General features: G+C 33.1%; 20 protein-coding genes and 1 non-coding gene across 24 annotated transcripts in view; 15 read left to right on the forward strand and 6 right to left on the reverse strand.

Moving 5' to 3' along the window:
- Positions 1-5,217: 5,217 nt before the first annotated feature.
- LOC133678139 (UDP-glycosyltransferase 88B1-like) lies at positions 5,218-6,818 on the reverse strand. Its single transcript, XM_062100351.1, has one exon. The coding sequence runs from the start codon at positions 6,756-6,758 to the stop codon at positions 5,379-5,381; it is 1,380 nt and encodes a 459-aa protein (XP_061956335.1). The 5' UTR covers positions 6,759-6,818; the 3' UTR covers positions 5,218-5,378.
- A 4,873-nt stretch (positions 6,819-11,691) lies between these two features.
- Positions 11,692-12,872, forward strand: LOC133678686 (plastid division protein CDP1, chloroplastic-like). Of its 2 annotated transcripts, none has more exons than XR_009836022.1 (3): positions 11,692-12,260; positions 12,455-12,583; positions 12,694-12,872. XR_009836022.1 is itself a non-coding variant. In XM_062101127.1 (3 exons), the coding sequence occupies exons 1-3, from the start codon at positions 11,931-11,933 to the stop codon at positions 12,701-12,703; spliced, it is 453 nt and encodes a 150-aa protein (XP_061957111.1). In that variant the 5' UTR covers positions 11,692-11,930; the 3' UTR covers positions 12,704-12,872. The 2 variants fall into 2 exon arrangements, 1 of the variants encoding a protein (XP_061957111.1); XM_062101127.1 differs by having other exon boundaries at positions 12,471-12,583.
- A 2,948-nt stretch (positions 12,873-15,820) lies between these two features.
- LOC133678992 (succinate--CoA ligase [ADP-forming] subunit alpha-2, mitochondrial-like) lies at positions 15,821-20,448 on the forward strand. 2 transcript variants are annotated; one of them, XM_062101546.1, is made up of 8 exons: positions 15,821-16,084; positions 16,254-16,463; positions 16,772-16,942; positions 17,257-17,380; positions 18,208-18,269; positions 19,080-19,161; positions 19,930-20,074; positions 20,196-20,448. In XM_062101546.1, the coding sequence occupies exons 1-7, from the start codon at positions 15,854-15,856 to the stop codon at positions 20,067-20,069; spliced, it is 1,020 nt and encodes a 339-aa protein (XP_061957530.1). In that variant the 5' UTR covers positions 15,821-15,853; the 3' UTR covers positions 20,070-20,074; positions 20,196-20,448. The 2 variants fall into 2 exon arrangements, with proteins under 2 accessions (XP_061957530.1, XP_061957529.1); XM_062101545.1 differs by having other exon boundaries at positions 19,930-20,448.
- Positions 18,562-18,693, forward strand: LOC133679028 (small nucleolar RNA snoR111). The gene has a single exon (XR_009836091.1). It is a non-coding gene; the product is annotated as a small nucleolar RNA snoR111 (small nucleolar RNA).
- A 3,011-nt stretch (positions 20,449-23,459) lies between the features above and the next one.
- Positions 23,460-28,847, forward strand: LOC133678525 (dolichyl-diphosphooligosaccharide--protein glycosyltransferase subunit STT3B). Its single transcript, XM_062100851.1, has 6 exons — positions 23,460-24,646; positions 25,161-25,697; positions 26,474-26,928; positions 27,353-27,475; positions 28,218-28,277; positions 28,466-28,847. The coding sequence occupies exons 1-6, from the start codon at positions 23,720-23,722 to the stop codon at positions 28,593-28,595; spliced, it is 2,232 nt and encodes a 743-aa protein (XP_061956835.1). The 5' UTR covers positions 23,460-23,719; the 3' UTR covers positions 28,596-28,847.
- Positions 28,848-32,418: 3,571 nt separating this feature from the next.
- On the forward strand, positions 32,419-36,337 carry LOC133678818 (uncharacterized). Its single transcript, XM_062101333.1, has 7 exons — positions 32,419-32,466; positions 32,518-32,891; positions 32,986-33,050; positions 34,387-34,473; positions 34,556-34,698; positions 35,573-35,675; positions 35,779-36,337. Exons 1-7 carry the CDS (start codon positions 32,419-32,421, stop codon positions 35,997-35,999), a joined length of 1,041 nt encoding a protein of 346 aa, XP_061957317.1. The 3' UTR covers positions 36,000-36,337.
- Positions 36,338-37,522: 1,185 nt separating this feature from the next.
- LOC133678746 (uncharacterized) lies at positions 37,523-41,213 on the forward strand. The gene is made up of 2 exons (XM_062101232.1): positions 37,523-39,363; positions 40,857-41,213. The coding sequence occupies exon 1, from the start codon at positions 37,661-37,663 to the stop codon at positions 39,353-39,355; it is 1,695 nt and encodes a 564-aa protein (XP_061957216.1). The 5' UTR covers positions 37,523-37,660; the 3' UTR covers positions 39,356-39,363; positions 40,857-41,213.
- Positions 41,214-41,817: 604 nt separating this feature from the next.
- LOC133678747 (uncharacterized) lies at positions 41,818-46,161 on the reverse strand. Its single transcript, XM_062101233.1, has 4 exons — positions 45,986-46,161; positions 45,587-45,786; positions 45,291-45,421; positions 41,818-43,005 (listed from the first exon to the last, which is right to left on the reverse strand). The coding sequence occupies exons 2-4, from the start codon at positions 45,728-45,730 to the stop codon at positions 42,201-42,203; spliced, it is 1,080 nt and encodes a 359-aa protein (XP_061957217.1). The 5' UTR covers positions 45,731-45,786; positions 45,986-46,161; the 3' UTR covers positions 41,818-42,200.
- Positions 46,162-51,547: 5,386 nt separating this feature from the next.
- Positions 51,548-54,671, reverse strand: LOC133678771 (E3 ubiquitin-protein ligase RING1-like). Its single transcript, XM_062101259.1, has 2 exons — positions 53,540-54,671; positions 51,548-51,722 (listed from the first exon to the last, which is right to left on the reverse strand). The coding sequence occupies exon 1, from the start codon at positions 54,585-54,587 to the stop codon at positions 53,553-53,555; it is 1,035 nt and encodes a 344-aa protein (XP_061957243.1). The 5' UTR covers positions 54,588-54,671; the 3' UTR covers positions 51,548-51,722; positions 53,540-53,552.
- A 3,409-nt stretch (positions 54,672-58,080) lies between these two features.
- LOC133678284 (protein BOLA1, chloroplastic) lies at positions 58,081-58,672 on the forward strand. Its single transcript, XM_062100565.1, has one exon. It carries the CDS (start codon positions 58,172-58,174, stop codon positions 58,493-58,495), a length of 324 nt encoding a protein of 107 aa, XP_061956549.1. The 5' UTR covers positions 58,081-58,171; the 3' UTR covers positions 58,496-58,672.
- A 3,238-nt stretch (positions 58,673-61,910) lies between these two features.
- LOC133677929 (probable ADP-ribosylation factor GTPase-activating protein AGD15) lies at positions 61,911-65,152 on the forward strand. The gene is made up of 7 exons (XM_062100070.1): positions 61,911-62,095; positions 62,792-62,882; positions 63,088-63,142; positions 63,474-63,564; positions 63,657-63,858; positions 64,160-64,331; positions 64,758-65,152. Coding segments are annotated over exons 1-7 (702 nt in total). The 5' UTR covers positions 61,911-62,006; the 3' UTR covers positions 64,760-65,152.
- Positions 65,153-79,572: 14,420 nt separating this feature from the next.
- Positions 79,573-80,166, forward strand: LOC133678819 (uncharacterized). The gene is made up of 2 exons (XM_062101335.1): positions 79,573-79,812; positions 79,906-80,166. Exons 1-2 carry the CDS (start codon positions 79,573-79,575, stop codon positions 80,164-80,166), a joined length of 501 nt encoding a protein of 166 aa, XP_061957319.1.
- Positions 80,167-84,941: 4,775 nt separating this feature from the next.
- Positions 84,942-92,734, forward strand: LOC133678204 (protein argonaute 1-like). The gene is made up of 22 exons (XM_062100441.1): positions 84,942-85,111; positions 85,888-86,567; positions 86,662-86,870; positions 87,123-87,272; positions 87,348-87,481; positions 87,626-87,735; positions 87,945-88,051; positions 88,143-88,281; positions 88,359-88,475; positions 88,887-88,994; positions 89,090-89,161; positions 89,677-89,799; positions 89,900-90,065; positions 90,480-90,739; positions 90,836-90,978; positions 91,150-91,212; positions 91,286-91,349; positions 91,463-91,598; positions 91,685-91,758; positions 91,863-91,957; positions 92,102-92,133; positions 92,233-92,734. The coding sequence occupies exons 2-22, from the start codon at positions 85,896-85,898 to the stop codon at positions 92,448-92,450; spliced, it is 3,192 nt and encodes a 1,063-aa protein (XP_061956425.1). The 5' UTR covers positions 84,942-85,111; positions 85,888-85,895; the 3' UTR covers positions 92,451-92,734.
- Positions 92,735-93,762: 1,028 nt separating this feature from the next.
- On the forward strand, positions 93,763-98,328 carry LOC133678231 (sucrose synthase 7-like). The gene is made up of 16 exons (XM_062100488.1): positions 93,763-93,949; positions 94,072-94,204; positions 94,312-94,466; positions 94,549-94,741; positions 94,852-94,970; positions 95,072-95,288; positions 95,383-95,478; positions 95,587-95,760; positions 95,869-95,985; positions 96,091-96,257; positions 96,349-96,573; positions 96,711-97,277; positions 97,354-97,492; positions 97,585-97,769; positions 97,867-97,899; positions 98,014-98,328. The coding sequence occupies exons 1-16, from the start codon at positions 93,849-93,851 to the stop codon at positions 98,156-98,158; spliced, it is 2,766 nt and encodes a 921-aa protein (XP_061956472.1). The 5' UTR covers positions 93,763-93,848; the 3' UTR covers positions 98,159-98,328.
- Positions 98,329-101,901: 3,573 nt separating this feature from the next.
- Positions 101,902-106,433, forward strand: LOC133678326 (uncharacterized protein At4g15970-like). The gene is made up of 4 exons (XM_062100617.1): positions 101,902-102,456; positions 104,974-105,339; positions 105,417-105,898; positions 106,167-106,433. The coding sequence occupies exons 1-4, from the start codon at positions 102,241-102,243 to the stop codon at positions 106,171-106,173; spliced, it is 1,071 nt and encodes a 356-aa protein (XP_061956601.1). The 5' UTR covers positions 101,902-102,240; the 3' UTR covers positions 106,174-106,433.
- Positions 106,434-115,812: 9,379 nt separating this feature from the next.
- Positions 115,813-117,892, forward strand: LOC133677964 (organic cation/carnitine transporter 1-like). Its single transcript, XM_062100108.1, has 2 exons — positions 115,813-116,254; positions 116,532-117,892. The coding sequence occupies exons 1-2, from the start codon at positions 115,819-115,821 to the stop codon at positions 117,734-117,736; spliced, it is 1,641 nt and encodes a 546-aa protein (XP_061956092.1). The 5' UTR covers positions 115,813-115,818; the 3' UTR covers positions 117,737-117,892.
- Positions 117,893-118,231: 339 nt separating this feature from the next.
- Positions 118,232-120,802, forward strand: LOC133677798 (large ribosomal subunit protein eL19x). The gene is made up of 5 exons (XM_062099922.1): positions 118,232-118,451; positions 119,164-119,286; positions 119,687-120,000; positions 120,423-120,487; positions 120,574-120,802. Exons 1-5 carry the CDS (start codon positions 118,340-118,342, stop codon positions 120,596-120,598), a joined length of 639 nt encoding a protein of 212 aa, XP_061955906.1. The 5' UTR covers positions 118,232-118,339; the 3' UTR covers positions 120,599-120,802.
- A 4,619-nt stretch (positions 120,803-125,421) lies between these two features.
- LOC133678282 (methyl-CpG-binding domain protein 4-like protein) lies at positions 125,422-128,676 on the reverse strand. Of its 2 annotated transcripts, XR_009835946.1 has the most exons (4): positions 128,219-128,676; positions 126,351-126,547; positions 125,960-126,245; positions 125,422-125,696 (listed from the first exon to the last, which is right to left on the reverse strand). XR_009835946.1 is itself a non-coding variant. In XM_062100563.1 (3 exons), the coding sequence occupies exons 1-3, from the start codon at positions 128,585-128,587 to the stop codon at positions 126,125-126,127; spliced, it is 687 nt and encodes a 228-aa protein (XP_061956547.1). In that variant the 5' UTR covers positions 128,588-128,676; the 3' UTR covers positions 125,745-126,124. The 2 variants fall into 2 exon arrangements, 1 of the variants encoding a protein (XP_061956547.1); XM_062100563.1 differs by lacking the exon at positions 125,422-125,696 and having other exon boundaries at positions 125,745-126,245.
- Positions 128,677-130,070: 1,394 nt separating this feature from the next.
- Positions 130,071-130,682, forward strand: LOC133678821 (short chain aldehyde dehydrogenase 1-like). Its single transcript, XM_062101337.1, has 2 exons — positions 130,071-130,456; positions 130,613-130,682. Exons 1-2 carry the CDS (start codon positions 130,071-130,073, stop codon positions 130,680-130,682), a joined length of 456 nt encoding a protein of 151 aa, XP_061957321.1.
- Positions 130,683-135,373: 4,691 nt separating this feature from the next.
- Positions 135,374-138,321, reverse strand: LOC133678072 (nascent polypeptide-associated complex subunit beta-like). The gene is made up of 6 exons (XM_062100257.1): positions 138,175-138,321; positions 136,826-136,893; positions 136,231-136,379; positions 136,076-136,132; positions 135,806-135,844; positions 135,374-135,710 (listed from the first exon to the last, which is right to left on the reverse strand). Exons 2-6 carry the CDS (start codon positions 136,891-136,893, stop codon positions 135,532-135,534), a joined length of 492 nt encoding a protein of 163 aa, XP_061956241.1. The 5' UTR covers positions 138,175-138,321; the 3' UTR covers positions 135,374-135,531.
- A 1,002-nt stretch (positions 138,322-139,323) lies between these two features.
- Positions 139,324-140,215, reverse strand: part of LOC133678466 (kinase-interacting family protein-like) — a 1,676-nt gene continuing 784 nt past the window's right edge. Inside the window, exon 1 of the mRNA XM_062100762.1 lies at positions 139,324-140,215. This exon is cut by the window's right edge and continues 784 nt beyond it. Coding sequence (XP_061956746.1) covers positions 139,753-140,215 — 463 coding nt within the window. The 3' untranslated portion in view covers positions 139,324-139,752.

The following is a 140,215-nucleotide window of genomic DNA, read 5'->3' on the forward strand; positions in this document are numbered from 1 at the left end:
TAGGTAAGATAATGTTTTGAAATTATGATAGAAATAATAAATTAAAAATGAAATTATTGAAATGTAAAACAAGAAAAAAAAATACATGGTTAATCCTTTTATAGTGGTATTTTTTATTTAATTTAATTTTAAAAAATTTAATTACTTTAAAATATTATTATTTTATTAGTTTATTGAATTTTTAAATTAATTAAGAACATATTATTTTATTAAAAACATTCAATTTTTACAAGAGTAATAAAGTCTTTTTATAATATTACCAAAAACTTTTACACCACCATCATTATTTATTTATTTATTTTATTTTTAGAATAATATATATTTTTATTATTATATAATTAAATAAAATTTATTTTTTAAAAATAGTGCCACCCAGCTTAGTTGGATTTATGATCTAAGTTATGAGTCGGATAAAATAAACCAAGTTAAATCAAATCAATTAAAGATATACTTGTATCAATAGTTAAAAGAAAAATATTTCATGTACCTTAAATTTTGATTTTATAATTAAAATTTTACTTATAAATAGAAAAAAATTATATATTTTAAAAATTTTATATCCAACGAATCATGCAGTAAATACCGTAGATGAGAGGGTGAGGAGTGAATTGATTCTGGGGTAAGAACTAAGCTAGGGGACTAAAGTCAGCTATTCATCTACCGTGGAAATAATATAGGACCCGTCGATTATTGTCTTGCAGGGAACCCATGAAAAGTAGTTATTGTTCTGGTTCAGCACAGTTATGATTAAGAATGCAACTATTTAGGTGGTGATCTAGAGATAAAAATTTAAAAGGTTTGTTTTTTTTGTGGTCTTAGGTTTGAACCATGTGGTTGCACATATGATAACCACCGGAGGCTTACATGATCGTTAACTTCAGGGCCCGTGAGATTAGTTGAGGTGCGCGCAAGCTGGTCCGGACACCTACGTTAAACTAAAAAAAAAGAATGTTGTGTAAATTGCACCGAGGCCTCTGATCTAGCGGTTTTGGTAAGGATTTCTTACCTTCATTTTCTAGGTTCAAATCTCAGCGTGCATGTCTGTCATTCCCGCAGTGTTTTATTTGTCTACTGGGCTTGTAGAGTGTTCAATGGATCCGGGGATTAGTTGTGGTGCACGTAAACTGATTCAGACACCGCGGGTTATAGAAAAAAAAGAATAATTTTTTTTGTTTAAAATAAATTTTTTTATGTTTTTAGATTATTTTTTTGTATTACTATTAAAAATAATTTTTAAAAAATTAAAATTTTATTTTAATATATTTTTAAATAAAAAATATTTTAAATCATTATTATTATCCCAATCCCAAACACAAATTTCACTCACTATCACAGCTTTTAATGCTCTTTTTGGGTTGCTGTAAAGAGTAAAATGGACAAAGCAATGGAAGCTTGTGTTATAGCTTGGTTGGTGAGCAACTATACTTTTCTTATTATCACTGGAAGTTTCGTATCCCAAGAGAAATTACAGAAAAATCAATTTTTTTATGAACAGTTTACTTGCAATTTGATTGAAGAGTAATTTGTTTTATGTGTATATATATATATATATATATATATATATATATATATATATATATATATGAGAGTTAATCCAAAATAAGATCATCACTAAAAAAAAAAAAGATGGCAACAGAGCTCTGATTCGTAAATTTGCAATAGATGTTCTCTCTTGGTGCTTGCTCGTCTTATTTTTATTAATTCGTAAATTGATATGATTTTAAAAATAAAAATAATACATGAAAATTATAATAAAAAGTACATCGATTTTAATATTTGGTTGTGAATTAGTATATACTAGAATGTGTCCGGCGCTACTCTGCGGATTAACTTTTTTTTGCATAAAAATATATAAAAAAGTTCAGATTTAAGCGTGTTAAGTTTTTGTGCAAAGCTACACCTAAAAGCATTGGGTCTGTCTACTGCGCCTAACTCAAAAGTTATATTTATAATATCAAAATAATATTAAACTTACTTGACCGAAGTTTATGTGAGTTTGGTTATAGTATCAAACCCAGAGCCTAGGATATGGATCTGGCTATAAAATCGTGTTATAAAAGTGTGATAATGAAAAAGAAAAAAAATTAATATTATAAAATAAAATTAAAAAAAAGATTAATTGAAAAGAAAAAAACAAAGCATTATTCTGATGAATAGTGCTTTGCAAGGAGAGGTACAGTAAAATCCTCTCACGAAATCACAATAATCTAATGAACAGTAAACAAAATAAATCATAAATTTTAATTCTTAATCAAATCGATATTAAAAGATGAAATTGAAAGGAAAAACCTACTTAAAAAAATAAAAAAAATCTGAATCAACTGGTTTCACCCGTTAAACCAGGTTAACATGTCAAACCTGAGTTTCGTGTCATGAAATTGAAAGAAAAAAGGTTGATGTCTTTTAGTTATAGTTAATTACAATATTTAAAGATGAAATTGAAAGAAAAAAAAACCAATGAAGAAAGAGAAAAAAAAATTGAATCAACTGGGTTAACCCACAAAATCGGGTCCTGGGATTCGTGTCGTGAAAGTGTGGTAGATAAATAGAAAAAAATTAATATTAATGAACTAAATTAAACAAAAAAAATAATTAAAAAGAAAAAAAAGGAAAAAAAACCTTAGGATCCGTGTCATAAAAGTTTGATAACTAAATAGAAAAAAACTTAATATTAACAAACTAAATTTAAAAAAATTAATTAAAAAGAAAAAAAAAGAAAAAAGAAAAACAAAACAAAAATACTAAAAAAATAATTTAAAATAAAAAAGCCACATGAAGAAATAGAAAAAAATCTGAATTAACTAGATTAACCCTTTAAACTTGAGATTCGTATCATGAAAGTTTAATTTACGGGTTAACTTAGAATTAGCTAGGTTAACCCGTTAAACTCAGGATCCGTGTCATGAAAGTTTAATAACTATATAGAAAAAATTTAACATTAACAAACTAAATTAAAAAAAAATTAATTAAAAAGAAAAACCATAAAAAATCTCGGGTTAACTCGTCAAACCCAGAATTCGTGTCATGAAAGTTTGATAACTAAATAGAAAAAAAATTAACATTAAAAAACTAAATTAAACAAAAAAAATATTTATTAAAAAAAGAAAGAAAAAAAGCGAAAAAAATTGCCCAGCCTTTTCAATGTAGGTTAATTATAATATTAAAAAATAAAATTAGAAGAAAAAAACTAATGAAGAAAAAGAAAAATAATCCAAATCAACTGGATTAACCCGTCAAACATGGAATTCGTGTCATGAGAGTGTGATAACTAAATAGAAAAAAATTAATATTAATGAACTAAATTAAACAAAAAAAAGACTGATTAAAAAAACAAATGAAAAAAACCTACAGGAAGAAAAAAAACTAATGAAGAAAAAGAAAAAATTATATAAATTAACTAGGTTAACCCGTCAAACCTGGGATCCATGTTATGAAAATTTGATAATTAAATAGAAAACAATTTAATATTAATAATCTAAATTTTAAAAAAAATATAAAGAAAAAAAAAGCAAAAAGCAAAAAAAAACTATTAAACAAAAAAAATTAAAAAGAAAAAAAAGTCTATATGAAGAAAAAAATCTAAAGTAACCTGATTAACCCGTCAAACCTGAGATTCGTGTAATGAAAGTTTGAAAAACTGAATAAGAAAAAAAATTTACGGGTTAACCCGTCAAATCCGGAATCCATGTCATGAAAGTTTGATAATTAAATAGAAAAAAATTTTACACTGACAAACTAAATTATATGAAAAAATTAATTAAAAAGAAAAACCAGATAAAAAAAATCAAAGTTAACCCGTTAAACCCGGAATCCATGTCATGAAAGTTTGATAACTAAATAGAAAAACATTAACAAAAAAATTAAACAAAAAAAATATTCATTAAAAAAAAAAGCAGCTCAGTCTTTTCATTGTGGACTGCACTGTGCAATCCACAGTAAAAGACTGAATAGTTTTAGTTTATTAGATAATAATTTAATTTAATTTATTTCTTCAAATTTTGCATGTTATCTTACGTATTATAAATGATGGAGTTTGATATAATCAATAAATGATAAGATATTTTTTATTTTTTTATAATTTTTAAAAAGTATATTTCATCCAAGATTAAAAAAATATTTTTTTATAAAATAAGTTTTTTTTAACTAAAAGTGTTTTATGTTGTTTAAGTATTAGAAACAAAACAAATTTTTTTTTTTACAATTTAAGATGTCTAGCAACATTTTTTTTTAAGCTTAGCATCATAAATAGCCACTAAGATTAGTTATAAACATTAGTATAGATATGGATTCCCGATTAAAACGATATGGGTATAAGTAAATGTAAGTTTAGCGAGAGATATTAGGTTTAATAATTTTAGATTAGCTATACATATACATTAAGCTTAAATCAACAAGGATCAACTACAATAACATCAATGTTTTTTATTTGTTTATGTTAAAAAAAAAAATATACTACTCCCGCATTATTGTGAAAAATATTTTTGATAATATTATTTAATGTAGTTGAGCTTGATGAGTTTATATAGTAATTTGTTAGCACAGACTCTAGATCGAGTTTCAAAATAAATTGAATAAAAATTTATCTAATTCAACTCAATAAAAGCACTTGTCGCTCCGTTAATCTGGTTAAAATCAATTTGATTTTAAGAAAAATATTTATTTAAAGTATAGTATCATGATATTCTATGATAATGCTATTGTGACGTGTCCATAGAATCATATGTTAATTATCATATCAATAGACACTTATCCCACTTACTTAAGATTTGTTAATTATTATATGTAGGCGATGTAACGTCGCAGTAAAGCACATTGATATGCCGATTTTCAGGTATGCACACGTGCCGATGTAATATCTAAAAATTTTGTATTTTTAATATTAATATATATCCAAATAATCTAAGCACCATAGTGATGACTGTACCCTTAATTAAGTTTGGTTTTATATTTGTTAAAATTGAATAAGTTAAATTTATAAATATTTATTCTGGCTATATTTACAAGCTTTGATTTAATAAATTTATAGTAGTTTTTAGTTTATAACAAGTTTTTTTTGAATGGTTTGGTTTAATTTATTTATTTTTGTTTTTAATCTAAAACCAAACTAAATCATTTTTTTATTTTTTAATCAAAATTACCAGAAAACCATTCGAGGCCATTTAATTTTGATAAGTTTTCGTAAATATTTCAAAAAAAAAGAAAGAAGAAGAACTGATATAGTAAATCATTTAAATTCCTTAATTATTCAAATCACACATTGCAAATTCATAATAATAATAATAATAATAATAATAAACCGACACAAATCACTGCTGAGCAATGGTTTATTCTTGTGGAATTGATAGAAGACTTAATCTTCAGCTCTAGCTATTTAGCAGCTATTTGAATGATTCCACCAGCCTCTCCATGGCAACATAAGTAGAACCTCCTTCACTTTTAGCAACCACCGCAGCCTCTCTTAAAGCCTTGACTCGTTCTCGAAGAGCTTCACCTTTCTTCGAGTTCATCAACTCAGTCACACGCTCCTCCAACTCAGCCGCACTGACAAAATCTTCATCCGCCAATTTCACCGCTAGACCCACCTTCATTTCCTCAACCAAGCTAACACGATTCATCTTTTGCTCTGCAAATAGAGGCCAACCCAACATCGGCACCCCTGCACACACAGCTTCAAGTATTGACTTCCATCCACAGTGAGTCACAAACCCACCAACCGAGCCATGGTTAAGTATTGCAAGTTGTGGTGCCCATGACTTCACTATAAATCCCCTGTCTTTGGTTCTATCCAAGAACCCTTCTGGAAATATCGACTCCAGACATGGTTCTGTTGCTATACCTGTCTTTCTAGCTTGGGTTTGGCCATCTTCTTTTGGAGCACGCACTGCCCACAAGAATCTGACCCCACTTTTTTCCAACCCAATAGCAATTTCCTTCAACTGACTTGAACTGAAGACTCCCATACTGCCAAAACAAAGATATAAAACACTGCGACTTGGTTGTGAATCTAGCCAAGTTAGACACTCATTTTCCTTTCTGCTTTCACCAGTGATTGCAAGGGGACCGACATAAAATATTGGTGGTAGGGGCTCATTTGGGATGCACTTTCTTTCTTGTATTGCCTTACATGTGTTTGGCTCTAGTGACTCGAACGTATTTACAACAACTCCTGCAGACCTGAACATCTGCTTTCCAGTATCGACGAAGTACTGGTAAACTCTATGAGATCGGTCACAAAGAAATGGCGGGATATCTTTTGATGGAACTTTTGGTAAACCAGGAAACTCAACAAGGATGTCCAGGTCTTTCAAGCTCTCAGTGATGTTATTATCTAAGGTAGGCAAGTAAAGAAACATGGACAAGCCACAGGCACCGGAAGAGTTGAAATAGTAAATGGGGATGTCGAGCCTAGAGGAGAGAAACTCGAATGCTGGGCTGCAAAAGAAATCTATGATCAGGGCTTTTATGTTGGAGGACGTAGAAAGACTTGAAAGGGCTTTGTGGAGGTTTGGGTTGTTGAGTTTAGAGATCTCAAAGAATGAGGCTCCTAAATCTAAAAATGAAGTGATGGGAGATGGAAGAGAAACTTCGGGAAGGGGAATAAAAGTAATGAAAGGATTGGCGGAGACTAATTCAGTTGAAGGGTTGGACATTACGAAGGTGACTGAGACAGAAGGACGGTGTTTGAGTATTAGCTTGCCCAATTCCAACATGGAGGACAAATGGCTCTGTGATGGGTACAAAACAACCGTGTCCTCCATTATGCGCAGACTTCTTTGTGTTTGCTCACACTATTGAAAGACAGACGGAGGAGCGAGAGATGTAGGTTTATCATGGTAGATGGGACTACTTATACTTCAAATTTGATGGTCTGGTAGGTAGCATGTGTGTCCAGCGGGGAGAGTCATGTTCGATTGAGCACCTCTCATTAGCTGGCCCATAAATATTTTGCTTACATCATTTATTATATCAGCATGTACTGGACTCTTTAACCTATCCTCGAAAATTTCTCACATAGTTTTACAACCTCATTTAATAGATCTCTCTTCTCCAACAAAAAAAAATTCAAATGGCCTCGTGTCCAGATCTGTTAAATTGAAGTGCACCGCAGTATACTTGATAACAAATCAATTAAGCAAACTTTTACTTATTTGTTCTTTGTTTTTATATTTTACAGGCTATTTAAAGTTTTCTTTGACAATTTGGTTATGAGTTTTTCAATACCCATGAATACCCTATGTATAAAAACCTCTTAAATAATCTCCTGAACATCAGGACCTTGCAAAAAATTATATGCCTTAATAACAACATTATTCCTAATAAAATATAGCCTAAAAAAATAGAACCAGACGAAAAAATTAACTATGATCTGTATGATCCTCAACATTCTGCTCATCTTCTTGACCTGAAGATGCAGTACAACAATAAAACACTCAAACAGATAGTTTTAGGAATACCAAAACTTCTGAAATCACATGAACTGGACATGCTTGCAGAAAATGATTATGTGTTGGCCCTACAAGTCCAAACTATTTGTGATTATGATGATCTGTTAGATCAGAATCTCTCTCCAGATCATGAATCTATTGTCGGTTGATATTAATGTGTTGTACAAGCTTGTTTGTGTTTAGAGCTTACTGAGTCATAAGTCATTGTCATATGAGTATCTATTATTGAATGTGCTTTAGTACTTGCTGATGTAATGAGTAATGTAAGAAAGAGTGTGTATTATTGGATATGCTTTAGTACTTACTGATGTAATGGGTGATGTAAGCCAAAGCTTCAGAGTAGTATGTATAGAGTTTGTGTGTAATGTTTTGGGTACGAATCTCGGAAGGATAGATCCTAAAGAAGAAGCCTCTTCAATAAAAAAATTGCTTTCCTAATTCTCTATTATTCAAGCCTTTTCTCCCTTTATATTTTGAAATAGAAGCTTTTGTTATCATCTGAAGAGATATGGCACTCTAGTGAGAAGTTTTTAAGTGCCTAGAAAGTTAGACGTGTGTTAAGCACTCTGTTAGAGTATATGTCTCTGCAAATTTGAACAGCATGTTTGTTTTTATGTTTTGAAAATATTTTTAAAAAATATTAATTTTTTTTTATAAATTTTTAAATTATTTTGATATATTAATATTAAAAATAATTTTTTTAAAATAAAAAATATATTATTCTAATATATTTTTAAATAAAAAATATTTTGAAAAATAATTATTACCGTAATTACAAACACCAAAGGTAATTAAAAGTTATTTTGCACACTCCTATCATAAGAGACTGCATAAAAGTCATGGATTTTTCACAAAATCAAAGACAGAAGTATATCAACTTCTTCGGAGCTAGCCTAAAAAACAAATATGGATCATTGAGTTATTAAATTAATTTTCATGTGAAAAAATTAACCCAGGTTAATTATTTTTATTTTAAATTTTTTTTATTGAAGTTAACATGATCATTTTGATCAAGACAACCAGATGACTAAAAACCGAAGCTAGTCAACTTTAGTCGGCTTCAAGTTATGGGTTTCCACAAAAAACTTGGTGGACAGTGTTTGATAACCATGAACAATAATCCATTTTAACTATTTGGTTGCATTTTTGTTAATAGTTAGTTGTGTGTTTGTTGATATGGTTGAGATAATACTAGATACATGACCCGTGCTTCATCGCGAGCTAGACTAATTTGTTTACAACTTAAAAAAACAATACTCAAGCGTTATGATTGTATTTTAAAAAACAAAAATAAATTCATGACTTGGCATCATAAAAAGAGAACTTAAAAAAAATAATGATCGTCAATCCCCTAAAATTAAAATGTAGAAAGAGGAAATCAGGAAAAAAAATCAATGAAAAAAAATATTAAAAAACAAAGCACCAACAAAACCAAGTGAGGCTGTTAAAATCCATAAGAAGGATCATGCGAATAAGATAATTTAATAGAAGGAAAAAAAAAAGTTTAATTTTAATTTTAAAAAGATTCAAACTTCGAAATACAAAATCAAAAAGGATAAAAAAAAAGTGACTTTAAAAGACATTGGGGGAAATTTGATTTAGTATAAGATAGTTAAAAACCCGATTAACCCATGTTTCGATTAACCCGGGGTAAATCCAGCCGAAACCTGTTAAGTATTTTTTCTCCAAAATGGTATCATTTTGAATTTCTTACAAAACAAAAAAATTTGATTGACTTGGGTTAACTCGAATCAACTCACTCGACCTGTAACTTGATAATTGTCCTGGATTGACTCTTGGATAGGGCCTAAAAACAATGAGAAAAACTAAGGAAACCAAATACCAATAAATAAAATATTGAATGATGAAATAAACAAAATTAAAGGATAAAAAAATCGCAATTAAGAGAATAAGGCCCCCATTCAAAAAATAAATTGAGACGAAAAACTACAATTTTGAATTGAAGGGAAAAACTAGGGGAAAAATTAACAAATGAATCCAAGATAAAAAAAAATCAAGAGAATGGGGACATTTTTGTTTAGATCAAGATTATGAATATAAGGATAAAAAAAAAATTAAAATATGATAAAAAAAAAAGTTAAGAATCAAAATAAAAAACCAAAACATCGAGGTTCAAACCTTAACTATCATCAAATATTAAATTGAAAGGTAAAATTAAAAAAAAAAAAAAATTCACAAAATAATATAGAACAAAAAAAAACAAAGAATACCAATTTGTAACGAACACAATGATAATGGATAAAATTTGTAAACATAATAAAAAAATAATTGAAGCCAATCTTGTCTAATTTTCAAAACCTATGACATATATCATGAAGCCGAACCACGACATAAAAGACAGACATGAAAAAACAGCAATGTAAGATTCCTAACCAACTAAAAAAAATAGAGATAAACTTGAAAAAATTAATTAAAAAACAAAAGTAATTGAAAAAATATAAATTTAAAAAGAAAGAGTACTAAATTTGACATGAAAAAAAAAACTAAATCATAAGGTATGCAATTGAAAAAAAAAATCAATTAAGAAAATTATAAGAATAACTAAAAATAACAACCAAAAGAATGAGGAGCATATTTAATATAAAAATAAAATATCAATTGATGAAATTCAAATACAAATTAATTGAATAATGGATTCAATACCAAATACATTACAATCAAAAGAATAAGAACCAAATCTAATTTAAAATCAAGTGTAAATGGATGAAATTAAAAAAAAATTAACCTAATAAATGATTCAAGACCAGACACGTTGTAATTAAAAGAATGAGGACCGGATTTGATATAAAAATCAAGTGTCAAAGAACGAAATGATTCAAGACCAAATGCATTGCAATCAAAAGAATGAGGATCCAATTTAACTTAACAAAAAATAACCATGATAAGGTGACGTGATGCATTTAATAACGCCCTGAAAGGCAGCGTTAGGCGGTGTTGGGGTGCTGCACGCTCCACACAAAGCACGCGAGCGGTGCTTCCTCGCTAGCGCGTGCAAAGCATGTCTCAGCTAGGTCCTGGATAAAATATTAATTTACATTTATAAAATTATTCAATCACCTCTCACTCTATGTGAGAATTACAAAAAAAACCATAATAAAAAACCAAAAGTGCCCCTACCTCCATTGTTAATAGATTTATTTTTTAGAGATATTTAAGTAATTGACTAGTACAAAAAAATACTTAAAACTTGAAAAGCTCTAGAATCCATAAGAACTTGTTTTTTTTTCCTCTTTCCAAGGGCTGTTTAGTAATTTTATTGTAGCTAAAAATGTGAAATTACCTACTAATCCCGAAACCCATGCTTGCCCACAAAGAACAAAATCAACTTTTCATTGTGAATTTGCATGAAAAGCTAATGTCTTTTAATATAAATATAAAGTGGAATTAAATTGATGATTTTTACAAATAATTTTATTACTTTTTTAAAGTGAATTTTCAAAATGATTTTAGTTTTTGAATCCAACAAAAAGGAATTTGAAATATTATTTCATCAAGAAAGCTATAAAAAATCATTAAATTGAAATTTTTTTATACAAAAATTATTTTAAAAATGACTTTGAAAACTACTTGAATTACAATAGCAAACCATACCTTATATAATTTTTTAAGGTGAACTACTTTTTCAAATCCCATTAGTCCGTTCATTTTCTTTTCAACTCTAAAATGATACAGGAGCTCTAAAAGTCAATATCCGATTTGAGTAGAAGTGAGAAAGTCAAAGGAAATGGGAAAAAAATAAAAAATAAAAAGGTGCATATATAGTAAAAAATGATCAAAATTGATTTATTTGATTTTTGTTCTAATTAGTTTAGATCATAAAATAAAATAAAAATTTTAATTACTTATTAGGTTAAATTAGCATAGTATATTTATTTTAATTTACATTTTTTTAATTGAGTAATTAAATTTTAAAACTAATATATCTATGAGATGATATCTTTACTTTTTATAATACAAATCATTAATTTTAAGGGTTTAGATTTGGGTCATGCTTTGGGTCGCTTGGTAATTGGATGGCCTTGTTAGGCTGGGCTGAATTTTAAGGACTCGACTTTCCACGCTTTCCCTTCAGCCTAACGGTTATAGTTTCAAAATGCTTTCCCTTCAGCCCAACAATTTTGGGCCACGAAGCAGCCTGGACCCACATAAACCAGAAAAGCAAAACACCAGCAAGGACCTGTATGGATTAAGATTCACATAAAGAGGACGCAATCGCACAAAAAGCTGCAAAAACTTTAACACAGCAACGGTTCTCTAGATCTCACTGCCTCATTAGTCTAATCTATTTCTCTCATATTTAACGAACAAATCTTAATTTAATTGACAAAATCAAAGCCCATAATCTCTCCCCTCCTTCCTCCAAAAATTCAAGCGTTTCTACCATCATCTCCAATATAGCAGCAACTGCTGCAACTAAGCCACTACTAGCAGCTGCAGCTTTTCATGGTTTAGCAAGAAGGAAAAATGGCAGTGTCTACTTTGAATGTGACTCCGACGATTCTTTCTTCCTTTTCTTCTTCTCGTTGGTGGTACTGTTATTTATATCGAAATCCCGAGGTCAGTTTTAACAGAAAAAGCGATTGTCCAAAACGCTCTCTGCTTTGCTCGGGTTTTGTTAAAAAAACTGCTTCCTCCTCCTCCTTTGGAATTGGAGTATCTGTTTCCAGGTTTTCGAGAAAGAGTGATTTCGAATCCAACAACAGCAAGTGGATTTTGAATGCCACTACTGATACTCGCATTCTTGACAATGCCGCGGCTACAGCCACTGTTGAAATCCCCGTCACTTGTTATCAGGTTAGATGAACCCAGTAAAGCTCTCTTTAGTTAGTGTTTTTGTTTTGTTGAGCTCTTAGATCTCGAAAATAACAGAGAAGTGAAAGTTGTTTATTTGGAACAGATTTTTTTGGTCCCATTTCTATGGTTTGGAGTGTGTTTCGCTCTTCTTGTTTGTAGGGTTTTTGTTTGTTTTATTTAGTCAAGGTCTGCAGTTGAATGAAGTGGCAGGTTGTTGGTGTTCCTGATAAGGCAGAGAAGGATGAGATTATTAAGTCGGTGATGCAATTGAAAAATGCTCAAAGGAAGAGGGTTATACCTTGGATGCTGTTATGTCTCGGCAGGTGGGGAATCGAGATTGGAACTTGTGGTTTTTCTGATTTGCAAAAACAATTGCTGACATGGGAAGGAAATTTTGGATTTTGTGATCTCTTACGTGCTGTTTCGATATCAGGATCTTCTAATGGATGCAAGGGATAAGCTTCTTTTTGAACCAGAATATGCTGGGAATGGGAGGGAGAAGATCCCACCTAAATCCTCTCTGCGAATTCCATGGGCTTGGTTGTCTGGTGCCCTTTGCCTGCTTCAAGAGGTACAAGTCTGTGATGTCTTATCAAATATGCTGGTGCTTTCTTGAAGCGTGCAATTGCGAAGATTGGTTTTGAGAGGAACAAAGTGTCCCTCGGATTTGAAGCTCTTGCTCGTGCCCAGTGTCTTCTTAGGTGTAAAATCTCACTTGCCTAGATGGCATTACCATCTCAGGTCATTATGATTCTGTGACTTTCTCCCCTCCATTTAAGGATCTGTATGATTCTTGCTCAATTCTTTTTATTATGGTATCTCTTATTGCTTGTGCCCAAGATGGTGCTTGTGATCGAGTCAATCTGAATTTTCTTATTGTCATGAAGCAGAGCAAATAAATAATCCATGATTAATAGAAGTTTTAGGACACATTGTTATCACACTTGACAGTGCAAGAATTTTAACAAAGTGCTTCAGACAACAAATTTTATGTCCCACTTGTCTCATGCTGTGGAGTATTTTTCAGTATCCACTGTCCGATGTAAATTTGTTGGGTTTTGTGTGTAGATAGAAGAATCTCTGGAGGAGCTTGCACCTGCCTGCACATTGGAATTATTGCATGCTGCACTCTCCTGAAAATGCAGAACGGAGACGAGGAGCGATTGCTGCCCTGCGTGAATTGCCGAGGCAGGGCCTTGATGTGGAAACATCATGCAGAGTCCAAGATTGGCCATGTTTTCTGAGCCAAGCACTTAACAGACTCATGGCTACAGAAATAGTTGATCATGCGTAACTTGTATGAAATTTATGCATTTTTTTATGATAAAGTTAATGGTAAAATGGCGTGCCTATAAAAAAACAAGTAAAATGGCATTTAAATTAGTCTTGTGATTACATTCTGCATAAATTAGCAATACAACTAAAAACACGTGGAGTTGATTCTTATAAATAATGAACCAAGTTAATATATTTTCTTAGATATTTGATTAACAAATTTATATTATAACTCAATAATTAACGTATCGTAGAATTCGAGGGTTTGAATTATTGTGAGAGGAAAATTGTTTTTTTTTCAAAAATTTGAATTCAAGCAACCTAAATCAACACAATCTCAAGCTTTATTATTGTTTCATTGCAAAGCCAAATTTATTTGTGTGGCTAAAATCAAATGAAACCACCCACGCCCCATTCAATTACAACAAAATTCCATTCTCTCTTCTTTCTTCTCCATTTCAGCTCCAAAGATCAATTTATTATTTCAATGAATTCCTTTTATTGAGAGGAGTTCGACCAATTCATTATATCAATAAATTCTTCTTCTTAAAAAAGGAGTTCAATGGAGCTTGATTTTCTGTCTAACATGGCGAGAAAATTAAATTGGTTTTATTTAGTTTATTTTGATTTGATTGATTTTTATTTTTAGATTTGAATGAGTTCAGAATGAGTTAAAAATTGAGTTTCTAGAATCCAAAAGCAAGGATTCTGATTTTTCATTTACCAGAGATAATTGAAAAAATATTCTTTATTTCTAAAAGGTATCAATGATCTTATTTAATAATAAAATAAAAAATAAATGAGAACGAGATAACTCGTATAAAGAAAAATAAATAAAAATAAAACTTAATTACCAGCAAATAAAACACTAAAAGATAAATAAATAAAAAATAATTTTAAAAAAGAATTAAAAAACCAGACTATAATCAGCATGCCAAACTTGTGGCCCACTTGTGAAATCAAGATAACCTCATATAAAAGAAAATGAATAAAACAATGAAAGTTAACTCTCAAGCAAATGAAATAATGAAAGATAAAATTAAAAAAAAAACTAATTAAAAAAAAGTTAAAAAAAAATCTGAGTCAATCAACTTGGTTAATTTGACTAACCTGAGACCCATGATATGAAATCAGAATAACTTTATAGAAAATAAAACAACAAAAATCATGAAGTTGAAGACTCAATAACCTAATGTTAAAAAAAAAATTAAAAAAATAATTACAGTCAAATCAGACTAATCTTTAAAACTCATGACTCAAATCATGTGATCGAGTTACCTCATCATAAAAGGTAAGCTTGTAAAAATTATGAATTAAAATTTTCAATTAATCAAAATTAAAAAAATAATAATTAAAAAAATAAAAATCAGATTTGACATAAAACATAAATGAAATAATGAGAGACAAAATAAAATAAATCAAGAAAATAATAAAAAAAAAGGCACTATAAAAAATTAAGATAAAATATAATAGATGAAAAATAATTAAAAATTAATAAAATAAAAAAATTAATTTTATAAATTATTTTAAATAAAATAAAAAATAATAAAAAATTAAATTTAAAAAATTAAATATTAAAAGATTGCTTTAAAAAATTAAAGGTTAACGTTGAATAGAGAATAAAAGAAAGAAAGAAAAAAGAATAAATGTCCCTTTCACCAAACCAAAGGTCCATTCCTTACACACGTTGCCCAGGCAGGAATGAGTCATCAAATAGATTCCAATTCTACTCTAAAAGTTGATGTTTGTCAACTACTGTAAGCAGTGTTTTTAAACTTGGTTTGTGATCGATTCAACCCAAGACCCGGATCATAAGTATTGATCAAGTTATTGAATTACTCGAGTCAACCTTAATTTTTTATATAAATCAAAACGATATTGTTTTGATAAAAAATAAAAAAATAATTAATGAATTACAATAAAGTTTTTGATCAGGTCTTACTAAATTAATCGAGTTATTAATCAATTGATCAATTTTAAATACTTATAATTATTTTATAAACCTGGCTTGATTCTAGTTTTGGGTCGACCTGTAAAGGCGAACATGCTTTAAAAGATGCCACCCAAAGTAGAAGGACACCATCCACGTTCTCACGCGTTCATTTCTTTTTTTGTAAATAATATTTTTATTTATTAAAATATTAAAAACTGTTTTTGCTCCTTATTTTCACTTCATTTGTTGTTACTGTAGAGGAAAAACATCTAGCAATGTACGGTAAAAATTGATTTTTTTTTTATTTTTTTAATTTAGTTTTAATTTAATTACCAACTTTTTTGCTCTCCAGCTCAGTGAGCAGAACCTTTTTCTGCAAAATCCGATGACTCGTCAAGCCGTCGCGAAACTACTCGGCTCGATCGCGTCACGCAAGCCTTCCTCCACCCCTTCTCTCTTCAACCTCTCACGGTCGCAGACTCGCAATTATGCGGCACCTCCACCACCACCTCCTGCGGTTTTCGTCGACAAAAACACTCGCGTGATTTGCCAAGGCATCACTGGCAAAAACGGCACTTTCCACACCGAACAAGCCATCGAGTACGGTACTAAAATGGTACAGCAAATTTCTTACGCATTTCTTATTTTTAAAAGTATAATTCAAATTTAATTTTTATTATTTTTGATAATTTTATATTTGATATTCGGAAAATTGTTACATAGAAGAGAGACGTGGCGGTGAGCAAATCTTAAAGTGCGGTTTGTTTGATTGTTTGGTGAGGTAGGTAGGAGGTGTCACGCCAAAGAAGGGAGGGACGGAGCACTTAGGGCTTCCGGTTTTCAACACGGTGGCGGAAGCAAAGGCGGAAACCAAGGCTAATGCTTCTGTCATTTATGTTCCTCCGCCATTTGCTGCGGCCGCAATTTTGGAGGCAATGGAAGCTGAATTGGATCTTGTTGTGTGCATTACTGAAGGAATACCTCAGCATGATATGGTAAAATTGATTTTGTTTTTTTCTTAATTTTGGAAATGAAATTACATTAGTTCAGTGATACGGTGATTTATCATCTCGAAGTTTGATAATTTGGTTGGCTGTGTTCAAATTTGTTTAACTAAAACTATTTTATTGTTAGTTATATTAATGGTTTCTGGATAAATTAAATGTAGTAAATATACTGATTCGTGGTTGGATTTTGGATCTACGTGTATTCGAATACTGGCTTGGATTTTAGGTTTGTTTTTGTTTTTGTTTTTTCTTTGTTCTTCTGGAAGTGATTTTGAGATAATGTCGACAAATTTCAGGTACGTGTGAAGGCTGCTCTGAACAGGCAATCTAAAACTCGGTTGATTGGGCCAAACTGCCCTGGTATTATTAAACCAGGAGAATGTAAAATAGGTATAATGCCTGGTTACATCCATAAACCTGGTCGTGTTGGAATTGTTTCTCGATCTGGTACTTTGACCTATGAAGCGGTAAGGCCTGATTTGATGCGATGATGATATGTTGATAAGATGTTAGTTTGGTTTGCTCGTTCGATTGATTGTTTGAAGAGCAAGACATTGTTCCCCTATAAAAAAAAGATTGTGTTTTCCCCAAGCACACCTTCAAATACACAAATTGCTTCCTTGAATATAAAATGAGAGTTTTATATGTCCATCTGCTTTGATTTTTAATTGATATCATCGAGGCTTTGTGACTTCAGTAGTTTCTTTTTGTCCTAAGCTACTTGTTATTTTATTTGTTTACGACCTTATGGGTGCAATTTTTTATTTTTTTATCTTTTTAGGTTTTCCAAACAACTGCTGTTGGCCTTGGACAATCCACTTGTGTTGGTATAGGAGGAGATCCTTTCAATGGAACAAACTTTGTTGATTGTATAGAGAAGTTCCTTGCAGATTCTCAAACAGAAGGTAAATTGTTCTCAGAAATATTTTCTTGCTTGCTTTAACTATTTGCAAATGAAGAATGTGGCAGAATTTGTTGCTAGGAACTTTCACACACATAAACAGACACAAACTCATTTATGTTCATATCAACTGTGTCGTTGAGCATGCTTTACTGTTGATGATTTAGACTTGGCAGTTTAGGAGCTGAAGATACATACATTTTTTTTTATTCTGTCTCCTCTGTTTGTTTGAGGTTTTTGCTCATTGCCCATGACTGTAGGAGCTGTTTGTGTGCAGAGACCTGAAGCCCATTGTCTGAAAGTGTAACAATTTAGTCTCTTGATTAACCTTGCTGTTTTATTACTCAGATGCTTTGAAGTGTCCATGTTGTCAGTCTCTGTTTGAGGCCTCAAATTCTTAGATAAAGTGTTAGGGTAAAGTTACATGGTATCTGTATTTTGTATTTGTTTTCTTAGGAGAATGAGTTATCTCATTGTTGATAAATGAGTTTCTCCAAAACCACCTTTCAGTTTCTAAAGTGTTAGGGTAAAGTTACATGGTATCTGTATTTTGTATTTGTTTTCTTAGGAGAATGAGTTATCTCATTGTTGATAAATGAGTTTCTCCAAAACCACCTTTCAGTTTCTATGTTCTTGATTTTCTATTTCTTTGCTTTTTTTGTGTGGGGGTCGTTACTGGTTATTTTCTCCACTTCTTTTTAATTTTTTCATAGTATTACTCTGTTTTTCCTTTATTTATGTTGATACTCCATAGATGTGTCAGAAAGAATTGTAGTAGATAGTGGACAAACAGGATATGCATGTGAACTAGAATTGCGTTATGCATTTCAGGCATCATTCTTATAGGAGAGATAGGTGGGACTGCAGAAGAGGATGCTGCTGCATTAATAAAGGTAATGGCCATCCATTCATTGGTGGTTTCCGTTTGAACTTGGATTTTGTATATATAATCAGTTTTTGTAACTAGATTACAACAAGTCCCTGTAAATTAATTATCTTATATATTTGTAAAAAATTGATGGGAATATGGGATCTATTGGGCCATGAAATGCTATGAGATCTTCTGTAGTTGACTTAAATTATATATATCTATAGGTTTTCAGATTTATTAGTTCGATTGTGTCTATTGTCCTTTAAATAAAGAAATGGTTATTTTTATTTTTATTACTAAAGCAAAACCTCTGTTAAGGGGGAGGAGAGACAAATTCCACATGCCTCTTTGTTTTTGAAAGAACCGAGGTTGAACAGATCTAATGACTGAGATATCCTTTCAGCCATCATTCTTTGATTGATGATTCAATTATTGCTCGTCCATGTTTCCTTTCAGTTTGATTTTATGATGTTATTTGTGAGAATTGAATTGGGGTTGTTGATAATGTGTTTTAGAGAGTGCTAGTGACGTGAGTATATAAATCTTTGATCAAGGTTATATAGTCAACAGTCTCGGTTTCTGTTCAAATGTGTCTGTGTCGAGTAAGGTTTTTGACTACTATAATTTCAGAAAATCTCATGGGCGTGCTTCATTATCGGAGAAAAAATAAATTATCGTGGACATTAGATAAGTCAATGTTTTATTAGAAATTGTAGGGTATATAACTTATTTCTTGGTAGATTGTATCTTAGTAGATTCTTGCTGCATTATTGCTACTGGATCTTTTTTTGCTGTCTGTTTATATGTGATCAAATTGAATTCATTCTAACAGGAAAGTGGAACTGAGAAGCCTGTTGTGGCCTTCATTGCTGGACAAACAGCACCACCAGGCCGTCGTATGGGACATGCTGGAGGTATAATGTTCTTGGTCGTGCACTTTATATTAATTTTATGCTTGCATTTTGTGTGCACATCTATGTGGGTTTACATTCATAGAGATTGAAGTAGGAGCAGGGCAGCCTAAAAAATTCCAAGATGAATGTAGGTCTTGCTGGGAGGTTTAGAGGGGGTTGAATTCGTTGTGGTTCAGTATTCTTAAATTTATGTTTCCCAAAAGGTGCTGAAGCTTTTGTACAACAAAATAATAATCCTATGTACAAGTTGTCAGTAGAGGTCCTGATCTTATAAATTTTTTTTGAAGTAAAAGATTGCAGGTTTTTCTATGATAATTAGCTCCAACTTTTTGAAATGGCTGCAGCATGGCACTGTAATGGGTCTTAACCCCAATAGATGATGGGATTAACAAGAAGAGAGTTAAAACCCTAGACTTTGCAAAATTGTGGAAATTTAAACTTACATGCAACTATAACATTCTAATGGCAACTTGAACAGTTGGGAGATGAAGATAATTCTACACATGGAGTCCTTTGAGGTTACCGTTTTATTGAAAAGAAATCTTAAAAAATGAGCAACAATTATTCTGCTTACTTTAATTAACTTCAGAGTATTTCTGGCTTATATGTCGCCATCTCGAATCAAGGTCTTTATTAACCTATAGGTGATGATGCTAGCCTGAATGGTAAATTTCTATTTGATTGTAAATTTTAACTTGTCATTTACTGGATGCCATTCGCTCGGTACCCTATTGGCCTTGACATCTTTATTTTTTGGTCTCTGTGCAGCTATTGTCTCAGGTGGAAAGGGTACGGCACAAGACAAAATCAAGACCCTAAGGGAAGCTGGAGTTACTGTGGTGGAGTCTCCTGCAAAAATTGGTGTTGCTATAATCGATGTTTTTAAGCAGAGGGGTCTCGCAGATTAATTTAGGCAAGTTAAGTTTGTCGTCTATTCTTAAAGAAGCGAATGCGCTAGTCAAATTCTTGATAATTTGGTGTAACCAAAAAAAGAAAAATCTTGATAGTTTTGGTGGTTTCCATCTTCCTCACAGCCAAGCATGTGACAGTGATGGGTTTATTACGAATAAAAGAAGATTTTTGTTCTGCCCTTTGAGAAATTTGCAGTGGGACAGAAGGTTCGACATGGATTGATATCAAAAGATAAATTGTATGTCATTGCTTCTATCATTGATGAAACTCTTTTTTTTTTTTTTATTGCCCAAATATTTGCTTTAGGGTTTTAGACCCTTCCAAACCAACAATGTACCCACTAATTATTATCATAGTAATCGTTGTTTTCCTACATGTTTTATATTTTCCTTCACTACTTTTTAGGAGATATCAAAAATTATTCTACTGCTTGAGCAATTAGTGCCAGGAATCGGTATCCTATGTTTATCAGAAATTTACTCCTATGAGGATTATAGTTGAGGATTAATAATATATAAGATCCAAGTTGACGCTGAGATGAGTTTTAAAAGTGTATTTAGCATGCAAAAACATTGACTTTGATGTGCTGAATTATTATTTTAATATATTGTATACCAAGTGTAGCCAATTTCCCTTGGTTAGGGACTGCATCAAGTTACTCTTTCACCCATCAAGCCTTTTTTTTTTTAATTTCCAGTTTTGATTTAATAAACCATATAGCTTATTGTTATTCAAAGAACAGACTCCAACACCAGCACACCACGGTTGATAAATGCAAGTTTCCTGGCAATAATTTCGATGTTATCGGTTCTCTCAATGGGTTGTTTTGCTTAGAAATCACTAACATACAGGCTATAAAAGTGTTTGCGTATGCAATCCATTTCTAGACGAGTGAATCACCATTCCAATAACGTCCAAGAAAGAAAGGCACAGCATAAGTCTGGGTTTCGGAATCAGTGCTTTGAGCAAACAGTACAAAGTAATTCAACTCTTCTGTTGTGGAAAAAATTACAAATGTTATAGTGCTGAAACATACAAAATCGACACGGGACAGCGGAGAAGCGTTGGAAATGCTCCTAGCAAGGTTTGTCGGCTGGATAGATATGGTGGTGCCTTTTTGCATGGATCTTTGCATACAGTTCACTACTGTTTTGGCCCAAATGGGTTTCTATGTGTTTTTGATTTTGAAAGTGAGCAGTATAGGCAGTTTTCATTACCTCTACAATGTTCCGGTGACCGAGTTTGGGGGGAGTTGAAGGCCGTCTCTGCATCTCGGTTTCCACACATACCAACCCTAAAGAATTTTGTACATGGGTTATGAAGGAGTATGGCGTCAAGGATTCTTGGACCAAACAATTTGTTATTGAAAAAGCTTGCAAGACCGTCCTTTGTTTCGCTCCAAGATATTGCTAAAGGAGAATAGCTGAATGCAGTAGGGTGCTTGTAATCTGTTCTCAAGACACATTATTATAGCTTTCAGTTTATTGTTTGATACAAATTAAGTCCTTGTCAGCAGTTTCTATTATATACAGAACAATTTTATTTACTGTTATTTTTGTTTTCTTGTTAAGGAGTAACTGAGATGGCGTTTTTGGAGTCCATGGTGACCACTAGGTGCCGGAAAACTTAGCTGCGTGGCGATCCCGATGGTGCTGATCTACCAATGTACGTGTTCTCATTGGGTGATGCCTGCTGGATTACGGATCATAGCCTTGTTATATTGTTTTTAATTCTTCTCATGTTCATGCAATCTGGAGTCCATTCAACCACATCTTGATATTTTCCTTCCGACATTTGCCCTATCATACAAGAGTTTTGGTACTGCTGCTTTTACACTTCGATCTGCTATTAGCTTTCCCAATTGCTGGTTCTGCATCTTTTGATTTTGCTTTTCGTCCAATCTCCAATTTCGAGTTTGTTGTGTTCTTGAGCTTCTCGTGAAGCTTTCTATGATGGTTTTTTGTGATTCCACAATAGCTTTGGGACCATCATGACAACAAATTTAAGCTCGAGAGCTCACACCCTCGAGTGACAAGTGCTGCATTTACATGTTGGCCAGTGAATGTCATCGTTCTGTGTGCTTCAGCTTCCTGACTTTGTTTTCTTTGACAATTCAGTTTTCATAATTGCTTTGAGAGACAATCATCCAGGACTCGAGAGCTTATGGCCATAGTTTTTATGTAGAAGATATCACTTACTTGATTTGATTCTTCTCATGAGGACAATGCTCAAGACTCGAGAGGGAAACAAGCAAGCAAGGTAAACAAATCACGTCTCATGTCGTCTCTGTCCCTCTACAGTTCAATCTCTTAATAAAATTCTACAGTTCAATCTCTTAATAAAATCATTTTGTAACGGAGTGGATATAACTTAATTAATTAGATTTTTTTTAAATTATCAATTTAAATTTTATAAATTTAAAAATATTAAAAATTTATATAATTATCATATATACATAAAATAACCCAACACCTTCAAGTAATAATATTACAAAAATAGTTACTTTGGGTTCTGGTTTGGGCTGTAATTATGTCCTCAAAATCCTCTCAACTTCATGTATTAATTCCAACCCTATTCCACCTTGAAAATAAATTCCCCGGTGGCATCACGGCCTCAAGGTTGAACCCAACACTTCAAGCATTATTCAATAATTACAATAAGACATAATCAATTAAAAATCCTCAACAATAACCAATATTTTGTTACATAAATTCAAAAATATGTAAATTTTTTTTTCAAAAACTCATTGGGGTTCAAAATCAACCTTTTAGAGGGTAGGAATCAAATTAAAGTTGTTGGAACGATCGAGAAATTGTTGGAATTAAACTCAAATAGTAGTGGTGGGTGGACCCACGCGCTACCATGATTGTTGGTGCATTTTGGGGTTGACCAACAATGTCTCCCACTCCTTGTCACTCCTATGCCAGCGATTAAGACCACCATCACTCAAGGAGGGAGATCGGAGTCGATTTCCATCATATATCCTTTCTCTCTCTCAACTGTTGTTTATTTTTGGGCTCGACGTGTTTTGATGGAGAGAAAAAGGTGGGTCACAGTGGTTGGTGATGTTTGATGGTCGGTTTTGGTGGCGGATAAGATGTTTTGGCCAAGAAATAGAGGAGAGGGGGCTACTCGCACGTCGGAAAATAAAGGGGGATACTGGGCAGCCATTTGTCGACGGGAGGAGATGGATAGGCGGTCACTAGGGTAGGCGGTGCTGGGTGTTTATAGGAGAGAGAGAGAGAGGGAGAGAGATGTTATTTATCTTGCTCGCTAATTTTTTTATTTATTTTTTCTAGCAAATAAGATCCCAAATAAAAAAAGTCTTGGTCTCCTTCCTTTATCCTAGAATATGCTAATCATAAATTGACAAATCATCCATCCCATCTCTCTAATCCACTTGGATTATCATTAAACGTCATTTAACCCTTACTTCCCCAAACAAAACTTAATTAGCCCCTACTCTAATCACACTCTCTATTATGTATTAGGGCTTTACTAAAAAAAAAAAAAAAACATAACACCACATCACTTCTCCTTAAAACCCCAAAGCTCAAACTCCATACACCACCATCATGAAACCTTAAAAATGCCAAAACCATAAGAATCACCAAGCCCCTCTTCAATTTCTCTCCAGAAACAAACCATGGCAGTCACCAAAACAGAACCCGTAAACGGCAGCACAGCAAAATCATCAGCACCACCATCATCAATGTCTCTTAAATCGGATCTGCTGTCAACACTATCGCTCAAATCACTGAAACTCAAGACCAAACAACAAGAACTCCTGATCCGTGTCTCAATACTCTGTTTAGTCTATGTTTTAGCTTTTATCACTCGTTTGTTTAGTGTCTTACGTTATGAGTCAATGATCCATGAATTCGATCCTTACTTCAATTATCGAACTACCCTTTTCTTAACTCAAAAGGGTTTTTATGAATTCTGGAATTGGTTCGATTCCGAGAGTTGGTACCCTCTTGGACGTATCATTGGAGGAACCCTTTATCCTGGATTGATGGTTACTGCAGCCATTATGTACTGGGGTTTGCGATTCTTACGTTTTGCTGTTCATATTCGCGAAGTTTGTGTGTTGACAGCACCGTTTTTTGCGTCGAATACTACGCTTGTTGCGTATTTTTTCGGCAAAGAGATATGGGACACTGGTGCTGGGTTGGTTGCTGCTGTTTTGATTGCGATTTGTCCTGGTTATATATCGCGATCTGTTGCAGGGTCTTATGATAATGAAGGGGTTGCGATTTTCGCATTGTTGCTGACTTTTTATTTGTTTGTTAAGGCAGTGAATACGGGGTCTTTAGCGTGGGGATTGGCGTCGGCTTTTGGGTATTTTTATATGGTTTCTGCTTGGGGAGGTTATGTTTTTATTATTAATTTGATACCGCTCTATGTGTTGGTGTTGCTGATTACCGGGAGGTATTCGATGAGGTTGTATGTGGCCTATAATTGTATGTATGTGTTGGGAATGTTGCTTGCTATGCAGATTCGGTTTGTGGGGTTTCAACATGTGCAGTCCGGTGAGCACATGGCAGCTATGGGTGTGTTCTTCTTGATGCAGGTTTGATGCTTAAATCTTTTCTTTCACTACTCACTACTTGCTGTAATGATTTTAAGTGGATTTGTGTAGTTTGCCTTAATTGCTTCTATTATGTTGGGTTTCTTGTAGATAAGGATGAGGCCAAGTAACAAAAGGTTTTTCTAAGTGCAGCACTATGAATTGACAGTCCTTGAATTGATATTGTTTTTATCTGGAGCTTAAGAATGAGATTTTGTTACTAGTGTTAAACTACTGAAATTCGAATGTGTTTTTTGTTTTGATGTCTTCACAGTTTAAACATGTCATTTGTTTTGCTTTAGTCTCTCAATCTAATCCATTTGCTTGATTTTGCCAGATACTCACAAAAATGTGAAAGTTTGATGCTTGTGGAGCCTTCAACTCTATTTCTTAGATTTATGTAACTGTATATGATATTTGTGTAGCTTATATTGCCATTATAGGCTTTAACTATGTTAGTCAGAGCAAAAACGCTAATTTTCTTTGGATATGCACTAACACTGAACTATTTTTTCAGGTGTTCTATTTCTTAGATTGGGTTAAGTATCTGCTAAATGATAAAAAGTTGTTTGAAGCCTTCTTGAGGATTACTGTGACCTGTGCAGTGGGTGTAGGTGCTATTGCTCTTGGAGTTGGCACAGCATCCGGGTATATTTCACCGTGGACTGGCAGATTTTACTCTCTGTTGGATCCAACATATGCTAAGGATCACATCCCCATCATTGCATCTGTCTCTGAGCATCAGCCAACAGCTTGGTCATCTTTCATGTTTGATTTCCACATCCTCCTTTTCCTTTTCCCTGCTGGTCTGTATTTCTGCTTCAAGCGGCTGTCAGATGCCACAATATTCATTGTTATGTATGGCCTAACAAGCATGTATTTTGCTGGTGTCATGGTTCGGTTAATTCTTGTTGCTACACCTGCGGTATGCTTAATTGGTGCCATTGCTGTTTCTGCCACTATAAAGGATCTGACTATGTTGTTAAGGACTAAGAGCAAGGTTTCCCAAACTGGTTCTACTAAGGGAACAGGTGGTGGAAAGGCTTCTTCTAAGGTGAGTTCTTTACACTTGATTTGAGTTTTTTTGCTCCTCCATTATTTTGATTGGTTGTGAAGATGACTGGTTGTATTGTTGCTGAAATGTATATTTATATTCTCTTTGTCTGTGTCAACTGTCCTTAATAAATTAGGTGCTTGACAGAATCTGGTTGCCAATGAGCTTGTTATCTATATTGGAAAACCAACTTATCTAAATAATGTTGCTATTCTGCATCGCATGTGGGATAATGTCTAAAGTTGGTTTTAGGACACCTTTCATTATTGTTCAGCCATGCTCAACTCTACTTTAAGAGTCCGCACTATTAGTGTGACTTCTTTTTTATATATTTTACTTATGCTAGGACTTGCTGCTCTCACGACAACCCATCCATTTAGTCAAAGAGTTTTTGCTGATGGTGTTTTCTAATGAAGCTATCGGTTTGCATTGCTGTTCTTGTCTCGTAGTTTTGATAATGTTAATTGCCTTGTGTTTAAGAGTTTGGAGTTGCATTTATACGATGATGTCAATGTTATCGGCCACTCCTTCACTGGGAATTGGCAAGAAAGTGAATTTTGATAGCTACTTTATAGCGTTGATTAAATTATGAAGCTTTGATTTCAGTAATGCTGCCATTATTTGGTCATGGTCATTACCCTCTCCAGTAAATTTGGACCAATACAACTTTTTGAATAACACTCCTATTGAGTGCTATTGTATTGGAGGGAGGTTTCCTTTTCCTTTATTCTGGTTATTATTTTATATAATGCTGGTTGTATTTGATGTGTGAGCAGGCTTTGCTTGATCAGTCTCAACCTTTTCAAAGAAATGGTGCTATTGCATTGCTTTTGGGTGTATTTTACTTGCTCAGTAGGTATGTCATACATTGTACCTGGGTTACATCAGAGGCCTACTCTTCTCCTTCAATTGTCTTGGCTGCAAGGGGTGCCCATGGTAACAGGGTGATCTTTGATGATTACCGTGAGGCTTACTTTTGGCTTCGACAGAATACTCCTCCAGATGCTAAGGTGATGTCATGGTGGGATTATGGGTATCAGATCACTGCCATGGGAAACAGAACAGTTATTGTTGACAATAATACCTGGAACAATACACACATTGCCACTGTTGGCCGTGCAATGTCATCTTATGAAGATGAGGCATATGAGATAATGAAATCACTTGATGTGGATTATGTGCTAGTTGTCTTTGGGGGTGTTACAGGCTATTCTTCTGATGATATCAACAAGTAAGGCTCTAATGTTTTTAATTGAACATGATCTGCATTTTATAAGATCCTGAATCAGTTTACAGTCCATAGTTTGCGTTCTTCTAAAAAACTTGAATTTGAAAAGTTTAGCATATGCCATTGACATTACCTGACCCTTGAACCATATTCTAATTGGTTCAGGCAGGAGTGGCTTTATGTAATCTTAAATTCAGAAGTTGATCCCATCTTAAATTCATTTTCCCTCCCATATTAAACCTTAGACTGTGTGAAAGATTTCTTATGCTGGATTGATTGTTGAAGCTTTGAGTTATGGTCTGAACTGCTATTCTCATTTCTGGTTTATGAGCTTTGCTGGGCAACAACTTTGATAACACCAATCTTCTTAATGTTTGTGGGGATTGTAGTTTTTCATGTATCTAATAAAGTTATTCATTTGCACCAGGTTTTTATGGATGGTGAGAATTGGAGGCGGAGTATTCCCTGTAATTAAGGAACCCGACTATCTTGTCAATGGAGAGTATCGTGTTGACAAAGGTGCAGCTCCCAAGATGTTGAACTGTCTCATGTAAGTTGCTGTTTCTTATTTGTGTTTCAAATTTGCTTGATTAGTCTTGTTTTATGTTTTAGTATTTGTTATTTATTCTTTTTCCCCCCTCGTATAAGCTGAAATATGGTTTCTTTCAAGTTTTTCCTATAGAGACTGCAAAAATTGTCAGATCTCATGTAGTTTGTCAGAGTGAGGAGTTTGAAGGTGCCTTTCCTCTGTATTCTTATTGCATCCTTCATTCATTATAGGATATGGAATTCTGATTTGAGCACTGCATACCCACATCAGAATCACAAAGATTTACGCTCATATAAGTCTTATCTGGATGTCTTTTTCATGCAAATTTCCCCATTACATTAGTTGTCATGCCAACTTATTTTAATAGCTGTACCGAAACAGCCCTTCTTTTCTGTGTCAAAACATGCCTTATAGTAAAAGATGCATTCGTCCTACACACAAAATTACTTGCCAGTATTTTGGTTTTGAATCTTTTTATTTTCATTTTCCTCTAAAATTGCATGCCTTTGATACATCTAATACTTTTGGCTGTAACTATGTCTTTCTTGATAATCTACAGCGCTACTTTAGTTGATCTGCTATTTTGACCTTTGACATTATTGCGAACCAAGGAAAAATTTGAGTTCCAACGTTGAGAAAGTCTAGCTTCAGTGAATTATGATCATATATTGATCACGTGTTACCCAGCGCGGTTCGATTTTTGTAGTTTAGAGAAGTTACACCATGTATTGTTGGTGAATAGGTACAAGCTATCCTACTATCGATTTGGAGAGCTGGTGACAGAATATGGGAAACCTCCAGGGTAAGCTCGACATCCCTTGCCTTCTTTCTCAATTTGTTTAGAATTTACATGCACTGGGTGTGGTTGGTTGGAGCATTTCTGGAAGTGACTACCTCGTGATTACTGTTTGGACTCTCTTTCGTTCTGTGAAGTTGATCATTCCATTTGTTTTTTTTCTTCTTTTTTGTAATTGATCTGTGCTCTGGCAGGTATGATCGAGCAAGGGGGGTCGAAATTGGAAACAAGGACATTAAACTTGAACACTTGGAAGAGGCATTTACGACATCTAATTGGATTGTTCGTATTTACAAGGTCAAGCCACCAAATAACAGGTGGTGAAATCTCTCATTCCACTGAGGAGGAGAAGGGATTTGGTTGTTGAACTGCAATCTTGAGTCTTGAGAGGTAGATTTGGCCGTAGAAGTAAAAAATTATTAGTAAGAGATTGAGCTTGTAACATTCAAGGCTTTTGAATTTTCTGGGCCCGAATTTTGGTGTTTCCTCCATCCCTTCACCCCCCATCCATCAGAACCATTTATCATGCTATATTGCTGATAAACCATCTTAGATCCTCGACTGGTTAGTATCAAACTAGATATGTTGTCCTTCCTTTGCTGCGGCCAAACAAATTTTTTTTATTTTAAGGAAGTGATAGGTCAAAAAAATTTATGTCTCAGGTTATTAGTTAAATTATTAGTTAAAGTGATAATTTAAATAATATAAAAATATAAAAACTGATAAAAAAAAATAAACCTACATCCAGCCCTATTTTAACTATCAAACAACTAATTGAAAGAAAACTAGAAAAAAAGAGAGTCAAACTTAAATAAATAGAAAGCATAAAACATTAGTTTTTTTAAAAAAAAACAAAAATCATTAGAATAAAAAAAAAGGGGAAACTATGTAAATCTAGTTGAATTTTTTAAATCTAGCCTCATTATAAAAACTTGTAACTTGTTAAAGTTCATTCGAGAAGCTTGTTTTTTAATTTAATTTTGGATGATGAATTTATTAAAAAAATTATTAATAAAAAAATTTACAAAATAAAAGGATCAAGTAAAAAAAGAATGAAGCTAAGAGGAAAAAACTCAATGAGAATTAAATCTAAAAAAAATTATCTCAAACCAAAAAAAATATAATTAAAAGAATTAGAACTAAATTTAAAAGATTAAAAATCATAGGAAGTGAAATTGATTTTAATATGATAGATGATTTATAAATTAAAAAAATATAAATGATAAAATAAAAAAAATATTAACAGCTAATTCGATAGAATCCAACCAAAAAGATCAGAAAACAAAAGTTAAAAAAAAATTAAACCAAAAAAAAAAACAAAAGTTAAAAAATAATAATAATAATAATAAAACATCAATTTTTTTAAAAAAGGAAAAAAAACACAGAGCTATTGGCAAACCTCTTAAACCTGATATAATATCTAAACGTTGTATCTTGTGAAATGTTTTACCCAAATTCAATGAAGAAGTATAATTTTTAATTAATTTAATTTTAAATGATGAAATCGGTAGAAAATATTAATAAAAAAATCTGCTAAAGCAACAAAAAAAAATAAGAATAAAATATAATAGAAAAAACTCAAAGAGGATGCAATTTAATGAAAAAAGTAAAAAATAATCATAAATAAAATAAATATCAATTGAAAAAATAAAGATTAAAAAAATCATAAGAGGTGAAATTGAAAACATCTATAAAAACCAAGTAAACTCGAGGAAACATCTTGAACATGATCAAATCTTAAAAAGCTCGCAACTTATGATATTTGAATTTGGATCCTATCAAGAATTTTATTATAAGTCAATTTAAAAATATAAAATTTAAAAACTTGTAAAGGCAAAAAAATATAACAAAAAAGCATCGAGCGAACCTGACAGCCAACTCAAGTCAACAAATCAAACACATGACTTAAGACATGAAATTGGGATGATTCTATAAATAGAAAAGCAGAAAAAAAATAAAAAAAATACTTTAAGAAAAGATGGAAGTCAACTCGAGCTAATTCTTCGGATCCATGACCCGGGTGGAATGACCTCATTAAAGGCAAGCCCTAAAAAATAAAAAATTAAGATTCTTAATCAAATAAGTATGAAATTTAGGGGGCGGGGGGATCAAAATAACAATGCAAAACAAAAAACAAATAATTAAAAGAATTAGGAATAAATTCATGAAATTAAATGTTTAGGGAAAATAAAATAAGATAAAATGTTTAGAATTGTAAAAAAAAAATCCATTAAGAAGATGATTTAAAAAATAGAAATTAAAAAAATTAGGACCAAATTCGATATAAAAATTAAATGAAAATAAATACTTAAGGGTAGAATTGAGAAAAAAATCAAATCAATCAAGAAAATGATTTAAAATAAATAGTAATTAAAAGAATGATAACAAATTAAAAAAATCAAACGACCAGGAATGAAATCGAAAATAAAATCCAATTAGAAATAATCAATGTAAATAAAACAATTGCAAATAAAAAAAGAAAGACTTAATCAAAAGAAAAAATAAATTAAATGGCTGATATGATTTTTTACATGGTCAGCACACAGTTCAAGGAAAAAAAAGAAGGAAAAGAAAGAAAGAAAAGAAAAGTGTTTTTGGGCTAAACTATGCTGAACCACTATACATGCCGTCATCCAGAGAGAAAAGGACGTCAAGACAAATCAAATGTTGTGGTAAAATCACGGTTGCAATCACTGAAGCCAGCCGTACGTGTTGCTAGATAGCGGTGGAATGGGTGACATGTGTGAGGCACTCGTCAACAATTTTTTAATGTATTTTTTTAATTTTATAAAACCAAAAACATCTTTAGAACTAAACAACAATAACAAACAAACTACAATTAAATTACAACTAAGCTCGTGAAATCAAGGCTAAAAATTTGAATGGTAAAGGTAATATAATAATTTTATTATTCTATCAAATATGAGAATATAAAAATATAAAAATGTCTCTATACAAAAGACATTTAATTATTTTATTTAAGGGTTATATTAATAATTTTAATGTGCATTAAAAAATAAAATTATCAAAATAACCTTATATAATTTTTAAAAAATATTTATGTTACAGTGAAAATATCATCTTACCCCAAATTAAAAACAAAATATAAAATTACCAAGGAGTAATAGAGTAATTATACTGTTATAATGTATCCTAGAACATAAAGGGATTAGTTTTTTTTTTTTGGATAATACATAATATATATTTTTATTTTTTATTAATTAATAAATAATAGATATCCATTAAATATTCAAAATCCAATAAATAATTTATAAATATCTAAATTTTTTATTTCATAAATAATAAATAAAATATAAAAATCAACAAATTCAATCCACATTACCCTACCTAATCTTCACGGCTTTCAGTGCTATTATAGGCGTTATCTATTGTATTCTGGGTGGATCAATGGAGCTGACTTTTTTAGGGTTCACACGGACAGGGGCGGAACAAGGGGGAGGCCGGCAGAGGCCCGGGCCCCTGCAAAATATTTTAAATTTTTAAATTTTTATGTTTAAATATAAAAAAAACAGTTGACAGATTAAATGCCTACTGCAGATTTAGAACGAGGCCTTCAACTGCTTATATTTTTGACCCTTTCTATTATATAATTCCAGCTCCACCCCTGCACACGGATCAACTTCTTTCTCCATGGATTTTGATGGAAATTAGAGGGCCAAACGCGTTTAAAAATCTTAAAAATTTATTTTTAAATAAAAAAAATTAAATTAAAAAAAAACATAATTTCAAATTCGTTACTAAACGCTAACTTGGATAATGTTATCGAGTAAATTCTTTTTTAGTCCCTAATTTTTAATGCAATTATAGGTTAGTTTCTAAATGTTGGAAAGCTTATTACAGTTAAATTTCTATAAATTATTACCCTAAGACCATGCAAATTTAATAATTAATCGAGATATTATTTAAATTTAAAATTTAAATCAAAACCAATTTTTTTTTTTATTAAAGTTATTAATTTAGAGACCATGAAAATTTAATAATTAATCGAGATATTATGTAAATTTTAAATTCAAGTCGAAAACAAACAAAATAATTAATTCGAGTTATTAGTTTAGAAAATAGTGAAGAAATAATTTACTCAATAGTATTTTATCTTGTTTCCATCGAGAAGGAACGAAGTCCAAACATGCAGTTTCAAGGGCTTCTGTTTACTGGTTCCTGCTCCAATCTTCTAGTAGCTGACAGGAGATACAACCTCACAGTCAACCCCTCTTTCACACTCTAGAACAAGTCTTCCTCACTAAGGGCACACGCTGCTCTCAAACTTGGCCATATTCAAAGAAGCAACAGCACCAGTACTTGTTCCAGAGGTTTATTATGGAGATGGGGGGTGTCTAAAGTCATCTCCATTTACTTGTTGTGTTGCCTCAATCTTGTAGCACTGGCTCAAGATTATCCATCTTTATCCACTTCTTCTTATGGATGTGAGGATGTTAGCAGTTACTATGCAAGTGTGAAGGGATTAGAAGGGAAAGCACTGAAAAAGAAACTTCATTCTGTTATCTCCAAGCATCAGTCACTGTCTTACAAAGAGGTCTGGGATGCCCTCAAGTTTCTTGATGCTACAAATGTCGATAGGCCTCAAGCTTCATCTGGGATGTATGTATTTCTCTCTTCTTCTTTTTTGGTTTTGTGATTGTGGTGCTAAGAGTTTTGTTTGTGGTAGTAATTGAGGTGGGTTTTGTATATGCAGAGTTGAAATTTACTCTCTAAGAGCTGTTTCGAAAAACTTAGCTGGAAAACCTGAAGGATGGAATAGTGAGTGAGCTAAATTCTAAACTTTGATGCAGTTAATGTCTTTCTGATTCTTGTTTCATTCAATTCTTAAAGAGAGAGCATTTTATTAACACTAGGACTCATGATTTTGATTGTCATAGATATTAATTTGTTGCGCAAGAGGAGAGGGGAAGGGGGATCGACAGTGTTGTTTGGGAAATAAAAGACCATTTTAGGGGAAGGTCTCATTGATTGTTATAGATGTCTAATTTGCGGCAATGATATCAGAATAAACTACTTGATATCCATGACTTGGCATAGATAAGAGAATTGGTTCACTTTTTTTCCTTTTGGTAGGAATTTACCAAAGCCATTTGACCTCGTAAAGTTGCCACTCCATATTTCGATGCCTTCTTGTTGATCCTATGAATGGCTAGACTGATATTCGCATTCTTAAAGAGAACATTTGATTGTTATAGATATCTAATTTGTTGCACAAGAGGGGAGGGGAAAGAGATTGACGATGTTGTTCGGGAATATTATACCTTTTTTAGGGGAATAGTCTAATTGATTGTTATAGATATCTAATTTGTTGTCATGACATCAGAATAAACTACTCCTTGATTTCCCTAACTTTGTGTAGATGAGAGATATTCGATGCTTTCCTTTTTGTAGAAATTGGCCAGAGCCACATGGCCTTGCTAAAGTTTCTAATCTCTCATTTTTTCCAATCCTATAAATGAATGGCTAGTTGACTGAAATTTGTATTTGGTAGGTTTTTCTTGTTTGTGTGCTCATTATTGTTTCTATTTCAAGTGATCATTGTCTATCCTGATATGTCTTAGATCGTTCTTTGTTTTATTTTTCTTGGTTCACCTCTTTGGCTGTATTGTTTTTCAAGTGAAAACCCTTCGGTTTTGTAATTATGCTTACACCTGGGTCGCCAAAAGCTCGTCAATATCTATGCTTCCTCTGTTCTGCTTCCACTTACCTTTCCATCTAATGAATGTACCTTCAGTTGATAAGGGGGAGGAGGGAGGGGAGAGTTTTTAAAATGGTACTTAAAAATTTTCATGGGATTTCTTTGATGCTGAGACAACTAACATGCACCCTGAACATGTTCCGTTCTTCTAGATCTTAGTTATGAGAAATTGAGAAACAATTTTATCATGTATTTTCTAGCTTTAGGTGGATTGTGCACTCAGTACAAGAGATTATGTCACCTATGTGATGCTATATGTTCTAGTATATCAGAACATTTTATTTTATCAAACTTGGCAAAAAACAGTCCACCATCTTTCCTGTTTAATCTAGTTATTGACCATGGCATTCTTGTTGGCTGCAACGATGTCAAGTTTTCAAACTGCTGCATTTTCAGGGGAACATTTGTGGCCTCGTTCTTATGGGCTAATTAGCGGTCCATCCTTGACTGATTTACATAATATTCGCCCAGCCGATGTGAATGGTGAGAGAGGCTGCTGCTCTTCGTGTACACTTGAGAATTCAGTCTCATGAACTGATGCCATCCTTAACTGATATATAGTTAGAGTTCCATGCAGTAAATTCATCTCGGGGAAACAAATACTATGGAGAATGCAATAAGAAATCAATACGATGTCTAAAGCCTGCAAACAAAGAAGCTGCTTTTGACACGGAAACAGACAAGAAGAGATGGACACCACCTACAAAGGTTTTCTGCATGTCTTGAACCTACACGCTTTTCATCAGCATATAATTGATTGTTATTGCATGATCTTGAAACAGAGGACACAGCATGTAACAAGTTGTGCATAGCCAGGATATGCTTTAGGTTGCTTTTAATGGGCAGAGATAGCATTTGTTTGACGCTGCAGTTAGGACTGGTCAAGTGAGAGTTTAGCCTCATATATTCATATAGTTTAAGAATGTGTTTTGCTAATGTGGAATCACGCAGGATTGCCTTTGAACTTACTAGCCAAAAGAAATAAATTAAGATATTATTTTAAGATTCATCAATGGATTCAAACCTCACATTACAAGTTCTTGACAAGATCTGCAAAGAAAGCATTTCAAGTTCATCAAGAGCCCTATTTCGTCTGGAAAAGTTTCTTAATCAGAATTTTTTTTCTTCAAGATTCTTAATCAGGAATTTTGATGTCTGCTAGCTATGAAATATGCTGATGTTGCTGCCATGTTTCAGTTGTTGTACCTATATCATGTTACTAAGTTTGCAATTCCAGGTTGCATGCTTTGGCCTTTTTCCAAGTTAGTTGGAAACTTCATGAAATGTCCTGATTTTACCTTTTCTTAGTAAAAGGAAAACCTCTAGTTGGGTTTCCAACTCTGAACTGATTAAATCACCTTAATCAGATCTGATCACACCAGCTCCTCACAAGCGCACTGGAAGCATGTAGGAGGTGCTAATAGCCCCACTCCAATGCCCTCCTGCTGATATGCTCATGTTGTTCGCTTGTTCTGTTTTATAATGGATCTCGTAACTTTGGTAAACAGAGACAAGAAACAAAAATCTGGCTTCAATTTTTCTGGAACTCATTGACTTGTGATTCTCGTTACTTGACTTGCAGGTTAGAGGGGATATAGCAAGGGCAATAATGTACATGGCTGTATGTTATGGGCTTCATCAACCAGGTGGACAAAATCTTCACCTTTCTGATTCTCCAAGCACTGGTAAGTTGAGAAAAATGGTCATAAGTTGACAGGAGAAAGATCGGCAGCCAACTGCATACGATGTTAGCCAGCCTTAGCCTTTTTTTGTCACTTGTTTTTGTAGAGAACAGAGAGATGGGACTTCTTTCTACATTGCTAAAATGGAATGAAGTTGATCCACCTTCAAGAGAAGAGAAGCTGAGAAATGACAGGGTCTGCAAGTTTTATCAGCACAATAGAAATCCTTTTGTCGATCATCCTGAGTATGTCAGTCTTATTTGGAAAAGAGTTACCCCAACCCACCAAAATTGGCATTTTCCTGCCAAGAAGGAAATAATGAAGTGAGTTGAAACACCTAACAAAAGAAGAATCAAGAACAAGGCATCTTGGTATCTTGAAGAACAATTTATTCTTACACCCAAGGTTGTTCCAGCAAATGATGGGAAAAGCAAGAAGCTTCCATGAAGAATCCGTGATTGTGGTGCAAGACCTGTTTTGTACCAATGACTTGTAACTACAACAACAATTATTGGTTTCCTGACATTTACATGTCATCAAAAGAATGATAATCGGGGTGGCCCCCATGGCCTTTCCATGTTTTCTGAATCCAAAACACTGTAAGGCTCTTGTTGGCACTGGCAATTTGGTGGAACCAGTATACTATGGAATCGGGGCGTTATGTATTTCGTGTTAAAATACAAAGATAATCCTTAACATAATACGCAAAGCTAACGTTTCCAGATTAAAAATGCAAGGCATCCATGGATGACATTGCAGCTCAGTGATGTAGCAGTGGTCACCATACTTGATGGTTCAACCCCTTCTTCCTGGCAAATGAAGTAAAGAAATCATCAAAAAAGTAAAGGGAATAAAGTTATATGTTCGTGGTGAGAGTACAATAGACTGTTGAAAGACCCGTCTTCTCAAATAAAACCTTAAATTAAGGAAAAAGGAAAATGACAAGACAATTATTTTTAATGAACTGTGATGATCCATATGTTAAATTATCTATAAGAAGCAAAACAAACATAATAAAATATAATTTACATGTATCATTATTATTTAGATTATAACTAGTGTAATACTACTGTGATTCTATTTTGAAATACATAAAAAATAAGTTCCACCATTAAAGAATTATTTAGTGTTATTATTAAATTTGGTTTAGTGAGTTAATTTTTAAACTTTTCAACTCAGTTTATTATCTAACTCGGATTTAAAATTAAACCTAGTCAATTTGGTGAATCCTAGAATAACTCGAATGACTGATAAAAAATATGATATAACTTTAAAAAAATTATTTATTTTTTAATATTAAAATGGTAACATATTGAATCAGTCTGAACTTCATAATTTAACATGTCAAATCATAATTTGAGTTATGAATTATATTATTTTTTAAAATTTTATTTTTTTATAAATTATTTTTATTTAATATTTCGAGTTATAAATTTTACTAGGAATAAAAATTAATATCATTATATATATATATATATATAAAAAAGGGACTGCTCTACCCTTCTTAGTAATATATTATTTTGAAGCTTAATGCTATGGAAATAGGATTTGAGCCCGTAATCATTCTAACACTGTAATAAGATACTTTAAAAGTGGAATTTGAGCTCATAATTATTTACAAGTAGTGCGAGGAAAATAAACTAATATCTCAATAATAATAATAATAATAATAATAATAATAATAATAATAATAATAATAATAATAATAATAATAATATATACGGGACCCGTTAGAGAATAAACTTCAGGGACGTAATTGAGATTACCTATACAGTTGGGTGACTAATATGAAATATTTTTAAAAATTAAAATAACTTGTAAGAAGAGAAAACTCCATATTCCCTAAAACTACCCCTAGGGTTTTCACTCTTCGTCAGTTGTCACGTATCAGGAAAAAGGGAAAACATCGTCGGCATATATACATACATCTTACCTCTCTCAAATTCCTTAAAAAAAACCCTTGTTTCTTCTCTCACCAATCAAGAAAAATGGAGGAGGAACTCCACATCCAAGCTCAAACGTCGAAAGCCCTAATAAAACAACTAGCATCAAGCGACACAAAAACCCGAAACAAGTCCTTAAAGATTCTCTTAAACAAATGGTTACCTTCACAACCTCAAATCTCTGAAGAAACTATGAAGAAAATATGGAAAGGGCTGTTTTACTGTATGTGGCATGCTGACAAGTCTTTAGCTCAGAACCAACTAATCAACAAATTGAGTTCTTTACTTACTGTTATTGAAGTTGAATCTGTTTGTTTTAGTTATTTCTCTGTTTTTTTAGTTACTATGAGAAGGGAATGGTCTGGTATTGATGGGTTGAGGTTAGATAAGTTTTATCTTTTGATTAGGAGATTTGTGAATTCTTTTTTTGGTTTCTTGAAAAAGAAGGGGTGGGCTTTGGATGTTGTGGAAAGGTTTATGAGGGTTTTTGTGGAAAAAGGTTTTTTAGCTGATGATAATTTTTTAGGGAACGGTGTTAATTATCATGTTGTTTCGGTTTTTGTTGAGGAATTGAAGGGTTTTTTGCCCGTGAAGGAGGCGGTTTTGGAGGTGATTTTTGGGAATTTTGTGAGTGTAATGGGGAAGGTGAGTGATAAGGTTTTGCTGGGGAAGATTAAGAGTAATGTGTTTGATCTGTTGTTGCGGATGGGGAAGGAATTGTTGGAGGTGAAGATTAAGGGTGATGACGTTGGGGACAATGATGAGGTGGTGATTTTGGGTTCAATTGCTTTGGTAATGGGGTTCTCTAAGAGGTTTTATGAGTTGGGTTCTTCAGTCGAGTGTTGTCAAGGGAATAGGAAAGTGGTTTTGGGGTTACATGAAGTGTTTTTGAAGTTAGAGAAGGATTTCGTGGCCTCAGGGATCAAGATTGCACTTCCAGAGAGTAATGGTGACGAGGATGAAGAGAAGGTGCCGGCTTTGGTTCCTATTGATAGTGGTATGGGAGTGGAAGGTTTGAATGGTGACGTTGCTAAGGCGCCTGGTAGCAAGAAATTGAAGAAAAGCAAAAAGGCAAAGGAGTCGGATGGCAATAGCAAAAAGGCTAAGAAGAAGAAAAGGAATGTCATTTCCAGTTCCCACAGTGAGAGTGATTCTATGACTGATGAGAATGGTTATGAGGATTTACCAAATGGGGAGAATTCAAGCAAAGAAAAGACTGTTGATGATAATTTGGTAAGGTTTGATGAATCTGCCATAGCAAATCTTCAGAGGCAATTTGAGAAAGTTGCCGCAGAAGTGGGCATAGATGAGGGTGTCACTAGTGTCTGTGATTTTCCTAAAGTCACTGGCAACGGTAATCTCTCCAAAAAGAGAAAGAGAGCGAAGAGGGTGGAATTGAAGCAATCTGAAAATCAAGAATCGAACGGCCAAGAAGATGCTGAAGCTGGCACAAGCACAATGGCAAAGAGCACTGAGAAGAGTGCAAAAAAAGTCCGGTTTTCCATGAAAAACAACTTGATCTGGAAGCCCAGCACTCCTTTACCACCACAAAGTTTGAGAATACCGCCATCTGTGACCCCTAGAGGAAGTGCACTTAAAAAAGGGATACCTCCAGGTCCAGTTAGGGAGATGCCTGCAAAGAAAAATATGAAACAAAGAGCGAAATCCATGAAGAAAGTAATCAAAGGCATTTCCCCTGCCACTAAGCGCGTAAAGAAGTTAAAATCACTTGCCGTCTAGATTTCAAGGTTCGTGGTCCTATCTAGGATTTCCTCAATGCTTGATCATAACATCTCGTGCACTTAAAGATTTGACATTTCAGTAGTGTGTTTCCTAGTCTAATTTAAGTCTGATGAGTGTTGATTTCTTCATCTAGTGAAACTCAGATGCACCAGGTTAATTCCATATGCTTTTATCCAATAATCAATCATTAACTTAAGCTGGGAATTTTAGCCTTTTCCTCTTTGGATTGTATTTTTTTCACTTTTCTCTGAATTTATAGAATGTTTTGGCTACTTTCTTTGAGAATTGAGTTCTGTATGAAAGGGTTGTGTCCTATTTAGAGTATGGACTAAGTCTTCCTTGATTGCTATATTTGATTGTACTTGATTTTTTGTCTATGAATGAGATCCAAGGGCTGCAGCACCAGAGAAGTATGGATATAATTGAGAGAGGCTATCAGTGTATTTATGTATTGGTTGTGCATATAATCATATAACGTGTACAAGGCAGGGACTATGATGGCTGCACCTCTTGTGCTAATATTTTATTAAGGCCTAATCATTGTAAAGAGAATAGTAGCAAGAATCTCCGGTTTTTATTGTGTTTGCATAAGAAACTCTAGCATTGAATTTTGGTTGTCTTGGATTATTATCCTCATTATTTTTTATCCTAGATATATTGATCTTAATTCCCGTATGTTGACTTGATTATATGTTACTTTTTCCCTTTTGTATTTTGTTATGTTGTCTAGCAGTTGTAGATTTTATTCACAAGGAGTAAATTATCTCACTAGACCACAGATTATCTATGAACCCGAGTTTCCTCCTTTAATCCTTGTGAATGGAAGACTTGATTTCAACCAGTTTCTACCAATTGCCTACAAGTTAGAAACAGGAAGCTATTAAGATATATATATGGTTATGTAAGTGGCAAACTCAAGCAATATAGCTGTAATGACTGATTGGTTCCAACTTCTAATGTCCTGAGAGTGACTTGTTTATGCCATGGTTATGTTCATTGGAGGCATCCCTTGCCTTCTTGGAGCCTTGCATCAAATCAAGATCAGTATCAGTGGCTGTTGTGTATTTTGATTTTTAGGACATGGATGCCAAACAAACTAGCCTCGCTACTCTTATTATGGATGGTGATCCTCAGAATGCTGTTTAACTAGCTTCCATCATAAGTATTATCCTTGCAAATTTTGCGTCTAGGAGAATTCCCCTCTCCTTTGGGTCATGGAACTAGGTTTTCTTTTGTTGCAACATCAAAATTCAAGCCCAACTGTTTTACCCCCTTGTTCTGGACTTCATGGTAACTCTTCTTTTTTACGTCATCTGATTTTCTACTTGCTAGGGAATTCTTCCTGTTGCCATTATTTTTATTCTTCCACAGAAAATGTACCTTTTTTTTAGCATAACTAAAAGAAAGAAATAAGCAAAACAAAGGTTGCTTCTGGTATGATAGTATTGCTTTATGGATGGATGCAGATGAGTCATGATGTCTAGTTATTTGATTTCAGGATGGACGTTTGGAAGGCTCGTGAGATAATTTGAAGACTACAAGTCATTCGTCTGAAGCACCTGATGATGTGCAAGCGGAGGGGAGCTGTGAAGATGTGCAGTGTTGGAAAATGCGTAGTTGGAAATGGTGTACCATACTTCGACATGCTCTGTTATTTCCCTGTTCGAATGCTGTACTGGTCACTTGCTCTGCAGTCCTCGTACTCCTATTTGCTTTGAAAAAATGGATCTTCTCTTGATTGCTTTGTTTTGTGATGCAAATACAGGAAATATCTTTGGAATTTTAGGCCATTTTGTGCCACCGTCATTGTGACATGGTTCTCATTTGCAAATGGGCGATATTCTTTTTGGACTGACCTGTGGATGTTTGTGGCGACTTACACTTTATTCAAACCAAAAATGGCGAATAATTATCTGATTCATGATCCATCTTCTGAAAATAATGCATTCATGAATAATAAATACCACAGAAGATGTTAATTATATTGCTGATAAGCTTAAATGCAACTACAAAATCTGGATTCTGGAGTCGTAACAGCCAACTTTTGGAATCCAGAACATGGAAATTCATTACTGCGGGTATTTCATTCGTGTTCAAAGTTGGAGAAGTTGCCGGAATTTCAAATTTTGCCAACTATTAAGCTCTCAATGGTGAATTCCAGGGTGCCGTGCCCATCATTCCTTTCGTTCTTCAATCCAGGTTTGATGTTGATGGCCGTGGCACGATAAGGCATCGCCTGTAATTATCATAACCCTAAATCTCTTTTTGAATTTGGTGCGCTCGTATAGCCTTTGTTGGCTGCTAAACACCCAGTGAGTCCATGACCATGAACCACATAGGTCCCAAGTGGAATCCATTTTAAGGTTTTGATTCTAACCAAAAGACTAAATTCAGCTCAAAATGATGCTTCTCAACTTTTAGAAACACAAGACAAAGAAAACAGAAAAAAAGGCTGCCTCTCGAAGAAGTCAAAATACATTAAATGAACAACTGAGTATAACATGAAACAATGGGGACAAATGCACTTCCAATGAATAAGCAAGACAAATGGCTTCATATACAAATATTATACGACAGTTGAGAATATGATCTAGATTCGAGCAACCCATTACAAATCCAAAATGGAAACCGTAAAAAAGGAATTCCTTTTTCCTTCTCCTTTGGAGCTCTTCTCAAGGAAAACACAGGATTGTATTTCTTTAACCTTTGTTTTCTTGGCCTTACTCCTATTTCGACAGCACTTTGTAGCTATACGTGACATGTAGCTGGTGGCAATGATATCATTCCCAATATGTTGAAGTACAGAAACAAATCAATTCTATGAGATTGCAGTGGACTTCTGCTAATCAAGAGCAGCTTTGCTCCTGCGTCCAGATATTGGCTTTGGTAGGCCATCGAATATTGGTATACTGATGGCTGCAGTTGAGAGAGCCTGTAAATCAGGTTTCAAACTCCACTTTGAAGTTGGCCAAACAGAAGAGGAATAACTGTTCTCCTGGTCCTGCAGACTTGGCGTGCTTGATGATTTACGAACTCCATCAGACACGTCAGCAATTATCGAATCTCCCAAGCCCACTGGCATAGCATTCAACCATCCTGGCTCTGATTCAGCAGCCAGTGATGTTCTGCTTGCTGATTTTGGTCTCATGGATAGACCTTTTCCTGTTACAGGTGAAAAAGCACGACTTCCACCATTGTTCTCTTCTTTCAACAGCATTTCTGTTGTGCCAGATCTAGGATCAGCATCAGCTTTCTGGCGTCTTCTAACAAACTTCTCATTGGATTTCTCACCCTCCCCTTCTCTAGCTTCTGACAGAGGATTGTATTCTGCTGCCAAACCATTCTCAGACAAGAAATCATCGGCCAAATTTATAGATCTGTGATTGCTATAAGATGGGCCAGATACTGGTGTAGCTCTATGCAGCAGCCCCTCATTTAAGTAATCCAAGCTTCCTCTTCTGTAAACAGCCATCTCCATACCTTCAGCTGAATCCTTGCATTTTGAAGATTTGAGACCATAGAAATTCTGTAAAGTGCTCATAGCTGGAGAAACCTTCTGTTGAGGTGATTTTAGGCTTAAAGACTCGAGTGTTTCCAACACATTCGAGTGGCGTGGCCAAGGTGGTGTCATGTCAACGTCATTTCCTCTGCAAAGAAGTAAGAGCCTCGTTACTCAATGCAAATCTGATGTCTTTGCATATTTAGATAATGGGAATTATGGGATCACCAAAAGCAAAGAATTGTAAAGAAAATCTATAATCTAAAACAATAAGTCATTTATCCTACCTTAACCTAGTTTTTTGTGAACTAATTCATATTTCTGCAGATGTCTCCAAAAACTACTGAATTGATAGAAGTTCCACAAAATAAAAAAAATAAAAATTTGTCATTGGTAGTAGAAGAAAGCAAAGTACTATTGTGGGGGGGGGGAGAACAGAATGGAACATCAGTAATCTACTATGCCTTTCAGCTCGTTATAATAGGAGTTGATATTCCACGCAAAGGCTTGCTTGATTATCTAGCATTAGAGTGTAGCAACACCACGAAGGGAATGTGGCAGCAAACAAGTTTTATTACAATGAGAATATAGCTAATGCAGATATTTAAGAACAACACAGAGGCTGAAACAAATCCAGAAATTTAGTTATCTGGCTATCTGGCATCGTGAAGATTAGGATAATGCTGTTCTTTCAATATGTACTGAATGCAAATGAATTGAGAGAAATTGATTTTAGCATGGCATGTCCAACAGAAATCCCACTTGCTACAAGAGAAGCACAAATTAGTAGACATCCCAGATGACAAATCAAAACAACAAAAATATAGTAGAGAAAGAACCATCATGCCAGGCTGTATCTTCCCAGGCAAGGAACTTGCATTAAGTTACAGATTAAAAACCTGGGAAGAAGGAACCTGCATTAAGTTACAGATGAGAGACCCTACCAAGTCAAAATGACCAATGACTACAAACACCACAGCCACTAATTTTAAAGAAAATTAAAATAACAAACACATTGGAGATGCCACAGTTCTTTTCTTTTCTTTTTTTGTAAAGAACAAAATAATACAAGTAAAAAACAATTAAAACAAGTGAAAGAAAGGAGGGAGGCGAGGGAAAGATCGTAGAGGAAAAGGTAAACAAGAAGAAAGAACAAAGAATGAGGCTAACCTCCCAATACTTATCAAGAACAATTGATGTGGCCACTATTAGCCAAAAGACACCCTCCCTATTTTAATATTGAAGGCTCCCCCAGGAACTATGGGTGTATGGAACTTAGTGCCAAAGACATGTCAAGTGACCACATCTCCAATATACGAGAGTGACGAAGAATGAGAGGGGGGGGGGGGACATGCTGTTTGATGAGAATGTGTCTCAAACCTTCATGTCCCAAATCCTTAGAGAGCATTCTAACAAGCCATCTAAGGATTTCAAAAAGTCATTTGACCTCTAACACAAAAGCAGAGCTTCACAGTGTCAGCTTCAGTTGCTAAATTATGGTGGGGAACTTATCATGGATCATGTTCTTCATGTTGATGAATACCTCAATAACAAGTAAAACATGTAATGCAAACTGTGAAGGAGAAACTGAAGTCGGACCCTTGTTCCTCAGTCCTACAATCTTGTCTGATCAAAGCTCAAAACAATTAACTAGATCAGAGCAGCAATTCCATAAGGTTCCTTCCTTTTATTTTTTTCGTTGTCCACTTTCACGCAAGGTTCCAATTAACAAATAAAATGGTGAAAGAGAAAATCACATCCGGTACCATCAAAAGTAATAAGAATATCCCCACCTATTTCAAAATATTTTTTCTCTTCCACCTTTTGATCTCTCCTCAATGTGTCTATCTCTCTCTATGGAGTAACTACTACTAGTTACTCCAGTAGTAATATAAAATTTCTTGTCCTCGGTAAGAGAAAAACATTGGCAGAACTCTTATTGCTTCCACATTACACCAGTCTATAAAAGTTTTTTATATGGACAAATTAAAAACTTGCCCCGTATAAGACCCTTCCAATCTTTTTCAACACTGTTTGAAAGGCAAAATGCACAGCAGATCAACATTTAAAACAATCAGAATTCACAAAAACAGAATAAGTTGTGCAGCAGAAAATGGAAGGTGAAAAGGGATTGACTTCGACGATGGGAGCTGATCGAGTCTGGTAATCCAGTGAAGAGAAGATACTTCAAATGACAACTCAGCAGAGTTATAAACATTGGAAGGGAAACTATCATTGTCAATCTAAGTCTAACAGCTAATGTTATATTAAGGTAGAATACAAATTTATAGGCAAGATATAGATAAAGATGGCCGAAACATGGCATCGAAAACTCAGGAGCAAGGACTATATCACAACAAGTGCAGAATCCAAATAGAAAAGGTAGATGATACAATTAAAAGCTAATATTAGAGTATAGCAGGCAATTATTACCCTGGAGAAGCAGAACCGTTAGACAAAATGGGAGAAGGTGGATGTCTTCCTGGTAATGGTATAAGCAAAGTCTTCAAAGCAAACATTTGAAGATCTGTAGATAACCCATTTAACCTTTTGATGTCGGCCACCTAAAAATCATATGACAACAAACACTCAAAGACAATTTATCTAAAACCCATATCATAAGAACACACAATAAGCAGTTCCCATCAAGAAAATCATCAAGAAATCAAACAGATCATCAAGATAAAACAGGAAAAAAAACCCAAATTCAAGAAGAGAGAAACACCTACCTCAACACCATATTTGATGGCAACACCAGCAAGAGTGTCCCTCTTAGAAACTTGATGTTCTATGTAATTCTTACCAGTGCTGCTATTACTGTCACCGCTTCCTCCTCCGTTACTAATAGCAATATTACTATTTGAAGGAGACATTTTATTTGGGTTTCTTTCTCTCAACTCACAGATCAGTTGCTACCCCTTTTTTTCTTCTAAGGATGGAAAGAAAGGAGAAAGAAAAAGAAACCCAATTCGTTTCAACAGTGGAATTAAGGCTTAGATCATAGAAAAAATAAAGATTTGGGAAGAGGGTGTATAAACAAATATATTAAGAAAATAAATAATAATAATAATAATAAAGGGGGTTTGATAAACGGAGACTGAAAATGGAATCCAATTAGATTCTCTTACCAGTAACAATCATCATGGGATTCTGCTTTTGCTGTTCTCTAGTTTTGACCATGTAAGAATAATGTACAAACTATTCTTGCTAATTTGATTTTATTTTATTTAGAAAAAAGTATTAAAGAAAGAGGTAGAGGAAAAGTCGGTGCCCAAAACTTCAGATGTTAGGCAAAGGATACAGAGAAGGAAAAGAGACAACTGTGCTTTGCTTAAATAAGGTCACTAGTAATATTTTATTAATTATTTTTTAGATTTATTTAAGAGAATAGTAGAAAAAATATTAATGGAAATATTTTTATTATTTTTATTTTTGATGAGTTATGAATTTTATTTTATTTTATTTATTTATTAATATAAATTAAAAAAGTAACTAATAAAATAACATTAATTACTAGAATTAAGAGTATTTTTATAGTTTTTAAACTTATCTAGATGGTCAACCCAGTTTAAAGCTCATGTCACGGGTTTTGATCGGATTATTAAGTTATTCCAGATCGATTTATGTGTTTTTTAAACAAAACGATGTTACTTTTATTAAAAATAATAAATAATTAATAAATTGCAATTGAGTCCCTTGGTTTTTTGCTTTTTATTATTTTTTTAAATATGATCTAATTTTAATTTGTTAAGTTGCACTGGATTTTAAAAATATGCTACTTTTTTAAATTTAATTTTTTTATTAAAAAATAAAAAGTTGATGTATATACATAATTTAAAGTAATAATAATATTAATAATTTCACGTTTTTTTCCCAAGCAAATGTGTAGACATATAAGCGATGCAAGCTTGTTAACTCGTTACATGGATTCGGGGAGCTTCTCCTACCGGAGGGCGTCACCATAAAAAGCGTGGCAAATGTAGATGTTCAGAGCTCAGAGCTGTCTGAAAACATCTTCGGCGGCTTACTATTTTTTTAAAAAAAGTTTAATATAAATATCCCAACAAAAAACCAACACTAAATAAACTAAATACAGGCTAGGCACATGCCTAGCCTATTAATAAATTTACTACGTTCGCGTGTCTAGATTTTCATTTATTTATTTAAATGGTGGATGATATATTATCTGGGTTTTTTTAAAATAACAGAATATAAATTGTTTTATGCAAGTTTAGATTCCGATCATTAAACAATGGTTGAAAAATCAATCTAGTTTTTTTCATCTAAAAATTCAACTTTTTACCTATTTTATATTTAAAAACACTTCATAAATATTCACAACATCTCAATAAACCAATACATCAACAGATCAACTCAAACACATCCTAAAATATGTTTAAAAACATCAAAAAAAATTGAAAAAAAATTCTCCTTCAATCCTGATCTAATTTTTTAGCAAAATAAATGGTAAAAAATTATCTCAAGGAAACTCTTCCCTTTTAGTAGTTGAATAGAGCTCGTTGACACCAAGAACAATTTTTTTATAATTAAAATGTAGCCACCTAATAATTTTTTTTTATTATTATTATTATTATTATTATTATTATTTCGTTGATTTTCTCTCTTCTTTACCAAATTCATTAGCCGCAAAAGAAGCAAAATGAACTTGTAGGCTAACACTAAAAATTCAAAAACTAAAAGGACCGAAATGGAATTCAGAAAGTAAGTGAACAAAAGAGAACTTTTCATGCCACTTTATAAAAGACCACATAGTTTTTAATGTTTTTCATTTTGGTCCTTTATTTTTAAATTTCACCCTTCCTTGAAAAAAAAAATGGATATTAATTTGACCATAGAAAAACGCAATCAAAGAGAAAGCAAATGTTTTTGACAAAAAAAAAAGAGAGAGTAAAATAACACTACTCTGATCTGTAGTCAGATATAAGAAAGTTAACAACGTTGATTAGTCTTGCTAGCTCAAACTTCTCCTCGACAAATTGGTCCCATTCATGAAGATTTATAAAGATAATGAGTGCATAGAAAAGAAAAACATGAACAAGAAGAGTGAAAAATGAGAATGTTCATTTAGTGTATAATAATGCCCTTTTTTTCAAGGAAAAAAATAATAATTTTATCATGTACATGAACATGCAAGAACTTGAAAATAAATAAAAAGTGAATTCACCATTAAATTTCAATGGATGTTTAATAATGAATGATATTGAAAACACAACAGTGATTTTTAATATTTTTAAATATAAGAAAAGGAGTGAAAAGTAAATCAACTGTGTTTTTTTATATAATTATATAATTAGTTAAATAAAATAAATTCTGAAAAGTTTCCCATTACAATGCGTGAGCGGTATATATCATTCATTTATTTTTAAATATTTTCATCCCAAAAATATCAAATTACATGTTTTTTTTTCTTTTTTTAACCGGAACTTGCATTTATGATTTTGATAAGTTGTTGTTTTAAAAAATTATTATTATTATGAAATAGGATGTAAAATTAAAAGATCATTAATTAGATAAAGGGTTTTTAACTGAATGGAATTTTTTTTTATTTTTATTTCAAATTATCTATAGTTTTTTGTTGATTCTATTGCTTAATATTTTTATCAAGTTAATAATCTATGAAAAAAAACTATCGGTAAAAATATGTTATTTGGAAAACATGGAATTATACTAGAACTTCCTTTGTCAATGGAGGTGAAATAATTACTTTATGTAGAAGAAGTAATTTTATTGTTATATAATTAAATAATATTTTTTATAAAAACTTAATACTCGTGCAATTAAATATCTTAATATTTATTTTTATCTTAATTTATTGGGTTAATATTTGATTAACATAAAAGTTTTTTTAATATTGATTGATATACATAATTCTTAATTTATTTTATTTATTATATCTACTATCCTTTTAATTTTCAATTAAATTTATTTTTAATGATATAAAAGTGCATTGTTAACACCTGCTTCTTCTTTTTTTAATTTTTTGTATTGATTAAGAAATCTGAGTCTGACACGCGGGGGACCACAAGATATCATTTCCTCTACCCTTTTTTGTTTTTTTTTGTTTTTTAATAACGTAAATAAGAAATTCTCTCATGCAGATCTAGTGTGGAGCGACCACCGACAAAACGATGCATCCCAGCCGCTAAAAGCACCATGGTGGCCCCCCGCCTCTTCTGATCATAAAGTGACAACTGCGATTTTTTTTCAATATTATAAATGGTCCCCACATTTTTAATTTCTTTCTTTCGTGAGAAAAAATATTCATTGCATAATAGGAGGCTCGAACACGTGTTATTTGTTGAAGCGACAAGCTTACACAAAAATAGTCAATGATCAACCTCGAGGGATTACAGCTAATTCCTACTTTTCGTGAGAGCAAAAAAGTCAATCGCTACAAATAATTGCTTACATGTCACTTCATCTACCGTTTATTGATTGTTTGTTACTGCAGTAATTTTTTTTTTAATGATTGTGGTATAAAAAAATAAAATTTTAAAAAATGTAATTAAAGTTTCAAAAAAGTTTTTAGTAAAATAAACTATATTACTTAAATAAATATTTTTAATTTTACAATTAAAATAAAATATAAATGGCATCAAACCGAACTATAATATCAAATCACCTTATTATAAAACTTAAAGGTGTTAACTTAAAAATACGAAAAGACAAGAGTTACTTTTTAAAGTATTTTTTAATTTAGAAATGCATCAAAATAATATTTTTTTTATTTTTTAAAAAAATATTTTTGATATTATCACATTAAAATGATAAAAAAATACTAAAAAAATATTAATTTAAAATAAATAAAATAATAATTTTTTAAAAATATAAAAATAAATAAACTCTATTGTTTTTTTTTTTTTTGATAAAAAACGTGACATTCACACTTTATCCTGGCATGAAAATACTGCAGACCTAAACATTGACTAGAGATGGCGATAGAGGTTGACAAAAACCAAAATTACAGTCAAGCGCAGCACCCTGCCTCCCATCCAAGTGCAGCACCCTGCCTCCCATCGCGCCATCTTCCACTGATCAGCTTGCTTCTGAAGTTTAAAGGAATCATTACTTGCAGGTATAATTATTTCTGTATTAAAATGCGTGTTAAAAGGTTTTTTTTTAAAAAATATATATTAGAATAATATTTTTTATTTTTTAAATTTTAATTTTAATATCAGTTTATCAAAATAATTGAAAAATACAAAGATAAAATTAATTTAAAATACAAAAAAAATTTCAAAATCTTTCAAAACACGGTTTTGACTGCACCTAAAGAGTTCCTTAAGATGAGATTGAATTGTGATTGACTTCAAATTTAGAGTTATTCTAGTCAGCTTTGATGATGCTTTCTTCGAAAACTACTCTGCGTTGAGAGGGGTATTTATGTCCTAAACAATACCTTTCCTTGCAACTTCAATTTACTTGATGATACTTGTATCTCTCAGGCTCCCTTCTCTGTTACAATCCATTCGAGACTAAAAAATACTTAAAACCAAAACCCAATATTTCTTCTTCTTCTTTTTTAAATTAAAAAAAAGACATGAACAATACAATTTCTCTCTTTTATATCTACAACCATATTTTAACAATGTAAAAAATTAAAATTATTAATTTTATATTTAATTAGCGTTATAATTTTAATTTTTATTATAAATATTCTTATGAGTTAATATTATAAATCTTTCATGACAATTTATAATTTAAATGAAATAGAATTTGGTATTCTACAATTAGATTATCACAAATATAAAATATTAAAATGACCATTATAAATTATAATTTTTTTTTTAAGAAAACAGTTATAATCTTGATGCAATTTTTTTTCATGAAAAAAATCATCTTCATTCTCAACAAATGAACCTGTTTTTTAATTTTCTATTGAACAAAGAAAATACAAAAAGAAAAATATTGAATAGAAAAAAAAAAAAATTTATTAGTGAATAGAACCTCTATACTTCCATACATGTAGGCATTTGTGGTGATGCTATTCGAGTGTGTTGGTGTTTGTTTTATTTTTTTTGTCTCAATTTCTTTTTATAATTTTAAATAATTTTGATATATTAATATTAAACATATTATTTTAATATATTTTTAAATTAAAAATTCACGATAAAAAATACTGAAGGAAATAACTGCAGATTGCAAATTCCGGAGTAGAAATATTTACACAACTCGACAAAATTAAACCTAGAATAATAGCATTTAGTTGCTGTGTCGAATCAAAAGGATGAAGAATAATAGATAAATTCATTCAAAAACTATTATTATTTTACGTCTTCATCTTCATCTTTTTAATTAAATATATTTTTATCTTTTCCGAAAATATTCTTCATGTCCTGGAACCCTAACCTTTCCACTAAACAAACGCAATGCAAAAGAATATATTTCTTGACAAAATTAAAAGAAATCATGCTTGCTCACGATCACTCCACCTGCTATTATGACATTCAACTTCAATCCATCCATTGAAGATGTCTGGGCTGGTTCGATATTTCACTCAACTACTCAAAAGGATTATACACGCACTTAAAACTGCTTAAAAACACATTACCATAGTTTTTGGGAGTTTAACATGCATATATATATAACAGAAGCAGCTAAAAAGATGTATTTCAGGGGTCTAAATGGTGCTCAGACATAAAAAGAATTTTACAGAACAAAGCAAGAAATGTGGCACATAATTTTTTCATAAGATAATGCAACTGGAAACAATTCTGAAAATTGAGTTAAAATGAACATTTACATAGGATTGTTATGCATGAACCATTGGAATTGCACCTGTTCACTAATCGTATGTAAATTCTTTCTATGTTCAACAATCCTTGCAGATGCCAGTTGTCATCCCTGCCAAAAAGAGGAGAGAATAAATAACTATGCATGCTGAAATTACTGCATCACATGCTTAGTCATGAAACAGGTAAAATTGTGTGCATAAAGAAAATATTGCATGAATATATTATATGCAGTTCCAATCATGGAAAAAATTCACCAAAGAAAAATCCAGAAACACACCTAGCCCCCCCTCTTTTGGTCCTGAAGTCTTCAAAACCGAAGAATGTTGGGGATGTGAGAAGACTGACTTGGCTTGATTAGAAGAAAACAAGGGTATACAAGCTATAATTTTGGCAAGAAAACTATGGTGAAATAATTTCACCGATGAATTGATTATCCGTTAAACTGGATGGATGCATGCACAAAAACATTGAAATACCACAGCCTAGCAGGTAGATATGCTACCGGGTGATGCTTCATTCATTGAAGCAAAAAGAGACAAAAAACTTTGAACCGGCAAGAAGAAATAGACAACTAATGTACATTGTTTTCTAGCTGCATCACACAATTTATTTTGGGAAGACAAAGGGGTTGGAGGAATGGAGAGGAGATCTAGATGAAGGTCTTATAGGATGTGCAGTCGCCAGTTAGTATAAAATCTTAACTAAAAAGCTACCGTTGAAATCAAACAGATGGCATCAAGCTAATCCACATTCATTAGCATCCATTAATCAGACAAACACACGCAATTTCAAAGGTATTCAACTTCAAATTCCATATTCAGAAACCATCCATGAAGGACAGCGAAGGCAGGACATTGTATTTATCCAATCTAGCTTTGTTCTAACAAGGGCCCCCAACTATGTAACATATAGCACTAGCATAATTGAGATTTCTAGATCATTAACCATCCAAGATATAAATCCTATCCAAATTGCTTTAAGGAGTCTGCACTTTAGTGCTACTTTTGTAAACATAGCTTATGGATTTCTCACAGGTTGTTGGTCAACCATGGTCCTCTCAACAGGATACAGTAATAATAATAGTTTATATATTCCAGACATTGAAATGAATGAATATATACATATAAGACAACTGAAAGTACACGCCCAAGCTCTCGAAGCTCCAAGTCAAATACACTGCAATGATACAAAACTCTTCAACCAATCCAAAATCTTCAGTATTAGCATCCTATTCCTATTATACATTCGACTTCGACTGGTAAGTAAGGATGCACTCTGCATGCACCCTAGTGCCTTTCATGCGTAATGTTCATGGGAAAAAATGATAATCCTGCTAGCAACCAAGAGCTCCCATGAAACCAGATCCAGAAGCGCAATTAAGTGTGGTGCTCATATCAATCATGCCATATTTCAATGCCAGGTATCTATAATTCTCATCAACCCTTGTTCTCATCTTGACAATTTGTAAACAAATTGAAAAGAGAACAATACATAAAAACAAAACACAGAACCATACACCACAGCAACCACGCCAATACACCATGATAATAGTAAAAACGTTGTGTATGCAAACATCATAACTTCAAAATCCTATTTTTATGTAAAAACTCTTTAATCATATAGGCAAAAGAATTCTCATCTCCGATAAACAAAATAATGTGGCTCTAGAGATACTCTGCCATTCACATTTGCATCACAATCAACAAAGTAGATAAAACTCCCAACTCAAAGTTGTGTCATCAATTCATTGCCAACCATCAAGATCACAAACGTTCAATTGAAAAAAAAAGGTAAAAACAAGAAGACCAAGCTATTATTGACAAGCATTAACAGAAACAGCCACTTATCACTAAATGAAAACAAAAGAAACAAAAACAATATAAAAATATGCAAGCAAAGAAGTTGTATGGTTACAAGATACAGTACCAAGCAACATTAATCAATCAAGATCCTCTTCTCTAGTCTCGGATCCAAAGTTGGTATTCCCTCTCGAATCCTCATCATTGTTGTTCCCACTCCCACTATTGCTAGCCCCCGCTGATGATCCAACCGACCTACCACTACCACTACTAAAAGGCCACTGAAAAGCAATCCTAAACCTCCTGTCTCTTGGAGTCTGTGCGTTACCATCACTATTATCACCATCACTAAAAGACCCACCACCACTATTCCCACCACCTGCATTCTGATAACCACCATCATTCCCATTCCCTTTCCTCTGCTCATAATCAGGATCATCAGTAGGCAACTCATACCGACAAACCGGACACGAATTATGCAATTCAAGCCAAGGTGTAATACAATCCTTATGATAGATATGCTTACAAGGAATTTGTTTCGCTTCCTCCCCTAGCTCAAAAATATCCTTACAAACCGCACACTGTGAAGAATCCGACTCCAATAATTCCTTCGTTACCTTAATATCAGGGAGATTCTCCACCGCAGACTTTGATGCCGGCGGAGTTCCATACCTATTAGGATCATTCTCCGCAAGCTGTTGGATCAGTTGCTCTAACCCTGGTCCGATAAAATAATCTCCGAGATTCGCCGGAAGACGAAATCCTGTGGTGTCCATTCCACCCATACCAGAATTATTTTCAATCACAAACTGAATGTTTGCTCCGCCGGCTCTCATGGTTTGGAGGTAATTTTGAAGGAACGCGAAAGGATTGAAGCCGTCGGGATCTTGAAAAAGCGGCGACGCGGAAGAAGAGTTTGTTGTTGTTGAGTTGTTTGATGATCGAGGAGTGGGGGCCATGCCACCGAAGATGGAGGCGAATTCGTCGAGTAAGATGGCGGGGCCGAGACCAGAATCGACAGGGTTAGAGCTAGGGTTTGGAGATTCATATTCTTCGAGGAAACCTTCCTGACAGTTAGGACATGAGAGATCGGAGGTTGGTGACGGAGTTATTGTTACGGTTCGGTCGCACTGGTAACAGAAGTAGAGTTGCGGGACGCCGCCGGTGGAAGACATGACTTTTTTTATTGAAGGATTAAAATGGGATTTTCTGATTTTTGAATTTTTGTGAGTAAGCTTTTTGAAGGGAGAGATTTTTTCGTTAATTTATAGGTGCTTAGATAGAGAAAACAACGATGACGTATTGTATACATTTTATTTTCCATGTAAATTATAACTTTTAGTCCCTTTCTTTTTACAAATAATTAATCTCTTTTTTAAAAGACCATTTATCTAGGTTTTAAAAAAAACAAATTCTAATATTTATATTTTTGAAATTTGTTAATAAATTATTTTTCTATGAATTTCAAATTACTTAAATATTGAGTCGTTTTAAAATTAATAATTTATATAGGTAATTTAAGTATATAAAAATAATAAAAAATATCATTTGTTTAAAAAATAATTCATGACAAACAGCCTTCCTAAAAAAAATACTGTATTTGTTTTCCAAACTTTTGAATGTTTTTTCCTGAATGGTTGATGGGTGACAAAAAGTCACATCAACTTGGAAGTCAACTTATTTTGAAATTGAATTTCAGTAATTTAATTTCTGTTATAGTCATAATTTTTAAAAGTTTGGCCGGATAAATTATTTTATCTAAAATAATTTATTTATCTAAGTTTGGTTGAATTAAACCTACATAAAGCTGAATTTAATAATTATAGTTAGACTTGTAAAATATTGAGGATAAATCCTGTAGAAAAAGAAAATCAGAAATTGAAATTAGGAAATCCTTTCCTTCCATTAGCGATTAAGCGTCATTGTTAGCATGTTTGAAATTAAAGAAAGTGCAATTTAATGGTTCAATATTTGCAAAAATAGTATAATTTAATTTTTAAAATCTCGCTTCATATCCTTAATTGATTTTTTTTTTTGAAAAATGTCATGTTTAAAAAAAAATTGTTTATAGATTAAATTACACGATTTGTTCATGCAGTAGTTAGGATCTCCAAAATATCGAGTGAGCATATAATTTCTTTTATAGTTTATTCTCTTTATATAGAAAAAAAACTAGAAAATTTTATTAATGTTAAATAGTAAAACAATTTTCTTCAAATAGAAAGAGTAGGGAAACCTGGTAATAATAAATAGAAATAGAAAAAAAACCTTTTAAATTGAAAAAATAAAATTAATTAAGAAAATTAATTATTTTTTCCAAAAAGCTTAGGCACCAATCTCTCTATTGAAATGAACTTGCCCTAAAATTCAACTACAATCTTTTTAGTGAGTGTTTGAAAATATGGTTGTACCTATATTTTCAAAAAAAAAATTATGTTTGCTAAAAAATAAAAAAATTTATATGTTTTGGATCGTTTTAATGCGATGATCTCAAAAATAATTTTAAAAAAATAAAAAAAATATTATTTTGATGCATTTCGGCATAAATAACACTTTGAAAAGCAACTACATTCATAAACAGGTCTTGTAATTGAAAAAATATCATTTACAAAACATCTAATACAATGTTCTTCAAGTAGAATCTACCTAGTAAAAAAAACAATAATCCATTTACATGTCGAATGCTCTATCATGAGTTTCTAATATTTTTGTAAGTATTTTATTATGTATCCCTAACATCTTTATATGTCACGTTTAACATGGATGCTTAATATCTTGATGCAAGGCACCTAGTAATAGTTTCCACCATCAAGATCTCTAATAAAAATCATATCAACTAATTACTAGGAATCAGTAGACTTTGATACTAATTAGCATAACCTGAATGAAAAATAGTAATATTTATTTTAAGTTAGAATCCTAAAAAAAACATGAACACTGTAAATATGAGAAACATTCAAAATATGTAATTACTATTTATTCAAGTTTTACTTATCGAAATGCTATCACAATTCTTTATATAAAAAATTAAAAAAATAAAACTTTATTAATACTAAATAGAAAAATAAAAAAATAAAAAAATTCTCTTTAAATAAAAAACTAGAAAAGACGAATAATATTGAATAGAAAAATAAAATAAAATTTTAAACTAAAAAGAATAAATAATGAAAAAAATATTTATTTATTTTTTAAAAAACTTGTGCATCAATATCCTAATGTTTTGGAACAAGGTTAAAATATAAAGGTGAATTATTACAGAAATAATTATTATAGAGATAATTTTTAAGGGTGCATGAATTGATTTTTAAGCATTTTTTATGTATTAATATATTAAATTGTTAAATGTTGGTCAAGGGAGAGAAAAATAATTAAATTATAGTAATGATTAGTGAGAAATAATTAAGAATTACCTGGTGTGGACTCAAGACAGAAATAAAAAGAGATGAGAGGAAAAAAAAATATTAATTTGGAGGTTCTAGAAAGAGTGTGGATAATCATTAACCTCATTTAAAAGTTTACCCTAAACTACTAAAAAATTATATCAAACTAACTTCAAGTATAAGATTTACATTCCATTAACCAGCTACCAAACAAAACCTAAAATTAATTTATCATATGAGTCTATTTATTTTTTGAGCCATATCACTCCTTTTATTTTGTGAAAAAAAAAATATTATCCATGCATATAATAAAAATGGGGGACAAAATTATACAAAGACTCACCAACCCATTCTTCTCTCTCTCTCTCTCTCTCTCTTGCTTGGTTTCCTTGATTGACTTATTTATTTATCCACTCCAGACCATAATATTTTTGTATTCTTTAATTCTAGTCCCTTGCCTCTTTATTTTTTATTTTTATAAAAATAAAGAGTTCAAATAATATATTGTAAAATCGAGTATTGATATGATGCCGAGATATTTTTTTGATATTACAATAATTAATTTAAAGAAAAGTGGAAATAAATTATCAATTAAAAATATCAACAAACACATGATGTGAGAACTAAATTAAAACAAAAAAAATAACCAAGGAAAAAAAACTAGAGGATAAGGCCCAAAACACCTTTTTTTTTTTATAAAACATTGTAAATTACAATTTTAATTCATAATGTCTATGGATGCCGGAGAATAATGTTGCCCCCCACATCTTTTAATTGTTATGTAATTTTATATAATTTTTAATACTAAATTTATTGGAAAAAAAAAATCAAATCAAAACAAAATAACAAAGTTCTCCATCCCACATTACTCGATCCATTGGTGATGACGGTAGATATTGCAAACAAAATCCTTCAATCTCATTTGCTATCATAATTGCTAAACTTGATTTTTATTTAAAGAGTTGATTTGATGATCTCAAACTTGATGTAAATTAAATTTTATTACAAATTATGTTTTAACTTAACATATTCAAACCCGAGTGATCCAATAGATTAACCAATAACTTAACCAAAACTCAGATCAAACCGATCCGATCACAACCAAAAATTAAAAAAATAATAATATCACTTTAAATAAAAATAATAAATCCCAGTTAATCCAATAATTGTATACCCTGAGTTATAAGCTGAGTACAACTATACTTGTAAAAATTATTAAACGGGCCTGTGGGCTCAGTCATGTTGTCTGGGTAAAAGTCGGGCCTAAACCCTTAACTCAGAGAAGATTTTCTTGGCTCTTCCTTGCTGTAATCTACAGTCTCACAAAAGTCTTTTCTTTTGTTCTTCACGTCTTCTCCATTGATCGATAAAATTCCGAAATGGGTTCGCGAGGAGTAGCAAACATGATACTGTCAAGAGCAAGCAGGATGAAAGCAAAATTACAATCATCACTAGAAGCAAGTCTTTTGGAAATCGAAGACGTATCACACCAGCACGCAGGCCATGCTGCCATGAAAGGCAATACTGCAGCGGAAACTCATTTCAATGTCAAGATTGTGTCTCCCAAATTTGACGGGCTTAATCTAGTGAAGCGTCACCGCTTGGTTTATGATGCACTCTCGGAAGAGTTGCAGTCTGGGCTGCATGCTCTCTCCATAGTTGCCAAGACTCCACAAGAAGAAGGAGCAGCTGCAAAAAAGTGATCCAAGTGAGGTTCAAAGAAATTGAGGTTCTGGGCTACTCTTGTTCTTGGGTTTTGTGTGTTTTTAATTGCTGTAAGTCTTTTTGAATGTCCTGTTGTAATTGGGCACTTCGATTTTTTCTTGTTTTGTCTTGTCAGAAGATAATTGAATGAATTGATTGGAGCTCTGATTTTTGAAGTGGATGGGATATTGGGGGTGTGATGTGTTAAGGAATTCTTGATCTGAAAATTAGAATCTTCTGGTTTTTTGTCAAGAAAATTTACAGAACATTGAATTTGAATTTGTTGCATTGGGAGACTTGTTACAATTCGTTTCCTTCATACTTGGTCTCAGCACTGAGGTCTTGCCCACGTGATCCTTAAACCAAAAGACATATGCACGATAGTATAATTTTGTTAATGCTAAAGTCTTGGAATTCTCTTCCTAACAACTCATTACACTGCTGTCCTTCTGCGTTGTCTGGAGTCCATGAGATTGCCAGTATAGCACTTTTGCTTTTAAGCCTTCCCATATAGATGATTACCTCTTTATGCAGCTTGCATTATGGAAATGGAATGGTTCTTTTCAAGTGCGCACTGTTGAACTTGATACTTGATACTTGATAGTTACATAGCCATTAGAATACCTGATCGGTCGTTTGTTATTTCATCTTGTCTTGTCTGTGAATTGTTTGCAAGGACATGGATTAGCTGATGATTCGCTAATTTATAGCCCCGGCTTGTGATTCTCCCTGCGCTGGCTTCCACAAGAGAATCAGTTAATGGTCAGACTACCAACTTTTATTCCAATAGCACTTCTTCATAGCTACCCATAGATTGATAATTATGCCCCACTATTGTCCTTGGAGGTACTTGGTCATGGATATTCTCACAGCTGGTTTTTTGTTATACCATTTCTTCATAGTAGCTTGCAATGATGGTTAAGCATTTATATGGAGGTTCAGCAAGATATGATTTTTTGAGCTTTTCTTTTTTCATTTCCACTGTCTCTTTTGTACCTCACTGAATTCTATTCAACTAATCTGGCTGATGGACTAAATATTTGATGCACTAAATATTTGCAACTGACTGGTAGTAACCTGGAATTCTTCAAACTCACAACCTCCTCTTTAAAGGAGAATTGCAGCAACCAGTTCTGCACATATGAATTCTTCAGCATCAGAATGTTCATTAAAGCAGTTGTTTATGTTTTATAAAATCATGATTCTTCACCAATGAAACATCATCTACACATGCAAGTGATATTTTAGAACCTTTTCTGTATTTGATATGAGATTGAGCATGGATGGGCACTACTGTTGTATGTCTTTACAGTTGCTTGTCAATTTTGTGGCTGGAAACCTGTCCAAAAATTCGTAAGTGTAACTTGGCTATTGCACAAGACACTTTAGATAATTATACATTTCAGGGTTACGGAGGCTAGTTTAGTTTGTCTTAGTACCAAATGATAGTGTACTCAGTCACTAATGCTGTTCGAATGAACTCTTTATCTGAATAATTTGGATGAACTTTTTTGCCATGCAATATGTGGCCGTAGCCTCTTGAAGTTCCAGGAATTCAACTAAAAATATTCTGAATTTGCTGCACGCTGTGTCCATGGCGAGAGAGGACTTGCTTAGGAGTTAGAAGTTGAAGTAAGCATGTTTGGACAATTGGAGAAACTTGGCTTTATAATGATCCATATCACATTAAGAATGCCTCATCAGTAATGAGTTAAATCATGATTATTGTTTATATTTACTTTTGACTTCTATTTTTGTCTATAGGAAAGAGATTCTGGTGAGTGAGAATCATTAACCTGGGATATTTCTGTAGTTGGAGCTTAGTCTGTGTTTCATTATTTAGAATTTTGTGGTCAATTGGCTCTCTTCATCATGCATTACTTTTACCAGGAATAGCAATGGCTCCAAAACACTTCAGTGTCACAAATAGTGCACAGCATTCTAGCCCCTGATAACTGGGTCCCCAAATGGAGCATGCTAAATAATGAAGCCCATTTCAAATACAAAACTAGCTTCAAACTTTATTCTTTATAAAAATAAAAAAACTAGTAAAGTTAACCTTAGGTTTTATTTGAGTTTGACAATCAAATTGCAAGTTCAAGTTCATCTGGTTTTGATCAGATTAATATTCAAAATAATTCAAAAACAAACTGCCCGGCTTAGTCTAGATTTCAAGTTAAATGTAATCATGTCGACCTGCGAGGGAGTTTAATAACCATGCTACAAATTTAGAAAACCATTTCAAACCATTGGAAACAAGCTCAAAGAGAAACCATGGAAAAGAAAGAAAAAAGGAAAAGAAAAGGTAGAATTGGATAGTAAATCCACCAAATTTGAAGGTGCAGTGAGCTAAACAGTGCATTTTGTTTGGTCCAATCGCAATGCTCATTTTTAAAAGGAAGAAATATATGATAGTATCTTTCGGTTAGCTAGGAATTTGCCGCCAAATAGAACAGCGAGGTGCCTACCAAATCAAAGCTTGCATTCGCTGCCGTTTTTTCAGCTTTCCCAACCATTCCCTCCTTTAATTTTGTTGGTCACAAGCAAACCCCATATCACAAAAACTTAGAAAAACAAACCCTCATTTAGCATGTCCTATCCCTCCTTTTCTCTCTGATCCAATTTATAGCTTTCTCTTCCCTTTTTTGTGTGCGTGCATGGCGTATCTTTCTTTGTTTGATGGTTGAGATTAAGTTCGGATCACAGGGGATACATATAATCATCATTTCCTTAAAAAAAGCTGAGGGAGGCAAACATGAACAGCAAAGCCTCTGTCTCTAAGGAGCTTAATGCTAGGCACACCAAGGTCTGCTTTCCCTTTTCACCGTCTTCTTTGTCATCGTTTAGGATCTTCAGTTTTAGTTTTGAGGGGTCATTGAATTTGAGTCAAAATTTAATCGATTTTCCTTCTTCTTTATCATCTTTTCTTGCCCTGTCTAATAACCCCAGCATGCATTCAATTGCCCTTGTCGTCAGGATATTTTCTTTCCCTGTTTTTTGTTCAAGTCTATTTAATTTATTTTTTGAACTATTCATTGATTTCGAGTTAAAACATAGCTGATTAAGAAGAGAAAAGGGTCTCGCATTATAATATATAGCAGTTCTCTATGATAGGAATGATAGGAATTCTATTCACCAACTGTTGCATATGGTAACTGGGGTGATGGCGTCGAAAATTGAAATTCATAAGGAGGGGACTAAAAAATATGTAGATGATAGATTTGATAAAACAGCTACACATAGAAGAGTTTGAAACAGCTAATTCTCAGAAAAGATTCAAGACTTAAACAATCAATGCAGATCAGGTAGAAACTACACATGGTATCTAGATTTTAGAAGTAACATTATCATTGGAGGGCAATACCAGAAAACTGGGGGCCTCAGCATACTTATAGCTCACTCTTCTAAGCCATTCTGATAATAAATACTACGAAGAGAATGATTTTTGCTTAAAGAGTGATTCAACTTTGAGTTGCATTTACGTAATCAACGTCAAGTTTTTCTCTGACAATGTGTTCTTTTTCTTACTCTTTTATGCAGATATTAGAGGGCCTTCTTAAGCTGCAGGAGAACAGAGAATGCGCTGATTGTCATAGCAAGTACTCATTTATGACCCTTTCTTAGCTTCAGCTTAATCATTTTCGCAATTATAATGTCCTGTACTCAACTAGAATTCATCCTCGCCTGGTTTTGGATTAGGCTGTTTCATGCCCTAGCCACTTTTAGAGAAAAGCTAAAATCTTCGTGTTCACCATTATGAGGTGCTTGTTTAGCTATAATCTATTTCAATGGGTATTGGATTAAGTTCCAACATGAGATCACATTCTTAGTAAGCACTCTGGAACCTAACTTCAGCTGAACTTGTATATCCACACATGGAGTTTTGTGAATTTCTCTTACGTTTTCTAGCAGCTGCTTTTAGTCTATCTTAGAAGGAATTCTTTGTTTTCTAATTTCCACTGAAGTGAGGGCAACACCTGAGTGATTCTAGGGCTACGAGACAATGGAAGCATTATACACATTGCAAAACTCACAGAAACATTGTAGAGAAAGTTACTGACATAGAAGAGCATAGTGAACTGAATTATCGTGACTGTTGGCTCTCATTCTTTGCTACCTGTGTGCTATAAGTCAAAAGCCTGGCAGGCATGGATTTTTTCACTAGTTAGAATAGTTTTGACATTCTGGTGATGCAAAAATATGGTTGTAGAGAATTTCAAATTACGTCTTTACTTGTCCAAGAAACTGTTAAGAGTTCGATCTTAGAATTTTGGCTTTTCAATTTATTATCTCAGGGCACCGCGATGGGCAAGTGTGAACCTTGGAATATTTATATGCATGCAATGTTCAGGAACTCATCGGGGTCTTGGGGTGCATATTTCACAGGTTTGTATTGCTATTCTTGCTTTTCTAGTGTATCTTTCACCTTCTACTAGCAAAATCTGGGATCTTTGCTTGTATAGCCATTTTTTACTTCCTTTTGTTATTAGCTCTTTCATTTTTATCGCTATACATTATTTTGTTCGCTCCTCACTACATTACGTCATTACCTATACTGATAATGACTTGGACATTTTGGCTTTGCGAATAGGTACGGTCTACCACACTGGATACATGGTTGCCAGAGCAGGTTGCTTTCATGCAATGTAAGCATATCTCACTGTTGTTACGTGTGAAATGAATCGCGAATCAATCATCTGTAAATGATATAGTTTCTCTATTAAAAAATAAGTTGTTTCATGGCCTTTTCCTCTATGAATGACAGAAAAATTTAAGATTTTGCTACAAAAATCTGACTGATAGTTTTTGTTATTTTTCATTGGTCATCCAGCTTCTCTGGCTAAGAACCCCAAGTTGATAGTTTGCAGTTTAATGCTTGAAAAGCTTTTGATCTCGTTTAATTTGGAGTGTGTATAATGACCATTACTGCACAGCTGTTATGCTAACCATTCTTATTTGAATTTGTTTGTCTAATAGCCGTGGGTAACAGGAGATCCAATAGTTTCTGGGAAGCAGAACTGCCTCCAAATTTTGACAGAAGTGGGATTGACAGATTTATCCATGCTAAGTAAATCTGCTACTGAAGTTTATAGTGAGCGTATCTGAGAACAAGATTTCCATCTTTATCTTTCTTGATTAACCCAGTTTGAATTTTTCCAGGTATGGGGAGAAAAGATGGGTTTCAAGAAATTCAAAGCAACCAACTCAAGTTTTAAGTCGAATTAACTATAATAATGACATGTTGGTAGAAGGTGCAGCCAGTAGGGTTGTTCCGAGGCAAACACGGCCACAGTCTCTTGACGAAGAGAGTTTTACCAGGATCACAGCACAACTTTCTCCTCCAATTACAAGACCTCGTTGGGTAATGTTCCTATATAAATCTTAATATTTGGTGATTTGTGCTTGAGAGAAAACTCTACCTGACTTGCATCTTAGTTATAAACTGAGAATAATATGTAAAAGAGCATGGAAGCTAGAATCCTAATCACTTTCTAAGTTTTATGCTATGTGAATAACCTCACAAAACTCTTTTCAAATCTTGTTTAATGCTACGATATAAAATTACTATTTATATGAATGGTATTCTAATTATCTATAGAATGTTTAAATAAACAAAAACAATGCATGAGTTCTAATTAAAGCTTGTCCATTTTTCCATATAGGCTTCGTTGGACATGAAGAGCGATCCAATTGCTTTTCCTACACCAAAGGGACTAACTGAGAGCATAAAGAGGACCGGTGGTCCTACAGACCTCTACAGCTTGCTTTATGTCGATGATACGCAACAAAATACCTCTTCCATGGCAACTCCTTCGAGCTGGGCAACTTTTGATTGTAAGTATATGGTATATCTGTTAAGTATGCTATGTGAACATCTTTTATTGATATATAGAATTAGCATTTTGATAGTTCCTGAAATTAACTGCTGGAATATATTGCAAGAAGGAAAATCTTCACGCTGCGTTAGTTCTTTCAAATTCTATTAACTTACCATTCTCTCCTCGAATTCAATGTTTTCTTTCTCCTTTTTTTTTAATTTTTGGATGAAATGTATTTTAATTTGTTTGAGATAAAGTGAGATGGTAGTTCTCTGCGATACGAATGAATGCTCTTTATGTAGACTAAGTTGCCTGAAGACAGCTTCCAAGCATGTTGATCCTAGCCTGAACTTGATGCACCGCTCTTGATTCATCATAAAACTGCACCATCAGAATAGACAAGTTATACGCTAGACTCTTATACCACAATCTGTGGTTGCAGGAAACGATGTGCTGTTCAAGCAGATGGAGCTACTTCACAGCTGGTCAAGTCGGACCATGGCATCGATTACCAACTAGCCATTAAAGTATAGATCACAAGTTTATGGACTGAAGTGAACAGTTTACATGTCATCAACAAGGTTTGCTCTCTCATATTTTGCCAAATTTGGCACACCCCTTTTCCCTCTAGGAGGTGCCATAAGATTCGAAGAACATTCTCTGTCAAGGGTAGTGGTTTCTCATCTCTGTATGTAGGAAAATCATTTCCTAGATAAACATCATTTATCTGCTTGTGGCTGTGCAAATGTTGACAACCTTTTCTGTATGCCATACAGTATGAAAGCAAGGGATAGTGTATCATTTCTTGTAAATTGTGATATTCAGTAAAAGTTGTGGTTTCACCCTTCATTGATGACTGTTCAAGGATCTTTCTTGGATGAGAAGCGAGGTGTTGAGCAAAAAATTGTGCTAGTTGCTCCACTGAATTGTTTACAGCGGCATGTAAATCATGCGCAGAAGTATACAATTTTAAAGCTAAGAGTTACAGTTTGAGTAGGATGGATTTCAGGACATGGATCTATCAGTGCATCTGTCAACTTTTCAAGTTTCATGCAGAATGTACTTAAATGTAACACAAAGGCCATTTCTTCCTGTTTTCTGAGATGCCTTTCCTCCCCTTCCCATGACTATTCTTCGGCTGATTACTGTTAGATTGGCTGAATCAAAAATCCCTTTTTACATTAGAGTCCCGTTCCTTAAATAGGAAGGAATCCTGATTTACATCAATCCTGATTTACATCACATTCCTATAATTTAGGCAGTATAGGAAGATACTTATCCTATAATTACACTCCTATTTCAGCTGTATTTCTATCAATAACAACTACTGCCTATGCTAACATCCCCCCTCAAATTGATGCTGGATGATTAATAAGCATCATTTGCCAACCAAAAACTGATGTCGTTGTCGAGTCATGGATTTGGTGAACACATCAGCAATCTGGAGATCGGTGGAGATATGTGGAAGAGAAATAACATGAGCATCGACAGCTTCGCGGATAGAGTGACAATCCACTTCAATATGTTTGGTGCGCTCATGGAAGACGAGATTCGTAGCAATCTGAATAGCACTCGTGTTGTCTGCATGGAGGAGAGTAGGAGTAGTCTGGTGAAATCCCATCTCGGCAAGCAGGCCACGAAGCCAAACAATTTCTGAGCAGGCAGCGGACATAGCGCGATATTCAGATTCGGTCGAGGATTTGGAGACTCGATCTTGTTTCTTACTTTTCCAAGAAATCAAGGAATCACCAAGAAACATACACCAACCTGTAACAGAGCGTCTGGTATCAGGACAACCAGCCCAATCGGCATCACTATATGCAACAAGACTAATAGGAGATCCAGCTGGGTAGAATAGACCACGGTTAGAAGAACCAAGTAGATATCGAATGATGCGACAGACTGCTGCTAAGTGTAGATGACGAGGAGATTGCATAAATTGACTGACTTGCTGAACTGCAAAGGAGATATCAGGTCGAGTAATAGTAAGATAATTCAAGCTGCCAACAAGTTGTCGATACAAAGATGGATTAGGAAGAAGATCCCCATCATCACTTTGAAACTTAACATTCACCTCCAAAGGAGTATCCACTGGAGAAGAAGCTTGAAGACCGGCTAAAGCAATCAAATCATGAGTGTATTTCTGTTGGTGCACATAAATACCAGAAGGGGAAGAATGAACCTCCAAACCCAAGAAGTAAGTGAGAGAACCAAGGTCCTTCATATGAAAGGAATCCCGAAGATGTTGTTGAAGTCTGCTAATCAATGTCGAATCAGTGCCTGTAATGACAACGTCATCGACATAAACAAGTAGGAAAACATACCCAGTAGATGTTGTGCAAAGAAATAATGAAGAATCATATTTGCTTTGCACAAAAGAGAAGCGAAGCAAGGTAGTGCGAAACTTGTCAAACCATGCTCGGGGAGCTTGTTTCAAACCATACAAGGACCGCTTCAATTTACAAACAACCGATTTAGAAGATGAAACCAAACCCGGTGGAGGTGCCATATAAATATCCTCTTTGAGATCACCATGAAGAAACGCATTTTTGACGTCCATTTGATGAAGTGGCCAACCCTGTGAAGCAGCAATTGCAATAATAGTACGCACAGTAGTCATTTTGGTTACGGGGGCAAAAGTCTCTTCATAATCCACCCCATATTCTTGTCGATTCCCAGAGCAACCAACCGAGCTTTATAGCGGTCTAGAGTGCCATCAGAGCGAAGCTTTATGGAATATACCCATTTACACCCAATGGGTTTAACCGATAGAGGGCATGAAACAAGATCCCATGTATGATTATCCTGAAGCGCACAAAGTTCTTCCTGCATGGCTGTTTGCCAACACTCATGCTGGACAGCCTGTGAGTAACATGATGGAACAATAATATTGGATAGAGTAGCAGAGAAACCAAACCTATCAGGAGGATAAGAAACCCTCGTAGAACGACGAAGAGCAGGCTGCAGAGGGGAAGGTACCGAAGCAGTCTCAGTAGCAGTATCAGATGGTGGGTTAGTCTCCGGAAGAGCCAAAATTGGGCGCCGTCTTTCATACACAATTCCAGGTTTAAACCGCTCAAATGACGACACGTCCTCAAAATGAGGAAGAATAGGAGCATGCAATGAAGATGCAGCAAGAGTAGCAGTAGGGAAAAAATATTGATTTTCAAAGAAGACCACATTTCGAGAGACACGAAATTTGCTACAACTTAGATCATAACAAACAAAACCTTTGTGAGAAATACTATAACCTAGAAAAGCACATTTAGCAGACTGAGCAGAAAGTTTGTGGCGTTCATTAGAAGGCAAATGAACAAAACAGACACAACCAAAAGTATGCAAATTAGAGTAGCTAGGAGCCTCATGATGTAGACGATAATAAGGGGAGTCGAAATTTAACACCTGGGAGGGCAAACGGTTGATTAAATAAACAGTAGTAGACAATGCTTCAACCTAGAATTTAGAGGGAACAGACGAGTCAAGCAATAAGGTTCTAGTGACATCCAACAAATGTCGATTCTTACGCTCAGCAACCCCATTTTGTTGAGGTGTATATGGACAAGAACGATGTGAAATAATGCCCTTTTGTAGTAACAAATCATGAAAGTCACGTGACATATATTCCCCACCTGAATCAGATCTTAATACCTTAATACCAGTAGAAAATTGGGTTGCAACATAGGCAAGAAATGTCTTAAAGACGGAAAGAACCTCAGATTTGGAACGTAGGAAGTATACCCAAGTAAACCTTTATGCCAGACTTCACTTTTATCTAGAACATTCGAGCATGCAAAAGAAAGACAACAAGGAATGGAAAAATGCAGCGGAAATAAGCGTCCAACTTTAGGCCCCTTCGCGATTACTTTCCCCGACACCTGATCCTGCACAAGACAACCATTACGAGAAAAATGCACATCACAGTTATCATCCACTAGTGACCAACTGAAATAAGGCTAGTAGACAGTTCCGGTGATACAAAAATATTCGTGAAGGTGGGATCAATATCTCCAATTTTAGTGATGGGTATATGACCACCATTAGCAACCTGAATCTGTGATGAACCATGATACTCTCGCACATTCTTAAGCATACTAGATGAGTTGGTCATATGATTTGAAAGCCAAAGTTGTGAATTGGAAGTATTACCTTGTAGCCCTAGGGCCGAGAGGGCTGTAATGATCATTTGCTGCACCATTTCTAGAGTAAGAGAACTGGTAGCGACTGTCACAGATGAGCTTTCAGATACCACCGCTGGAAAGGCCTGTATTTTCCGGTTTTGAGGACGAGTGGGACACTCCTTGATAATATGCCCTTGCTGTTTGCAATAATTGCAGAACTTCTTTCTACAATTGTTAGCAATGTGGCCATATTCCTTGCAGCTATAACACTGAACATTGCCCATATTTCGGCCTCTACCTCTTCCCTGGGCAGCAAAGGCAACTGCAGCTGGGTTGTCCTGCTTTAGAGAACTTTGTGTAAGGATTCGCTGTTCTTCCCGCAGTAATTCCCCAAAACAAACATCCAAGGAAGGCAAGGGAGCTCGGTTCATCAAATTCGAGCGAGTAATCTCAAATTCAGATCTCAATTTCATGAGAAATTGATCACGCTTGCTCTGCTCATGCACCTTCTGAATAACCGAAAGGGATTCTGCTAGAATTATAGGAAGATAGAAATACAGCTGAAATAGGAGTGTAATTATAGGATAAATAATGGCCTCAGATTAAGAATAATGAGGGGGTCAACTGACCCTAGTATCCAGGACATTACCCGAGCGTCCTTGACCTTCCATAAAGACAATTTTGTAGCATCAGTAGGGGCTGGATCACTCCCATCCACATGATCCCACAATTCTTTTCCTGTGACAAATACTTGAAACTGAAATTCCCAAGCAGAATAATTCTTCCCAGTAAATCGGACACCAAACAGATCAGAATTGTTTGACATCTTTGTAGTGATACATAAAAAATCACAAAACGAGGAGAATACAAACCTCAGCTGACAACCGAGAACCAAACCAAAAGAACCAAGAAACTGAGAGTCCTCTGTATCTAGGACTGATCCAGAATAATCCAGAAACCGAGAACAACAAGAAAGAACTTGATTTTGGAATACAAATTCAAAGGTATAGCTCTGATACCATGTTAGATTGGCTGAATCAAAAATCCCTTTTTACATTAGAGTCTCGTTCCTTAAATAGGAAGGAATCCTGATTTACATCAATCCTGATTTACATCACATTCCTATAATTTAGGGCCTAAAGTATAGGAAGATACTTATCCTATAATTACACTCCTATTTCAGTTGTATTTCTATCAATAACAACTACTGCCTATGCTAACAATTACTGGGGCATTTAGGAGGTTAATGTGATTGATTTACTTCAAGTGGTCTGGCAAAACTCTGGGCTGTTGTCATGCATTTTTAAAAATAAGTTTAAGCCCATTGTAAAGGACCCAGAACTATGAAGTTGTCGTACAAGAGAGAAAACAGAAGATGATTGCTGAGCATAGTTGTCAAAACACTGATTTCAATCGAATTTTCATGAACAACTTGTTATTAGTATTGTTATTTTTAGATCAGATATATAATAATTAAGAAAAAATCTTAAATTTCAAATAAAAATTTATAATAATATTTAAAAATAATATAAAAATTAAAAAGTAAGTGAAATTAATAAATTGTTTTTGACGTGTAACAAAAAATGAAAAAATGAAAAAAAGAGAGTAAAGGGCCAGGCACGCACGTCTGGCCCTGATTTGATTTTTTTTTATTTTCAAGGGGGCGAGCCACCCCTTATATTTTTGGAGAAAAAGAAATAAGAGGTCATCCACAACGCTGCAACCTATTCCCTTATCGTGCGCATCTTGACCAAATGTGCAACAACACAAAATTGTTATAAATCGATTAAAAATTATATTAACATACTTCACTATGAACATAAAAATATTATAAAAAAAACCCTAGTTTTTTTTTTGAATGTTGTAGGTTAATATTAACCCCAATGTGTAAAGGTGTTGGGATACATGTTTAAAATTAAAGGTGCATGCTCAACATGAACTCGGGTTACCATGCCTGAGCCCATATACCTTGAGAAAAGTTAGGTTTGGAAGTGGTAGCTCAAGCTCATGAAAATATATATATATTTTTTTTTTCTTAAAAGGTTTTTAAACTTGTTAAATTTAAATTTTTTAATTAGTTATTTATTTTTATTGTTATATAACTTTTTTCTTAATATATTCTTTAATAGAGTCATAAGTGGAACATGAGTCTATAATTTTATAATTAAATTTTTATTTATAATTATTTTTTTAATTAAAATATCCAGATCAGCTTATATTTATTTCAATTAAATTTTTGGTCTCTTGAGTCCATGCCCACAAATATTTCCCACAAAAAAAAGAAGATAAATCACTGATTTTTTTACCAAAGGTGTAGATGGCCCAAGTTCTATCTATAAAATGATTATTTCTAATTTCTAATTCACATTAATCATAATATCCGTTGTAATCCAATTCTGATCATTATACATTAACGTTGGTTACAATAATAAATTTCTACGAGAACCATAAATATTTCTGATTATATACTCTTCTTGAGCCATTGAAGAAGATTTTTTTAAATAAATAAAAAAAACATCGATTCAATTATGGAAATTCATGAACGTGGCCCTTCCTTCAACCTAACAGAAACCCTTTTTTATATAGGAAAAAACCCAACAGAAATTCTTGCATTTGTCGTAACTTTAATTTGAATTTAATTAGCAATCTTGTCTTCCCATAAAACCAATTCCTTTGATGCTTTTCTTTATTTGTTTACTCTTCCTTTTCTCTCGTACGGATTCAAGCCTAAGACCACATAACCTTAGATTCTCTTCTTTGTTTTAAAAAGTCGATCAATGAAGCTATTGGCAATGCTTTAGGGCATGCAAGGACAACTTCGAGCATGGAATCTGTTCTTTTGCTCGATGCTGTCTACTTTGAGATTGTGCTTAGGACACTATAGCACAAGAACCATAGTAATGGGTGTCTCTCTTGCATCTTAGCTTTTGGACATATAAACAAGATTTTCTTGGAAAAGACAAGCCAACTAAGAGCTGGCACTTCCTGTTATTTAAATTATATAACTCTGACGGTAACTCAACTAAGTAGATTTTGGATTTGTTCTTCAATGATTCTGAGTTTGAGTTTTTTCATAGTTATTGAAAGTTTATATGATTTTTAATTTTAGAGTCCATGAGACTAGTCGAGATACACACAAGTTAGCCCAGACACCATGTTAATAAAAAATTAAAGAATATGAGCAATTTATTCAGTTGGGTAGGGAAGGTACTGCTGATGGATTGAACCATTACATGAAAAAACTCATTTTCTTTCGCTGATATAAATCTCTCTGTCTATGTTTTACTGTCGAGATGGGGACAATTCCATTAAAATGACCAACTTCTAGGTGTAACAAACCTGTTCTTTATTCATGTCTTCAAACCCTTCAATTCCACTTGCTCGATGGCACCACGGTATTTCTACAAGCTTTAGGAAACCAGCTATTGTTTGACCTAATCATTGTATCACTCGATCCTACCTCAATTAATTATCGTTTGGTTTAATGATACTCTCTTGTAGAGTAAGGGGAAGAGAGAATAGAACTTGAGTTCAAGCCTTTTTATGATCTTGAGAAATAGAAGATTTTGGAGACCATTCCTATGCAAACCTATGATTCATGAGGAGACCCCGAACCTTTATGTATTTCATTAAATAAACTATGAAGGAATTATACATGTTTCTTACCTTTTCTTTGTTTTCTTTTTTGGTTTAGATAGTGATTGGTTATTTTTTACTTTTAAAGAGAAGAAGACAATAAAAATAGAAGAGAAAAGATAGAAAAAAAAAGGATAAAAACATAGATAATTTTGTGTTTAGTAGTGGTGTATAAAATAAAATAAATGTTTTTAAATTATGTTTTGTTATGATGGACAAAACAAAATAAAATATGAAAAAAAATCTATTTTAGTCTTAATATGTATTATTATGAAACTTATATATATATATATATTAAATAATTAAGTGTTGAATAATTAAATAATATATATATGATTGACTCGACCTGACCTGGTAAAAAATCCAAGTTGACCCATGATAAAACACAAGTGAAAAACCCTTTGATTTTTTTTTTGTCAAAACAAGGTTATTTTAATTATTTTTAAAAAAATAATTGGGTTAACCAGGTTGACCCTCCCGATCCATTTCTTGAACCTTGTCTCAGATAGACTCTAAAATCGAGTTTTAAAACTATGATAATAATCACTTTTATTTTTATGTTTACCAGAGCCAACCCTGGTTGACCCTCTTGATATGTGACTCAGGCCTCGTCCATAATCGATCCTCGAATTAAGTTTTAAAAATATAATTATAATTATTTTTATTCTTACATTGATTCAGGTCAACCCGACTCATGATCCAAGTCTCAACCAATGACCGGGTTTTGCCTCGGATCGACCCCTGGGTTGAGTTTTAAAATTATGATAATAAAACTTTTATCGTTGCATGTTTTAGTTAGATAATTTTAAAATTAAAAGGTTTTTTAGAAAGAGATTTTAAATATAAAAATAAAAATATTATTTTAAGAGACATATTCTCTTTATACATTATGTTTTGAAAAAACATAAATTTATTCTAAAATTGTCTCAGAAACAAGATTTATTTTTATATTTCTGCTTCTATTTTTATATCTTCATTCTCTCTCTCTCTCTCTTGGCTAAATAATAGAACTTTAGATTCTCACTTTCTCTTCTAGAATAAATTAATTATACAAAAACAGACATGGCCCTTGATTTTTACTCTTTTTATTAGATAAGTTGGACAAGAAACATAGTTTAATAGCCAACAAGAGAAGAGAATGACTCACTGTTAACAGCATCATTAAAAACAAACAAACAACGAAATTAAATTAATCAAGAAAGAAACAATTTAAATATTACAACTATTAACAAAAACAAGATAAAATCTGTAATAAATTACTTGAGGGTCATTAGATTAATGAAAAGCTAATGACTCATGATGTTCTTGAGATTTCTTGTTGTTATATATCAATTTTCAAATATTCTTCCATGATCAACGTTCCAAGTTAAAGAAAAGCTAAATACTATGCTCCAATATGGCTTGCTTTGCTCACAAGTCTGTTTCACTTTGAGAAGCAACTTTGAGAAGCACAGTTAGCTTCTCTATTTGTGTGAATAAAAGTCACAATTTTTTTACAGGGTTGTTGTGGTTATTTTTTAAATTTAAAAATATATTAAAATAATATAATTTTTTTATTTTTTTAAAAAATTAACATCAACGTATCAAGATAATCTGAAAACACCAAAACAATATTGATTTGAAAAAAAATAATAAATTCAAATTTAAAAAAAAAACTTCTAAAACACAAAACCTTACAAAGCCGGACTCACTCGAAAAAGAAATAGCATGGGAACTTGTCATATCTTAAACGGTTCTGAGCTATTTTGATCATTTTAAAAATAATTAAGATAACTCATGCATATAAACATCTCTATGATAATTTTTGTTTTTCTTCATACGAGTAGATACACGAGTACATATCATCTTTATTTCTATTATCTTTGGTTTTTTTTTTTGAAATAGCAATTATACTCTAAATTAATTTTTATTTTATTTTAAAAGCAGGCAAAAAAATTAACTTACTATCAAAGGATTTAGAACGGTGGTTGTCGAACGTCAAGAAGGGATAATGTAAGGAAGTTGGTATTTTGCATAAACAATGTTTTGCTCCTCTCCAACAGTTCTCTCAAATTAACTAGCTAGCTAGGTAGACGATGATCAATGAAACCTGGCAAATTGTTTCCTTAAGACGCAGAAACCAGGCATCATCATCATCTAGCTAGAACATGGAGCTCAAGAAAGACTTGCAATGAAGGAATGGCACTATGAAGATCTAGAAAGTTGACACTGTGTAATTAATGGTATGAGTTCCATTAAAGCACGTAAAGTAGCTTGGAAACAAAGCATGTACCGCCCTGCAAATCGGTCACAAAATCTTCAAATCCAAGCAAATAGAAGCATCATATTGCTCCTGCATGATACAGTTGATGGCACCCAATTATTATGAAAAAAGATACTGCTCATCAGTAGCTACTACGCCCTTTCTTACTTGATCACAGTTCAAATGACCCTTCCTTGATAAAGTAAAAACCCTCGCATAAAAGATAACTACTACAAGGATAGGGCGCCGCCTGGTGGTGACCCACCACTAACACCCACTATGCACCACCAGTATGGAGTTGACATGGTGATTGGGCAGGGAGAGGAAGGTGCAAGTTTGATAGATATAAGCGGTGATAGAGGATACCGGCAATCGGAAGGAGGGGCGGGGCTTGGGTGTTTCCCGGGGGCAGACATGGAAACCCCATTAAAAAGTGGCCAATAATGAAAAAGGATATTCTTTTCAACGAATAAGGCTTTAGTTTGGTAATTACCTGGATGGTGCTGCATGGTAAATCTTCAAAGCTATTTTTTATTTCATTTTATAATGATTAAAATAAATATTTTTAAGAATTCGAAGGATTTAAATTCAAGAAAATAAATTATTAACAATGTTGTTATTTTTTTTAAAAAAATAAAGATAATTAAAATAAATATTTAAAATAATCTCAACAATTTAATTTAAGGAATGAAAAACCTTATTTCTTCAGGCAAAGCTCTCATTTCCTTAATATTTCTTTTGCAGAAAAAACATATAATCTAAAAATAAGGTTTTAAAATTAAATTGAAAAATCATGTTTACATAATTTGTTTTTTGGTTGTATGAAAAAACAAAAGAATAAGTAATTTGTGTAACTACATAAAAATTAATCATAAAAAAAGATATTATACTCTCATTGAATATTTATTTGCAATTTTTTTTTATAATTTGTCGCATATTAGACTAATATATAATTATCAATAAAGCTATTGCATATAACCATAAAAGCTCATTGTATTACCAGACAAATACTAAGGTATCAATGCAGAGATTAGTTTTTATTTTCTTGGAACATTTTGGATTACATTTGTGAATTAAAATTAAATCTTTTTTATTGTAAATTAGGTAGAACATCAAGACTTTAAGAAAAAAGATTAGTCTCTTTTAGTCTCTTTTTACACTTTTTTTTTTAATTTTTACTCGAATATCCTCACACCCTTTTAAAAGGTGAGATTAGTCTCATTCGAGATTTGTAGTTGTCTCTCTCAATAAGTATGCTTTTTGAGAATCGAATTTGTGTTCTCATCCTTATAGAAATATAACAGTACCTTAACCGTTAGACCAACCCTTCATAGTTTCTTTTAGTTTTTTTTTTTTTTACACTTAAAATACCTGACATGTGAACCAACAATTATTTGCTAATTTTACCCTCGATTTATGTATAAATGTAATTTGAGATATGAAATGAGTAGGAGCTCAGTTCATTAGGCAGCTCAAGATTTGACTAAAGAAGAAGGGCACCATCTGTCAAAGTGGTTGTATTTATTTATTTATTTATTTATTTCTCTAAGATATTTGCACACTATCCAATTAGTGATGGTGGTGGTTGAGTTCTATTCTTTTCAACTCGAGAATGAAAGGTTACTAATAAGATTCGATTGTGATTTGTGTAAGGGCCTGTGTTCGTATTAAAAAACAAAAAACTGTTTTTTAATTAATTTTTTATTATTTTTGAATCGTTTTAATATAAAAATAAATTTTAAAAACTAAAAAAAATTATTTTAATATATTTTTAAATAAAAAAATTTTAAAAAATAATTATTGTTATAATAATATCAATCACTATGAAGCGTGATTTAAAAATAATAAATAAATAAATATTTGTACTGTGAAGTTTGAATTAGGCACAGCCCATGTTTTGTTTTGTTTTCTACACAAAATGGAGAAAAGAGAAATGTTACAAAGACGGTCATTTTCCAACTTTTATGGCGTCGAAGACCAAAATGATCTTTTCTGTCTTCTCTCTTTCATGTCAATAACCCCGCCCTAAACTGTAATGGTCAATGATCTTTTCTTTACCTTTTTAACTATCAAGTCCGAAGTGCAGTATTTTTTAAAAAAAATGTTAAAAAAAAATTACAACAATTTTCATAAATCATATTGAAAATTAGCTCCATTTTAAATTTATTTTAGATTCTAAATAAAATAATAAAATAAATTCACTTATGAAATTGTTCTCGTTGGAAATTTGTTAAAACATGGTCGAGAGACATATCTAGAACGAGATTAAAAAGAAAATACACTCATTTTAATGATTATAACATAGAATATTATCGTGATTTAAATAAATTATAGGTAAATAAAAAATTAATTTCAAATAACTCTTAATTGATATTTTTGGTGAAACTCAAAATCCTCTAAAAAAACTTTCATCTCATATAGAAAAGAAAAAAAACTTTGTTAATATTTATATAATGAGAAGTTGAAAAGTTAAAATTTAGCTCAAAGAACACTGAACTTTTAGAGTAAAAAGATCCTAAGCAAAGTGAATTTTGAATTAAAACTCTTCTATACACACACATACAGCCAACTCAGCTTGGGTTAGGTTTATTATAAAATAATTTTCGGGGCTATAAAATATTATTGTTTGCCAACTGAAATTTGCAGCCCATGAAAAGATGAATTTGATTAGTTTTTCCATAATTCTTTCATTACTGCATAAGAGATTTTTTAGCTCAAAATTCACCTAATTTAAATCGAAAAATATTCAAGTTTAATTTTGGTTTTTTAGTAGGTAATCAAAGTTATTAATAAACTTAGGTTGAATTTATTGCAAAATATGTTTTTGGGCTATAAAAGATTTTTTTTACCAACTGGAATTTCAGCTGAGGCCTATTCCATGAAGGATTATTTCTTTCAACCAATGAAAGGATGAGTCTAATCAGTTTTTTTCAAAACCCTTTCAATAGTTTCTAAACAATTTTTTTTAGCTAAAAAATCACATGATTTAAATCTAAAAAATATTTAGATTTAATTCTAGTTTTATAGTGGGTTATCAAAGCTGTCGGTGAGAGAATTCCATTAGCTTTTGATTTCTAAGATTCTCTATAAAAAGAGACTAAATGAGATTGTTTGGATTGGTTAATTCTATACTATTTTGATAGAATTCAACACTCTTCTTCACCTAATTTCCCAACTTTACTCTTCTGGTTTTAAAGCCTTGTCATTTCTTTAAATTCTCTTCTTATCTGAAGCTTTAGTTCAATCCTTATATAAGAATAATTAAGTTTTATTTTTTTGGTTCGTTAGACCTTGTTTAAGAGTCCACCTAAACAAGTCGGTGTTATTAGAATTTTGAAAGGCTTATTAAAAAGAGTTCTTTTGAAAAAAAATGAGAAGCAATAAAACCTTAAGGATAAAATATTAATCCTTGGCAACAAGAAAGGAAGTAAAATTTTTTGTTTTGTTTAATCCTATATATTAGTATATATGCTAGGATTATGAATCAATTATTTATCCAAGTTTGTAGAAGTATGCTAGTCTTTTTGTTATGATTGCAGGTTGTTATATTTTTATTACATTGCATGTATATAATCTAAACATATTTTTCTCGCTTGTCTAATTATATTTGTGAATTTTGGACAAAGAATAGCGAATGAGAGAAAAGTAAGAACAATAAGAGTTTATTGCATAGTCATCAAATTTAGCTTGAACCATTCAGGTTAAGTTTGCTTTCGAACCAGATTTTGAGATGACCATGATTAAACTTAGACAACATAACAAATTAACTCGCAATCCAATTGATTCGATAAAACTAAGATGATACTTGGTTTAGTCAACCCCAAGTATTTTAATTTTAAGTTTTATCTAAAATGATATTATTTTATATATAAAAAAACAAAACAATGTTGTTTTGGAATAGACATGGATTGACCTGTTGACCCATAAGTTGACCCAACCAATCCATTCCTTGAGCAAACCAGTTCAAATCCCAAAACAGGATACAATAACTATATATTATACTGTATCAACCAACCTAATAGTTTATATGAATTCGTATTTTTTGATCGGCTAGGGGGTAGTAAAAGGTAGTGTGATAAGGTAATCATTTATGCAGTGATGACTTATTAGTTGATATTTAGCAGCAGAGCGCCGATCGTGAAAGCGGCCTTAATGCTAATCTGATTACATTTTTAATCAACCAAACTAAATTAACGAATAGGAACAAAAAATTAACCCAATATTTGTTGTTAAAGTTAATCCATCGTTTGAATTTGACTGGATGGTTAGGATTGAATCAAAGAAAGAAGAGATTTAGGCGTTTCTCTTAAACGAAGAAAGCCTCATGCATTGTGGTCCTCTGTATGTCCTGTATCACTTTGCTACCTCTTTTATAAGTCTCTAGGCAGTTATCTCTCTCTGTGCTACAGAGCAATAAAAATGCAAAATCTCTTTGCAAGATTTGCATTTTTAAAATATTGAAAGCAACACCTCATGTTTTCCTGAAATAAGAGATTTTGAAGTCAGTCAACTGTTTTCTCGTCAAGATTGATTCTTAAAGGGTTCTTTTTTTCTTCTTCTTTATAGTAGCATCTTGTTATCACTTCTGCCAAATATTTTTGATGAGCTACAAGGATTTATTTAGTTAGAGAAGGTTTCAACTGCTTAGTACATTTTCTCTTCCAGATTGTTCAAGCTGTTTTGGAGAATGCCCTTTCTTGACTCTTATCTGCTATGTATTTCAAATAGCAATAAGTTTGGTCTTTAGTTTTCCTCATTTCGGTGACCATCAAAGTCTTAAAAATTCATAGTGGTTTATGGCATATTGCTGAAAGTTGAAATTGTTTCTTCATCTTTTCTTTTCAGTTCTTTCTGTTCAAGGAGTTTTCATCTTTCTAATAGCTAAACTTGTGCACCCAATGGCAAATCTATTTAAGATTTCTTCTTTCAAAATAGGCAAATTCAGTACCACAATCTGGGCTGTAAAGATGATGCTTCTCTGTATAGGAATCATTTCCACTTTTATTTTGTTCAAAGTGGCTATAATTCCTTACGCGTTTAATCTAATTCTCTCAACTCTTCTTAGCGTATGGATCTCCCTCCGTGGTTGGTTATCTCCTCTTTATATTTATATCATCCTCAACTTCATCATAATCGCCATTGTTGCTTCCTTTATATTTCAACACCCAAACTCCAACACAAAATTGTCCTATTCTAGTTCCAATAAGAAACACAAAAGTCAAAACAAAAGTAACACAAATGATCTCTGGCAAGACCATAGCATGCAAGAAGTGGAAAAACTATTGGAAACAACTTTGTCTTTTGAGAAACTCATCGACTCTTCTCATGATTATTACTCTCTTGACACTTTCTTGACAAATTTCGGTAAAATGCTGCAAGAAAAGACGAATACATACACGTTTAAGGAATCTTACTTGACAGATTCTGCTAGGAAACAGCAAGAAAAGATGGACAAAGAGCCACTGACACCAGAGGCAGATCAGCATGACACCCTGGAGGACGCATGAACATTAATCATGGAGAAGCAAGGGAAAGCACCAGCAAGGTAGTTAAAGAAGAGTGGCACATGGGACACCCCTATGAAGGTGTTACAGAAAGCCAACGAGATGATCACTGCTGCTAGTGATGGTAGTAGGGGTGGCAGCGATGATGATCTGGTTGCTTGGGCTAGGAGAGAACTCAGAAAATCAGATACATTCAACGATTCTATGTCTTTGAGGAGGGAGAAATCAATGAGTCAGGACGAGTTGAATCGACGAGCAGAAGAGTTTATCAGAAAGTTTAATTCTGAAATAAGGCTTCAAAGGCAAGAATCTAAACAGCGGTTCCGGGCAATGGTTCGTGGTGGGGTTTAGTAGCTTGGTTTTTATTAATTAGCGATTAATTACTATGTTAAATCCTGATGATGAAAAGATTTTGCTTCAACTTTCTCTTTTGGAGGTAATTGCCATCTAGTATATGATTACTAATTAGTGTTGTGTATTAATAGCACAATACTTTGTTGTTAATTTCTTTGTAAATACTATATTTAGTTGTCATCTATTCTTCTTGGATCCATATTCGATACCCTTGTTTGGTTGGATAGGTTATTTTCCAGATTTTCTTTTATTTCTCGTGTTTTTAGTTTCCAAATATCTATATCCTTGGCTGGATTAGTGAAGTGGTTGCTGGGGGTGATTGATTGACATTAGTCATTTGATTTAATCCGTCTGCAAAGCTAATTAGTCATGTCGTGTTAGAGGGTGTTAAAAGGGGTTGGTAATAAGTATTTTTTATTTAAAAATATATTAAAATAATATTTTTTATTTTAAAAAAATTACTTTTAATATTAACACCTTTCAATAACAAAGCTACATGTTACCTATGGTAGAAATGGTTATTTCTTCCTTAAACATGATGAGAATCTTTCAATTAGTTAATAGGTTTTCTGATTTGTATTTCTTGTAATTTGTCTTCTACAATGGTGTTCATGAGTGGTAGAATAGACAATGCATCATCATTCAGACAGTCGGGTGTTATTATTTGATATCACTTCCATCTACATGGGCTTTTGCTTTATTATTTCTCATGGCATCTATTCCACAAGCATGGGTTGTATCAGTGCCCTCCTGTCACACACAAATTTTTCTAGAGTCTAAAGCCTAAAAAAGAACACTTACATTTTATTTACTTCGTTTGTAAAGCATGTGAATGGCCAGCCATCATCTTATCTAATGTTTGTCATGTATTAACAATATCTATTTTCTATTCTTACTGCAAATGATGGGTAAAGCTAAAAGTTGCTTCAATATACTTCTTTATGATTATTTTTTTCTGGGTTGTGTTTGTCAGACAACAAAAACATGATTTTACATGTTTTTATTATGGTTCACTGCACTTAGTTTCAACGTAGGTACTTCAATGTCCATTTTTCTTGTTTCATTTCAACAAGCTAAGGTTGTCCCATTGATTGATCTGTTACCCATAAAAAGAAATTAGCTGGAAGTTAGAAATGCATGGAGACAATGTAGCATTTCTTCTTTGAGAAGAAAGCTTGATTGATGATGATGGTGAGAATAATAATAATAATAAGAAGAATACTATGAGGGAAAGGAAGAAGAAGAAAAATGGTGATTATAATAAAAAATAATAATAGTTGTGGTGGTGATAATAATAATAATGATTATAATAGTAGTAATAGTAATAGTAATAATAACATTGATTATATTATTTATTAATAATAGTAGGAGTAGTCATTTTGATTTTTATGTTTTGAATTATTATTTTTTAAAATTCTTTTTGTATGATTGATTTTTTTTAATTTCATTAATTAATATTTAATTTATTAAAAATTAAAATTTATAGTTTTTATAAATTAAATATTTCGGGTCTAATTATGTAAGTTATAAATTTAAAATTTTTTTATATTTTTTTATTAAATTATTCTAATAATATAATATGGCGCTATGGATTTAACATCATATCTTATATTGACTAGCTTTAATTTAAATCATTATATATTTGTCGAAACAGATTTTTTATGTAAATTTTTAATCATATTTTAATATCTAAAAATATTTTTTTATAAAAAATAATTCAGCACCGCTATAAAACACGGAAACCAAGGTTAGTGACAACTACAGCTGGTCAGACTATAACAAAAGTGGTCACGGCGACAGCTCCTAAGTCCTTTGACCCATTAGGCCCATTACCCACTTTCTCCCTACTTGTTCTCGAAGTAGCCAAAAGATTGCTAACGAAGCAGTTGACAATACTTTCAAAATATACAAAGAATCTTCTGGAAAGCAACGTCTACTTTTAAACCCAAATTAAATTAAATTAAATTAACTTTCTAATTTTATGTTATACTTGAAAGGGGTGTTGTGGTATGATTTTATTTATTTTTTAAAGTAGTTTTTGTTTAAAAATCAATTAAAATAATTATTTTTATTTTTTAAAAATTATTTTTAATATTAACGTATTAAAACAATTTAAAAAATAAAAAAAATAAGTTTTCTTTTTATGAAATACCGTTTATAGCAGATTCCAAGCCACGCCTTGATTATTATAATTAGCTGTTATTATTTTCTTGATTGGACAGCTGATTATGGGCGACAGCAATTAAATGACAGTAATCAAGGGTATTTCGGTATTTATGAACGTGCAGCCTTGGTCACGAGATGACAAAACAGGTGTCAAGTGGATGGAGCGAGTAGGGAAAATGGAGAGTAAGTTAGCGGGTTGCGTGTTTGTGAAAGACGAGTCGTGGCCAATCATGCGGATTGTATAAACCTCGTTGCTCTCCCCATTTTTATTTTCTTTACTTTATCCATTCCACCGCACTTTAACCCACTAACCCTTTTTTTTTTTTAACTCCTGCTAGATTGTAACATTTTTTATGCCATTTCTTCTCAATTATTTTATAGGATTAATTTACTATATAGTTGGGCTCGTATTAATTTTTTTTCTAACATATAAAAAGAATGTTAAAAAATAATAATATTTTTAAAGGAGTAAGAAAAATCTGGACTCTAATAATTAATTCAAATTGATTTAATAAGCTCAGTTAATTTAATGATATGATTATAAACAAAGACAAAAGAAACAACAATAACTACAAAAAAAATCACTTGTCACTATTATAAAAAAAAACGCTTAAAATATTTTTAAAATATTTCAACAATCTTATTTGATAACAAAATAAAAATTAAATGAGAATGACAATCTCTATGAAGAAAAATGACATAAAATCTAAAATTCAGTTATCATCAACCTTATTCGATAACGAATCAGACATTGGAGGACTAACCGAAAAAAATCAATATTAAAAGAGGATAAAAAACTAATTCGAGTTAGTGTGTCAAATTCGAGACTCGATCGTAAGATTATAATAACTCCATATAAAAAAATAAAAAAAACAATAAAGATCAACTCCTCAGTAAGTTAAATGATGAGATGCAAGACAGATAAAAAAAATCAAGTAAAAAAACAGCCAGAACAAAGCTTTAGTCAACCTCGACTAACTTGACTTACTCTGGACTTAGGCCATTAGATTGAAAAAATCTCATATAAAGAAAATTGGAAAAAATCACGAATCTCAAGCCCCAAAAACCTAGTGTTAAATTATGAAATTAAAGAAAAAAATAGACTTAAAAAAAATTAAAGTCAAATTATGCTAATTTTCGAAACTCATGACTCGGATCATGAGATTATGATTATTTCATATAATACAAACACAAAAAAATCATAAAGTAAAATCCCCATTCATCTAAATATCGTTGGATGAGATTGAAAAAAAATTAATCAATAAAAATATTAAAAACAAAACAAAAAATACAATATAAAAAATAAGCACCAAATCTAACATCAAAATAAAATAAAATAAAATAGCGAGGAGTGAGGTTAAAAAATAAAATAAATCAATAAAATGATAAAAAATAACAATAAAAGGAACTATAAAAAAATTCATACAAAAATTAAACAAAATCAAATTTTAATAGACGGAATTGAGAAACAAAATAAACTTCAAAAAAATACTACAAGCAAAACCAATAACAATAAAAAAAAAAAAAACCAAGATTTACACAATACAAACTGGTAAGACACAAATTTTTCTTTGGAGGGGCATGCACGGAAACCAAGTCAAGGAAGGAGAATAGAGGGAGAGAAGAAAAAAAAACCATCGTTACGCTGTTGTTGGGCACACATGCCTAACTACCGGGAAGAGGATGTCAAGTAAGTTCTAATGTTGTTGTGATTTTTTAATATTAGTATATCAAAATCAAATAAAATAATAAAAAAATTCATGAATTCAAATGTTTTAAAAGTAAATACACCTAAATACGACTAAAATGCAATGCAAGATAATCACCTCAACTAAGAAAGTGTTTGAAAGTATGATAACAGTTGATTTTTAAAGTGTTTTTCACTAAAAAGTGTATCAAAATATTTTTTTTAAAAATTTATTTTTGAAATTAGCGTATTAAAATTATAAAAAAACTAATTTAAAATAAATTTTTTTTATAAGAAAACATGTTGAGCCGTAGCTCCGATTGCCCATAATATCTTATCTTTCTCCCCTCTTGTAAGGATTCACATTGATAATATTGTTGATGCCTTCTTTATTTTATTTCTTTTTATATAATTATTCCGACTGTCGCATTATCTACACACACATATATAAATATATATGATTTTATTTGAGAACTTTTTACTAAATACATACAATAGATAAAAACAATAATTCGTCTTCTACCATGTAAAATATCACGCCACCCAATATTTCCTTTAATTTTCCCTTTTTTTCCCCTGTAGTAACACCTTATATCCTAAAAATATAACTCGATATCAAAAAATTAAAATAAATCAATTCATATATTCCTTTTGATATGCGACAAATAAAGATCCGGAACAACGAAGTCTCATAACTCCAAACAAATAAAAAAGAAAATAATTGCCACGTCACACAATCCCAACAAGTAAAAAATCTAAAACCATCCAGCTCAGGATCTACGTGTCAAATGTTAAAGCAACAAAAAGCCCTAGCAGTCTGGCACTGCTCCCTTCTCTATAAAGTAGTGTAGGGACAGAGTTGTCATTTTCAAACACCTAACCTCTCCTTTATAACGACCATTTTTGTAGATATCGGTATTTTACAAGGAGCTCTTTCTTTTTTCTTTCGTTTTTATTCTTTTTTTATTTTATCTTTTCTCTCTCACTCTCTCTAAACGAAGTGCGCTCATAGTGCTGTACGGTCACCTTCTTTTTGTCGTTTTTCACTCTCCGGTGACCGAAAAGTTGTTTTCCGATAACTGCTATCAGGTGATGCTACTGGTTCTCCTCTTCCTCTCACTACCTGTTGACTCTGGATCTACCGTGTTTGACACCGCTTTCAGTTATTTCGTACTTGTTTCACACAGATCTGTTTGGTTTCAGTCACTGTTTGCCTCCTTGAGCTGTGAAATGCAGTGTTCTGGTTTTGGACGGCGAGATCTTTTCGCTGTGGCTATTTAGTGGTTTATTTTTAGGATTTTAAGTGGTTTTATGGAGTATTGAGCGACTTTAGTTTAGATTTTTCGAACTAGGGTTTCTGTTCTCGTTGTATGATCAGTGTTGCGTTCTTATTACTTAAATTTTATATGGCATTTTTTTGTTGTTTACGAAAGCGAACTCTGGAATTTTCTTTTGTGTTTAATGCTTGATTATGTACTGAATGTCTATTTTGATTTTGTTTTTACCTTTTGAAATCTTAGGGTAGTTTTATCATTTCTATCGTGTATACGGTTAAATGCTTGGGGCTGTTAAGACTGTTGTTTTTGTTTTTCTTGAGAATGAGTTTTGTTTTGAAACTTGCTGCTAACGTTCGATTTACTTGTTAGTCCGGGGAAGCTTTTATGACGGAGCGGAATTAATTTTCAAGTGTTCCCTCTTGCTATTTTAATTTTACAGTTATGCTTTAATGATCTTGCTTTTTCATAATTGCTTTTTGTTTTTGGTCCAATTTGTAGGTGTTGCTTATTATGTTTTCTGTTGTTTGGCTTGAGATTTGCTATCATTTAACGGGATCGACTCATGTTAGAAGTGTTTTGCTTTTGCAGGTATCATCATGGTGAGGAAGAGAAGAACCGAAATTCCTCAAAGTGGGGGTGAGAGTTCTGAGTCGCAGGAAACTGATACTGGTCGGGGTGCCCAGCCCCCAGCTGAGAGGAGTGGTCCGCCTCAACAGGGAGGAGGTGGAGGAGGATACCAAGGTGGAAGGGGTTGGGGTCCCCAGTCTCAGCAAGGAGGTCGTGGAGGTGGGTATGGTGGTGGACGAGGCCGGGGAGGGATGCAACAACAGCAATATGGTGGAGCCCCTGAGTACCAGGGCCGGGGAAGAGGGCAACCTCAGCAAGGAGGTCGAGGATATGGTGGTGGTCGTACTGGAGGTGGCCGCGGAGGGCCATCTTCAGGTGGATTTAGACCACCAGCACCCGAGCTGCACCAAGCTACCCCAGCTCCTTATCCAGCTGTGGTGACCACTCAGCCCATGCCATCTGAGGCAAGTTCTTCTATGCGACCACCAGAGCCATCGATAGCAACTGTATCGCAGCAGCTGCAGCAACTATCTGTTGAGCAAGAAGGTTCTTCTAGCCAGGCGATTCAGCCGCTGCCAGCCTCAAGTAAATCGGTGAGGTTCCCTCTTCGACCAGGAAAAGGTAGCACTGGCATTAGGTGTATTGTAAAGGCTAATCACTTCTTTGCTGAGCTACCAGATAAGGATTTGCACCAATATGACGTGAGTGACTGTTTCAACATCCTTCTTCCGTTGATAATTTGTGTTCCATCAATTATTGTTGCATGTGGGTAATTGGTTTTGTTGATGGGAATAGGTCACCATAACACCAGAGGTCACATCAAGGGGTGTAAATCGAGCTGTAATGGAACAACTGGTTAAACTGTACCGGGAATCTCATCTTGGAAAGCGTCTTCCTGCTTATGATGGACGGAAGAGTCTATATACTGCCGGAGCACTTCCTTTTCAGGCGAAAGATTTCAAGATCACCCTCATTGACGATGATGATGGATCAGGCGGGCCAAGGTTCCTTTTTTTTCTTCTTTTTTGTGGTTTCTTTTCATGTACTGTTTTTCATTCTTGGAGGGCTTTTTTTGGTTCAATCTCTGAGATTTGCATTCTGGTTCTTGTCTGGGGAGAAACAGCACTTCAAAATGCCAAATTGTATGCTCTTTTTCAGTCATCCAACTTAATATTCTCGCTTGTGGCATCATAATGGGGTGATTGCCTTAGCTTTGTTTCTTTGTTCCATGCTGTTAAATATCTTTCATCTTGCAGGAGAGAGAGAGAATTCAAAGTTACAATCAAATTGGCTGCTCGTGCTGACCTGCACCACTTGGGACTTTTTTTGCGAGGACAGCAAGCTGATGCGCCTCAGGAAGCCCTTCAAGTTCTTGATATAGTTCTGCGTGAATTGCCTACTGCTAGGTAGCCTGTAGCCAATGTATTCACTTGTGCACTGTCACTTCTGCATGCTAAAGTGTGGTTGCTGATAAACTGTAGGTATTGTCCTGTGGGTCGATCATTTTATTCCCCTGACCTAGGAAGGAGACAATCACTTGGTGAGGGCTTGGAGAGTTGGCGTGGTTTCTATCAAAGTATTCGTCCTACTCAGATGGGACTATCGCTGAACATTGGTATGTTCGATTGATTAAATTTGTTTTCACATAGGGTCTTGTTAAAGTCCATCTCTTGCACACGTGTGATTATTTTTCTGTATTGTCATTCGACAAATATGTAGTGAATTTTCTTTGCAATTTAATGGCTTTTCTGTGCTGCAGATATGTCATCCACGGCCTTCATTGAGCCACTGCCAGTCATTGATTTTGTGACTCAATTATTAAATCGTGATGTTTCCTCTAGACCGTTGTCTGATTCTGATCGTGTAAAGGTTAGAATTTATTTGTTCTTTTGGTCTTATTTTTTTTATTACAACTCTGGCTCATCTGATCTAGTTGTGAGGTATATGCCATTTTATAAAACAGTTACTAGTCATTTGCTACAATTTCTATAACACGTCGTCTTGGTTTTTGCACTCTACAATTTTCTCAAGTTGATTTATCTATTACAAGACGTGAACACTTTCTTCTCTATTTAAAGATTAAAAAGGCGCTAAGAGGCGTCAAAGTTGAAGTTACACACCGTGGAAATATGCGCAGAAAGTACCGTATTTCTGGCTTAACATCACAGGCAACACGGGAGCTGACGTGAGTTTCATACTCTATGATAAGTATATGTTGTTAGAATTTGGACGCACTAAATTGGTCTTGGTGGGTGACATAATTTTTTCTGTTCTAGTTTCCCGGTTGATGAAAGAGGAACCCTGAAATCTGTCGTGGAGTACTTCTACGAAACCTATGGTTTTGTAATTCAACACCCTCAATGGCCTTGTCTACAAGTAGGAAATCAACAGAGACCTAATTATTTGCCTATGGAGGTAATGCATATTTCTTCATTTCCATTGTGTAGTCAGTTTATGGGTGTACCTGCTTATGAATTATCCCTTGAAAACAGGTCTGCAAGATTGTTGAGGGTCAGAGGTACTCCAAAAGATTGAACGAGAGACAGATAACTGCATTGTTGAAGGTGACCTGCCAACGTCCTCAGGAAAGGGAGAAAGATATTATGCAGGTAAGATTATTATGCTGGTATAATGTAGTGAGTATGTTTGTACTCCGATCGCAACCTTGCTGGATACTTCAATAGTCTATTGGCTGTATATATTAGTCCTTCTGTTTAAATGGTTCTTTTGCTTTCTTGATCTTTTATGCATTGCTTTTTTTAAAAAAATTATTTTTTCATGCTCAACTATTTTTTAAATTTACCGGTTCCTTTTTGTTTTTTAATTGTCAATAACAAGTGTTAATATGTTTATATTTTAGGATATGGATTGCCAGTTGTGCTAATGTTGGCATAATTTCTTTTGACCTGAGGTGCTCTAGCTATGAGTTAGGAGCTTCCTTTAGTTAGTTATTTATGCCTAAAAGTTTAGTAGCAAATTGTGAAATATTATTATCCTAACATGCTTGATTGCTTGAGCAGACGGTTTATCACAATGCATACCACAATGATCCATATGCAAAGGAGTTTGGTATCAAAATCAGTGATAAGCTTGCTTCAGTTGAAGCTCGCATTCTGCCTCCCCCATGGGTAAATAGTCTTTGTTTTCTATGTGTTTTGTCACCTATTTAAACTTTACATCATGTTGCAAGTGTCCATTGGGTTGCTTCCTTTTGTCTTTGCAGCTTAAGTATCATGACACAGGCAGAGAGAAGGATTGTCTTCCTCAAGTTGGGCAGTGGAATATGATGAATAAGGTATTGCTTGATATAATAGCCATATGCATTTCACATCAACTGTGGTCTATCTGTAGTTTGTCTCTGCTTTTTTTCTTTCTCCTGCTGTTTGTTTAAATGTGAAGTTGCCAGTTTGTGTTTGTAACTCAGTGAGATCTAGAAAGTAGTCTGTCTGAATTGTGGTTAGTGAGTGGTAGGAAAAGAGGAAAGATGGGAGGGAGGCTAGAGATTTACCCATTATGCCCTGGGACCATCTCCAGTCAGCAAGGATGGTGGTTGGCTTTAGTAGAGATATGTCTATAATGAGTAATGTTAGATACACTATTTGAAGTTCTACATGTTGTGGATGTTTGGCTCACTTTGATCTTTGCTCACAAGATCACAAGCATCAATGCAACTTTCTTGTGCGCACAAGCACACTCTCTTTCATTATTGGCTGGTTATTGGTACTCTTGTTTGGGCTTGTATATCTAACCTTCATTGTGTGAAATATTTCCTTTCAAGTTAGAAGACTAAATTTGTTAATTATGTGGCAGAAAATGGTCAATGGGGGAAGAGTGAATAATTGGATCTGCGTCAATTTTTCACGAAATGTGCAAGACAGTGTGGCTCGAGGATTTTGCTATGAACTTGCACAAATGTGTCAAATTTCTGGCATGGTATTTAACTTGGACATTTCCTTCGGGCATCTGCTTCCAATTTCTTTTTGGACTTCAATTTTGTTCATCTCTAAACATTGGATTGTGGGTTTTTATACAGGACTTTGCTCTTGAGCCATTGCTGGCTCCTGTCAGTGGTCGTCCTGAGCATGTAGAAAGGGTTTTGAAAAATCGATACCATGAAGCAATGACCAAGCTCCGGCCCCATAGCAAGGAACTTGACTTGCTTATTGTGATTCTCCCTGACAACAATGGTTCTCTTTATGGTAAGAGACTGGATTTCAGTCAAGTTGATGATGCTTGTGTAGTCTTGTTTTTGTTTTAACAAATCAGAGGGTATTGGCGAGTTTTATTAATTTTTTTTATTTCATGCTAACAGTTTTGTATTCGAATTAAAATCACTGTTGATGACTGCCAAATTTATAGGGAAAATTCTGACAAGAAATCTCTGCTTTAATATGCATCTGAATATATTTGTGCATAATTTTTTATTTTCAGAAAGTACACCAAGAGTAAGAAAATTGTATGTGCAGTTTAAAAGATCTATATGTGCGTGTTTTTAATTATGTTTAGCTGTTATAAATCTTCCCTTACCATTGTATCTTTTTAAAAGTTTGTTTTCTTAGATACTTTATATAATTCATTTTGCAGTTCACAATTTGTTTTTCCTTTTGTTGCAGGTGATTTGAAGCGTATTTGTGAGACAGATCTTGGGCTTGTTTCCCAGTGCTGTTTGACAAAGCATGTGTTCAAAATGAGCAAGCAATATCTCGCTAATGTGGCTTTGAAGATAAATGTGAAGGTTGGAGGAAGGAATACAGTACTTGTGGATGCAATATCTAGACGTATCCCTCTAGTCAGCGACCGACCTACTATTATTTTTGGTGCTGATGTTACTCATCCTCATCCTGGGGAGGACTCAAGCCCATCTATTGCAGCCGTATGCAAATCTTCTATCTTCAGCTTCTGAATGCCTACATCTTTTTTTTTCTCACCTGCTTAGTTTTTTTGGTTGATTAATACAATTGGAATGCAGGTAGTGGCTTCGCAAGATTGGCCAGAGGTTACCAAATATGCTGGCCTGGTTTGTGCTCAAGCCCATCGACAAGAGCTTATCCAAGATTTATATAAAACATGGCAGGATCCTGTACGAGGGACAGTGTCTGGTGGCATGATCAAGTATGATTTACCTCTCCTCTCGTACTTCCTCACTTTCTCTTCATGCTTGTCTTTGGTGCATTAAAGTTAGGATTATTGTTAGTTGACCATTGAGTCAACAACTAATCTGTCTCTGTTCCAAGAATAGCTTTTTGTGGTTAGATGGTTTGAATGTATTTTTCTATAATGCAGGGAACTTCTCATATCCTTCCGTAGGGCAACCGGGCAGAAGCCACAGCGAATTATATTCTACAGGTATTATCCTGTTCTCCCTGTTTTTTTTTTTTTGTGTATTGCTGCCATGTCTAATGGTGTAATTATTTTCCAGAGATGGTGTCAGTGAAGGACAGTTTTATCAAGTTTTGTTGTACGAACTTGATGCTATTCGTAAGGTAAAGCTGCTTTTCCTCGAAGCTCTCTAGGTTTTTTCTTTTCTATTTGGTCATTATCTTGTTGGATTTTGTAAGCCCTCTTAATTTCCCATTTCTCTGCTTGTCAACCTCAGGCATGTGCTTCTTTAGAGCCCAATTACCAGCCTCCTGTGACATTTGTTGTGGTTCAGAAGCGTCATCACACAAGGCTGTTTGCAAATGATCACCGTGACCGCAATGCTGTTGACAGGAGTGGGAATATATTGCCTGGTAATAAATCTGGCTTGGTGATAGAATCGTGTTCCAATTTGCTTTAGATTTGCGTGACATGTTTCACTAAACATTTCATATGGTAGGTACTGTTGTGGACTCGAAGATCTGCCATCCTACTGAATTCGACTTCTATTTGTGTAGTCATGCTGGGATTCAGGTAAGACTTGCATTTCCGCGCAAGATTCACATTTCCTTGTGTAAATCTGATTGCTGTAGAGCACTTGTTGCTTTTGATTTCTCACCAATGGCCACCAACAACAGGGCACAAGCCGTCCAGCTCATTACCATGTACTTTGGGATGAGAACAAGTTTACTGCTGATGGGCTGCAGTCCCTGACAAACAATCTTTGCTACACGTAAGTTTATGTCTTCTTTAATTTTACAGTATGATGTGTCTTGATAGTTTATTGATTTGTTTCCTTCCCTTGTCATTCTATTTTTATTTTTAATTTTATTTTAGCTCTAATTTTGGTCTTGCTACTCATTTTTTTCCCTTCCAGATATGCACGATGCACGCGATCTGTTTCCATTGGTAAGCCCCCCCCCCCCCCCAATGATTCACGTCAATAATACAATCATGGATTGTACTAGACTAATAACTTCCCCTCTTGCTTGCTTTATGATGTTGCAGTGCCACCTGCATACTATGCTCATCTTGCTGCATTTCGAGCTCGTTTCTACATGGAGCCAGAGACATCAGACAGTGAATCAATTGCAAGTGGCATGGCTGGTGGTCGTGGAGGTGCTGGTGGGGGTCCTCGTCAAACACGTGGACCCGGTGCTAATGCTGCTGTGAGGCCTTTACCTGCCTTGAAGGAGAATGTCAAGCGGGTTATGTTCTACTGCTAGGATCGTTGGAAATCCCCTACTTTTGGATGGGCATTTAAATTTTACTAGTTGAAACTGTTCTGTTCGGAAAGCGGGGGAGGCCCCTGCTCGCTCTGAAGCAGAAATATCAAGCTGGCTATGCTCTGCTTTTTGTGTCATCTGGCCAGTTGATATTTGCTTTTAAATTGCCACTGATCCTACCGTGATCAGAAAGCTGCTTTCTGCTCATGCTGTGTGTATGGCATCGAATATCACTGAATCTTAAAACTCTTAATCCTCTTGAAACTGGGATTTCATTTTTCATACATCTGGTCATCTTCCTGCCGCCTCTATTTGTCTCGGCATGGATCTGGAAATTGCAGTTTGGATTTAGTTCCAACAGCCGAGGTTCCAAATTTAGTCAAATGGTAATCATTAACAGATGAAAGATTAAAGATTATGAGAAAGCTAGTTGGTGATAGGGAATGTGGGCTGTCAGATACTTCTTGCCTACCGAGTCACAACAGTTCATGGCGTCTGCTAAGCCAGTATTGTTGCCGAGAAATAGCACCGGACTCTTCATTATGCAGCTCGGGATTAGAAAATTGTATAGAAGCAGCAGAGAAGTCTCAATCCTTCAAGTAATTCGAAGTCGTTATTTAAAAATTATTGTTGGTAAATGAATGATAATTGTAACGAGTGATATGAAAACAATTTTAAAATTAAACTAAATAAGAAATTTTATCCTTCGATCGAAACAAGATTGAATCCCGTTTTATAATCAGCTTTCGATTTAGCCCAAATCAAGATCTAGAAAATAATTCAAATCAATTTAGAAAAATCACATCAAGCACGATCCAAATTTATCCAGGCAACATACATGCGAAGGTATAAATAGTATCCAAGAAAGAAGTAGCTTGCGGTCGTAGCAAAGAACGTGAGAAATGAAAAAAATAATTTTTTAAAAATAAAAATAATATTATATTAATATAATTTTAAATAAAAAATAGTTGGAAAAATAACTATTATTATTAATTTAAACAGTAACAAGATACTGGAACATGGAGATCACACACAGGTCACGTGAGAACTTGTAACCTTCCTTTGGGAAGGAGAAGAAAAGCATAAAATATACGAGTCCTCTCCAATCCATGCATTTTACTCACTGTATCATTCTTCCCCTCCACTTTTAAGATATTAAGCAGAGAAGGCAATCTAAGCTTGCTTCCTCTGTCAATCACACATTCCTTTCTTTTCTTTAAGATTTCTCCTCCTCCTCCTCCTCCCCTAGCCAAAGCCTTTTTATCTTTCTTTTTTTTCTAAGCATTTCCAGCTCCCTATATAAGTACATTGTCGCACACCCTTTACAAACACACACAGGTTGCTTTGTGTTTTTTGAAAAAAAACCCCTTCTCTGTTATCATTTGTTTTCCTGCTGAAATGCCTCCTCAAGCAGCTCTTCAGCGATCTAAAACAATTACAGAAAGCATGCCTGATGCTTTAAGGCAGAGCTGGTATCACATGAAGAAATGTTTTTCCAGGTATATGATTGCTTCAATTTTTGTCTGATGAAGTTCATTGCAGGCTTCCTCGTTAGAGGAATTAACGTATCCTCTTATTTCTCCCCGCCGGGACGGGGGGAAAAAATGAAAAAATAAAACAGGTTTGTTGCACCTGGGAAAAGGCTGATGAAACGCCAACATTTAATGGATGAAGTTGATGAATCAATACAAGATAAGAATGAAAGGCAAAAGGTCTTGGAAGGCTTACTTGGTTATATCCTGAGTTGCACTCAGGTATAATATGTTATTGATTGATCTCTCTGCTATTCTATTTCTCCATCTTCACCTGCTTGCTTCCTGTGGACTTACTACTGTTTCTTTTTCATCTTGACATCTTGCAGGAGGCAGCTGTTATTCCACCTTTTGTTGCATTTGCTGTAAGACCGAATCCCGGTTTCTGGGAATATGTTAAGGTGAATGCTGAAGATTTGAGCGTAGAAGGTATCTCCGTTTCAGAATATTTGCAGTTGAAGGAGATGATCTTTGATGAAAAATGGTATGCACAAGTCCAAGTGAAAATCTTTTGAATGATCTTGGAACTGGCTTTTCCTTCTAGTAACTGCTACATTAATGTGCAGGGCGAACAACGAAAATGCTTTGGAACTGGATTTTGGAGCTATGGATTTCTCTACCCCTCGCCTAACTCTTTCTTCTTCTATTGGGAATGGAGTCAACTACATGTCAAAGTTCATGTCATCGAAGCTCAGTGGGAGCTCTGAAGCTGCAAAGCCTCTGCTCGACTACTTGTTAGCGCTCAACCATCAAGGAGAGGTAGGTGTCCTAACATCAGCAAAAGATGATGACAATGATATGCCAGTCTTAGTCTTAGAAGAACCAGTGCTTGAAATCAATTGTAATGCTTCTCATTTTGTAATATGCAGAATCTTATGATCAATCAAACTCTAGATACAGTTTCCAAGCTTCAAGAAGCATTGATTGTAGCTGAAGTGATTGTCTCTGCATTTCCGAAACACACCCCATATCAGGATTTCCAGCAGAGGTCATATATCTACTTCTTTATTTCTATGAACACTTTTCTCTCTCTATAAAAGGATATCATCCCATGAAAACTTCATTTCCTTGTTGTGAATTAATATTCAGACTGAGAGAGTTGGGCTTTGAGACGGGATGGGGAGACACTGCAGAAAGAGTTACAGAGACAATGAGGTTGCTTTCTGAATCACTTCAAGCTCCAGAGCCAATGAAACTGCAATTGCTCTTTAGCAGGATTCCCAACATGTTCAACATTGTGATCTTCTCTCCACACGGCTACTTTGGCCAGTCAGATGTTCTGGGATTGCCAGATACTGGTGGCCAGGTGTGTAAGACAATCCTACACACTACTAATTATGGCGCGATCATAATCGATTATAACAGTGCACTAAATTGATCTGCTTATATGTGGCACACAGGTTGTTTACATTCTTGATCAAGTAAGAGCCTTAGAGGAAGAACTCCTACTTAAGATAAAGCATCAAGGCCTTGGTGTGAAGCCTCGAATTCTTGTGGTGAGACAGATATATGAATATTTCCCAGGTTTATCTTTTGCACTCAATTGAAGAGTTGGATTCTGAATGATTCTTTGCTACTTCTCTGTATTATTTATATGCATACAGGTAACCCGACTTATACCAAATGCTGGAGGGACAAAGTGCAACCAGGAGGTAGAACCTATTTTCGGTACACAGCATTCCCACATTGTTAGGGTCCCCTTCAAGACAGAGAAAGGGGTTCTCCCTCAGTGGGTTTCGCGTTTCGATGTATACCCTTACCTCGAGAGATTTTCTCAGGCATGTGCCTCCATTGCTTTCTAACTTCTATTTTCAGTTAGTTCTTTATTGAACACATACTGATTGTAATGATCTTTTATGTTTCTCTGGCTCATCACCAATCACTAGGATGCTGCTGATAAGGTCCTTGAACACATGGACAGTAAACCTGATCTCATCATTGGGAACTATAGTGATGGGAACTTGGTGGCATCTCTAATGGCTCGGAAACTCAGCATAACTCTGGTTTAAGCTGATCTCTATCTATTGAATCTCTCATATTTCAAATAAAGAACTCAGACTAATCTACCATTTAATTCTATTCTCTAATTTGGCCTGCTGTAAATCCAGGGGACTATTGCTCATGCTTTGGAGAAAACCAAGTATGAAGATTCTGATGTCAAATGGAACGAATTGGATGCCAAGTACCACTTTTCCTGTCAATTCACAGCAGACATGATCGCGATGAATAGTGCTGATTTTATCATAACCAGCACGTACCAAGAAATTGCAGGAAGGTTTGTTTTCTACCTACCATCATTAGTTATATGCAGACCTATTGATCAATATAATTTGTATTGCCAACTCAAGAACTTGCATCAATTTTAGCAACGTTAGGCCAGGGCAGTATGAAAGCCATACGGCATTTACCATGCCAGGACTTTGCCGTATTGTGTCAGGCATCAATGTCTTTGACCCAAAGTTCAACATTGCTTCCCCTGGGGCTGACCAATCTGTCTACTTCCCCTACACCGAGAAACAGAAGCGGCTAACCTCTTTTCATCCTGCCATTGAAGAACTGCTCTATAGCAACGAGGATAACCATGAGCATATGTAGGTCTATGAATTCCCTATTTTTATCTTGACAAGCTTCTAAAGATTTTGTCATTTCATTTGCACAATATAATTAGCAAAAGAAGGCCTGTAGTCATTTTTATGTGCTGAAACTAATTTAAACGTGCCTGGAGCAGTGGATATCTAGCTGACAGGAAGAAACCAATTATCTTCTCCATGGCAAGACTGGATACAGTGAAAAACATTACGGGGCTGACAGAGTGGTTCGGGAAGAATACAAAGCTAAGAAACTTGGTGAATCTCGTTGTTGTAGCAGGATTCTTTGATCCATCCAAATCAAATGATAGAGAAGAAATTGCGGAGATCAAGAAGATGCATGCCTTGATAGAGAAATACCAACTTAAGGGCCAGTTCAGATGGATAGCAGCTCAAACTGACAGATACCGAAATGGGGAGCTCTACCGCTGCATTGCAGATACAAAGGGAGCTTTTGTTCAGCCTGCACTTTATGAGGCTTTTGGCCTGACAGTCATTGAGGCAATGAACTGTGGATTGCCTACCTTTGCCACCAATCAAGGTGGCCCAGCAGAAATTCTTGTTGATGGGATCTCAGGATTCCACATTGATCCCAACAACGGAGATGAGTCTAGCAATAAGATAGCTGATTTCTTCGAGAAGTGCAAGACAGATGCTGAATATTGGTACAAGATGTCAGCAGCTGGTCTCCAACGCATCTATGAATGGTGAATGCGCAACCCTACCAAATTCATCAGATATAAACTTTTCCATCAGTAACTAATCATATATGTTGTCCTGCAGCTATACATGGAAGATTTATGCAAACAAAGTGTTGAACATGGGATCTGTTTATGGATTTTGGAGGCAGACGAACAAGGAACAGAAGCTTGCGAAGCAAAGATATATCGAAGCCTTTTACAATCTCCAATTCAACAATTTGGTGGGTTATTGTGGACAGTTAGTATTATGAAGCAACTCAAGTCCAAGGAAATAAGACCCGAGTAATGAATAATCTACTCCTATTTGTGACAGGCAAAGAATGTTCCAATCCCAGAATTTGCATCATCCACGCAAACTTCATCAACTTCAAAAACTAAACCCCAGGAAACAGCACCAACTGCTGTAGTTGAATCTCAGCATTCACTTCCAACCCAGGAAGCCAAACCCAAAGTAGAGGAGGCCCCAGTCCTAATGCCTAAAACTCAGCTAACACAAAGGCATGTCTTTTAGCCCACCTTAATTTAACCACAATTAATCATATTATCTTCTTCGCTACAAGCTAATTCAAATTTTGATCTTTTTGACTGCTGACAGAAGGACACAACCCCAGCAGCCTCAAAGCCAAAGGTGAAGACAATGAACTCTCTCATTCTATCCATTAACCTCTGCAATAATGTTTATGGTTAATTCTTGGAATCAGACTAGGCTACATTTAACCAAGGAGGGACTTTTTGTTTGCAGGAATGGCGAAGAAAGCGTAGGGCAAAAGGACCTTGCACAACCAGGAAGCAGCAGACAAAGTAGCCGGAGGTGGTTGTTATACATGATCGCTTCCCTTTTTATAGTATATTTCATCGGGAGCACACTGTATAGCTATCTCACATGAGTTAAGTAATTGCAAGTTGTACCACTAAAGAGGGTAAATTACTCACAATGTAAAAAAACTTTACATATAAAATACTTTGTTCTTTCGTTAATTTATTTGAAGTTGTCTTATGTGTACTGTATTTCCCGACCAAATACATTGACTTGAAATTTAATGTTTGGATCGATACATGTTAAAAAACAATAATCAATTAACATGATTTAATTAAAAATTAGGTTAATATATGACATAATCTTTAATTTATTAATTTTTTTATTAAAATAATATTATTTTAATATATATGACATCGTAATTGATTCTTTTAAACACCGCTACTTGAGATGATAGTTTTTTTTGTTTATATATGAAGTTAATTTTTTATATTGGTTATAATTTTTTTTTAAAATTAAAAATTATTAAAAGTGTTTGCAAAATTTTCATTTAAAAACCACTAGAATTGTTTTGGGTTTTTTTTTCTATTCTCGCTAGCAAATTTTTTCTTAATGATTTGAGTCTTGTAAATCAAAAGTTGGTCTAATAATATTCAATAAAAGATAAGGTGAATGATGTACTGATAAACGTGTGTATTTTTTCATGAATTATGTGATTTCATGTGTTTGAGCTTTTCTACTTTTTGCATTAAATTTACTTATTTATTTTCTAAGTTTTATCTTTGGTTTTTTAAAATAAAATAAAATAAAAAAATAGCATAAAAAAATAAAAGATTAACAAAAAAACTTCTTAGTCTTTATTTTTTATTTTTTAAAGTAAAATAAGTTTTATGATGTAAATAAAAATATTAGAAAAAAATAAAAATAGTTTACAATGGTAAATAAATAAAATTAATATTTATAGAAAATTAAAGTTCTAAAAATACAAAATACAAAAAAAAACAAAAAAAAAACAAAAAATCTTAATCATTCTTACTTTTAAAAATAAAATAAAGTATTTTTCCCAATATATAGTCACTCTTCATGACGAATAATATATATTTGTTCGATGATGATCGTGCATGCTTCGTGATGCAATAACCCATTGAAGTCAATTAAGTTTATATCACATTAATAATTAAAACCAACAATAAACAAAATTAAATACATTAGCCCACATTTAATTCATTTGAGATGTCCCTCGTACGTAAGAGTTCAAAAAGAAACTTGCAAGAAATTATGTAATCAAAGTCTTATTTTTTATTTATTTTATTTGTTGAAATCAGCAAAGAAATTATGTAATCAAAGTTTCTTGGTGATATTTATAAAATATAGAGAAAATCTATTTAATTTATTTTGAAATTTAAAAATTTAAAAAAACCTTAAAAATAATATATAAAAATGTTTAAATAGTAATCATCAAACCCACCTAATCTATATAGAAAAACTAAATTGAAATTAACTAGTAAACTAGGAAATTAAAAACAATTCAAGGATGCGCGCGTGATAAAATTCACCCTGCTTCTTTTCTTTTGGTTTATTACAATATTTTCAATTTCTCGACTTTTCAAGGAGGCAGGAGGCCATATATGGCGGCTAAGAAGAAGAAGATAGCTAGCAAAAATCAATTGTTTGATGATCATGAGTTTTGAATTTCTTGTATTCATTTTACAAGACACCTCAACCTGTAAGCTCCCTTTTTTTCTAACTTGACAATGGAAGAGACTTGCAAATCTCTTAAAAAAACAAAAAAAAACGTTTTCCTTGGAAAGAAAAATACTCCAATTTAGTCTCTTTAGTTCGGTAATTATACTTTTTAATCCAAGATTTTATTAATTTTTTTATATTTAAGTCTATGGATTTGATATATTAGAGAGAGAGAGAGAGAGACACTAGAAGTAATAGAAAACATGAAAAAGATCGATTGTCCACGTTTCAACACCAAAAAAAAAAAAAAATCAAATTTAGTGTTAATAGTTTCAATTGACATGAAGAGTTTCATCTATATGTTTTTAGCCTCTAATATTGTTTGAGGAAAGATAAAAAAAAAATTGAGTCAGTCTAAATTAATCTACTAAACTTGTGATCTAAATCATAAGACTGAGATAATCTTAAAGAAAACAAAAAATATAAAGCCTAATTTCAAATTAATCAAATATTACATAATAAAATTAAAAAAAAAAGATTCAACTAAAAAAAAGAACAAAAGAACCCGGTTCTGCCTGTGACCCAGGATAAACAAACATAATGTTGTTGGATGAAATAAAAAAAATAAAAAAATAATCCAAGTCAACCCGGGTTAACTCACTAAACCCGTGACCTAGGTAATGAAACCAAGATAATATTATAGAAAGCAAAACGAAAAAAAAATTATGAAATCTAATTCTAAATCAACCAAATATTGAAGGATAAAATTGAACAAAAATTAACAAAAAAAGACATGAAAAACCCAAGTTAACTCTTTAAATTCATGACTCGAGCCATGAGACCGAGATAACCAAACTCAATGTTGAATTATGAGATTCAGAAAAAAAAAAAAGAGTTAAATCTTTAAAAAAGAAATAAAAAACAAAGCATTGTTCGAATGAACAATGTTTTGTGAGGAGAGGAATAATGAATTCCCCTCCTCAATTATTTTATGCTAGATTATTGGCTTGCACTACGTCATGTTATTTGTGAAGCAAATCATGAGACTATAATAACCTTAAAAAAAAATTAAAACAAATCATAAAGCCCAACTTTCAATTAACTTATTGTTGAAGGTTAAAATTGAAAAAAATTCAATCTAAAAACATGACATATTGAAATGACTTGAGTTTACTCGGGTTAACCCGAAAAACATGTGATCTAAGTCATAAAATTATGAAAACCTCATAGAAATAAAACCAAAATAAATCATGAAGTCTAATTCATAATCAACTCAATGTTGAAGGGTGAAATTGAAAAAAATGCCAATTAAAAAAAAACTCTAGTTAATTAGGTTAATCGGCCAAACTTGTAACTCAGTTATGAGACCATAATAACCTTATAGAAAACAAACTAATCTAATTTCCAATCAATTTAATGTTGAATGATGAAATTAAAAAAGATAAAAAACTCGAGTCAACCGAGTTAACTCATCAAACTCATGAAACAGGTTATGAAACCAAACTAACCACGTATAAAGCAAACCATAATAAATAAATAAAAAATATGGATTTAAAAAATAAAAAATAAAAAGAAATATTATTGAAATAAATATAAGGTAGTGCATAATAAAAATATCAATGATTCTCGAACGTAAAGTAATATTTTTTTATTAGCGAAAAGTCTAAGTTTAATTGTTAAAGGGTATAAAGAGTAAAATATACCTTTTTATTAAGAAAAAAAGGGTTGCATCGAGACATCGCGATTAGACAGCGTGATTGATAAACTCAGGTCGCATATTTTTTTTTGAATTAATTCTTAGAACTTTCAAAAACATTATCATAAAGTTACGGTCCAAGTATTAATTTTTCCGAGTCCAAAACAATAGGCGCCAAGCTTCATTTTTCCTGCTATGTTTAGGGTAATTTCTAACTAGCTAGCTTTCATACATTAATTATTAATTCAATATATAATCATTTTAATATTTAAAAATAAATATAATCTAATATAACACCATATTAACATTTAAAATAAATCTCGTTCTATATATATATATATATATTGTATTTTGAATTGATGATTAATTTTTGTTATTATAAAATGTATTAATGATGGTTGAATATTTTTATTATATTAAAAAAACTAAGCCGACATTGAGCGCAGTGGAAAGCCTCGAAGTGTTGCGGTGCGGGTGATGAAATACTTCGGCAAGTTGCTTTTCGTCTCTACATCTTTATTAGGGTCCATAATTAAATCGGCAGTCACGTCAATTAAACGAGTACTCCAGCGACTATGATACTGCCCTACTGTTTCATCTCCTCAATCTCAACAAAGAATATTCAACAGATAGGCTGGATCGATCAAGAACAGGTAAGAAATTAACTAAGTACTAAACCAAATATATAATCAAATAAGGCAGTAGAGAGAGATTGAGGGCAACAAGGTTGACCTGCAGAGAAGCTACGTATACATAAGAGAGGCCGGTTCTAGTTTGGAGAAAACAAGGAATTACAAGGCAACAGTTCAGCACCAACAGCAGCAGGCAGAATGACTGGTACTGGTGGTGACGGCATGGTCAATGGAACATTGCATAGTTCCTCTGCGGTCATCCACAAGCCGATTGTAAGAATCACAGTTTTGTTTCTGGGAGTTCTTGCTGTTTCTTGCATCGTTTTGTACAAGTCTGCCTACCATTTTGAGTTCCTGCCTGGCTCCTCCTCTGATTCAGATTCACTTTCCATGTTAGACAATCGAACTTCTAAGGTGAGTTTTCCTTTTATAATCCTGTAATGCTTGGATCTACTCCATTAATTTTGTGGGATCTTGTTTACTCTTTTAGTTGGTTGGTTCAATATATTCTTGTAAGTGTTCTTCTTCTTCTTCCTCTTCTTCTTCGACACCCTTTGGCTTAAAACTTCAAGAATTCATGTAGCTATTAGCAGCTTGTCTTGAATTCAACAGTAGTCATGAAACCAAGACAGAATTGTCCAAGAACCAAAATCACAAACATCAAGGCATTGAACTAGATAATCCAGAGGAAGAGCATGTGTGGACTTCTCTTTTTCCTGGCTAGCTGAAGTATTTTTAACATTAAACAGTGTTATCATCCATTTTTTTGATGTTGAAGTAAACATTACTCAATTATCTGGATTTTTTTCGCAAACTATATTTGAGTCTTCAAATATTTATCAACTTTTCACTCCAGATCCTGTTGTTTAAGATTCTTCAATACTAACCCAATAGTTTTTGAAAAAGTCTCAATCTAGCCCCCCCTAAATGCTCCATACCTAATCCAATGAAAGCATGGAACCTTTTTCCTTCCTTCTTTCAATTTTCTCCTCAAACTTCTATGTGATAAATAATATATTTCAAAACCAGACCATATAATTAACAGTGAAGAATACAATAAGTGTAGGGGCTAAGATAGAACAGTAGGAAATGTGCACGGGCTATAACGTAGTCTATCCTCCTCGCTGGCTTCCTGCCTAGAAGTCCATAACTCTGCAAACCTTTCTTACAAGTCCGAGGAAGCACCGACTTGTTTTCTCAGCCATTGCAGGAGACCCGGTCGTTTGTGGGGCCAAGATTGGACATGAAGAAAGGGTCATTATTCTTAAAATAATACCAATAATTTACAATATAAGAGTGATCTTCAAAGAGTTGGTAATTAGTGATCTAATTATCTAGATTATTATCGTAATTAAGATGTTTACAAGGTGGCAATAACGATGTGACTTTCTGGGGTCCACTCACTTATTTTTTTTATTTTATGGGACATTCATTGACAAGAAACAATATGAGAAAATAATTTAAAATTTTTCTAACGTGGACTTGCAATTTCTTACTGCCTAACGTTGATTCGGCAGCACATCATTGAGTTTCTCGAATGTGATTCCGAATCAGCTTGCCATTTCATTGGTGGATTCTCTTTTATGGGCCCCATGCCAACCAATCATTGGCGTGGCTTTGGGAATTTTCTTCGGAAATCCAAATTTGATACTCTTAATTTGGGTTATAAACAATAGGTTATAACGAGGTCATTAGTGCTAATCAGGTTGCCATTCATTCACATGACATTTCCAATTTAATACTTTCATAATTATTAAGAGTATATCATATCTTTTGTTTTAAATTAATAAAAATAGTTGCATCTCTAGTGGTCTCATATTTAAATTAAATTTATTTATGTACTTCATTGCGAGCTCTATATAAAGAAATATAGAGAGAATAATTTTCTATGGTACTTACTTATATTTACAACATAAAAAAATAAATATAAAGCCAAATATAAACATAAAAGAGAGATTTTTTTTAAAAAAATTATTTTATAGAAAAGAGAATTCTGACCTTAATTAGCGGATATAATTATTTATTTTATTTATCCCTGTAAACAATAAGCAATTACAGCTTTATTAGCTTTAACCGTTGTACATTATTTTACTAACATTTAGGTTGCGTTTGAAATCACAGTTGAAACTGTATGTTTTGAATTTTTGAATTTTTTTATTTAAAATTTATTTATATATATATATATATATATATTTGAATTGTTTTGATGGGTTGAAGTTAAAAATAATTTTTTTAAAAAAAATATTATTTTGATATATTTTCAAGCAAAAAATACTTTAAAAAATAATTATATTTATACTTTCAAACACTCTCTTCGAATAAAAATAAATAAAAAAAGAAAGTAAACTAAAAACATATAAAATATAAATGAAAGGGGGCTTGCAATTGTACAGCTAATTATGCCTAGATCTAGTTTGCATTTAAGTTGCCTTTCACTTTATTTTTATCTTGGACGTCAGACTATGTTGAAGTTTTTGCTTTTAATATATTTTGAAAATGGAGTTCTTTATGTTTTGAAAATATTATAAGAGGAAGGGGAATAGACGACACATCAAACTATTGATCGCTGACAGTGTAGAATAGTTTTTTTTTTCTCCGACGAATGAGTTTACAGGAGACATGGTTTGCTGAGTTGTGCACCATGTTATCTAGCACTTGATGGAAGAACTTGTCCAACATCCAATAAAAAATTCTTGGGCAAAAAATTGTTGACATCATAAATTCAATCAACAAAAAAAAAAAAAAGAGTTAAATGTTAGGCAACTTGATGAGAAATTAATCATCGTGTCTTGATGACTCCTCTCGAGTACTTTTTCGAAGCAGAGGCGATTTTTTGTTTATTTTTTTGGTTATTATTATCATTGTCTCATCTTCTATGGACTTGAATTTGTGTGGATGCAATTAAGATGGGTGTATTTCATGGATTTCCAGGGAAAAATTGATTTGGAATTGGAGAGAATTTTGAAGAACGCATCCACCAAGCATAAAACTGTGATCTTGACAACATTGAATCAAGCATGGGCAGAGCCTGGATCTATATTTGATCTCTTCTTGGAGAGTTTTCAAGTTGGAGACAACACACAAAAACTTGTAAATAATTTGATCATAATATCCATGGACCAGAAGGCACATGCTCGTTGCTTGGCTATACATCCACATTGCTATGCTCTCAGAACTGAAGGGCTTAATTTCTCAAGTGAAGCATACTTCATGTCTGAAGAATACCTAAAGATGATGTGGAGAAGAATCGAGTTTTTGGGCACTGTTCTTGAGATGGGCTACAGCTTTGTTTTCACGGTATAGACAGACCTTTTTGGCTTACCTCAGATCAACTCCTTTTTCCTGCTATCTGACTCCTTTATTCCCCTTTCCAGGATGCAGATATTGTGTGGCTTCGAAATCCATTTCCACGGTTCTATCCGAAAGTAGATTTCCAGATAGCATGTGATAACTACTACGGCAATCCTGAAGACAAAAATAATCGACCAAATGGAGGGTTTACCTATGTCAGATCCAATCTTCGGACGATTCAATTCTACAGGTTTTGGTTCCAGTCTAGAGAAACCTATCCTGGCAATCATGATCAAGATGTATTGAATATGATAAAAAACGATCCTTTCCTCGAGAAGATCAGACTGGAAATGAGGTTTCTAGACACAGCTTACTTTGGTGGTTTTTGTGAACGTAGCAAGGATTTTCACGAAGTTTGTACTATGCATGCAAATTGCTGCTATGGTCTGGGGACTAAAGTTCATGATCTAAAAATTGTGCTTGTAGACTGGAAGAATTTCATGTCATTGCCTCTTAAGGAAAAAGCATCAGCATCACCCGCTTGGAGAGCTCCTCAAAATTGCAGGTATGGTTTCGGTATCTTCAACCTTTCGGTCTGATTTCCGGCTGCTATAAGATATTATCGAAAAATCATCCTACCGATAATCTTTCATACAAAACATGGAGGAAGAAAAGTAGCCGGATTCGAGTTCTATTATGATTAGTTACTTCGAGAATAACAAAGGAATACAAAAAATCCTTGTTCGAGTTCTATTATAATATGCTGCGCAGGCTGTGTTACCTCTGGTTTTCATGTGTTTGATTGCTGAAACCAGTTTTTTGACCATTTGCAGGACATAAACCCAGAGGAGTCAGGCTTCCACATGCATCCTGCATCCTTTGACCTTCTTCCTGATACATTCTAGAAAACTGATCATGGTTAACATTTCTGCACATTTCTATAGCAATTGTGTGAAATCAATGAAGGTGCGAAACTGTTCTTGTTCGAGGATTGCTCTTGATGTCTCTCTAAGAAAAAAGTGATGTATACAGGTTGTAAAACCAAAGACTTAGTTAAAGTGGAAATCTAGAAATTGCAAATAGCTTTTAAAACCCACCAACATGGATGTTTCCAGGAGTTAATTTTGGAATTCCAACTTGAAGATCCTCAATTCTAGTTCTATTAGGATGAGGGATAGGGTTCATGAAATGGCAAATCATTCTAGCCTAATAATCCCCCCAAAACCGAACGTAGTTTTTCTTATATCAAATCATAGAGCAGACAGAAATCTTGTAAAAGTTTCCAGTTTCAGTTCAAAAAGTTCTGTACATGATATTACGCCTTACTTGTTATGAAGTGAGACGTCGGACCTTGACTGTTTGTTGGACAAGATGCAACAGCCATGGTGCCGCTAATATAATCAAGTACTGTGCGGTTCTGCAGTGCTGCTATTTTTTTACGTAAAAAAAAACAATATTTTCTAAGCGGTATTTAAAAAAAATAATCCACAATATATTCCACATTATAAAAAAAAAATTTCAATCCTCAAAATTCAAATATAAAAAAATTACGTTGTAAAAATTCATGAATAAGATCATGCAAACAAAATAATTAAATTTACTCGGGTCATTAATTAACTTACCAAATTACTTAAATTTAACTAAGTCAACTATACAATAATCCAAAAAAACCTAACCTAAATCAAGATTCAGATCAACAACTCACCGGGCTGCCCTGCAGGGTGGATGATTTTCAAACCATTGAGTTTAGCTCTGTTAAGGAGTTTACAAAAGGTATGGAAAAATCACCACCCCTTCTTTAAGGCAAGTTGACGAGGCCATAGAAAAATTTTAAACAGAACTTTAGCTTTTCATGGCTGGGTTCAGGATTGATGAATGGTGTGATTGAGCTGATCACTCGTTGATGGACTTTACTAGTGTTTATGAGATTTGTTTTTTTAAAAAATCACCTAAATAATAAGAAATTCTTGATATTTAAGTGAGTGGGTGTATAAGAAAAAAAAAAATCCCTGAAACAATATTTCAAACTAGTCTTTTTTTTCTCAATGATACATTAATCTAGAGTTTAGTAGAGTCTAGTTTTACTTCAAACTAGTCTTTTTTATTTTATCAAAGACGTTGTTTTCTTTTTTTAAATCCCTGAAGCAATATTCAAATGGTTTTTTTATTTAAAAAATCATAATATAAATTGATTCATAAATCAACTCATAACTCGAGTCTTGAACTGGATCTCTACATGGATAGTTACTCTAGCTAAACTTGGAAACAATATCTGGTTTTGTGCTTGGCCTAATATTATTAGGGAAACCCAAGCATTTACTTTCATTAATAGGATTTGATCGCCATCTTCAACCATCCTCCAACTATTACATGTTACTTGGAGTTTTGAAGGAAATAGCTAGAAAAGTAAGGGATGGAAATTATGGAAACAAGCCAACATGAAGTAAAAGTGAAGACTTTCAGAGGGTTCCATGCACTTTGATGCAGTTAATGATGGAAAAACAGTTGAAAATGAGTAATGTTCGAGTAGATCAGAAGACAAAAGGAAAACAAGGGGTCTATTAACGTTGGAATGATGGAGATTGAGCAGATGTTTCCTAATCAACACACTAATGAAAAATCATTAAGTGGTAATGATTTGTCGGAGGCCCAAATCATCAGCTATTGATTTGATAGCCTTGAATCTGGATTTCTTGTCAAGAGGACAAAAAACCTTTTATTATATAACTCGTTTTTTTTTCTCTTCTAATTTTCTTGTAGGTGGCTCAATACTTCTTGATTTTAGTAGTCTTGAGTTTCTTAAAAAAATATAATTAAAAAAAAAGTGTGCAAATAAAAATCAAAGAGGGGGGAATCGGGTGAGGGAAGAATAGAATAACACATTAATAACTTTTTATAATTATGTTAATAACTCTATAACTTGATTTTATTAGTTTTAAAAATTTTATTGTGGAAATTAGTTTTAAAAATTTTATTGTGGAAATTGAGGCCCAATCACTCTATACCAGAGTTAAATTCTATTCAGTTTTATCTAAAACGATCGGTATATTTCATTTCAGTTTAAAAAACAGAACAAACCAGAATATATTTCATCTCATTTAGAATGTTGACTCATTCTGTAAATTCTGGCTAGAACATTCCGGTTCTGATCTGGCTGGTCGTTTCGTTTCGACTAAATAATGTTTTTTTTTAAAATATCATCTAGTTTTATGATATCAATCATATCTCTCAATCTGATTATTGGATCAAACTGAAATTTTACGAGAAGTTTTCTGACATATTGTTATATATCAGATTAAGTTTATAGGGTAATTAGAGTTTAAAAAAACCTTTTGAGACTGTTGATGATATTTTCATAATTTTATTCAAATTCATAATTTTGTTTCGAAAGGTCATTTTTTGTGTCATTTTTCTATATTGATTTTTTTTTTTCAATTTCATCATTCAACAATAGGTTTATTAAGAATTAAGCTTCATAATTTATTTTGAATTGTCTTATTTGAGGTTATTATGGTCTCATAATTCAAGTCATGGATTTAAAAGCTTAACCCAGATTTATCTGGGTTGATCTAATATATTATCATTTTAATATTTTTTTAAAAAAATATCATCTTGAATTTTTTTTTTTTAACCGCAACACATGACACTGCCCAAGAAGCTAGCAAAGGAACAAAACTTCGTAGAGTTATGGCCAAAGTTGTGACAGCAAACACAAGGGGGGAACTATAGCTTTGAAAAACTAGAGAGGCTGCTTTCTTTACTTATAGATAAAAAGGTGTGTTCAGAAGCGTGATAAAGTTATATTTTTTAAAATTCTTGAGATTTTTTTAAAATTAATTTTTTATATTTTTCAATTATTTAAATATATTAATATCAAAAATAAATTAAAAAAATAAAAAAAAAATATTATTTTAATATATTAAAAAAAACTTAAAAAATAAACTACACTTCAATTTATCTAGTATAAAATGGAGTGTTAGTCTATTCTGCTTTGCAGGTATCTTGCATCATGTGATAACGAGGAGTATACTTTAATTGGCCGGGTTCTAAATTTATTTTTTAAAAATTATTAGTTCAAGTTTTATAAATTTTAAAGTTATTTAAAATTTATATGATCATTAATTTTAGAGTATATAAAATTAATTAAAGTAGATGAAAGTTAGATAATAATAATAATAATAATAATAATAATAATAACAACGACGACTATGGAAGCATTAATTAGAGTAAATTCGGCCAGAAAGTTGGCCTTTTTGGGATGAGAGATTTTAATGGCTTGATGTCACATAGCAGAGAGTAGTGCGAGAGAGCTATTAGCTTAAAAGGACAAATTATCATGTACTTTAAAATACACGGAAAAAACACTGTACAGGTAAAGTGGATATAAATTTATTGTATTATGGATCACCCTATTCATATAGTGCATGATGGATAATACTGTAGCACTTGAAAAATATGTTTTTTCTATTTATTTTTCAAAAAAATGCTGCTATATTTGACTTGACGGCTAGACCAATTATTATTGGGCTTGGCTCGTGGTTAGATCTAATACCATTAGGTCCAGTTTTTAGCTAAATTCATTATTATTGGATTCGGCTTTGCAGTTAGATCTAATTTTATTGGGTTTGGTTAGGCCACCATAATTTTTAATTTTTTTTCTTTTTTTTTATTTAATTTTTTTTTCATTCGGTAAAGAGAAAATAAATTGATGAGATTTTTTTTATATTATAAAAAAGTTGGGTGATGATAATTTCTTTTCATTTGAGATTGAGTTGATTTTTTTTATTAAAATATGTTTGGTTTTTGCAATTCAAAAATGTTTTTAAAAAAATTTATTTTTTTTATTTCAAATTAATATTTTTTGTATTATTTTGATATGATGACAGATCTAAGGAGCCATACCGAAGGCTATTGGGTCTGGCTCGATTGCTAGACCTAGTAGCATTGGGTTTGGCTATGCTGCCAGACCCAATGCACTTAAAATCACGCTTCAAATTTTTTTTATATTTCATATAATTTTTTTTTATTGACTTGCTACGAAGCATCAACCAATACACTAGTATTATCTATGTGCATTGTGTGGCTACCAAAAGCCTCTTCCCTGCACTTAGGTCATGATCACACTATCATGTATTTACCTGGATTGATCTAATATGTTGTCATCTCAATATTTTTTTTTAAAAAAATATCATTTTGAATATTTTTTCGTTAAACTATATTTTTACTAGTCTTCTAGATTATCTTTGGACTCGTTGAATTGATCAAGTCATATTAGTTGAACTTCCACTTTTTTACTTGTGTTTGAAATTTGAATTGTATAATTTCAAGTTAATTTATCTTTAAATTTGAATTAAAATTATATTTATTGAATCAATATCTTGAATTATATATATATTAAGCAACTCTGTTTTTTGAAGACAATTAAGTAGATACTTAGAAGAATAGCTTGAAAGAGTATTGTTAGGGCACCTTTGAATCTACAAATCTAGATTCACAAGGAAAGGAAAACAAACTTTATTTTTTTTTCTTAAAACAAAATATTAAAAAAAATAAGATATTTTGAAAATATTTTTTTTGAACCCCATAATATCACATATTAAGCAATTTTATTATTTTTTAACCGCACCATATAACATTGCCCGATGATGCTACATTTTTCATAGGAAGGATCAATAAATAATAAAATTATTAATACATGACAAAATTACTTATTTCACCTCATCATGAAAAATCAAACACAAAAAAAAACAATGTTTGCATAACAAATTTTCACACCAAGATGAAACCGTTACATCATAAATAAACTTGTTACAATTTAATTCTCTCAATCTCATTATAGGGTGTTGATTCTAATTTTATTTCACCTTAAAAAATAAATTCCTCAACAATATCAAGGATTATCACACAACAATATAGACTCCAACATTTCAAATAATCAAAATTATCAATCAAATAAAATCATCAACAATAATCAATATTTTGTTATAAAAAATTCAATAACTTGTAAGAATTATTCAAAATTTATTCGGGATTCGATACCAACCACAAGAAATGACCGGAGTCGACCACAACAGCTGGAATTAAAAATTATATTATTGACATGTAGTCTGCAGGTGCCGCCGCTTATGTTGGCGCATCGTGGTTGGCTAACGAGGGAGAGAAGGTTTGTGGGTGGGTCGGTTCGGGTTCATGGTGGAGAGAGGAAATGGTGAAGCTAGTGGCTGTTACAGTGCTGCCATGGATGTTTTTATCGATGAGCTATTGTGACAATGTTGTCTGCATTAATTGTCGGACTGGTGATTCGTAGAGGAGGGAAAGAGACGGGTTGTCCAAGTTTTTCTTTTTCTCTCTTTCTTTAAATGTTTTTCACTCCTTTTTCTCATGTTTTTCTTCTTCTTTCTCTTTTTTTATTTTTTTTTTTATTTTCCTTCCCCTGTGGAACTATCTCTATTTATACTCCCCTTTTTTTTTTTCTTTCCTTGTCTTCTCAAACCTTCTCCCACCTTCTACTCTCTCTCCCTCCCCATTATTATCCTTTAATGGCTTTAAGAAGGGCAAAAACTTTATGTATTATCGTTTCTCTCACTAATTCCTTTTTATTTTTCTTTTCTTGTGTTTTTTCTTTTATTTTTTTATTATAAAAAGATTATCGCAAAAAGGATGAAAATTAATTATAAAACGGCCGTAAATTAGCCAAATTGCATAAAAAATATGTTAAAAAATGGTGGTTAAAAACAATTGATGACACTTATAAATTTTTTTAATGATCTTAATTAAGAAACCAATTTTATGATCAATTTTGATTATTTTTGGGGTTAGTGGCTTGATATATCTTGCTGTAATAGGATATGTAGTTCTTCGATTTGTCCTTAAGCTAATTTTTTTCGAGTTAAGTTTCTAACTCATCATTCGATATAGAAATCTCTAGATCTCTTCTTCATTGAAATTTTGCAAGTAACAATAACTTTATATTTGAATACATGTTAAGTTCTTATAAAGTCATATATATATTCATCACAAGTAAATCATATAATTGGTTTCAATAAGATAGTACAAAAATCTCATCAAAACCATAGGTTAAAGATTTAATATATATTCAGAGATAAAATTAGCTTCCATTTAAAGATAAATTGAGTAAACAAAACTGGTTGACCAACAAGGTTTTGATAAAAAGATACAGGAGATGTCTGGAAAGATGATAGCTAAGCTACTTAACGTTTATTTTTGTATTTTAAAAGTGTTTTTGAAAAAAATAAAAAAAAATTATTTTTTTACTTTAAATTAATATTTTTTAGTATTTTTAGATTATTTTGATGCGCTAATATCAAATTTTTTTTAAAAAAATAAAAAAATATTATTTTAATATATTTTTAAATAAAACAAACTTTAAAAAAATCCATAATTATACTCCTAAATACACTCTGCATAGATGTTTTGATCACATCCCTTAATCGTATTATTTTCGAGATGTCATCTCCATGAGTGGTGAACATGTCTTCTCATCGAAGAACTCGTACAAGAGAAAAAGCTAGCAAAGAAACAAAACTTTGTAGATTTTTCTTTTATTTATTAACGTGAATTGTTTGAGTCAATTGTATATATTCTGATTAATTCTATAATTTTTAAAATTAATAATCATATAACTATTTTTTTTATTTATACATAAAAAGATGTGTTTAGAAGCGTGATCTAGCTGTATTTCTGAAAATTCTGTAGTTTTTTTGTTTTAAATTAATTTTTTAATAATTTTTAATAATTTTAAATTTTTAATACATTAATATCAAGAATAAATTTTTAAAAATAAAAAATATTAAAAAAAACTTTTTTTAAAAAATAATATCCACTACAATTTATCCGGCCCAAAATGGAGTGTCAGTCTATTCTGCTTAGCAGGTATGTTGCACCATGTGATAATAATAAAATGATCATGTTGTGTTGGCAACGGAAGCATTAATTAGAGTAAATTCAGCCGGAAAGTTGGCCTTATTGGGGATGAGAGATTTTAGTGGCCTGATGTCACAGAGCATAGAGTAGGGAGAGAGCTATTAGCTTCAAAGGACAAATTATCTTGTAATTTAAAATACGTGGAAAAATCACTGTATAGGTAATGTGGATATAAATTTGTTCTATCGTGAATCATATTATATTATAGATATAGAGTATTTAAATTATGGATGATACTGTAGCACTTGAAAGGTGTTTTTTTTTGTTTATTAGTAAAATAGTGCTGTTGGATCTGGTTTGGTATCCAGATTCCAGACCAATTACTATTGGGTTAGCTTTGCAATCAGATCCAATGTTATTGAACCTGGTTGGATGAATAAATATTTTTAATTTTATTTTTTTAGATTTCTTTACTCATTTTTTTTATACTGTAAAGAAGAAATAAATTAATGAGACTTTTTTATATAGTACAAAAGTTGAGTGATGATAATTTTTTTTTATTTGAGGTTGAGTTGAATTTTTTTATTAAAACATGTTTGTTTTTTCCTTTAAAAAATGCTTTAAAAAAAATTGAATTTTTATTTTATTTTTTTTGTTAATTCAAATTAATATTTTTTGATATTTTTGTATTATTTTAATGTGATGATATAAAAAATCAATTTTAAAAAACAAAAAAATATTATCTCAATATAGTTTGTTTTTAAAAATAATCATTATGTAATAATATAATAGCTAGCATATTAGCCAGCGCTCCGTAGCGAGTCAATAACAATAGTTTTTTCAAATGTAAAAATATCTGAGTTTGGTTAAAAATATAGAATGTATTTGCACCATTACCATCTTCAAATAAAGTATTTTATATAGTAACACCATAAATAGCACATAACAGAGCAGCGCCCAATACACTAGCAACTAATTTGTTTCCCTTTAATTTTTTTTCTTTTAAGATATTTCTAATTTTATTTTTTTTCTCTTTAAAGTTTTTTTTTTTCTTATTGATTTTTTTTCATACCGTAAAGAAAAAATAAATTGATGTGATTTTTTTTATATTATACAAAAGTTGGGTGATGATAATTCTTTATCATTTCAGGTTGAGTTAAATTTTTATTATTAAAATATGTTTTTTTTGTATTTTAAAAATGCTTTTAAAAAAAATATTTTTATTTTTATTTTATTTTTAATTTTAAATTAATATATTTTTGATATTTTTATATTATTTTCATACGAAGACAGATAAAAAAAGCAGCCCTAAGCTATTGGACTCGGTCACCAAATTCAATGTAATTAAAATCACGTTTTATATTTTTTTTACATTTAAAATAAAAGTTGTTATTAGCTTGATGTAGAGGAAGGATGAATATGCTATTACTGTATATGTGTAGTGCGTGGCCACCAAAAGCCTCTTCCCAACACTTAGGTCATGATCACACTACCACGCATTCTCGCAGCTGTTCTTAGTGGATTTCTTCTTCACAAGAATGCATGCATTGCAGCACTAGCATTTGATTTGCCTTTCAATTACGGACTGTCTCTCGTTCTGTTTTTTATTCATTTGATTAGCAATGTATCTGCTGACACTGGGGATGGTTACTTATGGATCTATATATGTATGGTTGTGTCTTCTCAATCCTTTTCCAAGGCAGGCGGCCAGAAATGTGTATCCATGCTAAATCTCATCTCTGTTGACTTGTTCACAGTAACGATTCTTCTGAACATTATGAATATATTTAATGTATTTGATTTATCTTTTTTTTTTTCCTGATTTGATATTGATTTTAGCCCTTAATCAGCTGGGATATATACTAAGCCATCTGATTTATCAATTAGTTAGAACTTCAAGCTGACGAGTTTTATTGCTGTTTGAGTGCTTCAACCGAACAACACTGTATTGATTTGATATGTCTGTGTGATTTGGTCCCAGCAACCTTTTATAGTTGCCAATACGATAGATTATCAGATATGTTCCTACAATTTTGTGCAGTGATCACTAATAAGTATATAGCACTAATAAGTGATCACTTGTGTTAAAACTTATGGGTTTGATAGTATAATAATCAATGTTATTAGATATGATCTGGACATTGATCTAGTTAAGTTTCTGGTTCATCCAGTGGACATTATCAGTAAGACTGTTGTGTTCATTGTGCTATAATTAATATGAATATACGCTACAACATATGAATCAAACATGGATAATAAATTGTGACGTTGTAAATTTAAATTTTTGAGGTTCTTGCAAATGTGCTTGGTGTTCTGATAAAATCATCATGACGATCTCAAAATGTATTAGAAAACCATTAGAAATTTACGTATTGCTTTGATCTTCTAGCTACTGCATATATGTTCTAGATAGTGAAAGAAGTACTCAGTTTTTTTCTAGCTACATCACTCAAAATCCATCGCATCTTGAGAATTTAATTTGTTTTTTTGTGTAACTCGTGGCAAAGCTAACGCCTATATATAGATAGGCAAAATGGCAATAATATATGTTCAGAAGCAAGACATTGGCTTGTCTTCTATACCCAACAATTGGGAATAGATATGGAAGACCAGGCACAAAACCTTGTGCATGGAAACATACAGTTAGCAGAAAGAGTAGCGCCACCACCGGCAACAAACCTAGAGCTGACAGTGGAGGAGGTGGTGGAGGAGTATGTAGGGTCCTTCGGGTGGTCACAGTTTTTACATGTGCTCTTGGTTTCACTAGCATGGATATTTGATTCACAGAACACATTGGTTACCATCTTCAGTGATGCCCAACCATCTGCTTGGAGATGCATAAATAATTCATCGTCGTCTCTGTGCTTGTCTAGTAGCAGCAATGGTGATGTCTCTTCTGTTTGTGGACTGATGCCAGACACTTGGGAATGGGTCAGTGGCCATACAAGTTCCATTATTGCTGAATGGGGTCTCATTTGTGACCGCAGGTTCCTTGCTGCTATACCTGCGTCACTGTTCTTTCTTGGTTCCCTCTTAGGTAATGAACTGCATGCTCCGACATTAATCTCTATGAATCTCAGGAATAATCAATTTCATTATCTTAGTTCAGATCCTCTCGTGTTCCAGGGGAGCATTTTGGATTAGATGAGAAGGAAAAATAATAAATAGTTAAAGTCGCTGTCGTTTTTATTATGTGAAGAAACATGTACGATAGAAAAGAATATGAGAAGATACTAAACAACTATCTTAAAGAACATTACTTTACGTCCTGATTTACAGTGATTAATTTTGTGAATTGTTAATTTGGCAAGCAGGTTCTGCATTTTTTGGCCACCTAGCAGACGCATCCCTGGGCCGAAAAAGAACAGTGCTACTCTCATGTCTCTTAACCTCTGTCACTGCTTTCCTTACATCCCTCTCACCGAACATCTGGGTATATTCTTTGCTTCGATTCGCAAATGGTTTTTCTCGATCTGGAATAGGAATCTGCTGTATAGTTCTAGCTACAGAAGTGGTCGGACGAAAAAGGCGGGGTCCAGTTAGTCAATATGGCTTCTTTTTCTTTACTGCAGGATTTCTTTCCCTGCCTTTAATTGCCTATCATACAAGAACAAATTGGAGGAATTTATACAAGATTTTATCACTTCTCCCTCTAGCCTACTCTGTCTTGTTCTTCCCTTTTGTCTCAGAATCTCCGCGCTGGCTTCTTGTTAGGGGAAGGAGCAAAGAAGCCCTTGATGTTTTGAAAAATTTCGCAAGGCTTAATGGCAAGACACTGCCCGAAAACCTGTGTCTTGCCAATCCGTCAGCAGCGGGAGAGGGTGGTGAAAATGAAGCGTTGACAAAAAATTGCACAGAAGAAAGCCTGTGGAGGACAAAATGGGCTGCTAAAAGAATGATCACAGTAATGATAGCAGGTTTCGGAGTTGGTTTTGTTTACTATGGTGTTCAACTGAATATTGAGAACCTGAATTTCAACCTTTATTTCTCTGTTGGACTCAACGCATTGATGGAGGTTCCTGCAGTTGTCATCGGTACTATACTCTTGGGCCTCACTGGCCGGCGACTTCTCTTCTCACTCTCTGCTTTTCTAGCTGGGATTTCTTGCCTTCTTTGCATCCTTTTCGCTCATGGAAAACGCGCAAAGAACGCTGACAAATCCAGTACTGGGAATTGGGCTCAACTGGCTATTGAAGGAATTGGTTTCATGGCTGCTTCAGTAGCATTCGATGTCTTGTATGTTTATTGTGTTGAGCTATTCCCAACCAATGTAAGAAACTTTGCTGTGTCGCAATCAAGACAAGCCTTGATGTTGGGTGCTTCAATAGCACCATTGCTAGTTGCTGCCGGTCGCTTAAGTCCATCTCTTTCTTTCCTCGTATTTGGGATCCTCTCCATTTTTAGTGGAGTTATAAGTTGGTGGCTACCTGAGACAAGAAACGCTCCTCTTTATGACACTCTGAAGCAACAAGAAGAAGATGAGAAAAACAGAGTTGGGAATCAAATTACTCAAGCATAGAGCCTATTGTAAAGTATATGGAAAAAATAAAATAAAAAATACTAGTGCTTTTCCATATGTATGTATGATATAGTGCTCTTACAAAAATTCCTGGCTGTAATTCAAATTTCAATGGTCTGTAAAGTATTATCATGTAATAAATGAAGTATTTTAATTCATATTTTGCAATGTCATATTGCTTGAAAATATGTTCGTATAAATGTATCTAAATAAAAAGAAGTATTTTTATTATTTAAATTTTTTTATTTTATGTATCAATATGGTTTAAAATCATTAAAAAAAATAATTCTATATAAATATCTTTATCGTGAAATAAAAAAAATCTTAATTTTGTCACTATAAAAAAATTATATATATGTATAAAAATAATTTATTTGGGCCTAACCCGAAAATGGGCCTCCAATTTTAAAACTGAAAATTCTATCGAATAAGTTTAGGCCCATCATCTTAAACCCAAAGAAGCCTGCAGTGAAAAACCCTAGCGAGGGGAGTTACTGAAACTAGGGCTAGCATGCTATAAACAGCCGCTTCCGCTTCACATAAAACGCTTCCGCTATCCTCCCAGCTGCAAAGTGTGAGGGAGAGCGATCAAGAAACAGGGAGATGGTGTCGTTGAAGCTCCAAAAGCGGCTTTCCGCTAGCGTTCTGAAGTGTGGGAAAGGCAAGGTTTGGCTTGATCCAAATGAAGTCAACGAAATCTCCATGGCTAACTCTCGTAAATACCTTTCCCTCTCTTTCTCTCTTATTATCATACTTTTAGGAATGGTGATTCCGGAATTCTGTAGTAGTCCAAGATATCATAGTAATAATAATCATAATCGCTTGTTAATCGTCTTTTTCAGATTCTGGAGCCCATTTGCAATTTAATCTCACTGGAGAAATTATGGATTTTAAGTTTCTTTTTCGGGATGTAAATGTGTCTGTTCTTACTTTATTTATATATGATTATCAATAGATAATGTATTTTAGGATTTGAATTCAAGGGTCTTGAGATAAAACTGAATCTAAGCACTCCCCTATTCTCATTTTGTAATGATAAATGTTTTAATTATTTTTTGAGAAACTTTTGAAAACTAAGATTTTATTATCAATTTGTGGAAAATAGAAAAAATATACTATGCATTATTGTTTTTTAAGAAATTAATAAGGGAATTAGTTTTTTTGCCAATAGGGTTGGAGGGGTGGTAAAATACTTGTCATTTTTTTAATGAAGTAGTTTTTGTAAGAATTATAAAATTCATCTTCGTTTGTACTTGATTTGGTTTTGATGGTGCTCTAACGTTGTATTTTGGTTGCCTCAATTTCTGACACGATGGAAACTGCCATGCACCATCATTGATGCTTATAGCAAGAAATTCATGTGTGGGTTGGGGAGCAGTTGCTGTTTGGGTATTGTTTGATTTATGCATTCACTTTGTACAATGCAGGCCAAAACATTAGGAAGTTGGTAAAGGATGGTTTCATCATCAGGAAGCCAACAAAGATTCACTCTCGATCTCGTGCCCGTCGCATGAAGGAAGCCAAGAGAAAGGGAAGGCACTCTGGATATGGTATATTTAATCTGAACCATTTGACTATTTAGAGTATTTGCAATTTTAATTGTATGTTTGAGCTTGGGAGTTGTTGAACAATGGAGCTCTATGAAATATTTTTTGAAAAAAAAACCAAGTGTTTTTTAGAAGTAGGCCACTGTTCATGTCTTATATTCTTCTGTTTGTGTCTCTATCTTGCACTTTCACTAATATTTGTTTTGAACTCGATTTATTAAATACATGAAAAAAAATTCGTAAGAGAGAAACTGAAATTTTTAGATGACATACCTATTAATTACGCTGGGAATGGTGCTATGTTGTTTTTTTATTCGTATCATTTGTCTTTGGCTGGTTCATTTCCTATATGTTTTGTGGGAAAAAAGTTTGCTGACTGCAAAGCTCTTTAAAACTACTCTAGGTAAGCGCAAGGGTACAAGGGAGGCTAGGTTGCCAACTAAAGTTCTCTGGATGAGGAGAATGCGTGTCCTCAGGCGTCTGCTTCGTAAGTACAGGGAGTCAAAGAAGATTGACAAGCACATGTACCATGACATGTACATGAAGGTGAAGGGTAATGTCTTCAAGAACAAGAGAGTTCTTATGGAGAGCATTCACAAGTCAAAGGCTGAAAAGGCTAGAGAGAAGACTTTGTCTGACCAGTTTGAGGCTAAGAGGGCAAAGAACAAGGCAAGCAGAGAAAGGAAATTTGCTAGGAGGGAGGAACGTTTGGCCCAGGTAAGATGTATAGCAGCATTGATATAGTTACCTGTTGCTTGAAATTTTATTGTTCTTTATTGATTTGTTTGGTAAGATAGTTGAACCTTGGTTGTATTTCCCTGTTGTAACCATGTTAGGAACATGGGAATATCAAAGATTTGGTTCTCTTTGTTTAGTCCTCTTGATAAGTGAAGTGTGATCCTTTTAGTCACATAATCTTGTAAGTGTTTAGTGGATCATTTTGTGAGTTTTCAATTCATATTATGTGGTAAGTGCAATGATTATGGGTGAATTTCAATCTGCTCAAATCTTGATGATTTTTTCTTTCATTCTCAATTGAATCTTATAAAAGAATCAAAATCAGAAGTTTTATGTAGATCCCAATTGGATTCCCGCTATTGCAAGGGATGTTGAAATATTTTTGTTTTGATTCTGTTCAGGGACCTGGCGCAGAAAAACCAGTAGTTGCACCACCCCCCGCCGCCGCCGCACCTCAACCAGCCCAGTAAGCATCTTTTTGAAAGAATTTTACATGCATTAAAAACCCACTTCTTGTGGTTCAACATCTTGATATTTTTTTTTGGCTTACAGGGGATCAAAGAAATCCAAGAAGTGAGAACCTAATTAAAGATCTCCAAGGATTTGTGACTTTAGATCATCAATGTGTCCTTGGTGTTAGTTTTGTTCATGTATTTTTCTGTTGCTGGGACCTCGTTACTTTATATCGTAGATGGATGATGAACATATTTTTGCACTTAACAACCTGTTTTTAATTATTGTTCCTTGATAAAATTCCAATTTCTTGGGAGTTTTTTCTGGATTTCTTGCTGTATTTCTTTATATAACGATACCAGGCTATTGCTGCTTCCTTTCTCAAGGGGCATGTGGTATGGTGGCAGCTGAATTGTTTCAAAGAATGAAAACCTTCTGAATTGTAGGATCTATTCGACATCAATTTCAAGAGATCAGCTATGATGCGAGGATAGGGCACGAAATATTTATTTCAAAATTAAATGTGGATATGGAACAAGGCAGTGTATTTGGATTTTCCCGAATTGATGACGGGGATTCATTAGTTACACTTATTTCAGAAACACATACACTAAAGTATCGTTTTTAGTTCCCAGTCTAGAATTAAGAGTGCTTTTTTTAACTTAGCACGTTAATTTTGTTTTTAATAAAAATAGCAAAAGCGAAAAAGTAGTTTAGCTAGGGAGATAGCACACTTGATTGATTTTGCTACTATTTACTATTTTTTAAACAAATGTAATCGTTAAAATTTAATAATTTACGATGTGTAATTAAAATAGTTATAATTTAATAATTTACGATGTGTAATTAAAATAGTTATTTAAAAATGCTATTAATTTAATGATGTTAACTTATCGCTCTAAATATTATCAGAATAATGTTTTTTCTGTATATATAGAACCTTGTTTTTTCTGTATATATAGAACCTACTTATCATCAAGACCTGTTTTAACAACAAGGTGGTCATGTCTGTTAACATTTCTAGCCGTCCGAATCATGCTTCCCTAACGGTCATGTATCAACAAATTATTGGCCTTTGCAATACAATTGAACATCCATATAGTTGAATTAAAAACAATAATTGAAGTTTACAAAATGTTTTTTTAAAAAATAAATATTATCTAGTTTCACAGGTTTTTTTTATGATCCCTTTAATCGCACATGTCATATCTATTCAGTGAGTGCTTCTCTCTGTCATCCATTTCATTATGTAGACAAGCGGATTTCCTTTGATCTTTATCCTTTTTCCATCTAGTTGGACATCCATATACATATGAACCAATATATGTAAACCATTACAACGTATCAAGTAAGAGTTAAAAATGAGGACTAAATGTATTTTTGTATGAAAAGTTGGAGTATAAATCATCAATAAATTGCACAATCCACATTTCATAAAGTGCAACATGCAATCAAGTGTAAACATGATTGATAATACAATTTCTATTTGCCACAAGTACGATTTGCTTTATTAATGTTAATTGTTTCCAGCAATTCTCTTGTAACACCAACTGTTGGAGGTATTTCAAACTGAAATATCTCGCCTCCAAAATCAAATAGAGATATCATGTGTGATCTATAAGATGTTGTATTAACAATAACCTTTGGAGGCCACAATACATCACGACTAATCATCAACATTTTCTCCATACTCCACAAAATATTTATAAAAAAATTATCTACACTATAGCTAATACAGGCAAACCATGAACTGTTTTTAAAATATTATTAAAACCTCTGGTAAATTTGTAGTCATGTTTCCATAACAACAACCACCAAAATCATATGACATTGCCTGTTTTTCTTTAGGTTTAACTTCTAGCTATGCTCTGGTTGCATTATCAATTTCCATCAAATCCTCATATAAAATGTCAAATTGTTATTTAGAAGGATTAATACATGTCATATGCAACATACTTTTCAAGGCAACATTTCTTAACTTAATGTTAAAGTTACTCACAAAGTTTCGTGAACAATATTGATGATATCTAACAAGCTCAGGAAATATTCGTGCCATGAAACTCTTAAGTGATGCATGTATATTTGATATAATACATAATCTGGTGTGATCAACAATCACATATGGACGAAGCAAATCTAAAAATGAACTCCAATTATTGTTTGTATCTTCTTTAACAATAGTAGAATACAACGAATAAACTTCCTTATTTACATCATCAACAACTGTAACCAACAACCTTTTCTTGTACATACCATAAAGGTTAGTAAAGGATGAAAATATTGAAATCCATCAATTGAAGCACCAAATGTCCAAAACGCTCTCCCAAATATTATCTTATTGCCATCAAGCATTTTATGATCCCAAGTGATAATTGTTCTTGAATTTAAATCTCTGATAGCCATTAACATTCTTGGTAGATTTTAAAAAGACTCTTTATGTGTACCAAATAACCACTCTAATATCTTCTGTTTAGTCATCCATGCCTTCTAATAGGAGACTTAATGCTCATAATCCCTCTCTATAGTACCTTGAACCATTGCAGCACTCATACTTGAATCCCTCTTCAGAATTGTTAACATCACCTTAGTAATGAGATCTGAGTCAACCTGATGATGATGTTCAAAATAAAGGGGTTCCGACATGTGTATGGCCCTTTAAATTTTAAAATTTCCCATGAATTAGACTTTTGGTGATATCCTCCACGCAAATACCATTTACAAATGGTTCCTAACACATTGCAACTGACACATAAGTTTTAGTTTAACGATGGACCTTGTATTGCAATATAGTAATACATTCAGATTTGTCTTTGATTTTTTTTTCAATCTTTAATTCATCAACTAATAAGCCTGAATGCTACGACTATTAGCCTAGACATTGCATCCGTATTGGTTATCTACACTTATAACCTTAACTTCAGGAGTGGGAGGAGCCAAATAATGATTAACATGCTCAACTAACTCAGTATCCCCATCTTCCTCCTCAACATCAACTCTATCAATGTGATGATCAACTTCGTTGTCACTTGGTTTAAATTTTCTATAGAAATATAAAGCAGATGTCATACTTAACCGAGGTTCCACATTAACAATTTCCTATATTGATATTTTTCTACTTACATTGCCACCTAACCTAGATGGACCAACTGCTTATAATACTTGTGTGATTCTCTGAGAGTTACTTGGAACTTGGATCAACTCCATACTAAAAGAGTTTTTTTTTCTAGATCTATTATTTAAATAAAGCTCTAGTATATTAATCCCATTAATCATCGTAAACCCAAAGATTGAATTCACACTTTCATTACTACATATTGGTACACCGAAATAACGAGCTTGAATGACCTCGATTTGTAACATTCTTCAAGTAATTTCAACTTTTATTTCAAATATATTTCAGTCAAGTCGATCACATAACATTCTAGATATCTTGTACATGTCTAATGTAGTAGTTAAAAACTCATGACTTCCTTCATTATAAGTGATACCATTATCGGTATTGACAATAATACCATACTGGAAGCATAATATTTCTAAATTACTAGACTTTTTTTTATCATATAACACAACAAAACAAAACACAATTCTAGTTTATTAATATCTTATGTGATTATCTGAGAGTTACTTGGAACCTGGGTCAACTTCATACTAAAAGAGTTTCTTTATCTAGATCTATTATTCAAATAAAGCTCTAGCAAATTAATCCCATTAATCATCGTAAACCCAAACATTGAATTCACACTTTCATTATTACATATTGGTACACCGAAATAACGAGCTTGATTGGCCCCGGTTTGTAACATCCTCCAAGTAATTTCAACTTTTATTTTAAACATATTCCAGTCAAATCGATCACATAACATTTTAAATATCTCGTACATGTCTAATGTAGCAATTAAGAACTCATGACTTCCTCCATTATAAGTGATACCATTGTCGGTATTGATAATAATACCATACTGGAAGCATAATATTCCTAAATTACTAGATATTTTATCATATAACACAACACAACATAACAAAACACAATTCTAGTTTATTAATATCTTGGGGTTAATTAAAGTGCATAATTTATCAATAAAACCATAACAATAACATAATCGGCTACATTAAATTAGTCAACGAATACCTAAATTCATCAAATTTCACTACCATAACAAAATTATCAATTAAATTCATGTATTTCATAGCCAATTTTCTTATTTTATATGTAATTCAGTATAATCCATAATTTAACCTAAATAAACAAACTCTAACAAAATAATTTTATTAATTCACAATCAGCAACAACCCAAAATCATTGATTATTTTACAAAATAACATAATTATCAACTCAAATTATATCTAATTAACATAATCCCTAATTCAAAACCCTAACATTCTATGAAATCAAATTAACACACACTAGCATGAATTACATTAAATTAATAAAGAAGAAATGATTAATATACCTCTAAATGTAGAATATGGGTGGTAATGGTGACCGATGGTGGATGTTTTGGTCAGAAAATGGATGATCTGCAATGAGGAGAGAGGGAGGGGGAGAGCGAGAGAGAGAGAGAGGTCTCGCTGACGGTAGTGAGAGGGGAGGGGTGGGTGGCTGTGGGGAGAGAGAGAGAAAGGAGAAAAGAAAGAAAGAAAGGGAAAGAAAATAGCTTTGTATATAAATTTAAAATAAAATCACAAATGCCATGTGCAACATGTAACTCGTGTATCGCAGTTGCTATCTGCAACTTGTAAAACTATGTTATATCCCTGCATATTTTCTTTTTCTGGTTCATTTCATGAAACAAAATTGGTATCTGCAACTCAGGTGTCGCAATTTCCATATGTGACTTGTGAAACTATGACTATATTTCTAAATATTTTCTTCTTTGTGTTGCTTTATCATATTTTTTTTTAATAACTGCTAAAAACCAAAAAAAAAAAGAAGCTAGAATAAAGGTGTTGAAGACAACAATATTGTCTGCATGTATATATGTAATTTGGATTTGAGTGGTTTATAGACATGTCCATGTTACCATGAGGACAATATCTGTAATTAATGCTTCACGTGATCGCATGCCAAAACATGGAACGCCAACCCATTTTCGATCCCAAGATGATGAGCCATTTCTAATTCTCGAGCAACTTGACAGTGGCTTCATGGCTTATGTAAAACGTACTTCCGCATTTAAGCCACTTGCTAGGAAGGGAAACGAGTCTAGGATGGCCTAGAGTGCCTACAAGAAATTGAGACACAAAGTAATGCATTCGTGAAAGAAGAAAACTTGAAGAGAAATATTATAGAGCGTCATGCTATTATATGCTGCAGTTTTTTGGTAAAATCTGGCCAATGTGCCACTAACTGGAAAACAAATCAGCACAAAAACCTTCCTCGTTTTCTTACCAGAAAATAGAAATCGAGTTTCAAGAAAAGACAGATTCAAAATCCATAATCAGGATAACAAGGGAAACAACAGTGTACATAGAGGGGGCTTTTGACCTGAGTTCATGCGAAGTCAAAATGTGGACTCCTATGAAACTAACAAGGTCATAGCTCCATCTACTACAGATTTTGCGCCCCTCTGATCAACATTTTATCTGGTATTCAATGGCAAGCATTTAGCTCATGCACTAACAACCAACAACTCCTCCAAAAGATTGATGCTTATGACAAAGCATTCTTGGTACTGCAAAGGTATTCCCAGTAACGATTTAGCATGTGATCATTTGGTCTAACCTGCTCCCACTTTCCTGTGCAGAATATTGCATATGCATCAGCAGCATACCTACAAGAAATTAGAGAAGTTTATCAGAGTTTCCCATGATAAAGCTAACACAGTTTTAAAGGAAGAAAGTATCTACCATGATGAAAAAATAATAATTACACTTACTTTCCAACACCAGGCAACTGAGTGACATGGGTCCAGTCCTCCTCTAAATAGTCTTCAGATAATCGCTGTACCATCTTTGCTCTCGTCTTTTGTAAACCTAGACTTTTAATTGCTCTTTCAATCTCCTCTGTTGCAACCCCAGTGGCAGCCTTTGCATCAGGACACAGAGTAAAGAGGTCTGCTACAACTCTTTCAGCCTGCATTTAGTTATGTTCTATTTAAGTAAACTGACTGCATCAATGCTTATGCAGTGGTCCCTTCATGTTTGAAATCAGGTCGAAATTAAGTGGATGAAGAATACTGAAAAAAGGTTTTTGTTAGCTACATTCAACCCAATTTTCTGCCAAATAATGATAGGAGAAGGGGATAAATTGATATACAGATTAGGATTGCTACTCAAGAACCAAATCAAGCAATACCACAAAACCAAACCAATCCTTAACCGAAGGCCTGTTGAGGGACTGAGAGGGTGGGTGGGGTTTTCAAAAGGGAAGAGGAATCAAGGCTTGTGCTTCATGATGCTCAATCATATCTATGCATTTATATCATAATCTTCTTATTCTTATAGCTTAACTCCCCTATTCAAAAAAAGAAAGAAAGAAACTCTAATCCAAAATGGAAAACTTAATGTTTAATGCTAACTCACAATAACCAGTACAAGATCTCTCCCTCCATTTTATTCCCATCCAGTTCCCCCGTCTTGCCATAATATCAACATTTACCAATCGAATCCAATGAGCTATGATCCCCAGAATCTAAGAGTGATACATCTGCTTGTGTGCTTGGGTGGCGAGCAACTTGTTTAGGCACTCAAAAAGATGACACAGTTGGCAGTATAAATAAAATCTTTGTATAACATTTGATGTTGTCGTTGTTGAGAGCCATCACCATAGTCTTATAGGAACAAGAATGATAGCAAATAAATTTGCAATCCATGAACAAAGGCAGGGATTTTTCTTTCCATAAAGATTACATCTAGACCTATATAGTCTCCTAATTGCAGGTTCGACATAAATTTGCAAGACATGAACTGATTGTTCTTGGTTTCTAATTACGTGGAACATGGTAGAGAAATGGAATAGCACCTGTCACCAGACAATAGACAGGTACAAAACTAAAAGGCTGGTGTTTTTAGCAAAAGAAATGAAACCATGCAAAAATTCCAGCCAGAGAAATATATCAATGAACCTTAAAAAGTTGATTGGTAACAGAGAGGACCTAGCTCTTTAGAGAGTCTTAACTAACTACAGTTTGTAGATGCTCTACATAACGCCTTGTACATCCTCGACAGGCAAAAATAACATAAAAAATCACTCAAATGAGCACAATAGTTAAGAGGGCAAGACCAACTTCCAATGCCTTGGGAAATAGTCCAAAGCAAAAGCTGGCTGCGTTCAAATTCTCAGGCCAGTATAAAGTTTGCTTACAATTACTTGAAGTTTTATTCAGAAACACAGTGGGAAAGTACACAACCTAGTGGTACAAAAAGGAAAACCTTCCAACTTCTATGAAGCTGTCAAACAATTAAAGAAGTGTAAATCCGAAATTGGCTGCACGAGCTACATGAATCATCCATCCTCATTCCTATTTGTATAGGGAAACAATTTCCAAGATCTTTTACAGATAAATAGCACCATAAAGTTTCAATTTTTTTTTTTATTTGAAGTTCAGTACTTTTTAATTTACAAGATCCCAACAAGTCTTCTAACCCAGACCCAATTATCAACAGTACATTAACAACTAAAATTCACAAAGTAATCAGCTAAAAGGTTAACATTCACGAATACCCACAAATATCAATTTCAAGAAGAAAATAAAACCACCAAAAGAACAGGAAAAGACTGAGACTTGGAGAGCATATAGAGTACCCGAGTACCAGCAGTGCGATTAAGGAGCATACAAATGACCAAAACTCTCCAAGGGTCATGTGCATGATTATGCAAGAACCCAAATTCAGATTGTGGTGGCTTCCATGTGTTGTCTGCTGTTTTCCTTTCGTAAGCCTCATCAAACTTATTGTAATAAGGACTAGTAGTAGCAGAAAGAAGTGACGTTTTTGTCCCTTCTTTCTTCTTCTTCTTCTTAGACCTGCCAATGACATTGGCATCCTTCTCTTTATCTTCTTCCTGATTCGAAATTGGTTTCTTCTTTCTCCTCTTTGCCTTGTTGGAATTGCTGCATTCTTCTATGTCTAACTCACCCACTCTTGAGCTTTCCATGCTCAACTGCATTGCCATTGAGTGTCAGAAATGCTCGTCTTATGCAGTTTCCTTCTGCTGGACTGTTTTGTAGTCAATCCAATGTTTTCAGGCCCATTACACCTCTTGCAGGCTTGCAGCTTAAATTCTAAGTTTCCCAGCCACCATGCCAAAATGAGTAAACGAAAAGGCTAACTACTGTGGTGTCATAATCAAACTTTTAGTAAACTCGTGCTTAACTAATGATCCTATAATTTGTGTGGATTAGCTGAAGTTAATTTAATTTAAATTTTAATTATATTGATTGAGTTATAGATTGATTCTTTAGGTTAATCAATTTCGAGTTAATTTTTATCTAATTTAATTTGAAACTCTACTAAAACTAAATTTTAAATTAACAAGTCATCAAATTAATCTGTTAAATTAAATTATTAATTATAATAATAAAAATAAAAACTTAAAAATCACTTCATCAATCTCAAATCTCAATCCTATATTAATAATACAAGACCTAAATGATTACTAATTAGTTTATGATAAAAAAATACTTTTTATTTGTTTTGATATTTTAAACTAAAATAGAGATTTTTGCTAATGTGAATAAAAATTTTGAAGATGGATTCGAATACCTCAACAGTTGGAGCAGCTAGGCGGGCAAATTCTGCATTATATAGCCCCCGTTAAACATTTTGATCAAGTCTAAGCAGACTTTTCTTTCTCAGCAAATGCACCATGTTCCCGGATACCGTTAGGTAGATAAACATGAATGTTCCCGTTAATAAGGGAGGCTAGGTCGTGCCCACGTTGGAATAGATGGTGAACTTAATTCCTGCTGACAAAAGTTAAGGTCTGGAAGAGAGGCTCACGAGTGTTCCCATCTTTAGGCCAACACACAAGTCTGGACTGCCTGCTTCAGGTTAAGAAATGAGAGTATTTTATTGATGATGGGGCCTGCTAGGGGACTCAGTCTGTCTAGAATCTCTACCTCTGTTGTTTTTTCCTTTCTTCCCACTTCTTGTTTTGCTTTCTAGCTTGCTCTTATTTATGTGATTTTCACTTGAAAGTTTCAGATTTAAACCCTCACCCTAGGGCTAAGAGGAATAATAGAATAAGGATTATGTTATATTAGTTAGATCATACATGTATAGATTATAAATATAAAATATAAAAAGTGGTGAAAACTAGATTATTTTTTTTTCAAAATACACTAGTAGAAAAAAATATAACTTTTGTGTACATAGGATGAATCCAAATTCAAGTTTTACCTGAGAGCTTCACGATATTTAGATGGGCATGCCCAACAAAGTGAGAGCATATTAATCATTTTGGATCCAATCTTTAGCACCTAATCATGTGTTTATGTTATGCTAATTCCAACCAACAAGTTAGGGATTCTGTGTTAGCTCCAATGATTTATGATATAAGATAATATGTGAGATTGACATGACAGCAAGAATAAAACAGGCCTTGGATTCCCTCGTCGAATAAACTTCAGTTTTGTTACATAATTGGCAAGGCGGCGATGATAACCGGTGGAGCTAGTGGAGTAGTACAAGTCCATAGCATTATAGCAAGGTTGTTTATACAACATGATGCCAAGGTTCTCGTTGTCAATATCCAAGATGAACTTGGTCGCTGCCTCTATATGAAGAACTTGGCTCCCAAAATTCAACATCTTACATTCCTAGTGACACGCGACTCCGATGTGCAAAACGTTGCAGACTTGGCTGTCTCCATGAATGCAAAGCTTGATGTTTTATACAACAACGCTGATGTTTCAAGCGACGTAGATCCCAGAATCTTAGCTACCACCGGTGACGAATTCAAAAGGGTTGTTGATGTCAATTTTGTTTGGTGCTTTCTCAGAGCTAAACATGCCGCCAGGATAATGATTCCAGTCAAGACGATGTATTTTCTTCACTTCCAAATCTAGTTTCTGTAATTTGCGGAAAATTTCCTCGTGCATGTGGAGCATCAAAGCACGCCATGGTGAGAGTGGCTAAGAAACTATGTGAAGCTGGTGCAGTATGGAATAAAAGTTGAACCTCATTTCTCCGATTGCAGTGGCAACTCCATTGCTGACAAAAGGTTTGGTAACATGGAGAAGGTTGAGTTCTTCTCAGAGACAAATTGAAAGTTATGCAGTACCAAAAGCAGAGGCAATCCTATATTTTGCAACCTGTGAGTCCAAATATGTAAAAGTATTGCCTATATTTTGCAACCTGTGAGTCCAAATATGTAAAAGTTATGCAGTACCAAAAGCAGAGGCAATCCTATATTTTGCAACCTGTGAGTCCAAATATGTAATGGAATTAGCCTAGTGTTTGATTTTGAAGGGTATCGTCAGCCAAACCCTACACTTCAAACGACAATTGAAGGTTACTTTCATAATCTTTATGTACAAGAAAGCTCTATTATGATATAAATACAGAAATTATCAATAATAATAACATAAAAAGCCACGCTCACATTATAGATAAAAGCAAACATTTTGATAAAGATAAAAATAAACTAATTAAATTAAAACTTTTTCTTTGACCTAATTATCGATTAGAAGATTTAGCTTGTATAAATCATTATTGGTTTGATACCAATAATGCTAGTCGGTTTAGTATGATAAGGATATATATATATATGTCCACGATTAAAAATTCAGTAAAGGTCCATTTGTTAAACTGGCATGCCCAGTAACTCATGTGTGGTATTTGAAACGTCTTCCTAGTTATATTGTCAATCTTTTAGATAAACCTCTTAAACAATTAAAAGACTTAGTATATTGCGATGTGTGATTTGATCGAAATTCTGATTTTACAGTTTTGGAATAAGATGAGTTCTTCTTTCTTTTTTGATTACCTTCCTCGCGTATGTATAAGACCGAATCCATTCGATTTCTAAAAGGGATTACTAATCCTTAACTTCTCGAGAAATCCTTCATCAGTGGTTGTGAATGACTGATTTTTCTCAATCTTTTCAACCTCTTGGTTCCGTAGGAGCAAGTTAGAAAGATTGAGAAATAGAACCATCTGATTTGATTCGTTCTCAATAGCCATGAGATGATCATCTTAGGGTGATCTTTTTGTCGACGGATGCTCCTATTACACTTGTAGTCTCTGAAGGATGAGAACCAACTATGTAGCATTTACATCGAGAATTTAAATATTGTATACGTCATTAGTCTGATCTTTTGTAGGAGCTACCTGTAATAACGAACTTGCAAAATGAATCTGTTTATCATAAAGAGATTTGTTGTTCCTAACCCTGCTTCACCTTAATTGTTATTTGAACAAGTAAAAGTTATGTCTTGGTCCGAGTGGGGATAATATTTCTCTTCTGCATGTCCATGGATTCACTTTTCATGTTCACTTGCAATGCAGGCTATGCTATTGAACCCATCACCAATTAATAGTGATTTTAAGAATTTCACAGTAAGCAAAGACCTAAGTCTAGATAAAAATATAGACCTTGTTTCAGCAAAGAGGGTACCTACTGATCGATGAACCTATTTTCTATATGTGATTTGTTTGTTTAACAGTTCATAATTAAAAGGGTTAAATGCAAGATGATAGTACATATATTTTGGTTTGGTAGAATGCTAAACTTAGATGATTTAGTTCTAACAAAATGTTAGACTCAATACTTTTGAATTCAGTTGTGTATTGAGCTCGAGTGCATATGAGTTTAGCAAGATACCAAACTCAACACCCATAAGATTCAGGTACGTGTTGGAACCTAAATACATGTAGATCTAGCAAGATACCAGACCCGATATCCTTGGGGGTTAGCTACGCGTTAAGCCTAAGTATATATAGGTCTAGCAATGCCACACCCAACACTATTAGATTTAACTATGTGTTGAACCCAAGTACTTCTGGGCTTGGCAAGTTGTCAAACTCATCACTCTTGATTTTAGCTACTTGTTTAGCACAAATGCTCGTGGGTCTGACAAGATGTTAGACCCAATACCTTTAGATTCAACTACGTGTTAAGCTCAAGTGCTTATAAGTCTGACAAGATATTAGACCCAATACATTTAGGTTCAACTATACACTGGGATCAAATACACGTTGGTGTGGCAAAATGTCATACCCAGTATTTTTGGGTTTGACTACGTGTTGAACCCAAGTATAAGTTAATCTGAAAGATGTGAGACTCAATACCTTTATATTCAACTATGCACTCAGCCCAAATACATGCGTGTGTGACAAGATGTTAGACCCAATATTTTTGGATTCAGCAATGCGCTAAACCCAAGTACAAGTGGGTCTGACAAGATACCAGACGCATCACCCTTGGATTCAGCTACATGCTGAGTCCAAATACATATGAGTTTGACAAATTGCTAGACTTATCGCCCTTAGATTTGAAATCTTTCCATTCAAGTCTATATATATTTTTGAGTTGACAATCTTTTTAGGCCTTTTGTTGAGTCACAAGAATTTATTTTTCTATTCTTATGTCTTTTAACATAAAATATTAAAAGACAAGAATGATCATCTCCCTACATCATTGGATATATAAAAGTTTTGTAGAAGCATGTCATATTTCCATCAATAATTAATATTGTGTAAAGGGTATCAACCCCTCATTAATATTGTGTAAACAACATATATCTCTTATTAATATTGTATAAGGGATATTTATCCCTTATTAATGTTATCAGGAGGAGACGATATTCTAACCTCTCCATTCAAGTAACATAACAAATTTTAGAGGCTATATATACCATCTGAACCATACATGTAAAGGATTTACATTTTTCATATTCTTTATTCATACTTTTATTTTTACAAAGCATTTATCATTAATAACTAAAAACAAATACTCTTGTTCTTAAGAATTTAAAATTTATTCTTTTATTTTTTGTAATCTCTTATTAAAAGCCACTGATTTTATCATTGAATAGTCCTTAAATCCCATAAAAAATAACTATTTTACAAGTGTTGTATTTTCTATCACTAATTCATCAACTTCTTGAATGCTGAAAAGGAAATATTAACGTAAACATATAATTACCCTCTATCCAAACATTAAAAAAACCAACATTCCTGAGCATTTTGAAACATCATCATGTACCTCCAATTCAGATCATTCTATGATAAATAAAAAAGAATCTTCATTCAAAATCATTTATCACACTAAACATGTTTTGTGCAACAGGAGTCTTGAACTATTTTGGCTGACGAGCTAATGTTAGAATGTCTTATTTAAAGTTGATGAGAGTCGTTCGGTCATAAGAAGACATGTTAGCGTCGAAGTAGTGATACCATCTATATATTTTATTCTCATTCAATAAATATTTGATGAGAAAATTATTTTTAAAAAATCTACATATTATACTAATGCATAATTATATATTCAAAAAACAAAAGATAATATCATTATAAAACATTATAATATTCATAATATAATGGCATACTTAGATAATCAATTACATATTATTTTAATAAAGTAATTTAAAGAAATTTTCTGTTAGAAAATAAAACAAAATAAAGAGATATCTAAGAAAAATACCAAGCATACATGGGCCTAGGATGAAGGTCCATGAGCCTTTTTTTTCTAACGGATAAACGACACATCACCTACTCCTCATATATATATATATATATATATATATATATATATATATATATATATATATATATATATATATATATAAACAATGTATCATCTTCTTGATGATTTTCCAGTCATTTTTGAACTTCTTTTCACATGAAAATATCAAAAATATTACAGAAACCAAAATAAACTCATTTTAAATCTCAAAACACACATAGTCACTCTAAAAATAAAAATAAAATCTATCGTAATCAAAAACAACTTTAAAGGTCCCGATCTATTTTTTATGACATGTTAAAAGAAAAACACTTATATAAATCTCTATCTCTGAGATGAATTTATTGATACCAAAATCGATATTTTTAGTGGTCAAAATATGAGTAACGATATACTTTCTCTTTCCTCACTAGTTCTACACGGCTTTCTCTCTCCTCTCAAATTCTATGAACTAAAACATATAAAAATAAAGTTTTAGAACTGAAATATGACTCTCAAAACAGAATATATATATATATATATATATATATATATATATATATATATATATATATAAAGTAAAATCTTCTAAATTGTAGTTTTTCATGGCTATGAGAAGTAACAGAAAAAAGGTTTTTATTTTTATATTAAATCTGATCCTTGTTATTTTAATTTTTTAGTTAAAAAATTTTTAAAAAAAATTGCAAAGCATCAATTTAATGTTAGGATATTTTTTTATATCATAAATACAATATCACCCAAAATAAAACAAATTATGAGCTTTAAAATCATGTCAATCAATATAATGTAAGGGATGCAATTGAAAAAAAAAAGTTTAGAGACCACAACAACACAAATTTTCAAGTACCAAAAAATAGGAAGACCACCTATGTTGTAGTTATCCTCGGTTCATACACTGACCAAATAAGTTCATAGCTCCAACCTGGAATAAGGTATGGAAAATTGTCTTGCTTTCCCAGCAGTAAAATTAATCTTTATTTTTATACACTGGCTAAATAAGTTCATTGCTTCAATCTAGAATAATATTTAATCCAACATGGGCTACATCAACTCCCAGCAATTCACCGAATAAATTGACAAGTCTAGCATTCCAAGCCCACCAAGCAAGCAAAACCTGTGATTTCTTAGTCGAAACCAGCTAAACTAGAGTTCCAAAGAGCTTTTCACGGGATAACACCTCCTGGGAGATTATAATTTTTTTTATAATATAATGATTCGCGCATTGCCGTGGTTGCGGTGCTGACATTCAACCAGGAAAATATCAATCACGAATTTCAGAAAAAAGTATATTGGATCGAAAACTCAACATAACAACCATTATGAGTCACAGAGAACATAAGATTAAGAACGATGTCATTAAAAAAAAAAGGATGACACTTCAAAATCACAGGATGCATGTAAAATAGCACAAAATCCTTTTAAATCTCTCTCTAAGAAGCAGCAGCTTTATCCTCCTCTGCTGCAGCTTCAAAGGTCTCTCCAGGCACAAGATCCGGGACGTCATCATCATCGTCCTGTGCTGCCGCATCTGCAGCGGCAGCACCTGCACCAGGCGCTTGCTTCTGGATCTGTTCCGCCAATTTCTTCAGGTTGTCCAAGTTATCAGGACCTACAGATCAGAGAAACATAAGAAAGTAGAAGTTATTACCGAGTATCAGTTACAATTCACAGATGATTACAGAGAATAAACTCAAAACAGCATACCTAAATGCCCAAGAACTTGTGGAAGAATATCTTGCAATTCTGAAAAGGAAAAATCACAACAAATTTGCATGTCAAATCTCATGCAAACTAAATGAGTAAACTAACAATTAGCTGTAAATTTCCTTTGAGAAAACCAAATTCAACATGGCAAAACCAAGAACATTTAACCACTGGCCACTGGGTGAGTGGAACGTTCCTTGTGTTCAACCAATTAACAGAAATGATTTACTTTTCATTTCTGGGTTTACATAGAAAGTCTTAGAGCCATACTCTTAGTTTGTGGGGAACCACTGACAACCCATGTGTTGGCAGCAATGGACGCTTGCACTGCAAAATTAAAACCAAAATAATAATTAGCCACTACTTGACCAGAAGGATATGAACGAAGTGAGCATATCATGTCCATACATGGTAGTCAGCTTTACCTTTGGGATTTAGAAACTGGATGACTATGTCATCCTTGAATATGTTGACTTCCTCGATTGCAGGTATAGCATTCACTCCAATTCTCTTCAAGGTGCTCTGAAGCCTTTTATCATCTGTAGTAGTAGTCTTGTGGACAGCTTTCTTCTTCCTGCAGTTAAAGGTACAAATTCAAAAGAAACTCATTAGCAGCGCACAACAGAAGCGTACAACACAGCAGCCATGTAATCTTTTCTTTATCAGTAACTTCAATTGCTTCATCGAAACATATGTTTAGATTTTCAATGCAAAATACCCAACTGCAAGCAATACTCTATAGAACCAGGCAACAGATATTTCTCACACAATCCAGAAAACCAATCAAGTTGTAATCAGCATAACACAGATAAAACATGCGCAAAACCAGACCACACAAATCTCACTCAGTATGCTGCTCAGCTGAATTTCCGATATGGCACTTTCACTTAAAACAACTCCTTCCATTAATTTACACTTCTTTCATCACTCAGCTACTTGATGCGAACACAATATAATTATTTAGCTAATTGATAAATTCCAGTGAGAGCTAGAATAGTTGCCATGGAATAGTCTTCCCACCTTCTCACGCTACCCTTTCCACCAGTACGAACTGCAGTGGCCATCTTCATAAGCTTCTCCCGATCCATCTGTATAAAAGAGATAAAGGATTACAAAGAAAAGAATTGTACAATGCATTGACCAATTAAAAACTTAACATGAAAATGTTTACAAGGAATTCGAAAAAAAGCACTAGATATACAGAAAGAACCAAACCACAACAAGATTATTAATCGCCAGCATGTTCCATTAAGCATTCATGATAACAGAATATAATGTAAAGGTGACAATTTAAAAACTGCATTTTTTTAACCATAGAGAAAATTGAATTACTAGTTCATATAATAGGTATATAGAAGACATCAAAGGAGAAAATAGCCTGGCACCAAAAGCCTAACATTCCATGTTCAGGGCAATTTGTCAGCACCTTTTGTTGAATATCATGGGTCCTAACATCTCCCCTCCCCCCAAAAGTCCCAAACAGCAGTAAAACTCAGACCCTCTTTTACCTATTATTACTAATATACCAGGTTTGACTAAAATCTAGAAAATAAAAAGAATGAATGAACTAAAGGCCACAAAAAATAAGCTCGTGTTTATATCATAAGAGCTTAGGAATTGGAATTGATAACAAAAAACTAGAGCTTCCAAATGGAAGAAATCATATCCACTAAATCCTCCCAAAACAGCTTCCACATGATTAAGCTTAAGACTCTAAAATTTTGGTTTTGATTGTTATTTAAACTCTTTTGATTTTATGCTTTGGTATAATCAGGTGGTTTTATAATAATTATAGGCAACTCTAGGAGAGCAAGAATTAACAGCTAACAAGTTCTTATCAAACTAGAGATTATAAAGCTAGTTCCACAAACTCAAGAAACACAGTCCACCAAAACAAGTAAACAAAATAGCAAATCCAGTTATAACTAGTTAATCAATTTACTTAGCAGATAAAACCATTATTAAACCTTCAGTAATAATACTTCGAAATGGGCTTAAATTTTCGTACTTCACTCAAATCTTGATAGTTTAACTTCAAAACAAACCAAATTAATCACATTATGGGTAACAAAACAACTTCATTAAACATCATAGTCAAAAGCCCTAAACAGAGATTAACAGTTTCTTTTCACTTCAAACCACAAAAACCATGAAATCAAGCTCTACAGGCTTCAGCAAGCAGAACCCATATCACCAAAAACCACTAAAACAAAAATACACTGGCATTAACTAGAAATGAATAAAAAGATGCAAACTTGAACATGCAAAGACATGAAAAAAATCCAAAAAAAAAAAGATAACAGCAATGGAATTAAAAGCCAATGTAAAAAAATATGAATGAATCTAGGCTTTTTAGGGTTTTTGTTTACCTTTGTTTGTTTATTGGGTTTTGGGAGAGAGGTAGGAGAGTGTTTTTTCAGCTCTCAATAACAGGCGGCGATAAGGGAGACCCTTTTTATGCGTTGTGTATATGAGCGTTTTTAAAGAGAATCATTCAGTAGATCTGACGGTGCGTATGCAATAAATTTGCACGTGTCAACATCTTGAGAATATTTTCTGTACACCTTCTTTCTTTGCTGTGCACTTTAGCATCTCTCCTCTCACTGTCTCTGTGTTTAAGTTTTAACTGTTTCGAAGCGTCCATTAAGGTCGCGTTTCGAGTTTCGACCCGCCAAAAATGCGTTTTGGGTCAGAACTTGCATGGCCCAATTAATAGATGGGCTTTATATTGGCCTCTATACCCTGCAATCCATCTAGCCTATTACTAGCATATTATCCCATAATTTCGTATCAGATTAATAATAATAAAACTTTTAAATATAAAAATACTTGATTTAAGTTAAAAATAAGGAATATATTTGCATCATTATTATATTTAAATAAAATGTTTTTTATAATAACGCTATTAATAGCGCATAGTAAAGTTGCCGATAATTATTTTTTTCTTCTTTTAAGATATTTTTATTTTTTTCTTTTTCTTCTTTAAATTTTTTTTCCTCTCTCATTGAATTTGTTTTTATACCATAGCAAAATAAATTAACATGACTTTTTTTATATTTTATAAAAATTAGTTTATTGATAATTTTTTTCTTCATATTATATGTTGAATTTTGTTATTAAAATATATTTATTTAGTTTTAAAAAATTTTAAATTTTTTTATCTTTATCTTTACTTTAAATTAATATTTTTTATATTTTTATATTATTTTTTAAAAAAATATATAAGGTCAATGAAAATTTCATTTTAAATAAAAAAAAATGAAATACAAAGAAGCCAGAATAACATTCATTTCTCGTACTGAAATAAATACATGTAAATAATATTTTTAAATTTTTTAAAAATTATTTTTAATATAACATATCAAAACAATCTAAATTATATAAATTATATTAAATTTTAAAAAAAAAATTAAATTTTTTTAACTACTTTTTTTGGGGGCCCGTTTCTTCATCTGTGCAACAATGGCATAATCATGGGGGAGCTTACCTGTTGACGGCTCCTTCTTTATGCTATCTCCTTGCATACAAAAGACAAAACCAAAACTTCTTAACATCAAAATGAAAATCCTGTGGTAATTCTACTTGTTTAGTAGGCAAGCATGATCAAGAAGTGCATCTTCAGTATCCCACGAGCAATTTAGGCATTGATACTCAAATTTCTTGGAAAAATCTGTTTGCCAAATTCACACAATCCACTGAGTTTTTAAGCCAGAATCAACATTTTTCCATCCAACTTTTGAGCATCAGCTAAAACATATATGAATATCTAATTAGATAAAATATTACTATCTCTATTAGGATTAAACAGAAATTAAGACATCAGATAGTATTATCTCATACTTAATTGATATGAGCCAAAAGAAGAAGAAAAAAAAACTAAAAATATCTGCCTGGAACTCCCATCTGATGCAGCAGCGGTAGCAGTCTGGGGAGATAGCCATGGAATGTCAAGGGGAACACTGAAAGCCACACATAAACAAGTCCATGCTCTTGACCTTTTCCCACCATTTTGGCCGTCTCTTTGCACCACCTTTACTAACAGAAGCTCCATCCTTTTTCTTCATCTTCAGCTTCTCTATTTGAAAGCAACAGCCCACAAAAGCGACGCCATCATCTTTTCTGCTGCTGATTTTCTCTTCTCCTTGCAGCTCTTTCTTCAACAACTGCAGATAGTAGTCCTTGTTTCTCATCTCCAACCCATATATCTGTCCTTGAAGATCCTCAATTTTTCTAGTAAGCATAGACACCCTATGATCCTCCCTCATCTTTAACACACACCTAGCTAGCTCACCAGCTTTCCTCTTTAAGAACACTGCTTCAGATGACAACCCTTTGTTTTCTTCCAACACAGCTTGCATTTTGTACCCCAATCTCACATTCTCATTCAGTAACACTATCCTCTCTGACTCT

Source organism: Populus nigra, chromosome 18 (assembly GCF_951802175.1).
Source record: "Populus nigra chromosome 18, ddPopNigr1.1, whole genome shotgun sequence".
Classification (NCBI taxonomy): Eukaryota; Viridiplantae; Streptophyta; class Magnoliopsida; order Malpighiales; family Salicaceae; genus Populus; species Populus nigra.

Coding starts and splice junctions, on each gene's coding strand:
- LOC133678992 (XM_062101545.1), top strand. CDS start 15,854: ATGACTCGTCAAGCCGTCGCGAAACTACTCGGCTCGATCGCGTCACGC. Junction 17,381..18,207: donor TGCAGATTCTCAAACAGAAG/GTAAATTGTTCT, acceptor TATGCATTTCAG/GCATCATTCTTATAGGAGAG. Junction 19,162..19,929: donor TCGTATGGGACATGCTGGAG/GTATAATGTTCT, acceptor GTCTCTGTGCAG/CTATTGTCTCAGGTGGAAAG.
- LOC133678819 (XM_062101335.1), top strand. CDS start 79,573: ATGCAAGAAGTGGAAAAACTATTGGAAACAACTTTGTCTTTTGAGAAA. Junction 79,813..79,905: donor AGCATGACACCCTGGAGGAC/GCATGAACATTA, acceptor AAGGTGTTACAG/AAAGCCAACGAGATGATCAC.
- LOC133678231 (XM_062100488.1), top strand. CDS start 93,849: ATGCCTCCTCAAGCAGCTCTTCAGCGATCTAAAACAATTACAGAAAGC. Junction 97,493..97,584: donor ATCTCCAATTCAACAATTTG/GTGGGTTATTGT, acceptor TATTTGTGACAG/GCAAAGAATGTTCCAATCCC. Junction 97,900..98,013: donor CAGCAGCCTCAAAGCCAAAG/GTGAAGACAATG, acceptor TTTTGTTTGCAG/GAATGGCGAAGAAAGCGTAG.
- LOC133678072 (XM_062100257.1), bottom strand. CDS start 136,893: ATGGATCGGGAGAAGCTTATGAAGATGGCCACTGCAGTTCGTACTGGT. Junction 136,380..136,825: donor GGAAAGGGTAGCGTGAGAAG/GTGGGAAGACTA, acceptor CTTTAACTGCAG/GAAGAAGAAAGCTGTCCACA. Junction 135,845..136,075: donor TGGTTCCCCACAAACTAAGA/GTATGGCTCTAA, acceptor TTTCCTTTTCAG/AATTGCAAGATATTCTTCCA.
- LOC133678282 (XM_062100563.1), bottom strand. CDS start 128,587: ATGGCAATGCAGTTGAGCATGGAAAGCTCAAGAGTGGGTGAGTTAGAC. Junction 126,548..128,218: donor ATCGCACTGCTGGTACTCGG/GTACTCTATATG, acceptor AACTAAATGCAG/GCTGAAAGAGTTGTAGCAGA. Junction 126,246..126,350: donor CAGTTGCCTGGTGTTGGAAA/GTAAGTGTAATT, acceptor AATTTCTTGTAG/GTATGCTGCTGATGCATATG.
- LOC133678139 (XM_062100351.1), bottom strand. CDS start 6,758: ATGGAGGACACGGTTGTTTTGTACCCATCACAGAGCCATTTGTCCTCC.
- LOC133678771 (XM_062101259.1), bottom strand. CDS start 54,587: ATGTCTTCCACCGGCGGCGTCCCGCAACTCTACTTCTGTTACCAGTGC.
- LOC133678326 (XM_062100617.1), top strand. CDS start 102,241: ATGACTGGTACTGGTGGTGACGGCATGGTCAATGGAACATTGCATAGT. Junction 102,457..104,973: donor TAGACAATCGAACTTCTAAG/GTGAGTTTTCCT, acceptor ATGGATTTCCAG/GGAAAAATTGATTTGGAATT. Junction 105,340..105,416: donor GCTACAGCTTTGTTTTCACG/GTATAGACAGAC, acceptor TCCCCTTTCCAG/GATGCAGATATTGTGTGGCT.
- LOC133678525 (XM_062100851.1), top strand. CDS start 23,720: ATGGCAGTCACCAAAACAGAACCCGTAAACGGCAGCACAGCAAAATCA. Junction 25,698..26,473: donor GTGGAAAGGCTTCTTCTAAG/GTGAGTTCTTTA, acceptor ATGTGTGAGCAG/GCTTTGCTTGATCAGTCTCA. Junction 26,929..27,352: donor TCTTCTGATGATATCAACAA/GTAAGGCTCTAA, acceptor CATTTGCACCAG/GTTTTTATGGATGGTGAGAA.
- LOC133678204 (XM_062100441.1), top strand. CDS start 85,896: ATGGTGAGGAAGAGAAGAACCGAAATTCCTCAAAGTGGGGGTGAGAGT. Junction 88,476..88,886: donor GGGAGAAAGATATTATGCAG/GTAAGATTATTA, acceptor TTGCTTGAGCAG/ACGGTTTATCACAATGCATA. Junction 89,800..89,899: donor TGTGTCAAATTTCTGGCATG/GTATTTAACTTG, acceptor GTTTTTATACAG/GACTTTGCTCTTGAGCCATT.
- LOC133677964 (XM_062100108.1), top strand. CDS start 115,819: ATGGAAGACCAGGCACAAAACCTTGTGCATGGAAACATACAGTTAGCA. Junction 116,255..116,531: donor CTTTCTTGGTTCCCTCTTAG/GTAATGAACTGC, acceptor TTTGGCAAGCAG/GTTCTGCATTTTTTGGCCAC.
- LOC133678686 (XM_062101127.1), top strand. CDS start 11,931: ATGGCAGTGTCTACTTTGAATGTGACTCCGACGATTCTTTCTTCCTTT. Junction 12,261..12,470: donor TCCCCGTCACTTGTTATCAG/GTTAGATGAACC, acceptor ATGAAGTGGCAG/GTTGTTGGTGTTCCTGATAA.
- LOC133677798 (XM_062099922.1), top strand. CDS start 118,340: ATGGTGTCGTTGAAGCTCCAAAAGCGGCTTTCCGCTAGCGTTCTGAAG. Junction 120,001..120,422: donor GGGAGGAACGTTTGGCCCAG/GTAAGATGTATA, acceptor GATTCTGTTCAG/GGACCTGGCGCAGAAAAACC. Junction 120,488..120,573: donor GCCGCACCTCAACCAGCCCA/GTAAGCATCTTT, acceptor TTTGGCTTACAG/GGGATCAAAGAAATCCAAGA.
- LOC133677929 (XM_062100070.1), top strand. CDS start 62,007: ATGTGTTCTTTTTCTTACTCTTTTATGCAGATATTAGAGGGCCTTCTT. Junction 63,143..63,473: donor GCAGGTTGCTTTCATGCAAT/GTAAGCATATCT, acceptor TTTGTCTAATAG/CCGTGGGTAACAGGAGATCC. Junction 63,565..63,656: donor GACAGATTTATCCATGCTAA/GTAAATCTGCTA, acceptor GAATTTTTCCAG/GTATGGGGAGAAAAGATGGG.
- LOC133678746 (XM_062101232.1), top strand. CDS start 37,661: ATGGAGGAGGAACTCCACATCCAAGCTCAAACGTCGAAAGCCCTAATA.
- LOC133678821 (XM_062101337.1), top strand. CDS start 130,071: ATGATAACCGGTGGAGCTAGTGGAGTAGTACAAGTCCATAGCATTATA. Junction 130,457..130,612: donor ATGATTCCAGTCAAGACGAT/GTATTTTCTTCA, acceptor CTCCGATTGCAG/TGGCAACTCCATTGCTGACA.
- LOC133678818 (XM_062101333.1), top strand. CDS start 32,419: ATGCAGTTTCAAGGGCTTCTGTTTACTGGTTCCTGCTCCAATCTTCTA. Junction 34,474..34,555: donor TCGCCCAGCCGATGTGAATG/GTGAGAGAGGCT, acceptor ATATATAGTTAG/AGTTCCATGCAGTAAATTCA. Junction 35,676..35,778: donor TTCTGATTCTCCAAGCACTG/GTAAGTTGAGAA, acceptor TTGTTTTTGTAG/AGAACAGAGAGATGGGACTT.
- LOC133678284 (XM_062100565.1), top strand. CDS start 58,172: ATGGGTTCGCGAGGAGTAGCAAACATGATACTGTCAAGAGCAAGCAGG.
- LOC133678747 (XM_062101233.1), bottom strand. CDS start 45,730: ATGTCTCCTTCAAATAGTAATATTGCTATTAGTAACGGAGGAGGAAGC. Junction 45,422..45,586: donor CCATCAAATATGGTGTTGAG/GTAGGTGTTTCT, acceptor TATGATTTTTAG/GTGGCCGACATCAAAAGGTT. Junction 43,006..45,290: donor AACGGTTCTGCTTCTCCAGG/GTAATAATTGCC, acceptor ACTTCTTTGCAG/AGGAAATGACGTTGACATGA.